The sequence below is a fragment of the Zosterops lateralis genome (genome assembly GCF_965231275.1).
Source record: "Zosterops lateralis genome assembly, chromosome: 16".
NCBI lineage: Eukaryota > Metazoa > Chordata > Aves > Passeriformes > Zosteropidae > Zosterops > Zosterops lateralis.
Genome location: NC_139776.1, coordinates 8,564,098 through 8,703,085, shown reverse-complemented (window position 1 = coordinate 8,703,085; position 138,988 = coordinate 8,564,098). Strand labels below are relative to the sequence as shown.

At 45.1% G+C, this 138,988-nt stretch overlaps 10 protein-coding genes across 12 annotated transcripts; 7 read left to right on the top strand and 3 right to left on the bottom strand.

Moving 5' to 3' along the window:
* Positions 1-2,318: 2,318 nt before the first annotated feature.
* On the top strand, positions 2,319-14,149 carry LOC310915916 (protein-glutamine gamma-glutamyltransferase E-like). Its single transcript, XM_083873132.1, has 13 exons — positions 2,319-2,760; positions 4,471-4,638; positions 4,953-5,186; positions 5,722-5,840; positions 6,318-6,446; positions 7,341-7,518; positions 7,672-7,807; positions 8,659-8,762; positions 9,224-9,469; positions 10,396-10,701; positions 10,877-11,034; positions 11,242-11,375; positions 13,135-14,149. Exons 1-13 carry the CDS (start codon positions 2,751-2,753, stop codon positions 13,280-13,282), a joined length of 2,070 nt encoding a protein of 689 aa, XP_083729258.1. The 5' UTR covers positions 2,319-2,750; the 3' UTR covers positions 13,283-14,149.
* A 3,570-nt stretch (positions 14,150-17,719) lies between these two features.
* On the top strand, positions 17,720-30,073 carry LOC310915966 (protein-glutamine gamma-glutamyltransferase 6-like; the record flags this gene model as incomplete). The annotated part of the gene is made up of 13 exons (XM_083873189.1): positions 17,720-17,726; positions 19,643-19,816; positions 20,021-20,260; positions 23,949-24,067; positions 24,317-24,442; positions 24,596-24,776; positions 25,014-25,149; positions 25,524-25,627; positions 25,722-25,964; positions 26,626-26,943; positions 27,923-28,086; positions 28,773-28,897; positions 29,923-30,073. 13 exons carry the CDS (start codon positions 17,720-17,722, stop codon positions 30,071-30,073), a joined length of 2,088 nt encoding a protein of 695 aa, XP_083729315.1.
* Positions 30,074-35,285: 5,212 nt separating this feature from the next.
* LOC310915917 (protein-glutamine gamma-glutamyltransferase 6-like) lies at positions 35,286-46,015 on the top strand (the record flags this gene model as incomplete). Its single annotated transcript, XM_083873133.1, has 12 exons — positions 35,286-35,493; positions 35,858-36,097; positions 36,621-36,739; positions 37,893-38,021; positions 39,205-39,382; positions 40,089-40,224; positions 40,604-40,707; positions 41,465-41,707; positions 42,266-42,592; positions 43,576-43,733; positions 45,426-45,559; positions 45,862-46,015. 12 exons carry the CDS (start codon positions 35,286-35,288, stop codon positions 46,013-46,015), a joined length of 2,130 nt encoding a protein of 709 aa, XP_083729259.1.
* A 3,533-nt stretch (positions 46,016-49,548) lies between these two features.
* On the top strand, positions 49,549-58,960 carry EPB42 (erythrocyte membrane protein band 4.2). Its single transcript, XM_083873131.1, has 13 exons — positions 49,549-49,698; positions 51,129-51,314; positions 51,976-52,206; positions 52,804-52,922; positions 53,690-53,812; positions 54,181-54,349; positions 54,611-54,749; positions 55,140-55,243; positions 55,552-55,794; positions 56,630-56,950; positions 57,371-57,531; positions 57,771-57,904; positions 58,804-58,960. Exons 1-13 carry the CDS (start codon positions 49,689-49,691, stop codon positions 58,952-58,954), a joined length of 2,091 nt encoding a protein of 696 aa, XP_083729257.1. The 5' UTR covers positions 49,549-49,688; the 3' UTR covers positions 58,955-58,960.
* A 771-nt stretch (positions 58,961-59,731) lies between these two features.
* On the bottom strand, positions 59,732-65,871 carry CCNDBP1 (cyclin D1 binding protein 1). Its single transcript, XM_083873134.1, has 11 exons — positions 65,801-65,871; positions 65,662-65,721; positions 64,873-64,952; positions 64,206-64,287; positions 63,686-63,782; positions 63,356-63,429; positions 62,967-63,043; positions 61,743-61,996; positions 61,305-61,365; positions 60,280-60,326; positions 59,732-59,934 (listed from the first exon to the last, which is right to left on the bottom strand). Exons 1-11 carry the CDS (start codon positions 65,865-65,867, stop codon positions 59,826-59,828), a joined length of 1,008 nt encoding a protein of 335 aa, XP_083729260.1. The 5' UTR covers positions 65,868-65,871; the 3' UTR covers positions 59,732-59,825.
* A 403-nt stretch (positions 65,872-66,274) lies between these two features.
* ZNFX1 (zinc finger NFX1-type containing 1) lies at positions 66,275-79,447 on the bottom strand. Of its 2 annotated transcripts, XM_083873263.1 has the most exons (13): positions 79,367-79,447; positions 76,648-78,651; positions 75,716-75,847; positions 75,135-75,280; positions 74,791-74,934; positions 74,224-74,341; positions 73,735-73,982; positions 73,451-73,590; positions 72,985-73,139; positions 72,172-72,317; positions 71,720-71,830; positions 70,920-71,015; positions 66,275-68,792 (listed from the first exon to the last, which is right to left on the bottom strand). In XM_083873263.1, the coding sequence occupies exons 1-13, from the start codon at positions 79,419-79,421 to the stop codon at positions 66,366-66,368; spliced, it is 5,922 nt and encodes a 1,973-aa protein (XP_083729389.1). In that variant the 5' UTR covers positions 79,422-79,447; the 3' UTR covers positions 66,275-66,365. The 2 variants fall into 2 exon arrangements, with proteins under 2 accessions (XP_083729389.1, XP_083729390.1); XM_083873264.1 differs by lacking the exon at positions 79,367-79,447 and having other exon boundaries at positions 76,648-78,978.
* Positions 79,448-79,886: 439 nt separating this feature from the next.
* DDX27 (DEAD-box helicase 27) lies at positions 79,887-86,195 on the top strand. Its single transcript, XM_083872990.1, has 21 exons — positions 79,887-79,988; positions 80,086-80,220; positions 80,323-80,382; positions 80,674-80,824; positions 81,175-81,221; positions 81,376-81,462; positions 82,188-82,293; positions 82,375-82,548; positions 82,855-83,005; positions 83,158-83,257; positions 83,368-83,509; positions 83,584-83,737; positions 83,852-83,933; positions 84,009-84,186; positions 84,330-84,436; positions 84,576-84,681; positions 84,777-84,871; positions 84,972-85,098; positions 85,333-85,417; positions 85,615-85,689; positions 85,976-86,195. Exons 1-21 carry the CDS (start codon positions 79,893-79,895, stop codon positions 85,989-85,991), a joined length of 2,274 nt encoding a protein of 757 aa, XP_083729116.1. The 5' UTR covers positions 79,887-79,892; the 3' UTR covers positions 85,992-86,195.
* Positions 86,196-86,634: 439 nt separating this feature from the next.
* Positions 86,635-89,070, bottom strand: SNRPB (small nuclear ribonucleoprotein polypeptides B and B1). Its single transcript, XM_083872945.1, has 7 exons — positions 88,960-89,070; positions 88,728-88,879; positions 88,207-88,318; positions 87,809-87,961; positions 87,304-87,442; positions 87,024-87,149; positions 86,635-86,815 (listed from the first exon to the last, which is right to left on the bottom strand). Exons 1-7 carry the CDS (start codon positions 88,960-88,962, stop codon positions 86,778-86,780), a joined length of 723 nt encoding a protein of 240 aa, XP_083729071.1. The 5' UTR covers positions 88,963-89,070; the 3' UTR covers positions 86,635-86,777.
* A 268-nt stretch (positions 89,071-89,338) lies between these two features.
* ELMO2 (engulfment and cell motility 2) lies at positions 89,339-108,479 on the top strand. 2 transcript variants are annotated; one of them, XM_083873153.1, is made up of 21 exons: positions 89,339-89,418; positions 93,515-93,640; positions 93,775-93,815; positions 94,310-94,382; positions 94,700-94,750; positions 95,716-95,897; positions 96,564-96,663; positions 96,856-97,007; positions 99,641-99,719; positions 103,052-103,102; positions 103,425-103,547; positions 104,183-104,317; positions 104,744-104,848; positions 104,928-105,036; positions 105,663-105,799; positions 106,104-106,267; positions 106,350-106,462; positions 106,764-106,871; positions 107,204-107,286; positions 107,602-107,679; positions 108,193-108,479. In XM_083873153.1, the coding sequence occupies exons 2-21, from the start codon at positions 93,563-93,565 to the stop codon at positions 108,391-108,393; spliced, it is 2,163 nt and encodes a 720-aa protein (XP_083729279.1). In that variant the 5' UTR covers positions 89,339-89,418; positions 93,515-93,562; the 3' UTR covers positions 108,394-108,479. The 2 variants fall into 2 exon arrangements, with proteins under 2 accessions (XP_083729279.1, XP_083729280.1); XM_083873154.1 differs by having other exon boundaries at positions 89,368-89,386.
* A 133-nt stretch (positions 108,480-108,612) lies between these two features.
* SLC35H1 (solute carrier family 35 member H1) lies at positions 108,613-114,289 on the top strand. The gene is made up of 9 exons (XM_083873155.1): positions 108,613-108,851; positions 108,934-109,084; positions 110,748-110,811; positions 111,030-111,102; positions 111,259-111,427; positions 111,714-111,797; positions 112,127-112,302; positions 113,005-113,134; positions 113,279-114,289. The coding sequence occupies exons 1-9, from the start codon at positions 108,747-108,749 to the stop codon at positions 113,392-113,394; spliced, it is 1,068 nt and encodes a 355-aa protein (XP_083729281.1). The 5' UTR covers positions 108,613-108,746; the 3' UTR covers positions 113,395-114,289.
* The last annotated feature ends 24,699 nt before the right edge of the window (positions 114,290-138,988 follow it).

The following is a 138,988-nucleotide window of genomic DNA, read 5'->3' as shown; positions in this document are numbered from 1 at the left end:
TCTGAGCCCAGCTAACAGCATACCCTTCTTACAAGGACAGTGTGGAAAGTGATTGTGCCAAGTTCTGCTGTTTTCAAAGGAAGGCTGTTGGCAAACTTCAAGAACAGTCAGGAACATCAGGGAGGCTTCAGGCTGCAGCAGGCTGCAGGCTTCCATGCCAAATACCCCTGCATGTGAGTGGAAGAGGGAGACAGAAAATGAGAACTATGTCTCGGACAATATGTAAGGCTCAGAAGAGATCTTGGCCAAATATTTTACCATAAGGACCTGACCATTCTCTGTCAGGTGGTTCTAGTCCGAAAAGTGCTGATGTGAGTCAGTCCACAGCAGTGTCCCAGGGACCCAGGTCTCTCCCTAGTGTGGGTCACAAAGAAAGCGCAGCTGTAGAAAACCACTTGAATTCCTGTATCCAGGATAGCAGGAGTCGGAGTTGCTGACGGAATTTCTTGCTTAATTATTCAAAAGCGGGATGTGATAAGAGATAGAATAGCTCAGATTTCTCAGGATACTGAATCACAGAATCTGGAGCATTTAGGTTGAGAAAGACCTGTAAGATCATCAAGTCCACCGAGGCGGTCCCAGTGAGTCATGGCCATGTTGTTGCAGCGTGATGCTTTAGGGATATGTTAAAGAAGAGCTGTGCTCAGAGAGAATATAGGAGCTGATAGAATATTATAGGTACTAATTTCCCATCCTGAACAAAAGCACAATCAATAATAGGTGATATTTCATAAAATTCAAGTATCACTGAGGATTCACATAGAGTTGGTGTGAAAGAAAATATTGGAAAGAAGGAGTGAAGGGAGTTTACTGAGGGGAATTTGTCTGTGAAAAAATATGTCCTTCGCTGTTCAGTGCTGAAACTCTTAGTTCTATATATTAATTTCTTTAACAGTTACTGAGGTGAGGGGAAAAATCTGGGTATTACTGGAAAAGGATGTTATGAATTATATGACTGGAGCAGGCTGCAAAAGATGATTCTGATACACATTCTTCTGGGTACAGGAAACAATATACTAAGGTGATTCATAGCTTCTATTCTCTGAGGTCCAAAAGAATCTTCTCTTGCTGTCCACAGAGTTTCAAGCACCTGGCTGTGCAGTCCCTACATTTACAGCCACCATTCCAGCCTTGCTAACACTGCTTGGCCAGGAAGCTGCCTGGGTCAGATGCATTGTGCTTGACTGAGTGCATGTTCTGACTAGTGTTAATATTTCTCTTTAATTTAACCCTCATTCTCAACCTTTGCCCATAATCTTTAATCCAAAGGTCCAGTATTATGTATCATTCATCTGTTTTACAAACAAAGCACACCAGAGGCCCGCAAGGCAACTTAGGCAGAGCTGGGAATAAACACCAGAAGCTGACACAACAGCCACAACTTGTTCTTCCTGACATGCTGTCTGCCAGCATAAATGGACTGCTGCTCTTTCTCTTTCAACAGTAACCAGCCTTCCTATCAAAGAAAAACTGTTTGCTGTGTATCCAAGGATAGGCTGAAATCTTAAATTTATTCTGAAATTTGTTTGTGTGATATTTAACAGTATTTAAAAATATGGATAGGAGAGTATGTGTAACATCAAAAAACTCCAAATTCTAAGACATTTTAAATTTAAGAATTAGTCTTACCACTTTAAAATCACAGTTGGGCTTTGCAAGATACAAAACCGTGGTCCTTGTTAAGATTAATATAATTAATGAACAGAGAGTCAAAGTAGCAGTCTGAATTATAGCCAGTTAAAAATTGTTTCTTCTAACAACACCATTTATAAGAAACATGAATAGAACATGTCTGTATATTAAATGGGTTGAGCAAATTCCAATTCTAGATTTTCCAAACATGATCCAAACCAGAAGACTAATTTGGCTACTGAACACTGAGCCCAAACAACTAAAATAATGAATTTAGGAACATGTACAGCTGTGCCCAGCCCAGCATGATGGGTATCACTGAGAGGCATGGTCAGAGATGTTGTATGAAAAAAGAGTAGAGCACCAGCTGAAAGCAATGATAGATATTTAATCCCAAGCCACAAATATACCTACCTGTTGCCACTGTAGTGTATCATGCAAATATGACATGGAGTGCTTGTCTATTGAACAGGGTTAAACAGCAATTGTGTGATTAATGAAAAATTGGTTATTTAAATTTGGCCCTGATTGGACCTTGGGCAGAGACAGCAGCTTGGTCATTGTTTTGCAATTACTACAATTCAGGGAGTGGGAAAAAAGCAGCTCCAAAACAACAGATTTAGTGAATTAATTTAAAGAAAAAAGTCCCTGTAAATACTGTTCATGAAGTGTTTAAAATTAAAAATAGTGTTTTTCAAGAAGGAGATGTGCTATTCCTAGAACTTGAGCACTACAACAGAAAGAAAAGCAGCTAAATGCTGAAGTTCTTATAACTTTAAATACATTAAGAAACTCTTAACAAGTAGCCAGACTGTTAGGAACAAATATTGTCCAAGCTTCACATGTTAAGTTGCAAGGAAACAAGATGAGGATGTAAGGACTGAGAGAGGGGAAAAAAAGAAAAAAAAAAAAAAAAAAAAAAAAAAAAGAATCCTCAAGCCCCAACTGGTCAGACCAAGGCTGGGGGCAAAGAGTACTCAAGTTCCACCCCCAGAGGAAATATTGCAAACAGACTTTAAAGAAGTGAGAGACACTAGTCATTCCTTGAGGCAGCAGAAGTGCAGGAGGCCATTCAGAGGAAGCTTCAGAAGCTGCATCAGAGGACACAGTGATCAGATATGGGCCAAGGTGAGAAAGGGGAAAGCCCATCCTGTGATGCTCTTTGTTACTTTCTTACATCCATACTTCATGTTCAGCTCTGTAATGGGCACTGAGAGGTCGCTACTTCTCTAAGGAGTTTTGATCCAAGAAAAAAAAGAGAAAGTTCTTCCATTGAAAGTCAGGAGAAGGATTTTCACAGGAATTGCATTTTTTCACTTATTGTGTGCATGGGAAAAGCAAGCTTATCAGAATGAGATTTGACAGTACAGGTATATTAACTGATACAAAAATGTTGTATTTTGCAAATAGGAGGGGAAAGTCTGCAGCTATTTGGAATTGTCAGAAAAGTGCAAATGACAGACTGACAGATTTGACATAAGAGAAAGAAGCAAAGCAGAACTTTGGGAATGTATCATTGCAAAGGCTGAGAAAGGCCACAATGAGCAGAGAAGGCTGAAACCTGACGCTAAAGCAGAGAAGATAGAAAAATGGGGGGCTTGGGGTTTTTTTTGGCAGTTTATTTCTTGCTGTGGTGGGTTTTCTGCTCTCATACATTCATAGATACGCAAACAGATCAGTTTAATAGTGATTATAAAGGGTCTCATGTTGCTTATCCAACTCCTGCCTTTCTAAAAGCAAAACTCCCTGAGCCCTCAGCTTGTTCTACAATAGATGTGCTTCACTGCTAAGTTTCTGAGGATTTTTTTTAATAGTAGGTACGTTCCTGAAAAAATAATTTGTGCTTCTTGCCTCAATACATAAAAAACCACATTCCTCTATATTTAGACTGTGACTGCACTGCTAAAACTACCAACATAGTTATTTCAAGGTTTGTCTGAACTTGATAAATTTAAGATCACACTGTAAAAAATCTTTATATTAAGAAATCTGGTTGAACACAGGATGATGATTTTTTTACTCCATAATGGCACAGGGCAATAATTTTCCACTCCTAAGCACTATACTCTTACTCTTTCCTATTCTCCCTCTTTACAGGAGAAGAAAAAACCTTTTTCTTCTGTATTTCTGCACTTCATTTAAAACCATCAAGCCATCTCCTACTAGAAATCCCTCCACAGGCTCTGATGATGTCAGATCCCAGCCAGCCTTGGATGTTGATTCTCTGCCCCCTGACTGAAGCCATAGTTCTCATGCAAGACCGTTCTACAGCATATTTTGGGAGTGTTCTCTCTCCAATTCTGCCATCTCTCCCACTGCCAAATGACAGCCCAGTGCCCATCAACATGTTAGAGGCTTCCAACAGCAGCAGCTGTGTGACACATAATGGGGTTAGAGACCACATCATGGCTTAAAATACACAAGTGTTTTTTCAGCTCAGTCAGGTTTCTTTATTTCTCATTCAGAGGCAGCAAGGTTGTGCCTCTGTTAGGGTGACACGACCTCAGAATGGTAGAATTAATTGAGTTCAGCCAGATTTTTATCCAAGTAACTCACAAATACTCAATTATCTCAGGTTTCTCTCCTCTTAGATGCCTTTCTGATTTTTCTTTACTACAGGATATACTGCTTTTATATTTAATTATGCAGATAACCTCTAACAGCCTATGCAAGATGGAGTCTCTTAAAAAAATGCTCACATATAAATTATTCCTAATTTTAGTGGAAGCCTCACATGGGTACCAGTTACCTGTGGAAAGGAATAAACAATTCTGTGTTTGTGCTTCCTCTTCTTTGGATATACCCTCAAGCTTTTTTGCTCTTCTCATTTTTTCATAGCTGCAACGCAGCCAAGTACCAACTGGCATCTGAAAGAAAATGCAAGAGAACACCACACAAGTAAATTTTCTAGTGAAGAACTGGTTGTGAGGAGAGGACAGGCCTTCACAATCACCTTCAATGGAGCAGAACGGCCTGAGCAAAACTTAATATTCATTGCAGAAACAGGTATGGCCCCCAGCTTCTTTCACAGTGAGAGTAACGCTGCCTCTGGACATTCTTCTGGCCCAATATGCACTACAGAGCAGCAAGAGAATGCCTCAAAGCCAATGTGCTCATTCCCATAGCCATGGAACTGTGTGAGGTGTTTGTTGTGTTACTCCTACCTCAGCCAGCAGCCACAGCTTCCTTCAGTTGCCAATATATGGCAGAAATTCACCTGAGGGGAGGGTTGGGAGGGTGACATCCCTGCTGAGTTTGTTGATGACTATATCTCTATTTCAGCAAGGTGGGAAAAAAACATTGTTTGTTTTTCTTGAAAGGTCCAAAACCTTCAAAGTCAACCAGGACCCTGGCCACGTTTGATATCTCCAGCACAGTGAGCAAGGAGGGCTGGAGTGCAGTTCTACAGTCCTCCAGCTCCAACTCTGTCAGCATCTCCATTTCCAGCCCACATAACGCTGTCATTGGACGTTACAGGCTGAGTGTTCAAAGTGGCAGCTCCTCTCCAGCAAGTGTTGGCACTTTTGTTTTGCTTTTTAACCCTTGGGCTTCAGGTATGAATATGTTGAATTTCCTCTAAATACATAAGTTGCTTTTAGCTTCATTAATATTTGCAGTTTCTCCATTTGATCTATATTTTAATCTAGCAGCTGAAAATTGACAACATCATGTATCAGTGACCAAAAAAAGATGTCTAACAGTTTCTTAGGACCTTCTGGTACACAAAATCTGTAGCATGTACATACTGGAGAGCTCATTGCTCTAAAAGATAAGGTTCTGCTTTTGACAGAGCTTCCCTACTTCTGCACAAGTTTAGAAGAGTATCTCTGGCCTCTGTAGAACCAAGTAAAGTGTCATATTTACCATTTTCTCACAGATTTGGCAGTGTCATACCTCCATCTTCACTCAGACACCTCCCACCCCTTTCTCTAATTGTAGAAGATCCTGAGTTTCACAATCTGTTTATAGCAGCAAGAACAGCAAAGGGTGGATATCTGCAAGCACCCTCATAGATGGAGAGCAAGACTCCTGATGTTCTGTTTTATTTTGCCTGCTGTATTTGTACATCTCTCTGTTTTGGTTTTTCAGGTGATGATGTGTTCCTGCCTAACAAGGCTGAGTGTGAGGAATATGTGCTAGAAGAGTTTGGCATCATTTTTGCAGGCAATAAAAATCATATCAGCGGCTTTGGATGGAACTTCGGCCAGGTAAATGTAGCACAGAAACACCAAAGATTGTTTTTGCAGGAAGTGGGTCATTTGCTTTTTCCAGTTCATTGCATACATCTCTGAAGAGCAGGACTCTGGTGTTGCAATCAGCACTTGTGCCAAGCCCTGTTTCACTGATCAATATGAGGATTTGTAATGTACTAGTCCCTGTTCTGCCTCGGAAGAGCAGCCAGCAGAAACATTAATATCTTTACTAAGACTACATTGCCTTACCTTAGTAAGGTACTGTAGCAACGCTGAGAGGCCTCAAGTTCACTGATTCCAAGTTTTGAGGAGCTCTTTGAGTTCTGATCTTCAGAGTTAGTTGTGGCACATTTTTCTATGGTAATGCCTGGCTGAGCTCTGCAGCACTTCAATCAGTAATTTAAAAACCCCATTCAACACTAATATGGCTCTCTGCATCCTGATCTTTAGCAATCTGCGTTTTCAGAACCCTAATTTATTTCTGTACCACAGTTTCAAGGAGATATCCTCAATATTTGCCTGGCCATACTGGATCGAAGCTTATACTACAGGCAGGATCCCATCACTGATGTGTCTCACCGACACGACCCCAAGTACCTGGGCCGTGTTCTCAGTGCCATGGTAAGCAACATGTTCCAAAAGAGCAAACTGCTAATTGTCCTTTAAAAGTAGTCAGTGAAAGCAATTATGAACACCATAGGGAATTTAGGCCACTGTCTGTATGCACCAGACAATATGGGTGGTGAAGTGTGGGTTTACATGGTTATCTGATCTGAGCCTGACAGATTTATCTCCTCTGGGATAGTTGTGATACTTATCACTTTGATATCCAAAAGACAGGGGTGGTTGAGGGATCAGTTCCTTGGAGGTCTTTAGTCCAGCCACTCATTTGAAGTGGAACTACTGGGTGCTAACTAGATCAGCTCAGCCATGGATTTGCCAGGGTGCTTTGAAACTCTCCAAAGGAAGGAGGTTTTGTAGCCTCTGTGGGTGACCACTTCAGAGCTGCCCTACCCTCCTAATGAGGAATTTGTCTCTTATATCATATATGATTTCCCTTTCTGCTGTTGCCTCTTGGTATGTAAAAGAGAAAGGTTAGTTAGAACACACATTCAAATGGTTGTAAGCTGGTTTTACATTCCCCCCACCCTCCTTAACCAGACAGAACTAGGCCAGTGCTCTCAGCTTCTCCCTGTAGACTGTGTGCTGCAGGACCCCTGACCATCCTGCAGTCCTCCCTCCTGGGTTCTCTTCAGTGTCTCAACAGCCCCTTGAACTGAGAGACCCAAAACTGGAGACAGGACTCCTGGCACAGCCTTGCTAGGGATAATTAAAGGGGGTAACAACCTCGTGGTCACTTTCCCCAGTGCAGCCTACTGTGAGCTTTCCCTTTTTGATGAGAGAACACTGGTGGCTCAAAATCAATATGGCATTTGCTGTAACTCCCAGGCCCCTTTCAGACAGGTTGTAAACTCTTAATTTACCTCATCATAAATTTAGTGAATATCTTCTCAGGTCAACGCCAATGATGACCAAGGGGTGGTGCTAGGAAACTGGAGTGGAAAATATGAGGGTGGTAAAAATCCCAGCAGCTGGACAGGAAGCGGTGAAATCCTGCAAAGCTGGAAGAAATCAGGATACAAACCTGTTAAATATGGACAATGTTGGGTTTTTGCAGCAGTATTGACTACAGGTACGTTTTGTCATGCACATGACTGACATTGCACAGATTCTATTAAAAGAAGCACTAATAATATTTCCTGGAAGGAAACCTTTGAAGACATTACTGTGCTATATGAAACCTGCAGAAATACTGCTTTCTGACTGTTTTCTCCTTGCTCTTTAGTGCTTAGATGTCTGGGGATTCCCACTCGTACAATTACAAACTTCAGTTCTGCCCATGATGCAGATGGAAATCTGCGTGTGGATGAGTATTATGATGCAGAAGGAAATCATCTGGAGAAGGGAGCTGACAGCGTGTGGTAAGGCTCAATATTTCATAGTAGAGCTTATCAATGCCTATAGTGTCTCCAGGTGCAGAGCATATATTCTAATAGATGCTTTATCTTCTCAAAAAATTGTCTTAAAAAAATACTACACACACACACAGAGGATCAATAAAAAATACTACAAGACTTGGCATTTTCACTCTTTCTCAATTAAAGAATTGTGACACTAATTACAGCAGCTAATTGAAGCCAGGGTAGGCAAAATGACAATTATGATGACACAGATGTCTGAAAATTTGCAATATTGCACTGGATGTATCAAATAGTGGGGACTTAACCTGGTTCGAAACTATTCTTCAAAACCAGTTCACATTAAACTGTAGAAGTTCAACAGAACCAGCTTTCATGCAGTGGCATCATTTGCAGTGAAAGTAATTTAACTACTGCCTCTATTAAGCATCAAATGCAGTTCAAACAAGCTTGCATTCAGCCAAGAGCAGAAGTAGTCTCTCAGTTTTTGTCTTGTTTACTTCCCTTCTTGTTCTGGACCCATTCTATCTGCATGTGACACGTATAACTGTAGCATTGTACCTAAAGCTAAAACTAAGGGAGTGCATGGGCTCAAAGCTTCTGGAGAAGAATAGGCTCTAGGCATTTTGTATAACTTCACAAATTTGTTTTCTGCCATTTATATTTATTCCACAATGCAAATTTCAGCACCTTTCTTGTAAATGCAGTGAGGATCAGGGTGGAAGTGTGAATCTCAGATAAGAACTGTGCAAATAAGGGCATTTAATCCATGTAACTAAGATGCTGATTAAAGGAGGTGGACAGGAATCAATAAATACACACTAGTAGCTTATTTTGTTCATTCTTGCACACAGGAATTTCCATGTCTGGAATGAAAGCTGGTTTACACGCAACGACTTGGGCCCCTCATACAGCGGATGGCAAATTCTGGATGCAACTCCCCAAGAACAAAGTGGAGGTACACAAATTTTATTTCAGGAATAATGATGAAAATTTATAAAGTCAGTCGCTTTTAGAGAGAAGGGAAAAAAGTAAAATCAATGTAAAAGCAGTTTGTCAACCTGCATGGAAATAGTTGCAGAAGAAAATAATTCATTGGTTGCATTAGAAAGACTTCAGATTGTCTGTGGATGCCAATAAAGAAACTAGAATTCCAGATGAAGTTTTTACAGCAATTCCTATATTTCCAATGTAGGTATCAAATGCTATTGAAAATTAAAGGATAATATAAAATAAATCATGTGTACTTTCAGGATAAACACAAGATACATTGATGATTGGCCCTGTTTATGAGGGTTTATGTGGATGAAAGGGCTTGAATGGGACGGCAGCACCAGGCAATTCGGGAATCAGTGATAAACATATGTCTAATAATCTGCTCACTGTCAAAGATTAAATTCCTTCTCCTTGATGCTGCAGGAATTTATCAGTGTGGTCCTGCCTCACGGCACGCCATCAAAGAAGGAGAAGTCGATCTGGACTACGATGTCACATTTGTGTTTGCAGAAGTTAATGCAGACTCTATGTACTGGAATCTTGACTCTGCAACTGGAAAGAAAACTTTGATATTCTCTAAGTCTACAGAAATTGGTGCCTCCATCAGTACAAAGGCAGTTGGTAGAGATGATCGTGTAGATGTCACCAGTGATTATAAATATGAGGAAGGTAAGTAAAACTACTGGTTTTTCCAATCACATAGCTCTTCATTCCCAAAAGTATGTAAATTTTCAGTTAGGAGTCTCTTAGTGCATTCATAAAGTAGGAGTGGAATTTATACTTGATTTATTCAATTCCTACAGAAAAGGTACTGATTAAAAAAACCCAAGTGTCTTGCACTTTCTGATATGGAATTGCTTTGTGGGACCTAAATAAGCCAAGTCCAAGCATCTCCTAATAAAGCATTCACTGTTCCATCTGCCTATTGTTGACATGCACTGTTTGCCTGTGCTTAGTGAGAATTAGGCTACAGCCCAGTTATTTATCTGCAGGATAAAAGGCCTGTTGCAGAAACCTGAGCTAAATCAGCACTTAGGCCCAGGAAAAGAAACTCTTTCAAAGGGTGCAAGAGCACAGCACCTTCTCAGTGCTTCAGATTTGATCATCCCCATGTTGTTCCTCTTTTTCCTTTGCTCATGAGCAGCTTCTGCTTTTCCTGTTAAACTGTCATTACCTCAATCCATGAGCCTTCTCCCCTCCTATGGAAAAGGGGAGTGAGGTGCTGGGTGGATGGTTGGCTGCCAGCCAGACTCAACCCACCACACAGTGCCATCAGCCTTCCCCAACATTTGGGGCTTTCTCTGTGCTAGCAAATAAAAAATTCACATTTCTAAATGTTATAACCATTAAAAGGGATAGAAATGGGAAAAGAGAAACTTTCGACTTAAGATTTTATGTTTAAAAAAAATTGTTATTAGAATGACAGGGACGTTGCTGACTGCAGATCCAGAAAATGAGGTATGGCTGTGGAAAACAGAGGGCCTGTTTATCTCTAAGCACAGACACTATGTCCTGGCTAGCTTGTCTCTAGCAGCCACATAAAATAGAGATGCATGTTAACTGTTAAGAACAATTTTCATGGTTCTCCTTGACAGGCTCTGCAAAAGAAAGAGATATTTTCAAAAAAGCCCGTAAGAAGCTAGGACTTGAGGATAAATTTGATCCTACAGCACCAAAAGTCGAGGAAGTTGAACAGAAGCCTGACATCTCAGGAAAATTCAAAGTGGCTGGCTCTTTAGAAGTTGGCAAAGATCTCAACCTACTTCTGGTTCTTGAAAATTTACAATCTGATGCTAAGACTGTAAATGTAAATATGACTGCATGGAGTACTTTGTATACCAGAAGACGAGTTAATCAGATCTGGAAGGACTCCATATCTGTCACTCTGGCCCCGAAGGAAGGTAATTTTTCAATACCTTTTAATCATAATGGTTTTATCAGTAAATGGGCTTTGGAGGCTGGTCAGCTTGGAAGAAAAGCTCTAACAAACTTGAAATGTTAAAAGGAAAATACTAATGTTAGGTATGAAGCTCTGTGGGCTTATAAAAGTGCAATTCCATTTTTTTTTCCTTCCAGAAAAACAATTTCCCATTAAGATAAAGTATCCTGAATACCAGCAGCAGTTAACTACAGACAAATCAATCCAGGTCACAGCTTTATGTCATGTAGAAGGTGGCATGCAAGTGCTTGTGAAAAGAAACATCACTCTGGACAATCCTGGCATTGACATACAGGTAAATTCCCTTTGCTATAACTGCAGTGGCAGAGAAAAAGGAAAGTGAATTCTTTGTGAGCACTTTCTTCCCTGAAAGAAAAATTCTGCTCACATTCTGCCACGGTTCATCACAGCCTCTCATAATATCTCCTCCTGTGATGCCTGAAAAGGCTCAGATAGAAAAGAACACTGAGAACCTGGCCTCACAAGCATTTTCTTTGCACAGGTACTTGGTGAAGCAAAGGTGAATAAGGAGGTGGTTGTGGAAGTGGCATTCACCAACCCTATTGATGCAGAGGTGAAGGACTGTGTGCTGCAGGTGGAGGGCAGTGACCTGCTCCAAGGAATCCTGGAGCTGCGGTGAGTACAAGAAATGTCTCCCTTCTGCTGTCAAAGAGACATGAACAAGAATGTGGGCATGGATGAGTTGGAACTGAACTGTGGGATGAGACATCGTTTTCCTCTTGCTGTAACCTGGGAGGCCACTCAGGGTAACATCTCATAACAAAGCACACAGTGATGACCCAGCTCCTCATCTAGGCTGGGCTTTGGCTCCATGGTTTGGGAGGTCAAATAATTGCTGTCATAATTGGACAGAACTTGTTTTCCTGCCTATCTAGCAGGACCACACACTTCCAGACAAAAAATTCATGCTTACCCAAGCTGTCAATGTTGCTGAGGCTGTCTATCCTGCTATAGGCCAGATGGGTTGCACCTTCTTGTTCTGATCAAAGGCCAACAATAAGATGCATGACTATTTCTGTCCATACTTACCCAAATTACAACATATACCAACCAGGATATTTTTTTCACTTTATTAAATGGACTGCAGGTGCCAATTTGGGTACACAGCATTGTAAACCAATTGTATTTATATCCAAGAGGTAGAAATACATGTAAAAAGCAGATACAGCAGTGTCTCAGCTTGGGGAACAAAAGTTAATACTGCTTAGACACAGGTTGTGATCTCAAAGGGTGGGACCTCTGAAAAGTACAAAGGTCTGTTCCATGCTCAGCTTTTCCACACACAGCAGATCACAGGTTGAGGAGGATAGTTTTTGCAGAACAGACCAAATCATGACAAGCAGCTTTTTCCAGAATGAGAGCTACAGACACACTAATTTTCAAGTTCTGCTTTCAGAACTCTACAAAATAATTATCTTAGGAGAGTTATAAAGAGAGTCAAGAAACCATTTAATGATGTTGAGATAGTGATTGAGAAGGCTGGAATAAAATACCTTTTTTTTACTATAGATCCCATTTCCCTATTATCTGCTTTGGTGATTTTGCATATTTTTCTGCCCTTTTTCCTTCAGTATTTCATAATTGAAACAAAAAATTAAATTTTCAGGCAGTCCCTCATTTGTACAAACAAGAAATTGCACAAAAATTTCAACATATCCTCACAAATGCAGTTTTTTCTGGAAAACACCTGGGATATCAGAACATGCTATTTAGCTGAATACACATACAAACAAACACAAACAAACAAACACAGCAATTTAACATTGCCATTTGCACTTGAGCTATTAGGAATGGTTCATCCCATCATTTATAAGCTCTCCTGAGGGAATTTACCAACCTCATATTGTCTGTCCTGTACAATTTTATCCTCAGGCAAGACAAGACAATGTGTCAGGGTAAGGGAAAAACATTAACAAGTTTCCAGGAGTTACAAAACACACTGGTGTAAAACCTTTTAACTTCCATTCGGAATTTCCTGCTCTGTAAACACTGAGGTTTTCTTGGTGCCATAATTCATTCTAAATCAAGAGTTGGTATTAACATTCTTCATGGTCTCAGAATATTCTTTTGCAATGATTCAGTGATGTGCCTTACACCCTCTGTTCTGCATGAAATCTTATCTCACATATTATTATGTCCCCCTTTGTGGGCTTATCTGGGTTACTGCATAATGAATTTGTGAGACCTTTAATGGATTTGAGTCTTTAAATAGTTATCAGATAGCCAAGCCATGTGTGGTCTTTTCATGGCCATCTTACTTTGAAGTGATAAAGAGTTCTTACTCCTGGTGGAAGATGATTAATGAAGAAACTGAAGCATGATGCATAAGCCTGTTTTCAACTTGTATTTTCCTCTGTTCCTTTTTTCTTTTTAGCATACCACCACTGAAAGCCAGTGAGACATCCAGTACCAAGTTTAAACTCATCCCTTCTGAGGCGGGCCCCAAACATCTACTTGTTAATTTCTCCTGTGATAAATTTGCAGATATCAAGACCTTTAAGATGGTAAATGTGATTAGCTAATGAGAAGATATGCAAGGAGTGGTCTGTGTGTGTGTATAAACTGAACAAAATGTGATAAGAAATCTTGTATAGAAAACAATGAGATAATCAGCAAAACAAATCTTTGCTTCCTCTGATAAGGGGTCACCAACATCATATCATTGCAATATTACATTGTCATTTTAAATAAACTGAGGAATGGTTGATTGTTCATTTATTGCTATGGGTATCCATGTTATTAAAAAGAACATTTTACCTTCTACCTAGAGACTCTTTGACTCATGTCTGGCTTTCTTTGGAATTATTTCCTCCTGGCTCCAGATGCTTCTGCACACACATTCATAAACTTATTGTTATATATTGAAAGCCTTATCCAGTAGACTTCCAAAGCAGTGTTTCTCCTTACTGGAACTGTGAGGATGACTTGCACTATTTATGTCATTTAGCTTTGTCTTCTTTGCTACAAACTATGTCCTGACATTTTCCTTTTATATATTTATTTTTTTTTTTTTTAAACTTTAAATTTTTTTTTCTAAATCATAGTGACCAAATGAGGCATAGGAAATGTTCAACAGGATTTTGGGTGGTGTCCAGTTTGAGAGCCATTCAACAAACACATTGGGGCAATTGCCCAGCCCAGTGTACATATTTTAGCATGTTGATATTTTGCACTTGCTGAAAGTCTTCTTTGGGAATAAAAGGTAGGGTAATCTTAAGTCTGAGGGTATTTTGACTTGAAAAGAGTTAGGAATTCTTCATTATAGATTATGTGTCAGGAAGTCATTTCTTAGATTTGAGTTTAGGAAAACAGGTACAGGCTAAATGATGCATTCCAGTGAAGTAGGTGTAGCCCAGTGAGTGACTTGGTTTATATGGGCAATAACTGTGTGACAGTAAGTCAAGCTCTGACTGAAAATGACTGTGTAGGTAAAGTGGATGGAAAGCCAAGCTGCTGCTCTGGCACTGTTGGGCCAGGAAGCAATAAAATCTTACTATAAAAAAATAAACAAACTCTGTGCCCCAACTTCCACCACACTAAACAGGGTATTGTGACTTGTCATGGAGACTTCTCACTGTTAAGGAGCCCAAGCTCAGAATATTCATAAAGTCTTTTGTCCTTGTAGCAGCAAAATTGCTTTAGAAAGGCACTGCAGCCACCCTGGTTTCCTGATGGCAGTCACAGGATGTCAGTACAAGACCACACTGGACATTAAATGGGATGAGCTATAGAGAGGCTGTGCAAGGAGCCCACAGTAATACCTTCTCTTTTCTCCTGGTGCTCCTCAAGGCTTGCCAGAGCCAAGAGTTCACAGATTCACAGAATGGCTTGGGTTGGAAGGGACCTCAAAGATAATGGCTCCAATCCCCCTCTTGTGGGTAGGGACACTTTTCACTAGACCAGGTTGCTCAGAGCCCCATTCAAGCTGGCCTTGAACACTTCCAGGGAGGGGACAGCCACAGATCCTCTGGGCAACCTGTGCCAGGGGCTCAGCACCCTTAAAGGGAGAAGTTTTTCCTAATATCCAATCTAAACCTACTCTGTGTCAGTTTGAAGCCCCCCATTGTCCTGTCCCTCCACACTCTTGTAACTAGTCTCTCTACATCTTTCTGTAGGTTCCCTTCAGGCCACAATTAGATCACTCAAAAGCCTTCTATTTCCAGGCTGAAGAAATGCAATTCACTCAGATTTCCTCACAGGAGAGGAACTCCAGCCCTCTGATCATCTTGGTGGCCTCCTCTGGGCTATGGTAAACCACAGTAGAAGTTCAAGCTCAAGTACAGCCTTGAGTTTAGAATGTAGATATACACTTAATGACTTTTTACATCTCCTGTGTGTGTGAAACACCCAGACTGTGCTAAAGTCAAGTGAATTGCATAAGCAGAAATGAGAGAAACCTTTAAATCAGACCTTACCCAGCAACACTGCCTGCACATGAAGTTAATGGGTTTAAGTAAAAGACAACTCCAATACAGATTTATGGAAGAGATTCTGCAATAAAGGGTTTTGGTGGAATTTATACTGCTTTCCTCTTACTAGTAAAACGTAGCAATAAGACTAATTGTAAGGTGGATTTAGCTACTCTGGGGATATGACCAGTAGACAAAATAATTAAGGAGATAAATGAAATCTAAGTTTTTCTCTGAAAGTTAGCAAGCTCGTTAGCCGAGGAAAGAACACACAATCACGAAATTGTATGCGGTGCTTTATTTCAGAGCTCTGGGAGCCAAGTGTCCAGTCGGACAACCCAAAATTTCGGCTCACCAACATGCTAAAATGAATACAATTTTATACCTTTCTTGTTACATAAGGATTCATGTTTATCATTAAACCCTATTGTTCCATTGATTCTATCCCGAGGAACAATGGTCTGCATGATTCTTGCTCAAGATTCTGGTTGGAGAAAATAATCATATTTAATTACCAAACTGATATTACAATTGACAATTCTAGCATGCATCATACTAATGATTATATTGGTACAGATCCTCCTGATGTAACTTTATTCTTTTTAGAGCCTGTGTGTTCTACCAGGGTTCCCCTTTCTCTCCCCCCACCACCTGAGCAAAGTTTTATATTTGGTTTAGTTAAAACAATAGCATGGAATAACATCCTGGTTACAAGTGGAGCCGATCCCTGTTTTCGGGCCCTTGCTATTTCAGAAATCAATTTAACCCTATGCTATCAAGCTGAACTGCAATTCCAAGAGTCTGATACAAGGGAGAAAGAGGAACAAAGTATTTTGAACCATTTTGGATGATGGGTGGGTGGAATTGAGCTAGGAAAACACCTGTGAACACCTTCAGTCATTAGTCACTTAGGAACCATGACTGCTGCATTCCAAAGGGATTGCAACAGCAGCTGCTGCTGCTTTGCTGTGGTGAAGCTGAGACCAGCAGGTGCCAGTTTGGGATGTAGGCCAGTCTGAGAGAGGCTCTGGTGGCTCGGTGAGCACCACTGTGGGCGTGCCTTGCAGAGGTAAAAGAGGTGGTTGCAGCCAAGACAGAAAAAGTGTTCCGAGAATTAATTACGTGTGTGAGCAGCAAGGAAGAAGAAAGGAAACAGTCAAATGCCAGTGGGAGCAGAGCAATGTGTAACATCTGAGGCAATCACTGTAAGTACTGAGCGCCTGAACTTAAGAACTGGTCGATGCGGTTTGTCACTAGGGCTGTGTGTGAAGACCGGGTAACATCAGAGGCTTGTGGCTCTTATGGTTTCCAAGGAATATGAATTAAGGAAAAGAGAAAAAGACCAACTGAAGTAGCTCTGGACAGCAATCAAACCATTTGAGGTGATTCCCGGAACAAGCCTGAACATCCTGGAAACTTCCAAGGGAAGGAAGAACCGCTGAATTATAATGTAAGTGGAGATGTGCTGTGCCAGAGGTACTGCTGCCTAGTGGGAAAAGCTTTAATGTTTTTCTTTGGGATAGGGCTAGCATGACTGTCATATCAGTAAGTACTCTTAGTCTTTTGTAACAGGAAAACAAAGTTTCTCAAAAAGGTACAAAGAAGCCTGTCTTGTAAAATCAACCTTAGAAACAGCTGCTGGAGCTTAACTTTTTCTGTTTCAGTTGGTTTTTCTTTCTCTGTAACTTAAAATTCAGACTAATTTATTTTTAATTCTACTGAGTGCTAAAACATGATCAGTGGGGCTGCAGAACCTTAAGCAGACAATCCTCTTCAAAACTACATAGTTTTATTACTTGTACTCTTTTATAAAGTGATGGTACAAAACCAAAAATAAATAAACCCAAAAAGAAATATAGTCATGGTTGTTAAACAGGCTTAAAGTTTGTCCTGACAAAAAGTACTCGAGATTATAAGTTTGTGAATTCTTTTTGAAATAAAACTTTTGGGAAATATTAATATATGGAGCTAAGTTAACAGGTAAACAGATACTTATTTCTAGTGGGAGCTAATAATTTTATTTGTCAGAGGGTATTGGCCATAATATTAGACCAAAAAAAAACCCCTCTGATACCAGCCCACAGCTATTGGACAAACCCAGAAGTGATATTACCAACGTGGAAGTTAAGTCATCAGGAAATGCTCCTTTTTCCTTCAGACAGCTTTTACGTCCCACCACGCTCCCCATTTCCTCATCCTTAAAGATAACTTATTCATGGCACACCTATTATCTTTGTAGGAAGTTCTTCTTGTCTTGGGATTCAAGAGCATGCATTTCCTCTGAGTAAATAATTTTGGTATCTCCTCCCATAATTACACCCACGTTGAGTAGGAACTCTGGCATTAGACAGATATATATTATAGGAACTAGTTAATTCGTTTGACAACTTTACAGGCATTAATAACAACTGCTAAGTACCTCTCCCTTCTCTCAAATTTCAGCTGACAGCACAAAAAGATTGCTGGGTTTTTTCTTTTTATTATTGATGTGACTTGGACAGCCTTGAAGAACAAAGTAGAAGTTTTATGCAATTCTCATAAGCTGAGGGAATGGCAGGTGAGTTCTGCAAGTCATTTGCTTCCCTTCAGCAGGTATTTACTCAGGGCTGTTTCCTCAGGATTCATGCCCTGTAGGTATCTGCTCAGGTTTCTTATCTGAAGGTAATTTTACATTGTAATTTGCTCTTGTACTTCATTTTCAAAGTTTTAATGTTGTTATTATTAAGACTTGTTTGAGAATAATTTTTGAGCTAAACAGAGGATATTGGGACAGGGAGGAGAAAAGAAATTTTCATTACTTCAAAATGCACCATTTTTTAAATGCTTTGTCAGAGATGTGTTATGCTTGGTATTAACAAAATTTGTGTGATCCATTCTAATGGAGCTGTGAGCATGGAACCTATAGATGGGAATTCAAAGATACATTAAAACCCTACCAAAGGAAAACAGTAATGAGAGTATCTCTGCTTTTTCAAGTTTAAAATGAAGATGATTATTGAGATGGGCAATTGCAAAGCAGGGCTATTTCTCATTTAATGCTGGAAAAAAACAATTATGAATAAGCTTTGCAGGGAGAGCAGCAGCTAACTGCAGTTTGCTGTTGCCCATATATTCATGCTAAAAATTCTCCTTTTCAACCCATCAATGCTTTCTCACATTACCTCTTTGTGATCTTAAACTACCGGAAAAAAATTCTTCCTTGAATTTAATTATAACATTTTTTGCATAAATTAGTTTTACTTTTACCTCCTATTCAAGGATTAGATAAAAATTGTGGTTTAATATACAGTTATATTGTTTAAGATCTGACTTAGTATTTCATTGATAAGCTCTATGGTATAGACCGAGAAGCTTGTTTGAAGGTCCCTACAATAATATTGCACAGGCATTAATCCAACCTTTCCATCCTATTTCTTTTGTTGTTATTATTGTTTTCTTTTGAATTCCCTTCAAAATGATGATGGTCATGTTCCCCCATCCCATCCCCATTCCCCCCACCTCCAACCTCATTGCATTTATGACACTGACCTTGATAAAAACTACTTAGAAGAGCCTTCACCTTGCCATGAGCATTTGTCAAAACTTGAAACACAATGCTCCAGGTGTATTTTGTAGAGTCTCCCAAGGGCAGATACAAACACAGAAGGTGCTTCTCAGCATTCCCAAAGACAGCATAACTGCTCAGGTTTGAGCACAGCAACAAAACAGGGAAGGGAAAAATAATCTGCAAGGAATATCGTATAAATGTTTGCTTGCCAAAAAAGAAGTTTAGCATTTGAGGTGTCAGAAACTACTTTACGGGGTTTAAACCACAGACCATAATAACAGCATACGTGCAGGAGGACACAATATCAGAGAACTCCAAGTACACTGCAAGAATTCTTCTATGGCATGATGTTACTCTCTACTGGAACAGGAACTCCAGTGGTCCAGTTCTCACTTTGAACAGAGCTAGATTCAGACAGATGGAGTGATTTGTCAAAAGCTTCAGCATGTCCTCAAATACCTCTTGTTCATCCATTTAAGACAGATGATCACTAACTATGTATTTTTCCTTGCATCTAGGCCAAATGGCATCAGGATCTAAGCAGGAAAAGTAAGATGTTCTAACTGCCCTTCCTGTGATCCTAAAAATATGTATGTTGAAAATGTAGAGAGGCTACAGGCCACTTTCTTTGGTGTTGATTATGAAATGACACCAATTTGCCCCTGTAAATTTCTTTTTAAGTCCAGTGGTAAAAGAGCATCCAACCCTGTATAGGAAGTACATAAGTACTCTATATGAGGGCTCTTTAGCAAAACCCAAGGAAATATTTCCATTATTGACCAATAGACTTAATTTAATGAGGCATCTGCTTTTTAGTTGTACTTCCTCCCACAAAAGGTAATTGCTCTTAGTAACCTCATCATGCCACTAAACAGCAAATGACCTCATGCCAGCTGCTTCTTCATGACTTTTCTTGTGTTTTATAGATCTGACCCCAACACACATCAGCTGGCAGCCATCAGTGAACGCAGCCAACCACCACACTGACAGATATGCCAACACTGAGCTGACTGTGAGGCGAGGACAACCCTTCAATATCACCCTGTATTTCAACAGGCCAAGGCAGAATGGGGAGAGCCTAGGATTTGTCACTGAAATAGGTAACATTCCCATGGCTTACTCCATGTTCTCAGAGAATTGTAATCTTTATTCCTTGTAGTCCTCTCCTTGTTCTGTTTAGAGACATGATTTTTCTGCCTCTATTTTTAATGCTTCCCGCACCCCAATGTGCTCAATTTCAAGTGTGAGGTTAATATTGAAACCACACTCTGGAATGGAAAACAGTGAGTCCTTCTTCCTGGCAGGACCATCCCCCTCGGAATCCCATCGCACAAGGGCAGCATTTAACGTCTCTGACGTGGGGGGCCATGGCTGGAGTGCTGCCCAGGGACCCAGCGACTCTGCAGCCATGAACTTCACAATATCCAGCCCAGCCAACGCTGTCATTGGGAGATACAACCTCTCCCTCCTGGTCACCTCAGGGAACAAGATCTTCTCCAGATACCTGGGCCAGTTTGTGTTGCTCTTCAACCCTTGGTGCCCAGGTAGGTGGCAATGCCTTTGCTCTTGAACACAGCTGACCTTGTTGCTTTCCTGCCTGCACAGAGCTGCTCCCTCAAGCTGTCTCTCTTTGGGTTGCCACAGGCTGCAATCTCAGCTCTGTGCTCAGAGATCTGGTTTCACTATATGAAAAAGCTGCTGCCACCACCCCACCCCCTTTGTACCCTAACAAAATGTGCTCTATGGGGTTAAATCACAGACTCTTCAGAACTGAGCATATCACTTTTTCTGTAGACAAGGACTTCTCTGGGCAAACTCTTCCAGTGTATCACTGCCCTCTGGTAAAGAATTTCTTCCTAAGAGCTAATCTGAATCTCTCCCTTTTTAGGTTGTAACAGCTCCCCATTGTCCTATCGCTCTCAGCCCATGTAAAGCATTGTTCTCCCTCCTTTTTAAGCCCCTTTAGGCAGTGGAAGGCTGCAATGAGGTCTCCCTGGAACCTTCCCTTCCTCAGGCTGAACACCCCCTGCTTTCTCAGCCTGGCTCCAGAGCAGAGGGCTCCAGAGCTCAGAGCAGCTCTGTGGTCTCCTCTGGAGGCTCTAAGAGGTCCATATCTTCCCTGTGCTGAGAACCCCAGAACTGGATGCAGTGCTCCAGGTGGTCTCACAAAGATGGAGTCAAGGGGAAGAATCCCCTCCCTCAACCTGCTGCCCACCCCTCTGTTGGTGCAGCCCAGGATGTGGTTGGCATTCTGGGCATAGGCACACACTGCTGGCTCCTGTCCAATTCCCGTGTTCTTCATTTTGGGTTGAAAATGGGTATCTCTTGTTGCTCCAGCTTTTCATCTCTGCATTTCTTCTGCAGCAAATCTGCTGAGGTGGCAGAGTTCTAACCTCCTATTTTGCAACTATGCAATAGTCTAGAAACCTAGATTAGCCTGAAATCGTGATACTCTAGTGTTAAGAGAACTCCTATACATCCCAGTGAGTAAACAGCTTATAACAGAAAAGTAGCCACAATCATCCACTATTTTTTTCCATGACCATATGTTAGTCAAGAGCCACTAAGAAATGCGTCAATAGCCAAGATGAAAAAAGCTGCTAATTAGCTCAGCAGTCCTGGAAGACAGAAATAATTATACAAATATGTTCAGGAAACTCAGACCATCTCTGTACAGTCCTGAGGGAAAAAAACCTCCCCAGAAACCCCTGAAAATAATTTGTGTGTAACTTGTAATTGATGGAAACCACACTGCAGGGACAGCAATATTTGACAGCTCCTGAACTGGAACACCAGCGTGCCAATGGTACTCAAGAGACTCAACTCTTCTCAGATGAAAACAGAAAAATTAAGCTGTGCCCATTACAATTTTAACCTAATGATTTTGCAGAAGAGTCCTCCAGATTTCCCAGATACAATGGCTACTGACAGATAAAAGGGAGTATCCTTAATGCTGAATGAAGGATGCTGCTGAATAAGTTCTGCAGAGTGCAATAGCACCCTGATCCTGAAAAACAGGATAGATTCAGTTTGAGGGTATGTCACCACTATTGTAAGTGTCATAGCAGAAGGGAAATGGGAAGTTTATTTTCTTGGTAAAGGATAAATGGCAAATCTGGTCTGTAGATATGGTTCCAGGTGAGAGATAAGTCCTTAAGCTGAGGAATACAGAAATTAATTCATTAACTGTAATATCAATAAAGAATTACTTATAAGAAAACAGTCAGGACTAGAGATGAAAGAAAAAATACTGCATTGAAGAAAAGCTACTAGAGAGTGGATCCTTAAGTGTCATCTGAAAAAACACTCAGATCAAATAGTTATCACTCACTTTGACATTCTGACATTAAACAGCATTGTCCATGCCCAGACTGGCTGGGACAACTGGCTGACCTTAGAGAGTGGAGAAGGTGAGAAGAAATAATATATAATAATAGGAAATACAAGACCACACCTCTAGGGAGAAATAACAATGATTTCAGTGACAGACTTATCACCTGGAAATCATGAAGAATGCTTTCACAAGCCCTCCTTAATCAAAGAACAAGAACCAAAGCGAAATGGCCCTGAAAAAAGAAAATGCAGTCTTAAGCTGTATAAGAGAAAACAGTTAGTCAGATTTAAATGTTAATACCATTGGATGAGATGACAAGAATTAAACCATGTTCAGTGAAGGGTTACTAGGATAAATGAACACATGAAAAATTTTCTGGACCAAAAAATAATAATAAAAGAATTTAGCTTAGCAAGCTATAAACGTTTATTGAGCAGACATAAACCTTAGGGAAAAAAAAATGTTCTTCAAGTGATTATACAAGGACATTTAGATTGCTCAGAATAATAAACTCACAGGGCTAGAAGGATCTTAGAAAGTCATCTAGTCCCACACCAGGGCTATAAGGCAAGTTCAGTTCAGGATTTAGGTCATTCCTGAGAAGTCTTGAATTCCTTCTTAATGACCAGCCATTAGGGAAGCTCCAGTACTTCCCATGGCAATTCCCTCCAATAAAACACAAGCCTTTCTATTAGATCTTTATCCTATTAATTAACCAAATCCTTCTTGGTTCAACTTCAATATATAATTTCTCCTTCTACGTATGACGGACACCAAGAATAGATTTTATTTCCCCCTGCCCTGTCCTCTTCACAAGAATTTCTGGAATTGATTACAATGCTTGCCCCATTCCCCACCCCCATTTTCTTCCTACGTTAAATAATTCTGAGCTAATTCATACTTCAGATTTTCAGGAATGCTGAGCATTCTTAGTGCTCCTCCCACTTTTTCCAACTCGTCCACACCTTGAAGTGCAGCACCTGAAACTGCACACAGGTCTCCATGTCCATTCTACCTCAAAACCTCAGGAATCAACAGTGATTATATTATTTTTAAAAATCTGGACAATAATCACAAAAATAGATTTATATCACGTGATACAATTTTTAAAGTAAACTGCAATCTTTTTATTTGCAGGAAGGGAAGGATGGGAAGTTCCTATAGGAAGGTAAAGAAGTTGATTCAATAAAATAGAAAAGCTGATCTTTTTGTATATATTTCCTGAAATCCTGAACCTTTTAGAAAGTATCTTTAAACATTATACAATTAAAAGCAGAGCTAGGCAGATATTGCTGCCTGAAGAGTGACCTAAAACAACCTAAACATCTGTGGGAACCAATGCTTTCATGGCAGCTAAATATTGTACAATAAACTTGGAAAAACAATGAGGAACAATGAACTCCAAGTGAATGGCTGAGCAGATTATTCTAGTAACATTCCTGATAGGACTTTGGATCAGGCAAGCAAAGGTTTACATTTAGGAATCTTAAAATAAGACAAACACACCTGGAAAAGAGAGAAAAATCTCATCTTTTCAAATATCTCTTCTACTTCTAACTACCCTGAGAAGGCAGAAAAATGTGGTGAGCTAGCCTGGACTTTTGTCTATCTTCCTCACAAAGACACAATGTGCAGACAGAGGACGTTTAGATAGTACACAAAGCTACACTAAAAGTAGGGGAAAAAAGTTAAGTAATATAATATGGATCCTTCTTTCCCCCCACACCTTCCCTGGCCATATATAAAAACAGACATTATCACTGAACTGAACCTGTTCATGGAGCTGTAACAATTCCCATTTGTAAATAGAAGTTTTCTCCTTGCTAAATCAGGACAAAAAATGTTTCTGAAAGGTTGCTGGTATTCTCAGCTTTAAGCCTGCCCAACTTGGTTTTCAGGTGATGATGTCTACATGTCCAATGAAAACGAGAGACAAGAATATGTTCTAAATGAAAATGGAATAATCTTTGTGGGCAATGCAAGGTACATTGAAGCAAGAGGGTGGTTTTATGGACAGGTAAGTCACAAGGAATTCGTTTGGACTCATTCTGTCTCTTATAGCCTTTATCTTACCATTATTTGCTGTTTATATAATAACTGCACAAACCTGGGTAGCCTTACCTGTGGTTTGCTCCCCGTGTGACCCACTCTCCCTATCACCTTTGGGCTGGGATATCTCAGAAAGGAGGAACTGCAGTAAAATCTCCTTTAATTCTGTTTGAGAAACCATCCATTTTCTTAAGAAACTTATTTTATCTGATCACAGTTTCAAGACCTTCTAAACATCTGTCTCACCATGCTTGATCTGAGCCTGTACTACCGTCAGGACCCAGCCATGGATGTGTCACGAAGAGGAGATCCGAAATACGTGGGCCGAGTAATCAGTTCTATGGTAAGAAATGGACAACTTCACCCCAACCCCACATGAGTGAGCAGAAAGCACCACTGAGACTCAGCCCCCCGCACCCTAAGCAATAGAATGAGTTAGGTACAGTGCATTACAGACAATTCATTTTGTGGATTCTGCCCACTGGCCTCTTTTTAGATCAATGGAAATGATAACGACAATGGAGTTCTCCTGGGAAAGTGGCAAGGGAGTTTCCACTCGCATGAGAACCCATCCAGGTGGGATGGCAGCGTGGTGATCCTCAAGAAGTGGCGTCAGGACAACTACAGGCCAGTTCAGTATGGCCAGTGCTGGGTTTTTGCAGGTGTGATGTGTACAGGTAAGCTGTAAGGATAGAGAACTGGGGTGAAATGGAGGCATCTGGGACCTCTGGTTTTATCAAAACTACAAAGCAATAAATTCTACAAAAGGAACAGTGCTGTGAAGATGACTAATGCTGAAGAATTACAAAATATTTAGACACTTTGTTTCTCAGGTATTTGTAATCGTTGAACTAAAGCTGTGTGGGTTCTGTTGCATTTCTTGCTCGTTTGTTTTTTTATAAAATATATTTCAGTTTTGAGGTGCTTGGGGATTCCAACTCGTTTGGTTTCAAATTTTAACTCTGCCCATGACGTGGATAGAAACCTGAGTATCGATAAGTACTATGACAGCTCTGGAAGGAGTCTTAATATCGGCAAGGATTCCACATGGTAAATATAATTTCTTCCATCTCACCACCAACAATAGAGAGGATCTAGGAGACTTAAAAACATGTGCACTAGTAGTACAAAAGCAACGGAGTAGGCAAAATGTAATACAACCATCTAAATTAAGACTGCAGACATCCATTTGGAAAACAAACAAACAAACATACTTAATGATTTTCTCCCTCCCTGCCCTGAGGTCTATACCTCAAAAGCAGGCAGTAAATCTGTCCTTTGAAAGAGGTACTGTAACTTGACAGTTTGTGTCTCAGTTTAGCATTTAGAATATTTTTTAAAAAATTCACTACTCCTCCTCTCCAATTGGAAGTTTGCATGACTCTGTATTATCGTGCTTTTTAGACATTGTTTTTTGCCTCCAGGGATTACCATGTCTGGAATGAAAGCTGGTTCATTCGCCCAGACCTGGGAAGATCATACAGTGGGTGGCAGGTTTTAGATGCAACTCCACAAGAACAAAGTAGAGGTAACAGCCTAAGTTCTCAGCCTGACTTAAGAGTCCCTCTGTAAACTGAGAACAACTAATAAAGTTTAACCTTTTTTATTTTTTCCCATTTTAGGAATTTTTCAGTGTGGCCCTGCATCTGTCTTAGCCATCAAAGAGGGTGAAGTAGACCTGGATTACGACACCTTGTTTGTGTACTCAGAGGTGAACGCCGACTGCAACAGATGGATTGTGTACAATGATGGGACTAAGAAAAGAGTTTATTGTGATACTGAAATCATTGGCAGGTCTATCAGCACCAAAGCTGTGGGCAGCAATGGCCGTGTGGATGTCACTGCTAACTACAAATACCCAGAAGGTAGAGGAATTAGCACAAATGATCTCCTATTATTGCCTACTGAATCCTTGGTGCTGGGAAGATACAATGGGTAACGTGCCCAGTTTAAACATCTCTCCCCTGCCTTCAGAAAATATTTCTGCCAGTGTGCTCAGATTACTTTCTTAATACAATGAGTGTTATATTTCTGGGTTTATGTATTCAGTAGCTTCCTTATTAAGGGACAATACAAAATATACTTTAGTCCCTTCCACAGAAGTGTAAAATACAATGCATACACAAAGCAGGGCTATAAAATACATTTTACTACCCAAGGCAGACAAACCCTCAGGAATTTACTCCTCAGTGTTTTAGTACAACCATATTTAATACAGAGGCTGGCTGTCATCAGATCAGCAGGGTAACACTTAGCACACTACTGCATGTTCTGACCAGAGAAAAAAAAAATCTTACTCCTAAACAAAAACAAATACATCATATTTTCATTTTAGTGATTTATTCACCTTGTAATGGTATATCCTCTGTGAAAAACTTGATGGAGGCTTAATGAAGATTCAGGGAGCTTTTAGGTATGGCATATTTCTGAGTGCTGCTGATGCTCTGTATTGGTTTGAAAACTTTTACACAGAAGAAGTGCATTTGCAACAAAAGTAGAATTTATTTGGTTCTCTGCTTCCACCAGGTTCTGCTGAGGAAAGACGAGTCTATAGAAAGGCCTTGGCTAAGATATTGGGAACAAGTGTCTCAGAAAGACTCACAGACTCTCCTGCAGGAAGACCTTCAGAGGCAATGAGAAACCCTGGGATTGCTGGGAAATTCAAGCTGGCTGAACCTCCAGTTTTTGGCAAGGACATTAACCTAATCCTGGTCCTCAACAACCTTGCCTCTGACCACAAGAGCATCAGGGTGGACATGAGTGCCTCCACCATCCTGTACACAAGGAGAACAGTGGCAGAGATCCTGAAGGCAGCCACTTCTGTGGAGCTTGGTCCTAAACAAGGTAACTTTTCATATCCCTAAGGAGCCAGTATTGCTCTTTTCCTAGCCACAGGAAGGAAAATGGAAGGAAGAGGCATCAGTATCATACCTATATCAGCTTTGTAGTGCATCCTACTCATTCCACCTCTTCGTAGCATTGTTTATGAGTACATTTTACATTATTTTTTCCCCCTCTGAAAATTTTCACTAGTTCAAGTATTAATTGGATGTCTTATGAAATGTTACATAGAAGGCTACACTCATGTTATAGCTCCAGAAGCAGCACTATGTGTGTGTGTCATGGTTTCTATATGTATATATATGTGCATGTGTGTGTGTGGTGATTATTACATAGGAACACATCTTACTCTTAAAAAAGTAAAAAAAATCTGATGTGTGCCTTTTGGCACTCAACAGGCAACACATGAAAAGAAATCAACCAGGAAAAGGTTTAAAAGTTACAGTGAAACTCTGTCTCTCTTTTAAAGAGTCAAGACTATTGAAATTATTATAGAGATCTTTCTCATCCCCAGGGGCTACAAAGATAAACATTTTTCCCATACACAGCAGAAAAGTTGTAGGACTACAGTGAGCAGCTGACCAGGTCACTTGAAAAGGAACTCTGTGAAACTTGACCCAAACTTTCTTCTCGACTGAGGTAAAATAAAGAGGATATAAGGAGAGAATAGATTAAAATGGTTATACCTCTAATCATGAGAAATACAATGAGTCAGGAATCCAGTGAAATGCAGATGAGCAGACTCCCTCAGTTTCAGGCCAAAATCCTCTATTCAAAACTGTAAGGGTCAAATGAGTTAAAGTAGGCAAGGATCACCAGAAGAGGGAAATACACAATCAGTCTCACAAGAAGGAAATATAAACATACTCCACTGCCATTTTTTTTTTCTCTTGAGTAATTAATAAAACCCCTCACTATAACTCTTTTTTCTTTGGCTTGCTTTGAAAATGTAATGGCTTCTAAATATCTATCTGAATTCTAGGGAAGCATATCCGGGTAAAGATCCCTTATACTCACTATGGAAAATATCTGACCACTGACAAAAGGATCCAAGTGACTGCTTTGTGTGAAATCATGCGCACAAATGGGCTGAAGCTGCTGGTGGAGAAGACAATCATTTTAGAGGACACAAACATCATCATTAAGGTGAACAATTTTCTCCCCGATGTTCTGAACAGATGCTAAAAAGTCGTTCTGGAGCTCAAACCTTAAGATGAGAATCTGGGGATAAATGAATGCAATGATAAAGTAATGACTTTTAGGCTGCCATTTCAGATGCTGTTCCAAAGTTCTGCCTGCTTGAATTGAGAATGCAAAGATGTGAGAGGCCAGTTCTGAACCCTGGCCTGAATCTACCCTGTTCTTCAGAACAGTTCTGTTGCTTTCTTTTCTTCCCAGTCACAAGCCACTGCCTTATGTTGCACAGCACTTGTTTTCATTCCATGTATTGGCAAGTGCTTGTGTTGTTCTTAAAGTACTTTGCCAAAATACAGATTTAAATCCTCAGTTCTAACCAGTGCTAGACCATATTGTTTTAGCACTTTAATCCTAATCAATGATGTGCCAAAAAAGAAAAAAACACCACTCAGCAACCCAAAGAGATCAGACAGGTTTCATGGGGCGTGTCTGTGTAGCCAGGGCTCTATTTCATTGAAATTATGCACAAAATATTGCAGACAGCTGGACACAGCTGGACACAGCTAAGCCACATCCAGCTTCAAACCTTAGGAAAGCGAATGTTTGTCAGCTAAATGCCCCTTGCAGCTCCACTGAATTCTGACTCCAGGGAAGTGTAAACCAGTGAGTGATCAGAGATGTGTTTTGTCCCCCAGCTGCCCCGGAGGGTTGTGGTGAACAGAGCTGTGTCTCTGGAGATCTCCTACGCCAACCCCCTGCCCGAGCCCGTGAGCCGCTGTGTGCTGCTGGTGACGATCATGAACCAACAGGTCAAGATAAAGTAAGTGCAAACTGCAGCAAACACTCACTGCTTCCAACGTGACCAACAACATGTCTAATTTCTCAAACAGAAAGAAGGGAAAAAAATCACACACTTGACTTGTCTTTTTTTATATTTTCTATTTCTGAAAACAAAAATGATATATGATTTCTTAATCATGTGGTGTTTTTTCCTCACAGAACTTCTCTGACAACTCAAACTTGCTAACATTCTTCTTTCCTGGAAAGCAAATGCACATGTCCAATTCTTTTGTCTCTCTGCAGCTTATTCTGCAGTTTGGCTTTCTGTTTTTATTTGCATATTAAATGCCCTGATATTACAAAGATAATTAGGCTAAAGCAAACAAGTCAGACACTCCCCTTGGTTCAGACCAAACAAAAAGTTGCTCTGTTCTCCTTTAAAGCAGGAAAAACTTGCCTTTTCAAAACATAAAAGCAAATTGTTCTTTTTTTTTTTCCTCTGGTCTCTGCTGCTTTATGGATCAGCTCAGAGTTGAGTAATAGTTTGTATTTCCTGAAACTCCTTCTATTGTAAAACAGCCTGACTTGCTTTGACTGTGGAACTATTTGGACTTAATAATCCATAAAAAACAAGGAAAAACATTATTCCAGTAAAAGACTAAGCCAATTTAGGCCAAAAGGAGATACAAACCAAAGCACAATGGCCATTAGAAAAATCATTATTGCCGAAATGGATATGAACCAATCAGGCATTGGACAGAGCACTGACCTTCGACAGCAAAGTGTTTCTATTCTGAGTTTGTGCTGACTATGCAAATTTACATCCAGCCCTAAAATAGAACTGTGACATTGCACCTCTCTTTGCCATAATTCCATCTGAGAGTAAAGGAATATGGTACTGTCCTTTCTCATTTCTTAGTCTACACAAAGCCTCAAACCCTAACTCTCAAAACCCAAGGCTAGGTCTCAAGTAACTGCAGTTCTGTTTCTTTGGAATCGCATAAAAGACAATGCAAGCCTGAACTAAATTATTTCTTTTCTTTTTCTGTTCTTTTTTTTTTCCAGTTTGGCACGACTGGCACCGAGGGAGAGATCAAAAATTTATTTTGAGTTCACACCTCGGAGGGTTGGGCCCTTACAGCTGCAAGTAGACTTCTCTTGTGACAAATTTTCACACGTTAAGGGATTTGTAACAATTGCAGTAGCACCTGCATAATGTGATGGAATCAACCTTCCATTTCAGCATAAACACAGCAAGACACTCCCCTCTGTATAGGAACAGTGGTGGCAGAAAGGAACTTTGCACTAAATTTGTGACCTCTCACATTGCAATAGAATCAAGTCTGCTTTCATGGTGCTTAACTATTTAGTCTCTAATTGTATTTATCTTTTCTCCCACCCCCTGACAAAAGAAAAAAATGAAGCCCCTTCTTTGTAGAAATAGTTTCACTGTTTTCAAATCTCATTCTATTAAGCTCCCAGTTTTGACTTTTCCCTCAGATTATTAATACAATCTCTTTTCAACCACATTCTAATTGTCAGCAATAAATAAAAATCATTCTCAACTCTATTGTTTTGTAATGATTTATACATTCAGTGAGGGTATTATGAGAAATCACAAGACTGAGGAAAAGGGTTTTTTTCTTCATTTCACAAGCCACTAACCTAGAAGAGTGCAACCTTTCCTTCATAGTTCACCTAATTTCTGTATTTGTGACACCTGTAGTTCCATGAATGGGGAGGAAAAAGCCTAGGAAAGCTGGGAAAAGTGATGCTTGGGGTCCCTGGCAGTATTTGTGTAGCCTGTGGGCACAGGCCTGTCACAGAGAGGAGAACACATGTACATATTCAAAACAGTAACTTAATTCCTGTGCAGCCTGATGAGTCCCAGGCACCACAAAGCACGGGCAGGGCGTGGCAGCCCAGACCACAGGGTGAATAACTCTTCTTTCCCACCACTGTAAGGTCACTGAGGACAAGGAACACATTTGTCTTCCAACCTTCCCCGTGGCTCCCTCAGGGACAGCCCAGACCCCTCACTTGTCAGTGTCTGCAGAATGAAGCCTCTTTTGTGGGCTCCCAATCCCAGCATTTCCAGTACCAGGTCACTCCTGAAACCCACCTTTAAGTAGCTGTAAGGATGCCCTGCTCCTGCAGCCTCTGCAGGGCTGCTGGGACAGGTAATGACCGACCAGGTACAGGAGCTGCCAGGTCACCCTCAGAGCAGGATGTGGGGCAATCGTGGTGTGCAAACAGCTCTGCCAAGCCTCAAGAGTTATATTTGCTGTATGATTTACAAAAAGTTTGAAGCTGACTTAATAAGCCAAAAGAGAGCTGTCAGGAGTTATGGACATGGGCATTTTTGTCTGACAGTTGATCATATTTCAGAGTCTGAGGGATACAGATATAATCACAGATTTTTACAGAAAAAAAAACCACACAGGAAACTATGAAACCCCCCTTTAGATTCCCTTTTTAAAAAATATATTGAAACTGCAGATAAGTAATTTGCCTTTCTGGTTCCTGGTAATCTTGATAAGGAAGTAGAAACAAAACAGGAAACAGAACAGAAACAAAGATACAAGGTAGAATGTAGAGGTGAGGAAAATAAGAGATTATCCCTTCTCCTGACACCATTTACTCCTCATTACAGTCCCCTGGAAGTCCAGAGCAGTCTGCAACCTACTCTTGGGACAAATTGGCAGGGCATGTTTTTAGATAAGCTGTTAACACAGGATGAGGGAGGAGAGGGCAGGAGGGAGCCAAAGGAGCAGAGAGTGCCTGTAATTACAGTGGGCAGGGCTCACACCAGCAGAGCAGCTCTGTAGCTTCCTCCAGGGCCCAGCCAACCTTGCCATGCCAAACAGCTACAGAGAAACTATGTGCATGTATGATGAACACCAAACTACAAAGAAAAATTATTAGAAGCAGAGGCAGCCATTAAACACTTCTCTTTACTTAGCACAAGTCCCCCATCACAGCTGACTGCACAACAATGCCCCCTTCCTGGCAAGTGCTGCTCCTCACAGAAGAAATGCAGATTAATCATGTCAGAAACAGGTAATGAGAAGGAAGCATTACTACAATAATGTTGTGGCAAAGACAGAATGAATTATATGAAGTTATGTGGAATATCTTTGGACAAATGTCTTAAAAAAAAAAAAAAGTGGGGGGAAAAGCTACTGGCAGTAACATCAATTATTATTAATCTACTTAGATCACTCAATGTGCCACGTAGCTGTGCTGTACCATAGGTATATTAGTCTGCACATACCCTCTGTACATACAGTCCCCAAAAACCTAAACTGACACAAACCAAACCATCTAAAATTAAGTTGTCTACTTAAGATAATATTTCCTTCATTGGACCCAATTTCGGACTCTTTCCTCTCTAAAATGCCAGAACACTGATTATCATCTTTCCTCAGTCATTCACCAGTTTTGCATAAGGATAATTGGATTCAAGATTGTGCAATTAAAGCAGTCATCAGTGGATGCTCACGTAGGATATCACTACAAAAACAGTAGCTACCAACCACAGGTCACACCCAGCTTGTATAAACTCCAGGCGAAGTAGCCAAGTCCAGTCCTGATCCTTTCATTACTGGTGCTGGTGGAAGAGGATTTAGAATGCTCTTTCACACTTTTGTAACCGTAACCTGAGCTACGCACAAGTGTGGGGAAGAAGAAAGAATCCTTATGGCAGGTAAGTTCATCAGCCTGATGGCTCCAGACATCCCTCTTCCAATCCAGATGAGCAATATTTGCTGAGGAAACGAGATAAATTACATCTAGCTGCTCTCTCAGGAACTTTGCTTTTTTTAGGTTAAGTGCATTTATTGGTTTTTCTACTAGAACTGATTTTCTTTTTTCTTTTATTATCATGGGTCTTGAACATTTTTTTTCCCAGTTTTACAGAAAAGTAGAGTAAGAAAATATTTTTCTATCATATCAATTAACTGATGTATCCGGTGCATTTGCAGCCACCTAATTAACTATTGGCTAGTGATTGGGGCATCAAACTGCTACATGGAAATCCCAGGCTCTAAGATCAAATGAAGTCTGGCCTCAGCCAGGTCCCTTGGTGGCCTCTGGACTCCCAAGAGGGGCTCTGCCAGCTGAGTGCTGCTTGTCTGTCTGGGATTGCACTCACTGTGCTCACTCTCATGCTGACTGCAAAGATCTCGAGTTCATGGAATATTCACACACAGACTCTAGAGTTTAGCCTAAACTTATTATCCTATTAGAGCTTCAGCTTTCATTCAAAGGCAAAGAGAGCCCTGTGCATCATGGTGAGCATCTTCAGCAGTGACCACCAGGCTTTTTTTCTCTCTAAGCGTGCTCCCGGTGTCTCTCCATTACAGGATGGACACCCAAACAAATTTTTGGCCAATTGTACACTGACAGAATTATAGAAAATAAGTTTTCCTCACAGGCACTGAAAGAAAAAAAGAAATTATAAGATTGAAATTGAAACTGTGAAGATCAAAACAAGGATAAATTTGAGATTCACTTGGACATAAGACTGGCATCAAGGTTTATTGTGCTCTTGCCCCATGAAGGGAACTTTTCTTTCTGATCTCCTGCACATATTCTCTAAAAATGCTTGTGTAGCCATGAACTTCACAAGGCAAATCAAACTATTGATGCAGTAAATTGTTAGAGCAAACCAATGCTAGCCACTGCCTTCTGTACCTTTCCTACCTGTGCTCACTTCCCCTCTTCCTCTGTTGGACATCTTATCCTTGCCTGTGACATTCCACTCTGACAATCTTTAGCAGCACTGTTTAGGTCCTTCAACATCAGAGCCACCCTAATATCAAATCCATGGTTCAGTTTCCATTAAATCCTCTATGGATGACATTTTTATTTGCAGATGTGCAAAATGCTCTCAGTTTCCTGCAATCTCTGCACAGCTCACAACACGTGGTGCTCCCTGTCCCACAGAGCCTGGGCATTCAGGATACACATGGATAAAGTGCAGCAAGGCAAACTGACTCCTTTTCAAACCCTGACTCCAAATGCCCTTCAGGAACACCTTCTAAGTCACTCTTAAATTAGAGGACTTGATATTAGGAATGATGCTTTCCACAGGTCCCTTTCAATTAAACATGTTTAAGCCAGGAAAATGAAGTGATGATGCAAGCGACACGCTTTCCAGGCATTTCACACTCCTGCCAAATTCCAGAAATGGAACTTTTGTCTCCAGGTGACACATCTGAAGCAAGACCCTTAACTGAAAACACTCACATGTGCTTTATGAACAGCATGAAAAGTCACTGGCTCCAGGAAAGTCATGAAACTACAGGAAAGTCACTTGCTCCAGGCCTTTACTGCCTGGAATATGCCTAAGAAATGCATATTTCTTCCAAAAAGTTGAAAAATGAGTGTAATTACGCCTTTATCAAGCCTTCACAAAATATAACTCTGTGCTGCAAATGCAGCAGCAAACTGAAATCTCCCCCTCTCTACTATTATAGTAGAACTCTATGGATTCTCTCAGACATGAGCCCCTTTCTTGGTTCAGTGAAATGATGGAAATGTTGCTTTCAGCACCATTATTCTGCACAGGGTTAACAAGCTCTACTCAGAGCAGGAGGTTTTCTTCACCTGAAACTCCTGTGGAATATCATACTGGGAAAGGGCACTTTCCAAACACCTGTTTTCATAGAGGAATCTGCATTTTTCTGCTTTGTTTTTGTTTGTTGTTGTGGGATTTTTTTTTTTTTAATTTATCAAGGAAAAAGAAAGCTTGAAGCTTTTGTAATCTGAGCTTCAGTGCCCCATTTTCATAATTGGGCAACCTATCATGATACAATAGAGCAACCCATAGCACTGCCTCGAGATATGCCACTCCTCTGCTTGTAATCTTTTTCCAACAGAGTGTGAATTAACACCCAGCTTCAAGCTACAAGACTGTAAATTAACTTAGACACAAGATACGTGAGAAGATAACAAGCAAGTTCCACACTGAAGATACCAACCTTCTAGCCATCATCTGTCAGGCAGTGTTTCCAGAATCAGCCTTGCATTTCCTGATGAGAGTTTTAATATTTCTTTCTGTAAATCTGTAAAGCTTTATGGGAACTACATATCACCACAGAAAAAGAGCAGGAACACAAGGAATAGAACAGCCTCTTCAGACTTTAACAAGTCTTACCTAAACAAAAAAAAAAAAAGATTTTTTTTTTGTTTAAATCAAAAATGAATTATTTGAATTTTGAATTTTTGAATGTTTTTTTCTTTCTGAAAGAACCCTACAGAAAAGGGTTCATCCTTTAGCTGTTTGTCTAACTCCCTGGCCTTTTTTCAGTTTTTAGTAACAATGCATTTTTCTTTTTTCCTATAGCACATAAGGCCAGCTATATATAAATATAATAAAATTAGTACATTAGATACAATGAAAAGGTGTGCAAGTCTGAAGGAAAATGTTTTTAATTAACGTGTCTTGTGTCTTTCTAGCCCTAAAAATAGGAAAAGTCAACTGGCAATCCAAACTAAATAAAGCTGCACACCACACCTCTGATTACAGCAGCACAGAAGTAATCTTGAGGAGAGGGCAGCCCTTCAACATCTCTCTGAGCCTCAAAACAACAGCGCAATCTTGGGACAACTTCACCTTTATTGCAAGTACAGGTAATCTCCCCATGGCAGTCATCTCATATCCAAGTTACTCCAGCTCCAAAATACTTGTGCCTTACAGGTCTACATGGCCCATTCTTGAATGATCAAGCTTTGTCCTGTTTCACTCAGGATTCCTTGTCCTTCTAGGCTTAGGAGTTCCCATTTTGAAGATCGATCTATACCTTAAGGCAAGAGACAGTCAAGGTAATAATTAAAAGGAAGGCAGGAACCATCCTCATTTCAAAGGCAAGGCTGTATCTCTGCTCCTAAGGACATCCCTGCAGCACTGCACGTTATCTTCATTCTGGTCCCCACACATAATTCATCTCTTCCTCTCACAAACCACCACCCCCAGTTCATCCATTCTCTCTGGCAGGACCATCTCCAGAAGAATCCCAGCAGACCAAGGCCATATTTACCCTTTCTGAGGAGGGTGCCAGTGGCTGGAGTGCAACCCAAGAGCCCAGTGAGCCTCGCTGCCTGAACTTCACCATCCTCAGCCCAGCCGATGCTGTCATCGGCCGATACAAACTCCAGCTCCAGGTCCTCGCTGGGAACAAGGTCTCTTCCAAAGTCCTGGGCCAGTTCGTGCTACTCTTCAATCCCTGGTGTCCAGGTATGCTCTGACATATCACATCCTTCAAAGAACTCATTGTGTCAGCCTGGAAATCTGACGGTAAAGTCTGTACCGGACAGTCACAGCTACAGAAAGTTGGTTTTTTTGCTCAACATCAAGGATCAAGTTTTTGTTCCTTCTTCAGTGTTGCAAGGCATCAAAGACCCAGACTCTTGCTTGTAGGATAAGAAATCAAAGGCAGTAAATATTCCAAATATTCATTCTGGAATTATTTTTCCTCTGATTTTTCCTCTGATCCTTGCATTCAGTTGTAAAACAAGTAACATGTACCAATAAGACACATACTGCACTTATTGAAGGGATAGGAACACAGTCATTTCCCCTGAAAGGAATTTCATGCTTATTTTACTCACTCTCTAAATGGTTCCAGATGAGTAGCAGAGAATCCTAAGCCTGAATGCATGGGCAGCCTCACCTGACCCCTAGCACTGGCCTCTATTTGAGATTTTCAGTTACAGCAAAACAATTTGCTTCCAGCCATCATGTCTCATTCTGCTTGTAGATGATGATGTCTACATGGCTAATGAAAAGGAGCGGCAGGAGTATGTTCTGAATGACAGTGGAATCATATTTCAGGGAGTGGAGAAAGATATTCAAGAAGAAGCTTGGAACTATGGACAGGTAAACAGCACCATCTCCTCCAGAACTGTCAAAATAAGAGTAGTGGGTGAATAAGCTCTTAGGGAGAAAAAAAATCATTCTCTCATAGCATAAGTGTTCAATATTCCTCACTCACTTCAGATTTTCTTGCAGATATGTATCTCATTTATCATTACATTACAGACAGCAGCATCAGGATCATTTCCCCTGTGTGGTATGTGCTCATACAGAAATAAAAGAAACAAAGCATAATTTTAGTTTTCTTTTGCCTGTTACACAAATTGGAAAAACTGGTAGAGAGTAAAGAAAGCCACTGGGTATTGCAAAGCCAGTGCACATAAATATTTGTACAATCTGTTCAGTAATGGGGCAGAAGGATACCCCAAATGTGCTCAATTGAAACAACTTGTGTTGGAATTTTTGAAAATCAGTTTGGCCCTCCAAGTGTAACCACCGCAAACACAGTCAGACCTACAGCCCATCTCCAGTCACACAGACACCCTGGAACTGCCCAGGCCAGCCAGAACCATTCCTGGCCACTTCATGCCCTCCAACTGCACCAGCATTTACAGACAGCATTTTTATTGATCCTCCTGATCCCATTGCTGCTTTTAAACTGATAAATGAAACAAGGCAAGAGCTGCTTTCCGTCTCAGAGCTCAAGGGCCATCCTTGCCTGGCCCCATCCCTCCAGCCAAGCACTGGGGCATTCTCTGGGCCCAATCAATGTCTCAGTGACCATAACCCACAATAATAATTTTTGTGGGTTTCTTCCAGTTCAGACCACCTGATAATGAGGTGGAGGCAGCCCGTGAGAGTAAAGCTTTCATAACAGGCTGGTGCCTGAAGGGGCATGGCAGGATGTGGGAGGGTGTGACCCCCACTGAGCCCAGCCCACAATGGTCTTGTCTGTGCCACCAGGCCACGCAATGTCCTTGTGAATGCCAGTGGCCACAGCCCCACACTGTGCTCATAGATATCTTTAAAATACTATGGAGAGTTGGCAGCTTAATGTTTATGTTTTCTTCTTGGCCCAATTTTCTTTAACACTACAGAAAGCACCTCTATTCCAACCATCTTCCTCCCATGCTCGGAGAAGGAAACTAGGCGGGGAGTTTATCCTGGGGTTTTCTTACAAAATTAGCCTCTGAAATATTGCTTGTTTTGATTCCAGTTTGAAGAGGACATCCTTGATATCTCTCTGGCTATCCTGGATCGGAGCCTGAGCCACCGGGAGGACCCAGCTGTGGATGTTTCCAAGCGGAACAGCCCTGTCTATGTGAGCAGGGTGATCAGTGCCACGGTACAGTGATCCAGCACCTACCAACAAAACCCCAACCCACACTCATGCTTAAGCATGAATTCATCAATGTTTTATAGGTGTAGCCAAGCAGAAAATAGCTACAAAATAGGTAAAATAGAGATTTATTCTTCTTCCCAAAAGTTTGCTCACAACTGAACGATGTTCTGAGGAACATCAAACCTCAGATGTATTTTCCTAACAGGTTTTCAATCCATTAGATCTTTTCAATAATTTGGAAAGCTTTTGTCTATTCTGAAATCACTTGCTAAGTTTTTCAAACACCAAGAGAAGTAAGAAATATTTTTGAAAACCAGTGCTGGTTTGGCTGCATTTAATGTCTGAATTTAGCGTTCTTTACTGAAAGGATATTTGTTCAGTAAGGTTTTTATCATTTCCTGCAACAAATAGTTACTTCTCAGAACACGCCTATTTTCACAAACATATAACTGCACAACTAGGAGCTGAAAAGTTTTCTATTTTATAAATAATACATGCCTCATCACATTCCTTAGCTGAGATTCCTCCTTTATAGCTGTGGTACTTTTCAGCCCTTTGGACAGCACTCACTTGAGGCATTCTCAGCTTCAACATAAAGTAAATAACTCTATTCAGATGTACAAAATTACTGTAAGTACAAATAGTTAAGGAAAAAAAAATAAAAATAACTTACTGCATCTTGTACCACCCCACTTGATACTTAAACAGGGCTCTACAATGGATGTGCACAAATATATGCAACCACATCTAACAAGTCTGGGCAAGCTGTGAGTACTCTCTGCACATTTGCAACAAAGACACATTCAGAGAAAAGATGGATTTCTCAAGACTTCCATAAATCACTTGAGAATGGGAAGCAGCATGAATGCACAGTCTAGCAGAGTGTAATGACATACAGGGAGGTGAGACCAATAGGTGAAACACAGAAAACATAAACAGGTGCCAGTCAGTACATTTGGGACCACTTCTACTGAAAACAAGGCAGTTTTGAATCACCAGATTTTACAATCTAGTCTAGGTTTGATCCAGTTGTGGCCTTTGAGCAGACAAAACTCTATCTAAGATTCAAATATTCTGTCCCACCCCTTCCCCAGTCAATGAGAACAGTGCTACTCACACTTCTAACCATTTCCCTCTCTCTTTTCCTGTAAATACCTTAATTCTCTCATGAGAGGGACTCTTTCAGGTGAACAGCAACGATGACAAAGGAGTAGTGGAAGGGAAGTGGAGTGGGAAGTTCCGCTCAGGAACAAACCCCCTGCGCTGGAGCGGGAGTGTGACCATCCTTCGGAGGTGGTACCGGGCCCGGTACCGACCCGTCCGCTATGGCCAGTGCTGGGTCTTTGCAGGAGTGACGTGTACAGGTACACAGGGAGAGATGGGAAGGACAGGAATGACACCACAGAGTCAGTTCACTATGAGTTCTGCAGTCTGAACTTTGTGGCAATAACGTTCAAGCTGTTTCAATTTTGACAGGGAGAGTGAAGAAGCTCTGCTCTCCACGTATGAAGGGTTAATCCTTCTGTTTGCAGGTTGTAATAAGCATGCCCAGCTTTGTGAGTAATCAAACAAAAAACAAAGGGGTTTTCCAGGCTGGCCTGGTGAGAAGAGCAAGGTTTCTTAATTCAAAGAAAACCAGTACTCTTTTAACTCCATCTCCTCACAGTGCCAGTTTTCTGCTGCTGTGTTTTACCTGCTGGTGACACAAAGAACCTCTTTGCAGAAAATACAAAGGAAAATTGAGAGGTGTATCTCTGTAAGTGGAAAAATAAATAAGAAACAAACAGAGAGAAAATGGGAGACAGAACAGGATGAAGAATCAAAGATGAAAATAAATGGCTGAACCAAACTCTTATTAAAAAGTACATGACAGCTAAGAATGTCCTGTCAGTCGACATGTGTTTTAAACAATTTTGCACAATGACTGTGACTTGCATCATAGATGGAAGGAAGTTTCTGAGGGTTTTTTTCACCACTGAAAATATACACTAAATTGTTTGACCAAGAAAAACACTTTCTAAACGTCTGCAAAATAGGTTTACAGAGCTTGTATGGTATTCTGTATTGCAGTACTGAGATGCTTGGGAATACCTACTCGTGTTATTACAAACTTCAACTCTGCCCATGACAAGAATCTAAATCTGAGTATTGATAAGTACATTGACATATCTGGAAACAACCTGGACTTGAGTGAAGACAGTGTGTGGTAAATATACATATTTCTTTAATATTTCTTCCAGTAGATTCCCCACTAATTAAAATATCTAGATTCATGCTCCTGAAAAACCACCTTTACCTCATGCTCTTAGTGATATAAAACTCCACACCTTTGTCTTTTTGTTTGGGAATGTCCAGTATTGAATAATTGACTCTGAAATGAAGTGTTTTCTTTTTAACATTTCTTTTTCATAACATCCCCACATTTCTAAGAGGTATAATGTAAAAAGCTGGCAAAAAAGGGGAAGCAGGTACTCATGTAAGGAGTACAGCAGCCGCTCTCTCCACAAAGGAGTTTTCATTCACCTAATTAGGATTATTTCTTGTACAGTATGAATCAGATATTCTGCATTCTACCTCCCTTACAGGAATTTCCATGTCTGGAATGAAAGCTGGTTCATTAGAAGAGACCTTGGCTCTTTTTATGACGGATGGCAGGTTTTGGATGCAACACCCCAGGAAAAAAGCAAAGGTAACACAGTTGTAAATGTAAAACACCTGTAGGTAGTGTTACTCCTAAAGATTGCCAGGGAAATTTCTGGACAATTCTCTTCTGTACATTCCCTGTAGATGTAGCATTAATTTGGGTGCACAAGAAAAGCAATACCCACATCAATCTCCAGTAGGAGCTTTTCTGTCAGCCTCTGGATTGCTGACCAGCATAACAATTCTTCCTTTTATAATTTCAATTCTCTGCCTCCACAAAAGTCAGCACATCTTAAGTTCACTTATCTCACCCTTGCTTGTCTTAGCTCCTCACATCACACAGCCCCATTCCTCACAACCAGGTTTAACAAATTCAGTTTCCTGGCTCTTCTCAATGCACACCAAGCACTGTTGATTCCCATCTCTTAAGTCTGACATCCCTCACATCCTCTCCTCTCCTTTCACCTGACAGCTTTGCATGCAGCCTTGTAGCCTTTGGTGGGTGAGAACATTTCTCATGGCACACATCATCAGAAGCTTTACCTCTCCCTACCAGCCTCTACTGCAGCCCCACCTTTAGACAGAAAGTGCATGTGGAATCTCTGCACATGTTGTTACCATGTAAACATGAAAACAGAGTACTTGACCCAAATGTGTCTTTGGAGTGGCTGCCTCTCCCTCTTGCTGTCACCATGAGGATTTATGTTGTTTTACTTCTCCCAAATGTCTCTGCAGTGAGTGCCTCTCCCTCCTGCTGTCAGCATGAGGATTTATGTTGTTCAACTTCTCCCTCTGTAATACAGGCATCTATCAGTGTGGTCCTGCCTCCACCAAAGCCATTAAAGAAGGGGATGTGAACCTGGATTACGACAGCCCATTTGTGTTTGCAGCAGTGAACGCTGACTGTGTTACTTGGATTCGATACAGCAAGAAAAGAAAAGAGAGAATTTATTCTGATACCAGGAAGATTGGAAAATTTATCAGCACCAAAGCAGTGGGCAGCAACTCCCGTGTGGATGTTACTGCTAATTACAAATATCCAGAAGGTAAATTCTTTAGTATAGTAGTTTTGCCACAGATGATCAAATGTGAAAAGAATTAAGGCCTTTGTTTGACTGAGCACTGACGTAATTTCTTTACTTCTAGAGCAAATTAATTGTGAATTTTCCAAGTATTAGAGCTCCTTATCTGCTGATATTGATTCAATTGAAACAATAGTGATTCTGGAGAGCTGTTTGGGGAGAATTTCTGCAAAAGGGGTTTTTCACCCTTCTCAGTTTCAGAGGAGATGGCAACTCTCCTGAACTTATTATTTATGCAGAACTGAGCTCTCCCAGAATTACCTTTCTATTGCCCACAGCTTCTAAGAGCTGCCCATGAACAGCCACCTGGAGCTGATGGGGAGGTTTTACTTTCCAGCTTTCACGGCCATGTACATTTATTTGCTTTTGTGCCAAAATTCACATTAAGGTTAGACTTCACTTTTCCCTCTTGAGTGTCTTTGCCCTTCTCAGCTTCTCTAAATATCTGAGATCAGCCATGGCTCCACTGCACTGTATACAGGACATGCACAAGATCTCTGACCATGGTACCTTTCAATGCAGGATCCTCGAAAGAAAGGCAGGTGTACAAGAAAGCACTGAAGCTTCTCGGTGTGAGAATACCTGGAAAAAGAACCAGAATTCCAAGACCCAGAAGACGATTTTCAAGGTCACAGCCTGCACAACCCCCCAGCATCTCAGGGAAGCTGCTTCTTGATGCATCTCCTGTGATTGGCCAGGACATCCTCCTTACCTTGACACTCAGAAACTTGATCTCAGATTTTAAGACCATAAAGGTTAAATTGAAGGCTGCAGCCATTCTCTACACCAGAAAACCCAAGGCAGAGATTTTGCAGTTGCATAGATCTATTAAACTCGGATCTGAAGAAGGTAATTTTAATTTTATCACAGCTTTTATTACTGGACAAGACACAGTTTTGGGTTGTGCTCAGATCCCATGGAAATAAAGAATGGCTCAAGAAGTGTATGACCTCCAAACAGCTGGAGGTCAAGGCAATTCAGGGGAAAAGAAACACACATATTTTTCCTGTCTTAAGCATTTGCTTTCAGGCACTGACGAAAAGGAGACTGAGCAGGGTGACCTTTTGTCTGACCAAGCACAGCCATTGTTGGTGCTAGTTATTACCTATTTTGCTAAGAGAGAACAACTAAGAGACATACACTGGAGATTAGTGAGCTGCTACCTCCCCATAAGCAAAGCATAAAGACAGATCAAAGGGGGAAAGAAAAGCCTATGACTTTCACAGCAGCACGACAGCAACCACCAACTGCAGGAAGAGCTGTGCCACCTGCAGAGAGTGGTCTCTGCCTGCTTTTATAGGGACAGTGCTGAAAAACGAGACGTAGCACAGATGAAGAGAACTACCCCCTCAAGATAATACGTAACGTGTTAGAACTCATTCCACAGTTCCAGCAGTAGAACTCTTTTTCTCAATATACTGAGTTCCATTGCCTTCCTCAGTGGCACAGAGACTCTGATTGTGCAAGGCAGAGGCTGAACAGCTGCATCCACAAGGGCATTTAAACCAACCCACCTTCTGACCTCTGGCCTCTTTGCAGGGAAGGAGCAATAAATCCCAGCTTCAGATAAATGAAAAAAACACCAGCAGGTATTGCCACACACATCCATGCTTGGATCTGTCCAGGTACCAAACTGTACCTGATCATTTAGTGTTTTATGTAAATGTAAGTAGAAGTCACCCATGAGCATCATTCCTGTCTGTTGGCGTCAACACCCACAAATGTGCAGCCCCAGGGTGATAAGAGTATTGCTCCTTAAAGCACAGGTATCTTGGAGATAGCTGGTACTCAGAAAAAAAGAGAGGGAAATTTTGTTTCTGTTTCCATTCCAGTGAAAGAGATTTCTTTCAAGATCTCCTATTCCCAGTACAAAAACTCTCTGATGGATGACAGGAAGATCCTAGTGACTGCTGTGTGCCAAATCAAACGGGGAGCCTCGCTTCTAGTTGAGAAGGATATTGTACTCCAGGATCCTTTTCTCACCATCAAGGTAAAAGCTAGTCCCTTTTGTGACCCTTGAGAGATGTGCTGAGAAGCAGCAACTAGAATTCCTATTCCATCTATTCCTCATGGGAAGGAATATGGGAAGTGAAATCCTGCTTGAGGGTGATTGGATCTCGTTGCTGTAATAATTGGCCATATGGTACAAATTAAATACACTAAAAAACCCCAAATCTTTCCATAAGGCATAGCTGTGCTGGGATATTCTTGCCAGTGCTTAACGTGGCACTGATAAAGTTCTCAGTGTTACAACAGTTACTTAAAACTTAGGCAAGTTTACCTAAGGAGGGACAGGCAGAATACAGAAAGACAAAGAAATCTCATCCATATTTAGACCTCCCCTTTTGCTAGGAAAGTCTGATCAATATCTTACAGTTTATTTAGAAAGACTGATTTTTAGCAAAGACACCTTCAGTGACCAGCTGATAATGTCTGGGCTGTGAGTCTCTCTATTACCAACATTCAAAGAAAGTTCTTTAACTGTATCACAATTAGTGTCACTTTTCACCTCCTGCAACATTTCCCAAGTGATTAATTAGAACTGGAGGCTTTCTCTTCTCTCCCCTTTTAACTGACTTTTAACAAATGTTGTACAATGAATAAAAAGCAGTTCTTAGTGTACAGAAAAGATCCTGTACTATGTTGGCCCAGGGGCAGCCCTGGCTTCGCATGGCCCATCACATCCACATAAACGAGCTGAACTGGTTTTGGACAGCAGATTTAAATGGTGTGTAACACACGGGATCAAATGCTATCTGCTCATCTTACTGTAAATAACATAGAAGGAATATGGTAATGTGCAGAGTCCTTCAGGGCCTCCAAACTAGATTAGCTGTCCCAAACTACTCTGTCAGTAGCATACAAGAAAAGCAAGGTCACACACAGGAGTAAAGTGTGGTTTTTTGCAGGTCTGGCAATTTCTGAATATCAGGTTCTAGTGAGACTTTGTAAAACGTCTCTGTGCTGTGCAATGCAAATAACAGAGTCAGTTTATGTAGGGCAGGCACCTGGATTAAATTACTTCAATTCAGTGATTAAGTTTTAAGAAGCATTTATGTTTCTGTTGATTGAAATATCCCTATAAACATAGAGACAGTAATAAGGAAATGCAATTGGGCTGATGGACCTTTTGATTATGTTAACAAATATTACACTATTTACAAATATATACAGATATACCAATTCCACATTATCTCAGCCAAAATAAGGTAATGAATACATTTATTTGCTAATTTGCATTCTTTTCCCTGAGACACCGCAATTCACCTCTGTCTCACCCCTCCCATATTCTTCAATCTCAAACCTTTCATTTAGCCTACTTAAAGCTAATTTAAGGTGCCTCCAGTAGTTAACCATATATGCCAATACTTGTATTCTCATTCTGTTCTCACTCTGATGAGTAACATACTCTGTGTTATACATGAAACCATGCACTGACCTGGTTAAAAAAGAGACCAAATGGTAGATTCTACAGCAGTTTGCTGATTTTTAGCCACACTGGATGGCTCATTCTAGGCTGAACTCTGTTGCCCAAAACTATGTACATGAACTAATTCCTGGCTCCTTCCTGCCCAGGTGATCCTAAGAGGGTGAGTGGTTTGCAATGGGAATGAAAGGAGAAAAGCATTAGGAAGACATTGAGACTGATGCTGTGGCTGAGCAGAATGTTTTCTCTCTGTAGGTCCTTGGTCCAGCTGTGGTACACAAGCCTGTCAATGTGGAGGTCACATTTACCAACCCTCTGTCTGAGGAGGTGACAGACTGTGTCCTGAGAGCGGAAGGCAGTGGCCTGCTCAAAGAGCAACTCCGAATCCAGTACGTAAATTCTTCTGGCTGGTAACTTGTTCACTTTGGTGGGAAATCTGGAGTACCAGTGGGTTTTTAAAAAAATATTCTGTCAACCTCATGACTTTCATTTGCACCAGCCTTGGACAAAATGCCACCATGTCAGTACTATCCATACAACAGAGTTTTTGCACCACTTTTGCCAAGATTTGAATTATGGAATGCTCAGGGAGTGGAGAGATGGCATACAGTCTTAAATTTGGGTACTCAGAAGAATGCACAGCAAGAATTCTTCAGCTGCTTTAACTTACAAATTGCATTCTCTCTTTCAGTGTGGAAAGAATGGCCCCCATGGAGACTTCAACAGTGGAATTTGAAATCATTCCCTACAGGAGTGGCACCAGGCAGCTTCAGGTGGACTTGGTTTGCACCCACTTTTCAGACATTAAGGGATTTGTGATGCTTCATGTGGCTCCTGCTCAGTGATAGAACCTGTACAATAGTTCAGTTTTGCCTGTTTATGAGGCTGGTGCAGAGTTCATTCATCCTTATGACTGGAAGCACAGAAATGCAGATTACTCAGCCAAAATAAAGTGATGTAATATGAATGGAAACTAATAAAAAGGTACCACAGACTATACTGTAAAGACAGTGTCACCTTTCTCATTCTTTAGCCTGTTTTATGGGCCTTCACACATACAATTACTAGTGGAAATCATTACATAATTTAACTTGAAGGACAGGATCAAGTGTTATGGTTTGCAGCATTAGGGCCTATAGCAATAATAGCAGCTGGATTTCCAAGGAACATAATTTAAAATCACTGGTTTTATAAGCTTCATGGAATGCAATTTAATTATCACAGAATAATAAAATGGTTTGAGTTGGAAGGAGTCGTAGAGCTCCTCTTGTTTCAGCTGCCTGCTGCGGGCAGGAGCACCTTCCACTATCCCAGGTTGCTTGGAGTCCCATCCAACCTGGCCTTGGACACTGCCAGGGGTGGGGCAGCCACACTTCTCTTGGTAACCTGTGCCAGTGTCTCATAAACCTCACAGGGCAGAGAACCTTCCTTACATCCCATCTAAACCTACCCTCCTCCAGCTTAAGGCCAGTCCCTCGTGTCCAATCTCACTATACTCTTGTGAAAAGTCCCTCTCCAGCCTCCTTGTATGTCCCTTTTAGGCACTGGAAGGGACTACAAGGTGTCCCTGAAACCTTCCCTTCTCCAGGCTTATATCCACTAAATATGTTTTATTCAATAACAACCATAGTACTATGCAAGTAGCTGACATAATTCAATTCTAGAATTAAATTTATCATTGAATAATATTGTTAGAAGGAAAATACAGCAATAAGATATGGCAGTGTTACAATAGAACTCTCTTCTTATGATTGAAAAAATGAGAAGCTACAAAAAAAGAGAAAAGCAGAAAAAGGACATCAGAAAGACGTATGAAAATTCACAATTAACAACCACTCATCCTCATCCCACAAAGCCGCTTAAAGCAGATCCTCATTCATGAGGGAGGCATTGTGCCACCCATATCTAAATCCCTAATGTGCCCATTCACTCCTTGCAAAGTTAACAAGCCAATATAGAAAAGATCTGAATTTTACTGTGAGACAATTTGACAGTCAGTAATGTCCAGCAATGCAGGACCAGCTTCCCCCAGAAAGAATGTCCCATGCACACAAACTGACCCTATGACACAGATTAAACTGAGGACTCATTTAAATATTTCTTTGATTTAAAGCCAACAAAATCTTCAAAACATGTAAAGTCCTATTTTATTACATCAATTACAATATTTTGCCACCCACACATATACTTATAGTGGACGTGGAAGCTTGGTAAAACTAGTCAGCCCAGAGAGACTGGAATGAAGGTTGAAAAGGACACACACACACATACATACACAGAGGAATTCAGATTTCTCCAGGCAAAGGAGAGGGGAATAGGTAGCTTTGCACCTACCAATTAAGTCTTGCAGGATCTTGCAGGAGAGTCAGGGTATACAATCCTCCACTAGCCTCAGAAAAGCCTTGAGGTAGTGATGGTATTTCAGAAAATCTCATTAAATCTTGCAAGAATGCAGACTGACATAACATTTAACACCACAGTACAGCCAAAATATTCAAATTCTTTCAGTATTCCTTCTTAAATACAATCCAGGCAATTATTTCAGACAGTGTCACACGAGCTTGGAATGACCTCATCCTAATTAACTACCTGTAAAGGAAGCCTGCAGTTCAAAGGGAAACCGGCGCTGTAGAGCCTGTGCCAAGTTCCAAGTTTTGCAACACTTGCTGAGTTTTCACAGTGTCAGCATTTTCATCTGCCCTCAGCAACCACACCCAGCTCAGTTTGAGTGTGAAAATGCAGATCTGGCCAGGGCCATGCAGGAGAAACACATTCTTCCTGCATGAGACATGAGAGAACTGTTCAATTATGCTAATGATTATTACAGAGAAAAACACATAAGTGCCCGAAGAAGGATTTAAATTGCTTTTGTCAAACCTACAATCTTTACACAGCCCTTGGTCAGAAGTCAATAGGAGTCGGTGGAGTAAAATATGGCTAATTGTCAGTATTTCTCTTCATAAATATGGAGTTTAAATAAGAGCATGCCCAAGAGGATGACCCAGCCAGCCCTCATTCCAGTTTGATCACTCCAAAAAAATTCCAATGAGCACTCGCTGATATGACACATTCATACCATGAATTGATCTTGAAACACTGAAATCAGCCTCCAGGGTGGTGAATGTTTCTCCCCATCATTCTGTTCTTCTCAGTTTCTCGATTCAGATTTAAAAAAAAAAATCAACTAGAAATAGTCAAAGTTGCTGGTTTCAAATCACATTGTTCTGCCACCAAAGCCTTACTGCTTTACCTCTTGATCTTTCACTCTCCTGTACTAAATATGGAAGGCACTGCTTGCTGTAAAAGACAAAACCAAAGGCACAGTATAAGCATTTCTTATTGCTCTAAAGCAACAAGAAATTCCCCTTAAAATGAAAATTCTTATCTAATTCATGGGTATGTCACATCAAAGCTGAAAATGTAGACACACTAAAAGGGCGTATGTCATTTTTGATCACTACATTCAGAGAGAGACTCAGTTATCAAAAATGCCCACGAAACAGTTTAAGCCTCTATTTTTAAAGGTAATGAAGTCTTTATGGATTTATGTTTGCACCTCTAAAACAAGTATTATTTGAGATAATAAAATAATATCCGGGCAGGATGGACACTTTCAAGGATTTTATAGATTAATTTTCCTCAAGATTTCTAGGAGCATGTTAGGCAGGCAGTGGATAGAGAAGTGACAAAACCAACTAAATTTAACAAAGGCAAGTGCTAGATTCTGCACCTGGGATGAGGCAGCCCTGGATGTAGGGACAGCCTGGGGACAGGGGCCCCATTCTCACCAGATGGAATGCCAGTACAAACACTTGAGAACTACATGCAGAAGTCTCTTTTGTGTGTTAACCTTCTCCATGGGCTTTTTTTAGCCCTCTTCAGTGTCATGAAAGACACAAAGGGATGATAAGTAGGTCTCTTTTCAGAGTTGAATGCATCGTGTGCAGGATTTCCTACTTGCAGTTGCCAATTTGACCAAGAGATGGTAGTGTGTGTATACAGTCATTACAAGGCTGTTAGGATGGGATAAATTCCTTCTTGTATCTGAACCATTGATTTAGAGGTTCAAAACTCATAATATACTGCAAAGGTGCATTTAAGAACATTGATCATGTAAAGAAGTAGCTTGGGTCAATGTTGGAGAGCACCTCTCCAACACTTACACTGGAAGTGCACTCTGTGCATTGTTTAGAGCCACATTAAGATTTGCATTTCCTACTCTGGGGTCCTCAGGGAAGCTCCTTGAAGGAATTGTCACCGGCTGTCTCCAAATGCTTCACATCCTGCTGTGGAACTTCACCTCATCTGTAGCCTTCTTGTGGTGTGGTCTAAGAGATAAAAGTCTTCAAGACTCCTTCAAGAGTCTGCACACCAGATAAGCCGGAAAGGTCCCACCTTGTACAAAGAAATCAAGCAAACAACTTTGCAAGAGGAGAGTTTTTAAGACAGCTGGAGGAAGGAGCCAGTGCCCACCAGAGAAGCAGAAGCTGAATATTTTCACAGTACCCGGAACCAGCCATGGGCCAAAGTAAGCAAAAATCTTTTTTGTTAGTTCCAAACATTTGGCAGGTGTGTGTGAGGAAGAGACAACTGTTCTTGCTCCAAGACAGTGTATGTGAGGCTTGTGGAAGAGCTGAGCTTGCAGGGCAGGGGCCAAGTGCTCTAAAGGCTTAAGGAGCTCAGTCTGCATGGCAGACTGCACAAAAAGGCCCAGCAATCAAAAGCTGGTATTGATATCTGAGAAGCAGCAAGAAGCAGCTGAGGGAGACAGATGAGAGTCTGGAAGCACAGGTAAGTGAATCCTCAGCATAGAGAATGGAGGGTGGGAAGAATTAAGGAGACTACACAACTGAAACAGAGAGATGGCCAAGTGTTTGAGCCCCTGGGGCAGGGAAGCAGTCCAGGTTCAAGGCAACCTTGAAAAAAGTGACAGTAAGATCCATGAAAAGTCTCATGATGGAGAGGGAGCCAGACTCCACACCACTCACTATTCTACAAAACAAACAGAACAGACATCTTCGTCACAGAGAAGAAAATAGATGAGGTCAGAGCTGGCTCCATAAGGCCTGAACTGGTGCAGGGCTTTGAACTGGGACAGCCATGATGGGATTTGAAAGCTGGACCAGAATCATTCACTGAAAACATCACATGGGAAAAAAATTATATGGGGAAAAGAGAAACAAAGCACACAATCCAGTAAGAGTCCCCAACAAACACAGAAGGGACAACCACAATGGGAGAAGGTATCACAAGACATCAGGAGAGAGCAGACCAGTGAAATCTGCAAAGAGAGCAGTTATGGCTTTAGCACAGGAGCAATCAATTTAAATAGCAGAGAAATGCTCTAAGGATTTTAATTTCTTTAGCTGCAACAGAGGGAGCAGCATGAGTCAGCAAGGGGAGGTAGGTGACAGCAATGTCACATAAGGGGCAGCAGTTACAACTCACAGGACCAAGGATCTTAGTGATGAGCTACAAGCCAAAGTGATAAATAAGGTCAGGATGATCCCAAGGCTGAGATAGAATAGAGAGCAACTGGGTGCTTGAAATTGTGACAATTTTTTTCTGTCTTCTGGTGCTGGACAGAAGCACACATGATGTATACAAGGCCTGTGGCAGGAGACAGGAGAAGAAGGAGGAAGATCTTTTCTGTTTTGTGCATCTCTGGATATGGCATTGTCAACTACTGTAGTACAAAGTAGGAAAACTGGTGTTTGAACCAGCAGTGAAGTTTGCACCAGTGCACTTAATAATGTCAGGTATAAGCAAAGGCAGCTCAACAGTCACTCAATACTAGAACAACCAAGCTCAGAGTGAAGGTCCCTACCATTACAGGATAGAAAGTCTCAGCAGCAGGGGGAGAATATCTGAGTGGAGAAACGCATAACAAGCTGTTTGTGTCCCTGACTGCAGGCAGCTCACAACCCCAAATTCATTCTGTATCTTCTCACAATACAGATCTGAGCATCCAAAAATGTCATTTAATGATCCCAGAGAATAACAAAAACCACCACACAGAAGAAATCAGCACTGAAAAGCTCATAGTGAGGCGGGGACAGCCATTCACCATCACTCTGAGCTTCTCAGCTCCAGTACACAACTACCTGCAGCAGATGAAGAAGACCTTCCTCATTGTACAGACAGGTAATGCCATTACAAACCTAACAGAGCTCTGCTCCTCCACCCACCTGAAGAACAGAGCTGGGGGCCAAAGTCATCTCCAGAGCCGGGTAGGAGTGCCAAATTTAGATGTGAAGCCAGTGAACTCTTTATGTAAGGCAAAGTAGAGTCTCCTGCTGGTCACAACAGAAGAGACACTGCAGCACAATAACCAATATGGGTTCACTATTCCATGATTTCAAAATACTCATGGGATCTCTCCTGGCTTTTGGGCTTAGGAATGTTCAAATCTAGCTGGCCTGTCAAAGATTTTTCTGTTAGAGTGTTTTCTAGTGAGACCCCGGGGAAGGGCAGCAGCTTTCAGGCCCAGCTTGTTTTACCATATTGTGAGCACTGGGCTGTGACTTGTTACAAGACACTAAATTCCAGGAACAGCAGGTCTGTGCCATTCTGGCCGTTCCTGGTTTTTACAAATCTGTGGAAAGCACATCTCACTTTCAAACATGGAGGCCTGAGTGCAATACTGACCTTGGCAATAATCAATAGGCATTAAGCTGCTAAAGGGTCATGACCCTCTCACAAGGAGAGCTACAGCTCCAGAGACAGATAAGGTCCCTGCAGTCTGCACAGGCGAGGAATAAACACAATGTTTGGAATAAACACAACCAGATTTCTTTGTCTGCAGGACCACATTCTTCCGAACCAGATGAAATCCAGGTTGAATTTCCCATCTCCAGCCTGGGAGACCAGAAGCAGTGGAGTGCAGCAGTGGAGGAACAGGACCCGAACTTCTGGACCCTGCGTGTGAACACACCTGCCAATGCCCCCATTGGCCAGTACACTCTACTTTTACGTGCCTCCAAATCCCCTCAGTTCCTGGGCTCCTTCACTCTCCTCTTTAATCCCTGGTGCCGAGGTAGGTGGTCAGAAACAGAAAGGCAGGCTGGGATCAGTCACTTCACAAAAGCAGCTTTGGAGCTGTGACACTGCCTCCATGGTGGGAGGCTGGGGCTGACTCACCCAGTGCTCCTTCCACTCCTGCCCTGCTCCTCACAGCATCTCAGGAGAGAGGTAGAGGCTCATAAAGACCAAAATTTCCTGCCTCAGCACTTCTGTCTCTTCCCTGGAGTATTCCACTGCAAGAGCCCTGTCCTTCTGCTAAGGGAAAAGTGTTTGATTAAGTGTTTCCCATAATAGAGATTTTAGGATCAGTCAAGATTGTAACTGGTCTAGTTAAGGCCACTGTATCTTTCTTAGTATCAGAACTTATCAGCCAGGAGAGTAGAAGAGCCTGTGAGTGCAACAGCCTGGGTCCAGAGGAACTTTTCAGACAAGGAAACAGAGATGACAATGAAATTCTTCTTTCCTGTCTGATTCACAGTCTGTGGTATTTTTCAGGACAGAATGCCAGGCACTGCCAAAGTGCAGTGGAATCTGCTGAGGCATGAGAGATGCAAGTGCATCTGAGACCAGGAATGCTTAATTCCTGATGGTTTTTTCCCTTTAAATCTAGATGATGAGGTGTTCTTGGCTAATGAGGTACAGCGGCAGGAGTACATTTTAAACCAAGATGGCATCATCTACCAGGGGACTGAAAATGCAATTCTAGCCCAACCCTGGGACTTCAGTCAGGTAAGCAAGAGGTCCAATATGCCTGTGCTCTCTTCCAGCCACCAGCAAAAAGGTACATATATCTGGTGTGTACAGGATCCTCTGCTTGATGAAAGAGTTCTATCCATCTCCATGTTCTCTGCACCCTGTGCAGGAGAACAGGGACCTGTGTATGAAGTCCTATAACCCAGTGTACTGGATTAAAGCATTAGCACAGGAGCAATCAATTTAGATAGCAGATAAATGCTCTATGGATTTTAATATTTTTAGCTGCATTGTAATTTTAGTTTCATTCTCAGGCCGTCCTCTATAAAGGAATGCACTGATCTGTATCTGAGCTTTGTGTGCCTTCCTTTCATCAACAGGTATAAAAGCATTTAACAGAGCTCAACAATACTGTCTCTATATAACAAGTGAGGAAAAGATCTTTTTGTTTGTCCAAGGCCATCTGACACAGCCAGTGATTAGAAGGGGATTCTATTTCACTTTGGTGTCAGCAGATCATAGAAGTACTTTTGTGCCAACCTAGACAGTGCTCCAGAAAAGCATCAATTTCCCCCAATCGGGGACACCATATCATGCTGATGTATTTACCAAATTCAATAAAGTTGGATGTCTGTCCTCAGCTTCCCCTGCCAATCTCTGCCTGGAGCTGTCCTTCACAGCCCACTTTACCTAAACTATCAGCACAAAGGGAGAAACAATCTGCACAGTCACAAACCCTTGTAGGGACTCAAGAGAACAAAAGTTCATGGAGAATTTCCTGAAATGATGTGTTCTTGTTTCAGTTTGAGGAGAATATGGTTGACATCTGCTTCATTCTGCTGGCTCTAGGGGAGCACTTCCAAAGAGAAAAGGATCCTGCCCTGCGCAAAAACCCTGTCCATGTCTGCCGGGCAGTTGCTGCCATGGTAAGGAGGGCAGAGAGCAGCTCTGACCCAAGCAGGGGCACCTTCTCAACCCCAGGTCAGGCCAAACCACTGACCAAAGAGGAAGCCTGTTCCAAACAACACCTCCTGCCCATCTCCAGCCTGTCCTGATACTCCCTCAGCAGACAAGTAGTGCTGCAGGAGGTTCCTAGCAGTGTGAGTGCACTTACTGAATAAATCCCAGAGGAGACTGTTCTGCACCTGCTCTGCTCAGCCATGACCTTCATGTTTTGCACAAAAAAAAAGTCCTCTTGGCTTCATCTGCTTTGGGAGCAGCTTCCACAAACAGGATCAGGTGGACCTACCAAAGAGAGGCAATTCCTTAATACATCTTTCCTTCTTCTCTGCAGCTGAACTGCAATGAGTTTAGAAACCTGACAGAATATGGACAACACTATAATGGGACACCCCCTTCCAAGTGGCTGGGAAGCAGTCCCATCCTCCAGCAGTGGATTGCATCAAAATTCCAGCCCGTCCGCTACGGGAGGTGCTGGGTGTTTGCTGCAGTCCTGTGTTCAGGTAAAGTGATGCTATAACCATTAATCTTTAGGTGAAAGGCAGATCTTTAGTCTCCTCATCAACACCCAGCATCACTGCCTTCAAGATAAGAGTATCAGTACATCCATTCACTGAAATGAAATATTATTTCTTGAGAGAGCAATGTCTCTTGCAAAGTCCAAACAGTAGACCTGGTGCCATTCCTAACAGGCCTAGCACCAGAAGAGGCTCTACATCTATCAGCAGAGGCACAACTGATTCACAGCTCTCTCTTCTGCACAGTTCTGAGGTGCCTGGGAATTCCTACCAGGGTGGTCACTGGCTTTACGTGGGCTCACAACACCAAGAGCAGCCTGAGTGTGGATGAGTATTATGATGAAGATGGGACACTGCTTACACAGGACAAGAGTGCTCGTGTCTGGTAAGAACACATGGCAGGGCCCAAGCAAGAATTTGAGACAATACTTGGATTTGGGAAATGAAACACAGGGGAAAAGAAAAAGGTAACATGGCTGGAAGGAGGTTGATGGGAGACAGCTCAGATGAGATTCTGTCTACAAGACCTGCTCTTGATAAACTGCTGCAACCCAAACTCAAAAGTGCCCAAGCTTAAGAGGGCCCACAAAGGAAGAACACTAGCCCACTCCAGCTGGAGAAACTCCACTTGTTTCTCCACACAGGACTCTGTGAATATGAATATGAACTGAACTCTTTCAAGGGAGCATTATTAACTGGCTGTGGTTTGGCACAAGCTTTACTGTACCTCAGGGCTCAGTCCCTTGATATAAGCTCATGCTGTTGCCTCTTGCAGGACCTTCCACGTTTGGAATGAATGCTGGATGGCTCGGACAGACTTGCTACCAGAGTACAGCGGGTGGCAGGCACTGGATGCCACCTGCCAAGAAAAAGGCAAAGGTAAGACACCAGAGATGGGCTTGAGCAAGAGCAGGGGGGAAGTGAAGCAGGGGGCAAATAAAGCCATTCAATGTTCCTCCTTTCCCATCTTCCAGTGGAAGGATGCAAAAGGACAGGAACTCACTCACCCTGTTGTGACTTTAGGCACAAAACTGTCATTTACCTGTTTGGTTTGTGCAGTTCATGTAGCTCTAAGAGCTCTATCACTGCTTCCTAATACTAAATGCTTCACCAGTGTAGGTCTAAACTAGGGATGGGTTTAGTTGGGAAAGCATCTAAATCTTAACTGGACCACATCTTCTCTTCAGGCCTATCCTTCTGTGGGCCAGCCCCTGTTCATGCCATCAAGGAAGGAGACACACAAGTTGATTATGATGTCTGCTACTTCTTTGCTGCCATCAATGCCAAGTGTCATGTCTGGATACACAAAGCAGATGACACCCTCAAGCCAGCTTTTGGTGGCACCAAGTACACCGGTAACAACATCAGCACCAAGGGCGTTGGCAGTGAACGCTGCGAGGACATCACACAGAACTACAAGTACCCTGAAGGTATGGGGCAGGCACAGGGCTGAGCACATTCCTTGTCACTATTACAAGTAAGTAAAAGACTAGAGCAGAGCCAAACCAGAGCATCTACTTCTCACTACTTCCCCTTCTTCAGTGGCACTAGAACACCTAATTCTCCCTGTCTATGGAGCCAAAGCAAAGGTCATCACCCAAAGTTCACTCTGCTTGATGGCATCAAGATCTCTAGAAGACCAGGTGCTTGTTCACCCAAGCAGTTTCATGTCTGGAATACCTTTTCTGATTTCTGTTATCTCTACCCTCTGTACATCCACCTCCCATTACCTCTGTAATATAAATATGGATAGATATATTTCAGACTCCAGCTCTCTGAAAAGGACTGTTGTGGTCTCAGATACTGCCTAAATCTCTCCCTCAACAAGCAACTCCCCCTTCCGAATCTGAGTGCTGTTTCCCTGACCCAACCCTACCACCCCATCTTAACCCGTGGCTTGTTGTTTCCATGGCTGCAGGAGACAACTGCAACTTCTCTACATATGAGAACAGGGAATTGTGCCTTAGCTACAGCAACAAAAAAGCAGCTGCCTCCTTACTCTGAGAGATGTTAGCACCAAGGTGTTTTAAAAACTATGACAACTATTCCCAAGTAGAATCTGTCAGGCACATCCAGTGAATATCCTGACAGCTGAAGCTGTCAAACTGATCCAACCAGAAGCACAAAAGGACATCTTTCTCTGCTCTTAGAAACTGTTATCTACAGTACTACCAGGAGAAATCAATGTCATTCTCCTGATGCTTCTCACTAGTAAACAGGAAAGAGTACCAAAGCATGGGTTTTTGGGGGGTTTTCTTGTGACAGGTTCTCGCCAGGAAAAAAGAGTACTTGACAAAGCCTACAGAAATATGAAGGAACTTGAGACAACCAGTAGCAGCAGTAGCACACAGTTTATCTTCATTCCTACTGCTCAGGAAGAACCAGTCAACCTTTTCATCCAACTCCAGTCAAGTAGTTCTTTGGAACTGGGACAAGATATTACACTTTCCATTCAAGTGCTTAACCACAGTGATATAGAAAAAACTACTCATCTGGTAGTTGGGATCCAGGCTCTGCATTATAATGGTGTGCCCATTGCCCAAGTTTGGAAGGAAGAGTTTTATTTTAACCTCCAAAGCAATTCAGGTAAGGACTCTCCTGTGTGCATTTCAGAAAAATCCTCCTAGCCCTAGGTTTACAAAAGGTTGGCTGAATAGTTGATTCTAGGTGATTTCCCTGAGAGATTGTGGAGTCTCCCTAATTGGAGATATTCCAGAATTGACTGGACACAATCCTGTGCCATGTGTCCTGGGATGAGCCTGCTTGAGCAGGGAGGTTGGACCAGATGATCCACTATTGTCCATTCCAACCTCACCCATTCTGTGAAACAAAACACTTTGGCAACATCACTTTAAGATATTTTCAATCTGCAAATCCATTTGGGGTCACTTAAGCATTTAAATGCTGCAGTTTTGAGTACAATGTTGGGCACAGAACACTCCTAGGTGTCATGCAGGAAAAGACCAGACTGGACTCATCACCTGTTATTTCACCACTCTGTTCCAGTCAATAACCTGCAGGTCTCTGTGCCTTACACATGGTTTGGAAAAGAGCTGGGAGAGAACCACTTGCTCAGGCTGACTGCTGTGCTGCAAGATGAGGACTCCTCCTACGTGTACCTGGCACAGGAAGAAATCAGCATTTGTGAGTCCCCTGTCACCATAGAGGTAAGATTGTGCTGTCTTTCTGCCACTGCAGTAGGGAGAAAACAGCTTTCATAGTCATAAGCAGCAAAACAATTCTGCTGGGTTCAGGGGCTCTCTGAGAAACTAGAGCAGAAGAAATTAGGCTGGACTTTGCCTCTTCTGGCAAATGGCAGCTCAGGCACCAAAAAATTACACATCTCCCTTTAACCATAGAAGAATATCTCTTCTCTCAGTTTCAGCTCATTTGCTTCTTTCAACAGTTCCCAGAAAACATAGTCCAGTATGAGCCAAGCACAGCAAAGATCAGCCTGCAGAACCCCCTCATGGAACCCCTGGAGCAGTGTGTGATAACAGTCGCAGGGCGAGGGCTCATTCACAGACAAAGAAATTACAGGTAAGTCCAAACTAACTGATCCAAAACAGTAAATGGAAAAACAGACACAATACAAGCAAGAGAAACACTTGCACAGGAAAAGTTGCCCCTAAAAATAACCAGGCAAGATGGCAGGAAGATATCACTACAGCATGAAAACCTCAAGCATCCCATCCTTTATTTACAGATAATGTGGATGATTTTCACACTGAAAAGGAGAAAAGCCAGCTAAGAGAACTTTCAACAGATGTGTAATACATAAGTAGAAGCCAATACAGCATCTGTGAAAGCTTCAACATCAAAGGGATAGACAGCAAAAGGAACACCTTCTGTCAACAAAAAGGATAACCAGAGAAATGCCACAAGACTTAGTCAGAAACACACATTAAGTAAGACAACAGTTAGAGGTCAGTGAAATGAGCTATGAAATTTAGGAATTATTTGCTGTTGGGAAATCAATTACTTTTTGGTGAGCAACTTGAACATCCTTAAGTGGAATAAAACTGTGCTGTTTATGACATCTTTCCATCCATTACCCACTCTAAACAATAAAGACAGTGGTGTCTTTGTCTTCCCCTTCTCTACCGAAGAACCAGGCAAACGTGACTTAGCCAAGAGTCACCAAAGGTCTCCTCCACATGACAAACACCCCACATTTGTCTCAAGAAGCTGCATTAGGACAAAGTCCCTTTAGATGTCTCCATGGAGAGTGTCAACTCTCCTGTCCTATCTCTCTCACAAACTACTGTTAGATACCAATTTCACTGTGGTAGTTCAAGTAACTGCCAGCTTTCTTCTATTTTATTTTTCTTTCCCTCTTTTCAGCACCACATTCCTGTCTAGCAAATGCATATCCTAGACCCAGGAAACTAAAAACATAATGAGGAATGATTCCTGTATAATCCCTTCTCTCCTTTCAGGCTGGGCTCTGTGCAAGCTAAAAGCACTCAGGAGCTGCAAATCCCATTCACCCCCACCCGAGCAGGGCCCAGAAGACTCACTGCACGTCTTACCTGCCTCCAGCTCCAGAACCTGAAGAGCTACAGAACTACCACCATTGCAGCTGCCTGAGGCCCAGCTCAGAACAGGTCCTGCTGTCCCACCTACAAAAGAGTGGCCGTGATCTATGCCCTGATCATAGGCAAGCACAGATGTTAACTAATAAAAGTTACATTTAAAACCATGTCCAATTTTGATTGTTTGCACAAACTCAACTCTCTCCCACCTGCCACTATGCCCAATCTTCAGTTTTAGAAGTTGAACCTTACTGTGACAAAGATGGGCTGAATGTTCAAGTTGACATTGCAGTTCTCACCACACCTGTGCTGAGCCCACCAGTGCTTAAAGTCTTTTGCCTTACCTGTGACAAAGTAAAGGATATTCTGGAACTTTAAAGTGATGACAGATGTAGCATCTCTAGGGATATATATAGGAGGATATTTCCCCCTAGAGATACTTGACATTGGTAAGGCAGTAAACAATATTTTCTGCTGCTTTCTGAGGAAATTAAATAGCTTATTCACTGCTCTCCAAGGTTAGACAGGAAACAGCAGCAGTGCAGCACATTTTAAAATTATTCACTGGGCTGCTTGCAAAAGAAGCAAGACCCTTTGATTCTGTACATATCCTTTGCCCTCTGAATACAGATAAAGCAACTAATGTAAATCTAGCAATATTTTATTTTTCTCTGAACCCCACAGTAGTTGTAAGGTCTGAAGAATGGGGCACGTTAAGATGCAGCACCGCATCATCCCAAGAATCCAAGCAAAATGACACCTTCTGCAATGGCAAAGGGCAATCTCCTGGAGAAGTTCTTCCAAGTGGAAATAAAGTTCTCTCCTACATTGCTCTCATCATTCTCCAAGCAGCTGAAAAACAGCAAAGTTCACTGGAAATGCAGACACCAGAGTCAATGGCAGCAGCACATGTAGGCACAGAAGAGTTAAAGCTGACCCTGTGTGAAGTTCTTGACTTTGTTCATGTTGTGATCTACTGCACCAGTTAGAAACTGCACCCAGCCTTCCTCTGATGGTGGACATACATGGCTTGCCCTGCAAACATGAAGGAAATTCATTAGGGAAGCCTCCTGGGTGTGTTATACATCCAGGCAACACAAGGGTATTGTGAAGTTCTGAATAACCACAGCAGTAAAACAGGGCTGCTCAAGCCCCATAGGGCTTTGAGCAACAAAGAACCCACACTCATGTCTGTAGTCCCAAACCCAAAACAAGGGAACCACTATCATCCCTAGCATCCTTGTTTTACTCCCACCCCTTTGTGACTTGATAGTATCATCGTAGTTCTGAAATGCCATCATCTACTGTCTAGAAATGAGTCATCTTTGACATGAGACATAGCAGGGAATACACACTTATAAAACTGTGGCTCATACTCACTTTGCAATCTCTAAGACTTTCTTTAATACTGAGGCCAACTTAGCAGCCTAGAAAGAAACAAAAGGGAAATCAGGTGAGCCAAATGTGAGGAAAAGTAGGGTTTGAACAGTACTGGAAAATAAAGAGGACTAGAGAGATGCACAAGGGCCAAGAATGAATAAAACTGCCACGGATCCTAACGCAAAATGAAGTTATCCACCACTGCCATGCTGGAAGAGTCTCCCAATCTACTCCTGGCTGTGACAGGTAAAAAAAGCCTGGCTTTTTCTAAAAGCATACATTAAAATGTTTTGTTTTTAGAAAAAAAGATAAGCCTATTAGAAATTAGTAATTGATATTAAAATACAAAATTGGAAGTGACTGCTTTTAATACAATTTGTTATTAAGTAGTTCTTTTTTGCTCCAAAACAATCAAGCCACTGACCAAAGGCATGAAACCAGGATAGAGAATAAAAAAAAAAAATAATCCCAGATATGAGGAGATTTGTACTTAATTTATGATGCAAGGGATGTTTCACAGTTCAGTCAGGCTGCCAGAGCGTTGCCCAGTCAAGTTTTGAGTGTTGCCAAAGATGTAGACTCCATTGCTTCTCCGAGCAGTTTGTTTCAGTGCTTAAATACACTCACTGTAAGAGTTTTTTATTTCATAGATAACTTTATTTGAGCAAGACTGCACTATCCAAGGAAGAAAGTATATCTGCAGTACATAGGCAGTCTTAGACATGACTTTCCTGAGGCTCTGTCACTGGAAATCTCTATGGATTATAGTTCAGAGCTAAAGTTTCAAGTGGCCATGCTCTTCCCTGAAGCAGTACACATGAAGAATGTGTTTCCACCTGAAGGAATTTAGGTGTGCAAGAACAAAGGGCACTCTTCATCCCGAAGAAAACATTACTGAGGCAGTCAGTAACACCCATCTCTCCCTGAAGTCACATAACCCCTCCAATCTGATTTCTTCCAACTCCCTACAGCCAGGCCACTGTCCCACATGCAGATCCTGAGATATCAGTACTGCAGATACTCACATTAAGTCGCACAGCCAAAGGGTTCACAGGTGGGTACATGCTCAGTGCCAGCTCATCAACACTAGAACAGAAAAGAGGGGAGCAAGGAAGAAATGTTCCAACAGCACAACTCACAGATTCTGGTCAAATCCTGCACCCATCCTGAATACAGGTCAGGAACAACAGTGAGATGTCAGCTGTACCTATGGGATACTTCCCACTGCCTTCCCAGTGACCTGTGTCTCTCTCACCGTGAGATGTGGTCACAGCTCCATCCCCTGTTCCTCTCCTGACCTGCACAACTCTCAACAGCTTAATAGCCTTCACACCCCACCTGTGTCCACCACCTGCTCACAACTCCACTATCATAAAGGTTGTTCCTACTCTTCACTGAAGACTTCAAAAAAAAGATCAGGACTGCTCTAGAAGGAAAAGCAGCATGGGGAGAACCCTGCTTACCTTGGGCTGATCTCATTAGCAATGTCTGCCAGGTCATCCAGCTGTGCAATCTGCTCTGGAGAATCAGCTTTGCCATGGGCCTTCACTGCAGCCAAGACCTTCTTCAGGCAAGCTTTAGAAGCCTTCATTAACCCCATGCAGGAGCTGAGCAGCTGCCGGTCAGCCTCTGACCAGTACGTGTCTCTGTTGCCCCGAAAGCCCAGCTCTTCATCCTCCATGATGTCCCCATAGGGATCCTGCCCTTCCACCAGTGCCTGGGAACACAGAGGCACTGAAAACCCAGAGCCTAACATCAATTCCAGCAATTCCCAGGAGGAAAGGTGTCACCCCTGCATTTCTTGCTTTCAAGTGTTTGAGTCTTTGCAGCAGCTTCTCACGCTGCTTCATGTGAACAATATTGTATTCTTAGAATTTATCAGTATGTTTTGCATTCTCATTCTCTGAGAGAGAACTTGACTGATGGTCATATTGACCGATGGAGTCAGGAGGTTGTAACCTCTTTGGGCCAATCTTGGCCCTCTGTACAAAATGTATATAAGCTATTGGAGTCAGATAATAAAGAGCCTTCCATGTTTGACCCTGCTGCTGCCTGCTGTCCTCTGTGAAGGTCCGCTCCCACGTCTCAACGTGTTGCCCCTCTAAAGGCAGGGGTAACAGAAAGGGAAAGCATAATCTAGACATCATATAAATAATTAATGGAGAAATCTCAGTTGGTTAATCCTATAACAACTGGAGTAAGAAAAACTAATTCACCACTCTAACAGTGCAAACAGCAAGAACATGGTGAATTCTTACATGATCCTAAATTGCCTCCCCCATCCCCAATTCAGGACATGGCTTCACAGAAATCTTATACAAAGTAAACCAGGCTTGAGAATAAAAACCCATGAAAATCCATGCATAAAACAATAATCTATGTCACGTCAGAACAAATTGATATTAAGGCCTCTATGTAAAATAATTCCTGTATTCCATCACCAAACCACTATAGAGGGTGGTTGGGCACTGGAACAGGCCCCTCAGAGGCATGGTCACAGCCCTAAACCTGCCAGAGTTCAAGGAGCATTTGGACAATTCTCAGGCACATGGTGGGATTGTTGGGGTTGTCCTGTGCAGGGCCAGGAGCTGGATTCCATGATCCTTGTGTATCCCTTCCAACCCAGAATACTCTGAGTCTGTGAATCCACCACTGCATGTTCCTCTAAAGTTTAGGGGCTTCCTTACATGTTCCATCTCCTCCACAGCATCCTTGACCACACCTAGACATGCAGCCAGAGCCGACACAACTGCTGCCTGGTTATCTGCAAAAGCAAAAGGATGAAAACTGTGGCACCTCACTGTTCCCAAACAGTTTGCAACGACCTTCATTCCAGCATTGCAATCACTGTAGGATCAAACTTCTTGCAGAGCTCAGAGCTGCATTGTTGTCAGGCAAAGAATCTGACCTGGTTTCCAAGCTTATACATATCAAAATCAGTCAAGTTTTTGAGTCATTCTCCCTTCAGTCTTCAGTGTACCAGCTGGAATGCCCTTGCAAAAGCTATTGATATTCCAAGAGAACAATATTCCAACAGAACGTCCTAGTTCTGCTGCTCTGCATTTACAACACTCACCTCGTGGCAGGTTAGACACTTGCTCACAGGCCTCCCACACACCACCAGTTGATATCAACTGTTCCTGAGACAAGCTGAAACAAAACAAAACCCTCAAGGTTAGAGGCAATAACAGCACTGTGCTAGACTGTGGTTTCATTTTCTCCACCAAAGATGATGCACACCAGCAAAAGTTCTGCTGCAAAGATGCCACAAACCAGCTTGTCACTAGTACGCCATGTCTATGTAAAGCCCTTGCTGCCTCCCAACAAGTACACTTGCAACTTTTTCTTGCCTTTCCCCCCCAAAATTATCACAAAATCATAGAATTATGCAATTGAAAATTACAACCTCTCCTCTGGGGCATTGAGAATTGTGTCTGTGAGCTGGATCATTCCTTCCACTACTTCAGTGGTGGCATCTCGAACCATCTTCCGAAGAGTAGTACCTGGATGAGATTGAGAAAGAGCAAGACAGTTGGCACAAAGTCAGCACTGAGAGAAAGCAAGTGCTGGAGATGAACACACAGACTGCTCTGTTCGTGTGGATACACTGTATAAATGAAGTTACACATAATTTGAAGAAAAGCAAAATGCTTCCCAGTTCAAAAAGAAGTCTGGACAAGGATTTCAACACTTCATAAATTTCAGTGCTCAATCAACTACACCACTTCCTACATTATCACTCTCCCACAGAAGGAAAACTGCAGCAGCAGACAGAAAAGTACTTCACTCATAAACACGTTCAAAGTCTACAAAATAGCTGATAAGGGATACCATGCCAATGAAAACTTGCTGATACCAGACCTCATTAGGCTCTGAAAGAACCACCAGCCTATACAGTGGTGACTGCCTTGCTGTCATTATCTCACCTTGGCCCTTGGGTAGCCAGTAGTACACGGTGGCAACTGCAAGAATGGCATTCTGGACATCCTCACTCAGCTTCTGGCAGTCCTGAAAACGGAGAGGTAAAAGGACCACCCATGGGTAACACACAGTTGCACCACATTTAGAAATCCTCACAAGCCATCACTGGCTTTCAGACTGCTCTGAAAAAAGGGAAAAATAGCAACGACCAGTCTGCTTAAGAAACAAACATGGCATGAGAAGAAGGCACTGTAAGCAAGTTGTATGCATCTTAACCTGCCTCATGATTTAGTAACGAATAACGCATCAGAGAGGAAAAAGTAACTTACATCATTATTCTGAACTTAAGGTCTTTTTTTTTTTCTCTTCTCCAAACACCTGTATGATAAACTTCTCTCAACTGACAGCAAAAATATTGCATATTCTTTGTTAAACCTAAGGTCTGTATTCTCCTATATTCTGTCTATCAGCAACTAGCTGTAGCTATTAAAGAATGTAAGAATATCTTTATTTAGTATGTCTCCCTACCTTACAGAAATTAGTTCTATGGGCAGTTCTTGGATTATATTAATACACTCTACAGTACATAGCCCATTTAGTCAAATGAACAAAGAAATACCTGAAGCTTGCACACACACTACAATTTCATAGTCTTTCAAGGCTTTCTCTCACCTCTGCAGAAGGTAGTGGAGGCCTTGAGAATGCCAGACTCAGCTTTGTAGCTTCCTGTGACGTTACTTGAAATGTCTGACCTAATAAAAAAAATCCAATGGGAACAAAAGAAGTGAAAGTAACTGAGGTAAAAGATAAAAAACCAGAGCAGCTTGATGAGCAGCAGCTCTGATCCTGCTACTCGCTTACCATTACACCCATGCCATACAAGCACATAAACTAAATCCCATTACAAAGGAAAATTCCCTGGTGCATTTGTGCCATGCATGTTGCTTGTGTCCCGTGTCTGCTTTTTCTCTATTTTTTTTTTCACTTGGCTGGTAGCAATAGCAAGAATTGCAGTCCGCATCCTGGCTCAGGACCTGCTCACCAGGATGTGCCAAGGGACTTTAACAGAGAGCCTTATAAATCTTGTATGAACAGTTCAATATCGGCCTTTGCTTTGGAGTACACCTTGGAGCATTTGGTGACCAGAATTAGGGTCGTCAGGCACTGGAATAGCTGGCCTGGGAGGTGGTGGAGTCACTAACTCTGGGGATGTTCAGGAGGCTGGATTTGGCACTGATGTGGTTCAGGGTTTACAGAGGTAGCGCTGGGTTAACGGCTGGAGTTAATGATCTTAAGATCCCTCTCTTCCAACCCTGCCGATTCCGTGACTCCATGAGTGGAGGGCAGGCCCCAAAGCTGGAGACCCGCCGGGGAAAGCAGCCCTGCCCCGGCCCGGCCCCGCGGATACCCGGCCCGGCCTCCGCCTCCCGGCCTGGCCCGGCCCGGCCGCTCACCCCGTACCTAGCGCGTCCCAGAAGCGCGGCAGCTCGAACGGCTCTCGGCCCTCTCCTGGCTCTCCCTCTGCAACGGCACAGACAGAGCTCAGCCCTCGGGGAGCCGGCCCGGCTCGGCCCGACCCCCGCCCGGCCCCGGCCCGCACCTCGCAGCCGCGCCAGCACCGCCCGCAGCGCCCCGCGCACGTCCCGCAGCGGCTCCCGCGCCTCCATCGCGGCGGGGCGGCCCCGGAGAGCCCCGCGCGTCACGTCCGCTCCGGGAGCGGCTGCAACGGCCCCGGCCCGCCCCACAGAGACGGCTCCGCCCCACAGATAGCACAGCCCCACAGAGACAGCACAGCCCCACAGAGACGGCTCCGCCCCACAGACAGTCCCACAGAGACAGCTCCGCCCCACAGAGACAGCTCCGCCCCACAGAGACAGCACAGTCCCATAGAGACTGCTGCTCAGTCCCACAGAAACAGCACAGCCCCACCGAGACAGCCCTACAGAGACAGGCACAGTCCCAAAGGGACAGCACCGCCCCACAGAGACAGCACAGTCCACAGGGATAGCACGGTCCCACCCCACAGAGACAGCCCCGCCCCACAGAGACAGCAGAGCCCGGTTCACAACGATAAACACTTTATTAGTGAGCAAGCAAAAGGGAAAAGCAGTGGGGCTGTGCCCCTGTGTGGGTGTCTGTGATAAAAAGCGAGGCTCACAGCCCCACTACATCAGCCGGCGAAGGTCCTCGAAGTTGAGCATGTTGTTGGCCACATCGGACCAGGCCGCGTGGGTCGCCCCGTCCATCTCCGAGGCCAAGCTGTTGCTGCTCTCCAGAGTGTGGTTCGTGCCGCCGATGACTTCATGGCATTCAGGGCATGTACTCCTCTCCATTGCCCCCCCACACTCCCCAATTACATAGATATGTCCATTTTTGCACTTGAACCAGTGGCCACGGGGACAGCCAATAGCACTGACAATCTGCACCCGCTCAGCTTCAGAAATCCCCAGCCCTGACATGGGCAAGCCAGCACTGATCTTCTTCAGGTGAGCCTTCACTGCAGCCTCATCCTCCTCTGTGAATTTCTTTGTCCCTTCCAGTATCTCACGTGCACTGTTAATCTCTGCTGCATCGTCTGTGGATATCATCCAACTTGCTTTGCACCTTGCCAAGAGGTTCAGCAAATAAGTCAGTCTCTGGATCTCAGACTGCAGGTCAGTGAGCTCCTGTTCTGTAAAACTGACACGATCTTTATCCAGCCACTCCTGCACTTCATCCAGCCTCTTCATCAGCCCCATCCTTTCCTTCTCATCAATTTTGTTCATAGAATGAGTTAGGTCTGCTACACGTTTGTAGAAATTAAGCAGGTTCTCAATTAGTCCAATACTCTTTGTGGAGAGAGCAGAAACTTTTAGTTTATTTTCCAGCATGAGATACTTAGAGAATAGACTACTCTTCAGAACAACGTTCTGCGCCAGTGCAGCCCGCAGTCTCTGTCTGTTAGACTCAATTTCCTGTGCTGGGCCTTGGATTTTCTGTTTCACCTGTTCTATCTCCTCCACCTGCCTTTTCACACTGGTGCCATATCTCAGATTCTTTCTGATGGGTGTCTGACATAAAGGGCATACCTTCAGCTTGACGACACCATCATCTTCATCCATATGCTGGTCAAGGCCTTGCGACTCAAAGACATGGCCACAGTCTTCAAGCTCTACAAATCGAGCATCTGGGTCATCCTCATAGCCAAAAAAGATCTGAGTGAGTTCCTCATGGTGACAAACAAGGCACTTCTTTGGGCAGGGCTCTCCACAAAATCCAACACAGGGATGACCACAGGGAAGCATCTTATCACAGGGAACATTGCAGCGAGGCCTGTTGCACGGCTCAGAGCAAAGGTTGGTACACTGGTGGTGCTGGCACTGCCACTCACATGGTTCAGCACAAGGAACACAGCTTTCCCCACATTTCTTTTTGCACTTACTGTGAATACAATAGTTCTCACATTCCCTCTGACAAGGAGGACATTCTGTAGTACAAGGCTCTTGACACTTGTGAGAACAGATCAACATACGCTTGCATGGGCTTGCACATGCCTTATGAAATCTTCCTCCATAGCAAGTATGACAGGAACCTGAACATGCATGACCACATGCCAGTGTGACAGAACACTTAGTCTGACATTTCACAGTCTCCTCACGTCCCATCCTAATGACCCAGCAAGGAACTTTCTGCTTGTGGCCACATTTCAGTGTGGCTGTGACCTGTACAGGACAGCACACTGTGCATTGCTGCCCACAGGAATTCCTGCATGCGTGTCCACAGTTTAAATTCTTCTGGCAAGGTTCCAGGCACTTAAATTCCTGCGGTGAAATATGGCATGGCACCATCTGCACATGGCCACACTTAACAATAGTTTTCTCTACCTTCACCATACATTTTCCACAGCGCTCATAACATGACTTTGGGCAGCGGTGCCCATCTGCACAAAGTACCTTTTGACAAGGCTTCAGGCACTTGTAGTCTTTGTGCTCTGGGTCATATGGGTGACATGCCCGTGCACAAACATGTCCACAATTCAATCTAAACTCACAGGGACGAGAACAGCCTCCCTCCGGGACTCTGTTGAAGTCTTCACCTGTAGATACCTGTGTCTTGGTTTCAGGGTGGTTTTGACAGCAAAGCTCCAATGACTTGCCAATGTGGCCGTTCTTCCCAAGTGTTTGAATGATCTTGCTCCAGAGAGGAACCTTACCAAGCATTCTCATGTTTCCAATACAATAGAGACCTTTCTTAGCTCTGGATAATGCCACACATATCCGATTAGGGATCTGCAAGAACCCAGGTCTCTCTGCTTTGTTGCTTCTCACCAGTGACAGCAGAATAATATCATTCTCCTCTCCCTGGTACTTATCTACTACATGAACCTTCACACCCTCAAAGATCCTTGCTGGCATGAGCCTACGCAGACAGAAGAACTGTCCGGTGTAAGTAGTGAGAATGGTGATCTGAGAAGGTTCATAGCCCTGACACAACAAGTATTTGCACAGTTCCACTACAAAGTGGGCCTCATGTGGGTTCTGGTGGCTTTTCCCTTCCTGGATCTCTTGTTCAGGAACTTCATGTTCCACAAAGAAGATATTAGTTGAGACACCCTGAAACAAGAGGAAGGATGTCAGAGAGAGAATTCTAGTTTCTTGCCAGCCCCAGTTGCCCAAGCCTGTTCCCATGTCCCTGATTATCCACTGACAGGAGGACTTTTAAGGAGCTGACTACAGTATGCAGTTACTGTGTACTTAGGTGATTTCCTCTTAGATCTTCATAGTTATTAATCAAATTCCCATTTCAGCTTATTGGTATTATTTCAGTATCCTAATATGAAATCAGTTCCTGTGGGTGATTTTATTCCCTATCTTTCCAGAGATGTTTCTACTGTACATTTCCAGGTTATACCAAAGGAAACATGAAGTATTAGTAACTTCTCAAAGCATATTCATGCTGTGAACAATGTCTTGTTTTGGCCCTGTGGGAAAAAGATACTAAGTTACCAATGCACAAGGCTGAGCACTTGCCTAAAACATGCTTCCTCTGTTGCTGTAATAAAAACAAAGCAGCAAGGAAGATTTCTTCCTCACTAGAAAAAAACTAGGCATGCTAGCACTCCAGTAGTCACTTTTACTAGCTCATGCTGTGTAGAGCTGACTGCTCACCTGTTCAAAAACTCTATTTGCCTTGAGTTAGCAGGAGCTTTTTTTTTTTTTTTTAAGCTATTAACTGGAATTATTCTACCCGTAAGAAATTATTGTTCTGCCTGCCAAAACCCAGAGGCTGATTTTAACAGGAAAGAACAGTTTTTGTAGATCAAGCATAGATCTCTGGTTTTCCAAGGTATCCATACTGGCAAAGTGTCCAGGGGAGTAGAATTTAATTCAGTCATCACCTCTGATGGTTATTGTACTAGCTGGGAAGATTCATTTTTGATGCCTCTGTGTATCTCAAGTTTGTTTTAAGGCCAGATGAACCACAAAATTCTCAAGAATTCTTGTAGAAGAAATGGGGTAAAATTCTGTGGTCTCTGAATTTGTGTGTTTTAGGTGGTATTTTTCTTGTTTGTTGGGGTTTTGGTTGGCTGGATTTTGGAGGGGGTTTATTTGGGTTTCTAATTTACTTAACTAAATCACCTTCTACAAAGACTTGATCTGAATTTCAAGATATCAAAAGATGATCTGCCACCTTCTCAGATAGCTTATTCTAATAACCAAATCTTCACTATTAATTTTCTCTTGTCTGACTTCAGCATTCGGCTATAGTTTTCAGAATGCTTCCTTCATCCAGTTAAAGAACTTTTAACTAATTACTACTGGGTTTTTTTATGAAGGCAGATTTACATAGTCTAAGATACTCTAATGCTACTTCTGCAACTGCCTCCAATCTTTCTCCCAGGGTATTCAGTGGCTTGTGCTTCAGAGATCCAAGACCATCAGTGTAAAAGTGTAAGCTTGGCTCAGACTTCTGGGAAAATAATTCAGTTGTGACAGAGAGCTGTGAGCGAGTCTGCAGAAAAGGGCTATGCAAGATATGCAAGAGAAGATTACAGAGAAATGATTGTTAATGGTTCAAAATGACTTTTCAAGAAAAGCACCAACACAGAGATATATGAAGTCCTGATTAAGGTGAGAAAATACAAATCAGAAAACAGGGAGTGAGTGTTAACATGCAAACTCAGTACCATTTAGGAAGAAGCAAATACTGACACTTCTGACTGATATCCAAGGCAAGCATTCTAATAACTTACTAAATTCTGGCTGTTTATTGTGCATGTTAGATAATAAGTGATTACTTTATACTTGTCAGCTGCATAGATTTTCCTTGCAGACGTTGTTTTTTGGTAAAATGCCCAAACAGAGAAACCAAGAAAAAAGCATTCCAGTAATCTTGTCACCTATTTTATGTTGGAGTTTCACATATTATGCTTTAAGTCTTTCATTTAAGATTTCTTCCTAGCTTTCAAACTACACAATTCATCTGTGCCCCCTTCCATTTTTTAATGTTCTTTTAAAGTAATTAGTATTGGATCCATTTCCACTGTCTACCATCACTAACATCAGAAGAACTACAAATTACTTACCTAATTCTATATTGCACAATTCCTTGATTCGGGTATAAATTTCAATAACCGAATTTGACCTAAGAGTTGGAAATACTTGAACATTGTATTTTACAGAAACTCATTATCTAGTAACAGGGGACAAAAGCAACCACTTATATTGCTGAGAACTCACTTTTATATTCTCATATTTCAGGACAGAGGGATGGTTCTCCAGCTTCTGGTATATATGAGGAGTGATAAGTTGGGCAATTTCAGGGCGCATGCGGTGCTGAAACACAAAACAGTTTTATCAGTCTTGAGGAAAGAGCATCACATTTCCCTGTCAATATTCCTTCACTCCACTGCACAGACAGTGGCTGAATACAAGACAAGACTTTTCAATAAGAGACAAGAAGGGAGCACTTCCCAATCCCTGCTCTCCCTCACCCCATTGCTGACACACCACCAACTGCAGGACTGGTAGTAGCAGAGTATCTTTAAGAAAATGTCTTGGTAAGAATGTTGTACAATAATGCTGGTTTCAGTGCAAATCTAAACACACTTATAGATAAAAAAGCCAGCAGTTCACCGTAACTACTAAATGAGTTCTTCCAGGTGCCTTTAATATAGGGCTGCTGGTAGTAGAATTTACTTCCCTGGGCACCAAGATAGATGTTTATAGCAATTTAGCAGGAAGCAGCCCGAGAACTGTGCTGTCTCACTCTGCAAAGTTCTGGAAGTTTCAGTTGCCACAATAAACTGTGTTTTTCACACAAAAACATGAGAACCACTGTGCTGTGGACAATATCACTAAATAACTGAAAATATGCTGGAATTCTGTCTGTGTCAGCTCCTACCATTCTTTTCAAAAGTTAGATAGTACATTATTTTCTTTTAGGCTGCTTTTACAGTAGAAATATAAACTTAAGTGTATTACAAGCTTAAAACAACCTAAATACAAATGCCATTAAGTTTCTTATAGCTCTTTCTTACTTGGTACTTCAGACAGACAAAAGGGAAATCCACTTTGATCAGACGTTCAAAGAGAGAGACTTCGAGGTTGAAGTTCTTGGCCAGGTCATACACATTTGCACTAGGCTGTAACTGAAAGAGAAGGGGTAGGAGGTCCATGTTTTGGCACTTTTCCTATGTGTAAGTAGGATTTTTCACTCTCATTTTCTATGACTGGTCACCCACTGAAAGCCAGAGACTGGATTCTTGCAGAAGTGCTAAATATCAAAGCTAGATACAATGACAATCAAAGCACATGTAAAATTTTATCAGTTAAACTGAAACACCAGTCCCATAGGATCTCTATTCTAAAACTACAGGACATAGGGTCTCTGGTATCTGTGGAAGCTGGGGAGCAACAAGCCTTGGCAATTTTCCCACACAGTGTTTGGTTCATTAACACAGCAGATAGAGATGTTGGTCATGAAAGTTACCTGCTGGTGATCTCCAATGAGTATGAGGTGCTGGCAGTTTTTACTCAAAGTAGTAATGGTGTGAGCCTCAAGCACCTCTGCTGCCTCTTCTACAATGACAATTTGTGGCTCTATGTACTGCAAGATCCGTCGGTATTTTGCAGCACCTGAGCAAGGACAGAAGATAAACCTTAAGATATAACTACATTCAAGCAGTAAGGCAAGACTTCACAGAGAGATGTAGGCTCAGTCTCAGAAAAGACTGGGGTTCTTCTCAAGATTCCCCTTTTCAAAACTCAGCTTTTTGAATTTTAAAATAGCACCATACCAGCGATGGCTTCTATATGAAGAGTTATAAAGGAAGGCAGGTGGGGATTAGTCCTGTGCCTGCCTTGGTCCTTTTTTCAATGCTCTCTTTAGACAGAAGATGCACTCAATACATTGTTCCACACACATAAATAAGCCTAAATTGTCTCTCCAAAGGGGGCATACTACAATGACCTTGGCACTACCATCTCCAAAAGGTGCTGTGGGAACAGCAGTACAGATATTAGCTGTGCCTTACTAAGGCACAAGTGGTGCAGTTCCCTTAGAAGAATGCTACTCAAGACAGGGGGAGTGCAAAAGGGCAGAGAAGCTGCTCATGCCACTAAATTAACAACTCTCACAACAGCCCTGTTTGCAAAAGGAGTCAGAGATTAAAAAGGCTCCAGATTAATGCAGAGCCTGACCCAGGCTGTGAAGCAGCACATGATTCTAATCTTTCAGCAAAAAGGTTCTTTAAACATGACTGGAAGCAATAAAATACTGGTTTGCTTCCCAACTGCTCTGCACCTGTAGTTGTCATCCCCACAATACTGGCATTATTGAGAATGCAGAGATCTTGCTCCAGCTTCTGTTCTTCCAGTCTTTTTGCTGCTGCCTGATACTGCTGTTCATGCTGCAGGATGTCCTCTCGAATAACACCCTGGTAAATCTTCAGCCAAAACCTGGGAAGAAAGTGCCATTATATACACTGCAAGGAAAACAGGATGGTGATCCACAGGTTCTGAGTGGATTCAGTTCAAAACTTTCCCCATGTCTTTTGGGAAACACATTACCATGTATACTTAGTCCTGACCATGTACAAATGTAGGGCATGACATTGCTGCTCATGCAGTACAAGGAAAGTAAGAACAAGCATGTTCAAACAAGAAGCTGAACAGATACAGGCAGAAACAACATAGCTTGACACAGTTTGCACACTGGAATGATCCTAGGAAAGACCTGCCTGACAAGCCCTTCAAAATAGTTTTGTCACCTGTAAAGCCTCCAGCGGGAGTTCAGGTCAAGCTGCCACACGTCCTGAATAGCATTGGCCTCTAATTCTGTCATTGTGTCCACTTTAAGGAGCTCAGCCTTCATCTTCCGCTTAATTTTTCTCCTCTGGCCACGAGTTACCTAAAAAAAACCAAACCAAACCAAACCTAAAAAAACAAACCCACAAAAAAAATGCAGCCCAAAAAGCAGTTACAGCACAAAGATTCTTTTGTATTAGCACCCCCTTGATATTCTTTACATAGTCACACTAATGCCTGCAGCTACCTCCCACTGCATGGTTTCCTGTTGTGGTTGAGCTGCTCCTTCTTCCTGGTCCAGCTTCACAGCCAACATGACACCGGCTAGTTCATTAACAGCGTTGTCATCCTCCTCCTTCCTCCTCCAAGAGTGTGCTATCTTTTCATCCTCAATCACTCTCTCAGCTTCAATCAGGTCAGCCATCTCTGCGATCTCCAAAAGCTCCTCTTCTGCTTCATCTTCCTCCTCCTCCTCCTCTGATTCCTGCTGACCACCTGTGAGAGTCACCAGTCACATGAAGTAAGCCAGAGCCACTCTATCAGTGCAGCAGTCAGATCACTACATGGAAATTAGGGTTAATCTTCTTTCTACTCTCTCACAGCATCACACATCATTCTGTGCCTGTTGAGTAGCAGTGTCCCTTTTCTGGCACACTGCTTAGGTAAACACACTCCTAGAGAATGTGTGGGGGATGGGTGTCTTTTTGGTGTTTGGTTTTTGTTTTGTTTGTTTTACCTGGATTTTCAGTCCACATATTCTCTGCGGCATTCTGAGTGAAGGCAGATGCACCAAGTCCCAGCCACTCCCGAATCACTGAGTGTCGTGAACCAATGTAGTAAAACTCAGTATCCTCCTAATACAGGGAAAGTCAAGTCAGCCAGGCCTATTGCACTTTAGAGTTTTAGAATAATGCCAAAGCAGCACCTTACAGCAGTGGCAACTAGGACAAGTCCCCCTAAGATGACCTCCAGAGCCAGAAAGTCCAAGCAGCCCCAGATCTTCAGAAAGGGCACCCCTCCTCCCCTTCAGTTTAAGAGGCTTTCCTTTGTGTACTTGCATTTATATGCTGCTAAAGATCACTTAGAATCTCTGCAGTTTAAAGGAACAAAATTCAAAGGCCCTGCTTGCCCTGCCTGTCTAGACTACTGTCATTTGGCGCAGCTTGCTGCTCACTCCCTTACTTTCCCAGTAACCAAATGAGGCTAAAAAGATGTATGCTGGGGGAACCTCAGGCTCACTAGCAGAAAGGATGGTGAGCATGCACTGGGACTGCTTGACTCAGAAGAAAGGGACCTCTCTTACCAGAACCTTTATCAGGCTGGCCCAGTGCTGGGGCGCCATGTGTGGTTTCAAGTAGCGCTCATGCAGAATTCCGTACGTCGTGCACTCCAATCGCTTCGCTCCTTCAAGGAGCTTCTCCTCAACATCATGCATCTCACTTATTATCTACTCATAACAAAGAGAAGGGAGGCAGCGTCACACTCAGGGAAACAAAGTTCACAAACAGCAGGACAAAAAACTGATAGAAGAATTAAGAGGCCAAATTCACCATAAAACAAGGTGAAAGGCCTTGTATGGGAGGTTTATTATGTCCTCCAATGCACAGGCAACCCAGTCCCAGTATCTCACAGGAGGTCTGCACATACATTTAGGTAGTCTCTGGGGTGGTAGTTTGGGAAGTCAAATCTGTAGGCATGCCTCCTCAGCTCCTTCAAGGTAAATCTCTGCAGGGCTGCACTGCTACTCCTTCCCCCAACACGCACAATCCCATTTCCTTGAAATGAGAGTATTCCTGTGAATGAAAGAGAAATATTAGAACTGAAGGGCCAAGCTCAGTTTTCAGCAGTAGGACAAGAGAGGAAAAACACCCTTTGACTGCAAATTCTACAGTGGTTTGCTCTGACTGAAGTTTTTTTAATCTGTATCAATGGGGCTAGAGTCACTAAAAATAATCAAACCAAAATGCAGGTTATTATGCCATACAATGAGCAGAGTAAGAGTTATTGTATAGTTTCTTTTTACAGGTTCTAACAACATGTTGCCCAGAGAATTTGTGGATGCACTATCACTTGAAGTGTTCAAGGCCAGGCTGGACAGAGCTTGGAGCACCATGGTCTAGTGGAAGTTGCCCCTGTCCATGGCAGGTGGGCTGGAACTAGATGATCTTTAAGGTCCTTCCAACCCAAACCATTCTATGATTCTCCAGCCTGCTTGCAGGTACTCTTACCTTCTAAGAACTGATCCAGCGCATGGTTAGTGTAGCAGACTATAAGGATGGGACGCTTCTGTTCAGTGGTTTGCCACACGTGATCATTAGTCAAGAGAGCCTGAACAATCTTCAAACCTACGTAAGTCTTCCCTGAAAGACAAGCTCAGAATCAGAATAGGGTAATACACACGTCTATGAGTGCCTTGAAACATAGAAATCATAAAAAACAGATACAAGACTTGTTTCTAGACTGCCAATCTGGTCTGCACTAAGGGAATTGACCCCAGGGTTAACTAGCTTACAAAATGTAGACAAAGTAACATGACACTGACTTTCTGGCCTGTAGTTGAGCAAGGCCACAGTCTGCAAGAATGTTATTTTTTGGATAATACGCCAGACCTGGACACAAGGGTTTCTCTCCCACTGCATTCCCCAGCCCATTCTGATATTGGCATCATACATGACATTTGGCTGCACATGAAATATCCACATACTATTGGAATATAAGCACTGATGCTTGTGTACCATTCAGGTACCATTAAAAAAAATTACAGTTCATCTTGTAATACTTTATTCACACAGTGGTTCGTGGCTGAATGCTCCCAAAGCTCTAACATGCCATGAAGACAAGTAGGAGAGTGCTGAGTGCTGCACAGCAAGAGGGACCATATTCTCAAAGGGACTGAAAACTTCTTCACCCTAATATACAAGCACAGCCAACAGTGTTGTTGGTGTCTACTTGCATCTAGGTGGGCAAAGATCAGATGTGGGTATTTGAGGATATTAACTGTCTCCACAGCTCACACTAACTGGTGACTCAAGCATCAATTAGGCACAGGACAAAAGCTTTGGAGACAGTACAGCTGGCTTTCTCTGAAGTCAATCTCCCTAGATGGGTGAATCAATGAGAATTTCTTATATTACAGAGCCTTTAAGCAAGTATTTCTCACCAGTGCCTGGAGGTCCTTGGATAATAGCCAGCTCCTTGGTGAGTGCAAGATTCAATGCCTGCATCTGAGACTCATCTAATTTCAAAGCTTCCATTGAAAGCCATTGATTGGGATCTAGAATGTAAACACTTTTCAAGCTATCAGGGTCCTTCTCTTCAGCTGAAGTCTTCATCAAGGGTGCAAGGTTGTAGATAGTATTCTCTGTCAGGTATGCCGGCTCTTTCACCTGTGTATCACATTCCACAATGTACTTCTGGAATGGGATATCTTCTTCCCTTGTTTTCTGCAACCCTTCTAGCACATGCCGATAGGCCTCAAAGTAGGCAGTTGTCTCTACCATGAGAAAAGAGTCTGAGGGCTGAACCTCTGCCAGCAGTGGCTGGCTCTCTGCATCAAAATGCAGCTCCACAATCCCATTGACAAGTTCTGCAGCATCACGATTAGAAACAGTAGCAAAAAGGTATGTTTCAAAGTTATCTTGGGACATGCAGACTAGGGATCCATATAGCAATCGTTTAGAATTCTGCCACTGTACAAATCTCAGTGGTTCTGTGTCAAACTGGACCTTGTAAACAATACCAGTTGAGGTACAACGTGGGGCAATAATCCGTGCATCAAAGTAGATCCTGATATCATCAAATTTTTTCCTTCTCAAATTTCTGTCCTGGAGGTCCCGCAAAACCTCCATGATACCTTCCCTTAAAGGCCTTACAAAGTCTTCTCTCAAAAGTCGGAAGTGGGTGTCAAGATAAATACTGGTGCTTTCATATTTTCCAGAAACAAAATTGGGTCGTAGAAAAGGTTTCTCATTACCATGTATCTCATCATATGTTGGATAAATGCTCATGATACGATAGCTTTCTTCTTGCCCATCCTGAGACTGCATAAAGGTACAGTTATCAGCCCTCAGTGTGCCTTCACGTCTCTTCTCCTGCAGATGCTGCATGAGCATCTGGACTTTATTGAGATTCTTCTCTATCTCGTCTGAGATGTCCACACCAAAACCTCTCAGGGAATTTATGGATGCTGTCAAGACTGTCAAGAGAATGGAGACTTTCTGCACAGAGCTGGCTGGAAAAGTACTTATCAGGTTCTGAAGAAGTAAAATTATGTTGCTGATATGCTCAGGGTACTCATGGCGTACAGCAGGAACTACTTCTGTTACCATGTCAGACACATACTGTGGCAGACAGATCTTGAGAAAGTTGGACTCCTTCACAATTCCAAGAACGTGTTGGACACTGTGTCTATCCTTTTGGGAACAGCATCCTTTTCGAAGCACCTGGCAAATGAGCTGAACGAAATTGCGGTTCATAGTTGTTTGGGAAAGAAGTTCCTTCAACCCCGAATTGGAAGCAAGTGTGATGACAACTTCTGAAGGGTCTTTCTCAAGGAGATTTTCAAGGAATTTATAGCCAATCCTTCTGGCTTTCCGAGGCTTCTCACTGTGGTGAGCAGCACCTGGGGTAGCATTCTGGTAGAAATGAGGATCCTCCCGAGGTTGCGTCCTCCATGTCCTACCTTCATTTTCCCACCCACTCCTCAGCCCTCTCCCTCTAGCTCCTCCCTGAGCTTGTCCACCTTGATACCTCCTTCCCCTGCCTCCATTTTCTTGCTCATTCCAGGGTCCTCTGGTTCTCTCACGGGCTTGTCCAAGCTCACTCCTTCTTCCTCTAAATGCATTTGCTTGCTCATTCCAGGGTTTTCTGCCCCTCTCCTGTGTTTTCCCACCTTGATACCTCATTCTTCTTCCTTCATTCTCCTGTTCAGTCCAGAATCCTGTGGCTTCACTGTTGGCCTGTTGACTTTTGCTTTTTGGTTTATTGTTACTTGATTGAGGAACTTTTGAAATACAACCACCAAACCTCTCTTCTCTTTGCCCAAGTAGAAGAGTATGATTGCTGTCTTGGAGGTTTTCCTCTAACCAAGGTGCCTGGCCTGGTACATTATTTGTTCTGTTTCTGCCTCTTCTTATAAAACCAGTGTCCGAATGAAGTGCATGCCCTTAAAAAAAAAAAAAAAAAAAAAAAAAAAAAAAAAAAAAAAGAAAAAAAAATACACTCTTAATTAAAAATCAACCAGATTAACATGCCTCCCAACAAAGATGAATGAGCATATTGACCTGCTATTCAGCATATTTCGAGCATTTGACATCAAGTTAAAAAAAATATATTTGCACACAGACTTTCCAATTGGTATCTCATTTGTGCCCCTTTTTCTAACTGCTAAAGAGAGTGCCACGCTTAGAGTTCACTTGAGCTGTGAAGACACTAAAAGACAAAACGTCTTTCCACAGAACTGAAAGCAGAAGTAAGAAGGTGAAAGATTAAGTTTTTTGCACAGGACAGCACTTCCTCCTCGGGAGTCAGTCGTAGGTGAAATAACGACAGAGGACGCCATAGCTGACTTGAATTGGCCCTACGCAGCACCCACAAAACATGGAACCTGTGGTCAAACCCAGCCTCTCCGAGTAGCAGGAACACAGCCCACAGAGCCTTAGTCAGACTCTCCACGGGACGCTTAGAGAAGAATTGACTGCTAGCAGGAACAAATAGCAAGAGGCTCCTTCAACGCATCATCGCATCATGGCCCCAAACAGACTCCTAGGGCAAACAAGGAAGTGTTGAAACAGCCCTGAAAGAAAACTTCGCTGTACACAGGCAGGGGAGTAGCGGACCCCCCTGTACCAGCACCACACCCAGCCCTGCATTACCCTCACCTCTCGCTCCACCTCGGGCGCGTCGGGCGTGAGGGTCGTGCCCAGGACCGTCCATGGCCCGGCCGGGGCTGCTGCGGGTGTGTTCCGGCTCTCGGGGGCGAGGGCAGCGCTGGGGACCGCGGCTCTCCTGCGGCCGAACGCGGGCGATGTGCGCTGCGCTGCCCGCACAGCCGGGATCTGCCCCCACACCCACCAGCGCTTCCTTTTCCCGTCCCCCGCAAAGTTTCACTTTCCAGTTCCCCGAAAGTCCCGCCCGGCCCCGCCCGTCCTCGCCGGCGGACAGTCCCCGAAACGGAGTTTCTCCTCTCTCCGGCTCCCGCGGCAAGGGGAAGCGAAGAGAAGGAGAGGGTAAACGCAAAGACGGGAAACACACCGCACGACCACTTGTCCGGCCGCGGCACGGCCGGTTTCGGTTTCCTTTCCCGGCAGTGCGGGGCGGAGGCAGGCGCGGCTCTGCCCACCGGGCCCGGCCCGGCCCCCGGCCCGGCCCAGCGCACGCGTGTCCCGCGGGTTCCGGCTCGGGGCCATGGCCACGCTGGAGAGCCTGGGCCTGGTGGGCACCATCGCCGAGGGCGACGTGGTGCCCGTGGACTCCGAATCTGGCGACTCCGAGGATGAGGAGGTGGGGCGGGCAGGGGGGAGCGGCGGGCCGGGGCGGTGCGGCGCGGGGGGTCGGGCCGCGGTCCTTTACACGGTCCTTTACACGGCTGTTCCCGCAGGAGCCGCGCCGGGCTCCCGGCCCCAGGCGGCGGGGACCCTCCCGCGGGGACTTCAGCCTCGACTTCGTGTTCGGGGAGGCGGAGGCCGGCGGGGAGGATGCCTGGACGGCGGCGCTGCGGCAGCTCCGCGCCAAGGTGAGGCCTGAGGCCGGGAGGGAGCGGCGGGGCCAGAGGCCACAGCGCCCGCTGCTCTCCTGGGCTCCTCTCACAGCTCTCCTCTTGTGGTTTTCTGCCTAGAAAGCAGCCACGACGCTGGATGAGAAGATCGAGAAAGTGAGACAGAAAAGGAAGATCCAGGTCAGGGTCTTTCTCATTGCTGAAAATAATGGTATGTGTTTGGCCATTCCCTCAGCCACGGTGCTCTGGCTGCAGGTCATCACTTTGACTCGGTTTGCTGCCTTATGTGATGTGTTGCTGAATGGATGGGGTTGCAGAATTATTAGTGATTCAAGTTGTGCAAAACCATGGATTTGTGAATGGGCTCATAATAACAAACACAGACTCATAAAGGATTAGACTTTCTCATCCTTTCTTTCTAAAACATTTTCAAAAATTTTCGTAATTTTTTTTTTTTTTTTTTTTTTTAAGGAAAGGGAAGCTAAACAAGCAAAAGTGAAAGATGAGGATGCAGAGGCTGAAGATGATCAAACCAAAAAGGAGTGTGAGGATTGCAGTAGGGATGAAGAAGATGTGGAGTCTGAGTATTCACTGGATGATGAAAGTATCTTCACAAAAGCAGGTATCAACAGTGCACACTGAGACAAGAATATAACACAGAGTTGGCTCATTGGAGAAAAGACTGAAATGAAGCCTTGCTGGGAGTGCACAAGAACCTTTTATATTTTGTTTGCCTTCTGCAACATTCCTTCTGATTTTAATCAGGGTCATTTTGAATGGTAGCCGTAACTGAACTCATCCCTGAACAAAGATATTTACTTGACAATTTTATGGCTTGTTTCTGAGGCTTCTCCCTCAATATCTGAATGGAGAGCAAAAAGTATGATGTTACAAGGTTAAGATAGTTCACAACATCTTGTTCTGCATTTAACTGTGCTTACTGATTCCTGTCACATTTCTCTTTCTTTGCAGATAAGGTCAAAGTGAAGGAAAAGAAGAGAACAAAAAAGGGAGAAGTGGTAAGTATTAAAAACTAGCCAAATTCCTCCAGCATTTCTTATTTAGGAACTTGCTTTGGTTAACAAATCATAGCTCAAAAATCAGCCCAATGCCCTTTGATAATATGTTGTGGTGCTGCAGGTGTTTTACCAGTTTTGTTGTTCCTGTTTCTAGGAACCAGAGAGATTTTTTGAAGATGCCTCTCAATATGATGATAACTTGTCATTCCAGGACATGAATCTTTCACGACCTTTGCTAAAGGTATCTACCTAGTTGGTTTATTACATGTTATTCTGAAGAACGTTGTACAGCCTCCCTGCCACCAATTAAAACAAATTTCTCATTGCTTTGCAACCTCTCTGACATGTAAATCACTTGGGAGCTAGTGTGCTAGTCCTTTAGGAACTGTTATTATAGATTAATGGAAACTATTCTTTGATTCTGTCACTCAAAGATTGAATATATTAACACCATCTTGAACAAGACTTGTCACAGCATGGTTGGAAGGGATCTTGGAAGGGATCATCTGTCCAGATGGCTTTGAGTATCTCCAGGACTAGAGGCTGCAACCTCTCTGGGCCTCTTGTGCTGGTGCTTCCTCACCCTTGAGGTGAAAAAGTGGTTCCTGGTGTTTAGAGGGAACTAAACACATACATTACCATGTTTCAGTTTGTGCCCATTACATCTGTCTCTGGGCACCACTAAACAGAACCTGGCTCTTTCCACCCTCCCATAATAGGTAATAATAAATAGGTATTTATTGATATTGACAAGTTTCCCCCTGAGCCTTCTCCAGGCTGAGCAGTCCCAGCTCTGTCAGCCTTTCCCCAGATGTGAGGGGCTCCCAAGCCCTTCATAAACTTCATGGCTCTTTGGTGGACTCCAGGATGTCCATGTGTTTTGTAGTGATAAGCCCAGCTCTGGGCACAGCACTCCAGGTGTGGTTATACCAGAGACAGAGTTTAATTGCTTTCCCTCCTTTGTAGGCAATCACAGCTCTTGGCTTCAAGCAACCAACCCCAATTCAGAAGGCTTGCATCCCAGTGGGTCTTCTGGGAAAGGATATTTGTGCTTGTGCTGCCACTGGGACAGGTAGGGGGTCAAGCAGGGCACTAGGAACAGAGAATTAGCTATTCACAATAATTGGTAACCCTTCTCAATTTTTTTTCTCAGGTAAAACAGCTGCCTTCATCTTGCCTGTCCTTGAGCGCCTGATTTACAAACCTCGTCAGGCTCCAATAACACGTGTACTGGTTTTGGTACCAACACGAGAACTGGGTATTCAGGTGCACTCTGTCACAAAACAGCTGGCACAGTTCAGCAGTGTCACAACTTGCCTGGCAGTAGGTGAGTGTTGTTTATGTGAAGTGTACAGCTCATTGTAAACCACTATACGGAACTGGGAATTCTGTGTTGTAAAACTGGAGGACGTATGGTTATTATGCTTCTAGTAGATAGGTTGTGTTTTAAAATCTTGCTTTCCAGTATTGTGCTGTACTTGTTTACTGGTTTCTGAGAAAGAAAATACGGGGTCATTTCTGGTTTTGAATGTGGTTTTATCTGAGCTGCTTCCCATTCCCCAGGCAATTTGCATCCCTGTACTCTGCTGCAGTATGCTCAGGGAGTCAGCAGTCTGTATTCCCTCTCTTTCAGGTGGCCTGGATGTGAAGACTCAGGAAGCTGCTCTGCGCTCAGGGCCAGACATTCTTATTGCCACTCCTGGACGACTGATTGATCATCTCCACAACTGCCCTTCTTTTCACCTGAGCAGTGTTGAGGTGCTGATTTTGGACGAAGCAGACAGGTAGGGTAAGCAGGACAGCAGTGAAAAACAAGGCAGTTTCCAGCTTTCCTTTCTCCAGGCTATCAGGCTGTCCTTGTTGTCCTGCCTTATCTAATGCTTCTTGGCCAGGCCCAGGCGAAGCTGCCTCATCTTGCTGTTTTTCTCCTGTGTAGAATGCTGGATGAATACTTTGAGGAACAGATGAAGGAAATTATCAGGTTGTGTTCCCACCACCGTCAGACAATGCTTTTCTCTGCCACAATGACTGAAGAGGTAAGACAAGCTGCTGAGAAACATACTGAGGCAGGAAGTTGAATGGGAGTTTGTCAGGTCTTTTACCAGAAATCATGTGGACTTTTTTTTTTTATAACCTGTTTATGTAGGTGAAAGATTTGGCGTCCGTTTCCCTGAAAAATCCCGTCCGAATTTTTGTGAACAGCAACACAGATGTCGCACCTTTCCTGCGGCAGGAATTTATCCGGATCAGACCCAACCGGGAGGGGGACCGGGAGGCCATTGTAACAGGTCAGTGATGAGCCAAGGCAGGCTGGAATCAGTGAGTGATTGTGGAGCAGGCTTCTGAGAGGGCTTTCTTTCAGCTCTGCTGACACGAACGTTTCAAGACCACGTGATGCTTTTCACTCAGACCAAGAAACAAGCTCACCGCATGCACATCCTGCTCGGACTGATGGGCCTGCGGGTTGGGGAGCTCCATGGGAACCTGTCTCAGACACAGCGGCTGGAATCACTCAGGTATTAGCAGGCTTAGTTAGCCAGCCTAGGCTAAAAAGAAGTTCCAAGTTGTAAGTTTTAGGGTGGAAGTAGATGGCTACTTTCATTGCTAATGCATTTGCTTTCTCTGCTCAGGCGTTTTAAGGATGAGCAGATTGATATCCTGGTAGCTACAGATGTGGCTGCACGTGGGCTCGATATTGAAGGTGTTAAAACAGTGAGTATTTGAAACGCTGAGCTTTTTAATGAGACCTCTCATGTTATTTCCCTACTAACACTGTTTCTGTCACAGGTGATCAATTTTACCATGCCTAACACCATCAAACACTATGTCCACCGTGTGGGTCGGACGGCCAGGGCAGGCAAGGCTGGGCGTTCAGTTTCACTTGTGGGTGAGGAAGAGCGCAAGATGCTGAAGGAGATTGTCAAGACTGCTAAAACAGCAGTGAAAGCCAGAATCCTCCCCCAAGGTATGTGGTACCTTTACTGAGGTAAAGAGCTGGAGACCATACATAGGGAATATCGTGGTACAGAGGGACACTAAAGGAGGTACTGAAAAATAAGATGGATTTCACATTAGCTGCCTCTGGTGTTCATATGGTATTGTTTTCAGATGTCATATTGAAATTCCGGGAGAAGATTGAGAATCTAGAGAAAGATATCTATGCAGTTCTCTGCTTGGAGCGTGAAGAACGTGAGATGCAGCAGTCAGAAGCCCAGGTAAGCAATTTTTAGTATCTGGTGTTATATAGTCCATTATGAGGTTACCCTAAGTAATCTTAACCTGCCTACTTTAGAAAGGGAAGAGAGGAGTATTTTTTAGCTACTATGAGCTCACATCTTGCCTGCATTATCACAGATCAATAAGGCAAAGAAACAGCTGGAGACAGGAAAAAAAGAGACCGGGAGTGAGAGTTTGGAGCGGAGCTGGTTCCAGACCCGTGAGGAGAGGAAGAAAGAGAAGTGTGAGTCATGATGCTGTTGCCATATTAAATTCTGTAGCTGCAGCTGGCCTCTGCTCTGTGCTTTAAGAGGTTCTTCATTCTTTTTTTCTTTCTAGTGGCTAAAGCCCTGCAGGAATTTGACCTAGCATTACGAGGGAAAAAGAAAAGGAAGAAATTTGTACAGGACACAAAGAAAAAAGCCCAAATGACTGTGAGTTCATTTGTAGACAAGTGGGACCCTGGGCAGACTATCACAATTTTCCCTTAGCAAAGCTTTACATCACCAAAACTTGTATTTTAACACCTTTCAGCCAGAGGAAAGGTCACAGTTTGAGATCTTGAAATCTCAAATGTATGCTGAGCGGCTGGCAAAGAGGAATCGCCGAGCAAAGAGAGCCAGAGCCTTGCCAGAGGAGGAACCAGCAGCAGCACCAGCAGGTATACTTCTGTTTTACAGCTAACTTACTTTATGCCACTTTGCTAGAAATAGGTAAATTAATCTAGTTTGTATAGAGGGAGGCACTGATCTTTGAAAGAATGATCACAAGTGCTGGCCCAGGGTCCATGTTTGCAGTGATTTTGCCTCGTGTAGGCTAATAGTTGTGTTCAAGAGCACTGTGATGATGCTGTGCCCTTCTGTTTACAACCAGTGTTCTGATTATTATTTTTTAGGTCCCAAGAAGAAGAAAAAATTGTCTGTGTTTGATGAAGAGCTGACCAACACGAGCAGGAAGGCTCTGAAGCAGTACCGTGCTGGGTAAGGTCTTGGCAGGTCTACGTTAGTGCAGACTGGAGTAGATGAGAATTTGTTTGCATCTCTATACTTCCTCAGGGATATTTTGATATTGGGGGAAAAGGTTCTGAAATTGGGGCAGGGATCTTTAAAGAAGTACCTGTCCTACTGACACAATTCTGTGACATGTCTGACCTCCTCCCTCCCTTCTCTCTCAAAAGCCCATCATTTGAAGATCGAAAACGCTTGGGTATTGCCCAGCGCAGGAAAGGAGGGAACTTCAAATCCAAGTCCAGGTATAGTTCCCTTGACTTTCTTGTTCAAGTTTTGGGGCTTTTTCCCTGCTTTCTTCTTCGTCTTAGGATTGTTTTCAGGTCCTTTGTAAAAGGGGTGTTGGTTCTACAGTACTCTCTTATTGCAAGTCTGATGCTGGGGGTAATCAAGGATAGTGCCTTTAATAACACATTCCTAGGCTTCTATCTGGGAGACCATTTTGCCTAGGAAATGCTCAGTGATGCTTCTCATCTGTCATTGAGAACTGAGCTGATGGAATAATATAATTTCTATTGTTTTCTCTTTCAGGTATAAGAGAAAGTAAATTAAGTACTGTTACCAAATGGGTAATTTCAGACTCACACTGTACAGGCCGTGGATTTTGTAGTACTGCAAGGAGACAACCTCAGTAAAATTGAAGTTTTTCTTCAAGTTGTGGAATAGCTCTGGGATGTTTGTCAGTTACCTGGTTGAAGACTGTGAAAACATCTGTAGCAACCCATGAAATAAAGGATTATTTTTCTTTTAAGATGTTGACTCTGTTTTATAGATACCTAGAACAACTGAGAGCTGAATATGTTACATCTTTCTAATTTATGTAAGTAACGTTTAAGGCAAAAACTGAACAAAGTTTTGCTCATATACTTCTGTGATCTTAAATAATTAATAGGGCTGAAAAAAAGATTCTTGTGGTTTAGAACCCATTTCTATAATAGGAAAAAAAGTTTTTCAAACTATCTGTCACAAAGATGGTTTCTTTTTTACCTTTTTTTTTCCCATCAGCCTTGTTAATTTCATTGATATGCTTTAATTCCTATAAGGAACACAGATCTTAATGTTAATGTCTGTCTATACAAATTAAGCTTTTTTTCTTCAAGCCTGCTCTTCTGGGATGACCAAAGTGGAGCAGTAAAAAGTAATGTCTGCACTCTTGGCACAAACAGACCAACACAACAGTGACTCCTAGTACTAGGTTTTCCAGCTTTATTAAAAAGAGCAAACATTACCAGCAGTAGATATAAAATATACATAACAGAGGTCTGACAGGTGGTACTGCTCAGTGTATCCCCTTCCTTGGTCTTCTCCCAGTTCAGAGGTACATTACAGAACTCTACGGCCTTGGGGGACGCATGCCAGGTGGAGGGGGTCCTGGGAATAAAGGAAAGAGTTGAAGAGAAAAGAAGCAGCAACACTAAACAAAAAAGACATTTTCCCCATGCTCAAAGTAGCCATAGGATTTTTGGCACCAAAGCATTTATGACAGCTAGCAGAGCTTGGGAAACACTGAAGTGCATCACCCTTCAAACATGTTAGAGCTTCCTAGAGCTTCTGGGCCATTGGGAAAACCTCTGCTCACCTCTCATTCCTGGGGGTGGTGGTCTCATGCCTGGAGGGGGCATTCCCATCGGAGCCCCTCGGCCAGGTGGCATTCCCATGGGTGGGCCCATTGGTGGTCTCATGCCTGGAGGAGGTCCCATCATTCCTTAAGCCAGAGGAAAAACAAGAAGGTAAATCCAGCTGAATATCCAAGGCACTAGCTGGGTATCAGGATATCTCCCATAACATAAGATTTTCATCATAAAAATTTTTATCACCAATTTTGAGACAAAACATGAGCTCTACAGAGCAATTCCTACCTGGAGGAGGGGCTCCTCTGCTCATGGGTGGGGGAGGACCCCCACGCCCTGGTGTGTATTGAGTTGGGGCTCCTGCTATGCTGGCAGTGGCTGCTGCTGCAGCAGCTGCAACTGTTCCACGACCCTGGGGTGTCATCACCTGTAGACAAAACAAAAAGACTCAGAAAAAATAGCACCTGCTTTATAATAACTAAAAAATAACATTGAAATTCCCCTTCAGAAAATTACACCGGTCTGGTCTTCTCTTAACTTACTAAATAACAATGCAACCTGTAATATGATTTACTAGATGCTATTTGAATTATATGTGAAAAGCTGCACTTTTCAACTCCCTCCTTCTGTCATATGGGACAATACCTCTTAGGGAGATCTAGTATCAAAAAAAGCCTTGCCAGGCTCAAATTTTGTGGTAACAGAAACTAAGATTACAGTTCTTCCACTACACCAATTTCTTGCATCACATTGGTACCAAAAAATAAAAGCCACATGGGTCATAGTATCTCACCTGTTGGGATGGTCCTCCCACTCCTCTGACAGGTCCAGCTAATCCTGCTGGAGCTTGTGGCATGGGAGCACCAGCTGGTACTCCCCTCCCTGCTGCTCTCCCAACACCAGGTCCTCCAGCGGCTCCAGCAAGGGGCACCCGGGCAATTCCAGTCTGAAAACACAGCCCCCAAACAGAAAGATTTATCAGAAGTCCTCAGATCCTACAGATGCCCACAGCCTTTCTTTGTCCAATTAAATGCCCAAGCCCACAAAGGAATTAAAGCTTCCTGCAGTTTTCTGGACCTAGTCACAACAGAATCTCTAAGCCTTCAACAATACAATAGTAGGTTCCCCTGCAAAGAAGCAAATTTATCAGATTTCACTTCCACTGTTCTTTAGTTCTCTGCTCATTCTTACATCTTTTGGAGGTGGTCCTTCAACCGTCATGGACACCAGGTTTTCCCCTCGCAGCAACACAAGACCGAGGACTCGTTTCTCTTCCCGCTCTGGCTGTTTTGAATTTTTAGGTCTGGTAAGAAAAAAAATTGCAAAACAAAAAGAAAAACAGAATGAACAAATGAATGAACGAACAAATGAATGAATAAATGACTAAAGGCTCTCTTTCAGCTTACAACAGAACATTATGATAACTAGACCTCTTCTGCAAAAAGGAGCACATTTTTATACGCCTCAAACTAAGTACACAGAGAAGTCTAAACTGCTACGACTGGCATCACATATGTTGCCTATTAGGCAAGAACTGAAACAAAGTGTCCCGCCAGCCTTGGTAGTTTGGGGATTGGACAAAGGAGACTAAAGCCATGACTGTTTCTGCAGGAGCCGGCGGCACACGCTGCCCCATCGCTGTCCCGGCTCTGGCCCCGAGGCCCCCCCGCAGGGGAGCTGGCCTGGGCCCCCCCGCCACCGCCACCGCTCACTTGATCTTGCGGAACTCGTCACAGTCGCAGAGGATGAGGTTCATGTGCTTATCGAAGGCCTTGAAGGTGCCGATGAAGACGCGCCCATCCTGCAGGATGCACCGCATGCGGTAGTCGATGTGCTGCAGCATCTTGCTGCTCTTCCCCACCGTCTGCAAGAGAGAGCGCCGCGTTACCCGCGGCCCGGCCCGGCCCGGAGCGGAGCTCGCTGCCCCCCGGCCCCCCGGCTCACCATGGTTGCGGCTTTCCGTGCTCCCCCCGCCGCCGCCGCTGGTGTTGGTGTTGGTGTTGCCGCCGCTCCCGCCGCGCTCCCTCGCCCCGCGCACCCCGCCGGCCCCGGCGGAAGCTGCTACGCGAGGCCGCCGCGACTTCCGCCCGCGCTGCGCGGGCCCCGCCCGTTCCGGCGCGCCGGGCCGCGCTCCCCGGGGCGGAGCGGGCCGGGCCCGGGGGCGGGCGCTGCGCAGAGCTCCGCGGCCCCGCCATCGCCGTCGGGGCGGAGGGAGCCCAGCGCGGCCGCCGTGCCCCGCGCCAGCCCGAGCGGCCGCCCTGCATGAGCTCCTGCACGGCCGGCCCCCGGCGCTGGCAGCCGCTCCCGGAGGCGGGGCAGCGAGGGCACGGGGAGCTGACGTGAGCCCCGCCCGCCCGCCGCGGCCCCGGAGGCGAGGAGGGGCGCGGGGACGAGGGACGCTCGGTTAGCGGCGCTGCCTGGGCAGCCGGGGGGGGGCGGCGGGGCCGGGCCGAGTCTCCAGGGCCCCGCGGTCTCCATGGCAGCGCGGCGGGCCATGACGCGCCCAGGGGCGGCGCCAGCGGGGCCGGGAACGCGGGGCGGCCGCGGTGGGCCCGGGGAGAGCGCGGGCGGCGGGCGAGGGCGTGGATGGGGACAGGGACAGGGATAGCGATAGGGATAAGGAAAGGGATGGGGAATGCAGCGGGCGGGAGAGCGCCTCGGGTCTGCTTCCCCCGCCCTGGGCGCGCTGCGGTGCCGCGCCCACCGCCCTCCATCCCTCCATCCCTCCATCCCTGCCGGCGGCCCCTGCAGGCTCCGGCCTGGTTCCGCCGCCCGCCCCCGGCCCGGTTCTCACCGTGCCGCCCCCGCTCCCCCCGAGCTGCCACCGAGAGGGGCGAGGCCGGGGCTCCCCCGGGGGCCGGGGGACAGCGCGGACGCTGCTCGGCAGGAAAATGGTTTAACGCCTTTAGCTGGGTTTTGGGCCGAGCGTCAGGGGCTGCCGCCTGGCTGGCGGCTCTGAGGTCACTTGACTGATTGAAATAATAAAGCAGTTCTCTTTTTGCTTGTTGCTATCAGTTTCTGTCTTTGCCAGGAGATGGGCTCTGCCGTAACCGTGTTGAAATGTGCATGAGCAGGGCCCATAGGCGTGGTGCTTTACAGCCAGAGTGCAGCCGTGGAAGGCCTTGGGAGGAATGTAGGGTTCTAGAGGCAGGGAGTCTGAGCCATTTGGCTCTCTGGTTTATCTAGAGAGGGATGTTTCTCATTGCTTGTTGTGTGAGGTAACAGAAAACTGCACAGCCACCTAATGGATTGGACTCTGCTGTCTCTTACTCTTTCATGCTGCTTGGCCAGGGAATGTGTATTCTCTGCCCACCTGTCCCATTAGTCCCTCTGCCAACGACACTTCCAACTTTAGCTTGGCCATTTGGTACCATCTGGGGACTTGCTGAGGACTGCTGAGGGTGTTTTGTTGCATCTACAGGTTTCAGAAGCTGCAGCTATTCGCTTGTTGACTGGGGGATTCTACCAGGCAGCTTTTCTTTTTCAGGGAATGTTCTTTCATCCTCCTCATTTTCATTCTGTGTGCAGCACACTTTGTTCTCTATCTGTAATGAAAAGAAGATTGAGTTTGTGAATAGGGAAATTCTGCTTAAAATACTCTAGTTGTTTTAGCTTGCAGCTTCTCAGAAGTCTTTTGAATGGTGTGTTTTTAGTGGCTCTGCTAATTTTTCCTTGCCCTGCAGCTACCCTTGCACCACTGCTCTATATGACAGATCTCACTCTGCAGAAGCAGGCTGAATTAATTTTTGATGGATTTTAGCTTGGCTTCTGTCTCTCTGTGCAAACTGTGAGACATTGTTTACATGCTGTTGAGAGGAATGTGCTGTGAGAGCATGCACATAAGTGACTGATAAACACAATTACGCAACATCATGGTCTGTACTTCTTCATAAGAGCTTCTCAACAATTTTATCAGCTCTATCACTGTGGCACTGCAAAATATCCGTTGTAAAACCAAACGTCTTGACACCCCTCTTGTCTGCAGATTGCACTGCACAGTGGAATCTTTTCAAAGCATGCTTTTGGCAGGCAACCACGTTAAGAGACTGACCTGAAGTACCCTTTGTATTCATAGTCCAGTCTTCCTTGTCTTCTTCTGGAAAGCTGCTTCTGCTGAGCCATCAAGCTGTGTTAGTCCTTCAAAGCATTGTTTGACCAAGACTGTTCTAAAACGTTTCCTACCTTTTTAAAATTTTAATTCCTGCTTCTCTGGGTTCTCCTTAGCTAAATCACTTTGGTGTTCAAATCTCTGCCTTGGTGGAGGTATCTGTGTTGTCTGTTCTGTGGTGCTGCTGTGCAAAAAGAAATACCTTGAAGATATTTTTCAAAGTCTCAAAGCTCTGTTTCTTTCACTGTGTATTTGCTGTGCCTTGAATACTGATGGGAATAGGGAGCATGGTTGCCAGACATGAGTGGGTGCTCATTTATGGAAGAAATTTGGGGCAGAAATAAGTGTTAAATATCGTGGTGAGTTACTTTGAATTTGTATGCAGCTGAGAGGTTGTTTTTTTTTGTTTTTTTTTTTTTTTTGAGATACTAAGGTAGTGCAATACAACTTGGTTGGTCCCTGGTTTTGGTGATGAGGATATCAGGGGAGCTGCAGGTGGAGTGTGTGACCTCTAGGTGCTGTGTGCCCCTGCAGTACTTTTTTGGGGGTGAAACAGGACATTTATGTGGTTATTAAGGATGTGATTTAGTGGTGGACTTGACAGTGTTACATTTATAGATTTCATGATGTAAAGGTTATTTTCCAACCTAAATGTTCTATTATTTCTGAAGGATTTCCCCTCATATCAGTGTTTCTGTTTTAGTGGACACTTCCCCTCTCTGAATGAGGCGTGTTCTTTGAGTGGGAAAAGACAAGTAAAGGCTTTTACCTCTAGTAATCTGGACATCTTTGTTTTGGCATATAAAGTGCTGTATTTCCTTGTACTTTTCAGTAGCAACTTGCCATTTGCAGTACAGATAAAAGACTATGACTGTACTGCAAGAGGCTGAAGGGAGAAGTGGTAATTAGATGCTAATTACTCATGCATAATTACTCATGGGTAAATTAGCTTAAAAAGTTGCCAATTCAGTTCTTAGTACTCAGGGACTAATCTTTGGGCCTTGTATCTTCACTGTGTATTTGTTGTGTCTTGAACATTGAATAGATTTAGATGTTTTCTGGTTGTGACTTGGCTCACTGGTGGGAGAGGTAGTTACCTGTTCAGTTATTACAGGCTGGTTCCTGGGGATGTTGTGTGTGTGCTTCTGCACAGGACTGACGTTGCTCAGGCTTTCAGTTTAGGCCATCATAGCCTTTAATTGCTGGAGAACAGCGAGTGGAAATCCCACACCATTTGGGAACTGCCTGTCTGTTTCCAGATTTAATACATGGAAACCTGTGTACCCTGCAGGTCTGGGGGTGTCATACAAATTGGGCTCTTTGGGGATTGCTGGTTGTATACTGGTAATTGCTCTGATTTGGTTCCCTGAGTCTGCTGCTTTTCCAAGGCCAGCTAATGTGTGCTGCTTATCTGAAAGGTTGGAGATACTATATTGAACCTAACTTGATTGGCACTTTTCTGTATGAGATGTATTTAGTCTTACAGTCACTTAATGAGTTTTAAGAAAATGCAAGCCACTCTTGGGATTGGTGCTCAAGCAGAAAGAGAAGGCCAGGAGTACTGACTTGTAGCCATCTCTGTGAATTGGGGTAGGCTTTCCAGAATATCATGAAATTCTGAATCTGGCTTGCCAGATAATTGCCAGGTGGTGAGGGGTGGCCGAGTGGGCCAAGTCTGGCTGTCATAGGAGTGCAGGAGGTCAGGTTGTCCAGTTTTTTGGGCACAAACCACTGTGTCTGACAACTGACTGGGACCAAACCCTGAACACAAGCTTATGCTCTGAAAGGCAGATAAAGGGGTGAAAGGCAGACTTCCAGAGCAAATGCTGAGTTATCTTATTTTCTGTGATGGATGCTCATGTTTTGGATTTATGATGTTACAGGAAGGGAATAGGATAAAACCAGCTGCTGCTGCTTTGCCTTATAGCCTGTTTGGGTATCCTGAGTGGATCAAGTTATCTAAGAAATTTGGATGGGGCATGAGTAAACACCAGCCCGTGGGAGGGAGGCTACCTGGAGAGTCTGTTCCTGCTCTCACCTACAGACAGCAGCTGAGCCTGGGGACCTGCTGCTTTAGTAGTCCTGCAGACTGAGCTGCCAGTACAGACAGTGGGTGGCAGATGGGGCACTGCTGATCAGTGACTCTCCTTCTTGTGAGCACTTCAACAAGCTTTCAGAAGTATTTCTCAGGTGGTGAAGCTGGGCATGCAATTTTCACAACAGGCTGTTTGTGTGGGGCCTTGATCTCTGCTAATACTGGGTGGTTTTTGTCCCTGTCAGGCCCAGGAAACCACAAGGCTGAGCTTGGGTGTTTAGAAACTTGGTGTTAGATCCAGTGTAGCAAGTGAAATAGTTTTCAGAGAAGATGCTCACTATCCTTTCTCTTAACAGGTGTGGAGGTGTATGCTGTTGTAAAGGCACCTGGAAGAGTCTGGAGCAATGCCACCACCTTCAGACATTGTGAAAGTGGCTGTTGAGTGGCCAGGTGCCAATGCCCAGCTGCTGGAAATAGATCAGGTGAGACCTGGTATCCAGATGGGGGAGGAAAGGCACCCCAGCGTTGATACTGGAATGTGGGAAGCATAGAAATGGGCAGTATTCCTTTCTGGTTGAGAGGAACATGGCTACTGAGGACTCTCTTTCTGTTCTAGAAAAGGCCTCTTGCATCCATCATCAAGGAGGTCTGTGATGGGTGAGTAGTTCTTTGGGAATCCTTGTGGAGAAAGTCTGTCCTGCTGACAAGTCTTGCTGGGTTACTGTGGAAGTCTACTGCTTGTTAATGTGCTACTAGCACAGTCCATGCTGTGTGCTGCTGGTTTTGGCCATGGAATGGGATGGGGTTTAAATTGTGAAGAAAAGGATCTCCTGGAAAATAGGGGGGGATCTGTTTTTATTCCAGCTCTAAGTGTGTGCATTTGTATGCCCTAGGGTCACTTTCTCTGAGGATTGGCCCATCCTGCTGTTCTTGAAGTTCAGGTGTTCCATGGAGCTGATTTAGAGTAGGCTGAACTCTCACACTGTCCTCAAGAGAAGTTCTCTCTCCTCTTTGGGAGACCTAATTTCCCCTGCTAAAGCTTTGCTTGAAAGTTCTTTTGCAACTTCCTTGGATCAAGCTCCATTTCCTAATTGACAGCCAGAAGAAAAAGGACAGAGACACTTAATGTATCCTCCTTCTTCCTCTGCCAGGTGGTCGTTGCCAAACCCTGAGTACTACACCCTTCGTTATGCTGATGGTCCTCAGCTGTACATCACAGAGCAGGTCAGTGTGAGAGGGAGCAGTTTGCTGGTATCCTGGGTGAGAGTCCAGAATGTCTTGGACTACTGTTGTGGAACAATATTGGCACTAATCCTTGAGGAGCAGCATCTCTGCTCTCAGAGAGATTCAGACTCAAATGGTGCCATCCAACAGAGGAGCTTTGCACTGCTCCCTTTGCATGTGGGGACTCAGGCACTCCAGTTCAATACCCTCAGTAAGGTTTTGTGGCATAGGAGCCTCTTTACTTGTGCACTGTAGCTCCATCTGAGTTCTTTCTCCCACCCCACTTTTCCACAGTTTAAATTTGGGTTTTCTTTCAGACTCGCTGTGACATCAAGAATGGAACTATCCTACAGCTGGCAGTCTCCCCGGTAAATGCTTCCTCACTTCTCTCTTTCTCAGTAACTCTCCATGGGTGACAGGCTGTTTCTTACCTCTTGGCTTTTCTTTCTCCTGCTCCCCAAATTGAAGGGGGGTTACCTTTGTTGTGGGCCCTTCCACGCAGTGAGGCATGCACTCTTTGTTATCCATCCTGGCTGTGGTGTGTGTCTTTCCTTTGGATGCTCTGCCCTTTTATAGGACTTCCTGTCAATAAATCCAGTCTAGTTTCAATACATCTCCTAGATCAGGATGCTGTGAAACACCTGACAAATGCATTCTCAATATGAGTGCACTTAGCATGGTCAGTTAGTAAGCAACAGTTCCAGCAATTAATGCTAAAAATTAAAATGGAGACAAATTTGATGAAGAAGAGGTGGTTCCTGCTGAATTCTTGATATTGTGCCCTCAAAAGTCATCATTTTTTGCACCTTTCTTTTTACTTAAATTTTTAAACCTTTTTTTGTGCAAATGTCTTGGCATAGAGCTGAAGTTGAATAGAACTGGGAGAAGGGATTTGGGCAAAAGGCAATTAAAAGGATATCAGTGATCTATGTCTGAGAAATCTTTCAGAATGTCTTGTGGATACACAAAATGAGATCATGCTTCTCTTTGAATCTATGAGACTTTTAATCAATATTGTATTTCTTTAATGGTTGCTCCATATTTCTATACCCACCTCCACTCACCTCAGCGAGGAGAAAAGCAGGCATTTGCTCTACCATGCAAAACAGCATTTTACTCACCTCCTGCTTAGCTGTAACTGTTGCTGAGAGAAGCCTTTTTTTAGCCTGCCTTAGACTTGCTGACTGCAGCTACCGAATGTGACTTTGCTGGTATCTCTACCCTGGCTCTGCTCTCCCTGCCCACCCATGGGTTCTGACAGAATGCTGATGCTGGCAGGACTCGGGCTGCAGGTGACTGCTCTGTAACTGGCACCACCCCTCTTTCCTGCCAGTCCAGGGCAGCTCGCCAGCTGATGGAGAGGATCCAGTCTCACAGCATGGAAGCCCGGCTGGATGCCATGAAGGAACTGGCCAAACTTTCAGCAGACGTCACCTTTGCCACAGAGTTCATCAACATGGAAGGGATTACAGTGCTCACACGGCTTGTGGAGAGTGGGACCAAGCTTCTATCCCAGTAAGCTTCCTTTATTCCAGGACTCTGGGGGAAGACCTCAAATAAGGGGCTAATTCTGCTTTGCTGAAGTAGCATTAAGCAACTAACCTTATAGCTAATGCTGAGCTGTGGAGACAAAGTCTTTCCAGTCATTTGCTAAACCTCACGAGGCAGGAGACAGTCATGAACTGTAATAGCATTTATAGCTCCTCTTATATATTAGCAACTACTAAATTTTTGGCATTTTTTGCACTTTCCTTCACTCTCTTTTATCTTTCTTGTGATTATGTATTAAATTTTCTAGAATTCATGCTGTGCCTTCATTTTATTCCAAGTCAGGCCCCAATATTTAGAGGACAATTAACTTCCCTTTGTGGTTTTTTTTGATGAGAAAACATGTTTGTTCCTTTGATTAGCCAAGTACTGATCCAGGTGTTGTGAGTCTCTGGTGGCAGGACTAGGGACTTACTATTGCTAATTTTAATTTGTGCTTTGTAACCAGGAAAAATAAAATATCTTTCTACAAAACAGTAAAATTATCTGCATAAATGCATACACTTTATTGCTCCCCCAGGTGCCAAACTGTGTTATTAGGAGAACTTGGTGACATTTTTCTCTTATCCAGCTTGAGCAGGCTTTTTTTTCTTGCCAGCAGATCTCTTGTAACTGAACTCTTCAATTTCTCAGTTACAGTGAGATGTTGGCTTTCACCCTGACTGCCTTCTTGGAGCTCATGGACCACGGTATTGTCTCCTGGGACATGGTCTCAATAACCTTCATCAAACAGGTGAGTTTGGGTGGAGGGCATGAGTGGATATTATTTCTTTTCATGCTTTCATGCATCTCCCAGGAAGAGCAGAAGACTCTGAGAAGCTGAGTACTGTCTGAGAACACAGTGACCCCCTTTCTGAGCCTGTCCCACTCTCCACAATGTCTCCTGGGTGGGCAGCAGCTGACCTGCTGGTTGCTGTGGTTTCAGATTGCCGGGTACGTGAGTCAGCCCATGGTGGACGTGTCCATCCTGCAGCGCTCCCTGGCCATCCTGGAGAGTATGGTGCTCAACAGCCAGAGCCTGTACCAGAAGATTGCAGAGGAAATCACTGTGGGGCAGCTCATTTCCCACCTGCAAGTGTGAGTGTCCACCCAGCAATGGTGTGATTGATACCAATTTTATGACTACTTGTTTTTTTCAAAATACATCCTCTTACATTTGGAGCGCACAAAGATCATATTTTTTAAAGTATTATCAATATGACAGCTTACTTGAACTTCAGGATTTCTAATGGATTTTAGAAAAATACATTCTATGTTCTGGAAGCATTTGGGCACAGGAGTGTTGAATAAAGATATTTAGCTTAAAATAACTGCCCAAGTGTGTTCAGTGCTAGTACCAAACCTGCATTTTACCAGAACAACTTCCCAAAGGTTTTGCATTCAGCTGTCTGTCACTTTTACCCCTCTTTAAATTGACTCCACTAGAATCTGAGAGCTCATCATTGTCTGGGTTTTGTCCTGCATACTAAGGAAGAAAACAATTGCTTTTCTTGCTTGAAGGGATTAAAAATTCCCTTCATCTCCTTCTGCTCTTTTCAAACAAACTGGCAAATTAATATCTGTCTCTTAGGGCTATTTGTCTAGGTCAGTTCTACTCTTCGTTATAAAAACGCAGCACGTAGTTGTTAGAGCTTTGAGTTGGTTGGGTTTTTTCTCAAGCCTTTTAATCCTGAACGTGTGGAAAAGCACTGTTTGTGAAAGAGATTGATACTCCTTAGTCAGTGGACAGTAGTTTAGCCAAATTACAGTGCAAACAAAGTTTTGCATCAATGTCACTGTATGCTTGAAGTGTTTATACATTTGAATTTGGTTAACAGAATAGCTGAATAAGTTCTCCTGAACACTCCAGCAGCTTTGTTCTGCAAAGAGTGTATGTTTTTTCAGCTTTATGAGTTCTGGTTTAGTCAAACACAGATTTGGTCCTAACATTGAACACACTTGTGCAGTTTTTTTAAGCAAATTATCTTTATTCAAAACTTAAACTTGGGTGCTTAAGTGCTTCCAGAACACAAATTCATGCAGGGAATATTTTGAAAAGGGAGATGGAGAGTGAGTCAGGATTTGCTGGTGGTTTTCTTGGCAAGACCATCAGGAGGGAACAGTTCATAACAGAGGATATGTTCTGGAAGAACATGACCATGGAAACAAGTCCAAAGGACATGAGTTAGAAGAGGAGAAACTAACCAAAAAATTTTTCTGCTTTATCAAAAAGCAAGCAGTGTAGTGAAAAGAGCAACAAACCCTGAAAAAGAGAGCAAAAGTGAATGACAGACTTCAGAGACCTGTGCAGCTCGGAGGCCCAAGGAGAACCTGGATGATGCATGGAGATTTGCATGTTTGAAGTACAGCAGACTGATCAAAATGAAAAAGATTTGGAAGGGAGCAGTAGAAGAAAGAATATCGTTATCCAGAGATATGTCAAAGTGAGGAAAATAAGTATTTAAGCTAAAAGAAGCATTTGCTTTAGATCTTTTATAAAAAGATCTTTTATTTCTACATGTATAGTTAAATAAATAAATAAATATTTTTTAAAGTAGTAAATTCACACACACAAATTCATTTAGGTGATACACTGGACTTCTGTTTATCAAGAAGAGCTTGATGCAATAGTGCACTGGGTCTGGCGTGAGATGGAGTTCACTTCCCCAGGGCAGCCCTGACAGTGCTGTGCTGTGCACTGAGAGCTGAAAAGGTGTTGATAAAGAACCCAGTATTTTGGCTGCTGCTGAGCAGTGCTCCAGCATCAGAACTGTCTGTCCAATGTTTCCTCCCATCCACTACCCTTGGGCTGGACAAGGTCTTGGGGGGGCCATAGCCAGGGCAGCTGACCCAGGCTGACCATTTGACATCTGCTCAGCAGCAAAAGCTAAGAGAAAGGAGGGATGAGAGTTGTTTGCTGCTATGACATTTGTCTTCCAAAGCAAAAGTGCTGAAGCCCTGCTTCCCAGGAAGTTGCTGGATATCACCTGCTAATGGGAAGTAGAGAATATTTTTTTTTCCTTTGCTTCCATGCCCAGCCTTTGCTTATGCTTTATTAAGCTATCTTTATATAGTAGAGTTTTTCCCATCCTGTTTTCTCCCTTGCCTTGTCTGCTGAGGAGGGAAGGGATAGAGTGGCTTGATAGCCAAGGTCTACCCCCTAGGAAGAATTAGAGTATTGCAGGAAACAAACCTGCGTTTGATAGAATATCAGGATAAGGACAGAAGAATATAATTGGCATTTAGAAGCTTAGTTTTTTGTGCTGTTTTGAACAGGACAAGTATAACCACATGCTGTGTGTGACCTAGGAAGGGACTAAGCACCCTTTACCTGAAGAAGTTCTTCAGTGAGCATTATTTCCCCTTAGTTCCATTTGCTTTTGGTGGCTTCCATTGGCATAGAGGAGAAAAGTAACTTGCTCCATACATGTTTCAACTCATGTAGCAGACTGTACTATGACCAGGTTTCACAGAGATGGTTTCAGCATTGGAAACAAACTGGTGATGCTGGGCTGCAGTCTTCTCTATCTCCTGGATAATGGACCTATGAGTCAGAAATTCCTGTCAGGTTTTTGCAAGCCTTTTGGAGAGTTGGACATCATAAGGATAGTTTGTATGAGTCCTGCTTGTCTGTTGAAAATGCAAGGCAGCTGTAATCAGTGTTCTCATGGTGCTGGTAAAGCACCAATACTGCCTGTTGCCTTACAAGCCTCCCTTTTTTGTTTCTGCAGCTCAAACCAAGAGATTCAGACATATGCCATTGCCTTGATCAATGCCCTCTTCCTGAAGGCACCCGAGGACAAGAGACAGGTTTGTTCTTGCCTTTTGACTTTAAACCTGAGTGATGGTTGCTGCCTGGCTGTTTATGCCTCAGAAATCGTATTGTCTGGGCAAGGTAGACCTAAGACCTTGCCAAGAACTTAAGTGGCTGTTTCAGTATGGCAACAGAGGAGAAAAAGTACCACCCCATTAATAATGTGTCCTGGAGCACACATCTATATTTAGGACATCCTCAGAAAGGATTCTGAAAGACCTTCAGAGACAGCAAGTAATCCTCCAGACAGGATGGGAAGTTTTTTTTAAGTCAATTGTGTATGGGAGAGGTAGGCTGGGTAGACTCCTTGGGGCTGTATGTGCTTAATAACAAAACATCCCACCTCCCTCTCTGCCAAAAAGGGACCTTTCTTAAGTCATAGAAGGATATTCCTCCTGGCAAATGTGAGAAATGAAACACTGCCCTGCTCTGAGGAAACTCCCTAGATCTCAGCTACCTGCAAGATGTGCATATGTGTGTATTGTGTAGCTTTGCTGTGTTAAGCCTTTCTTCTCTAGTGCCCTGTTTGTGCCTTATTCCTGGACTCCAAGCTAAATCCTGTCTGCTTCTCTTTGTGCCTTTTTTTGCTTTCTGCCAGCAGGACAAGCTGCTTAACCCACTAGACCTGCCCATCACTGTAAGTAACTCAAGCCTGGGGGCTGGTCGTGTAGGGGACCTGTAGGCATGTTAGCTTTTCTCTGTGCCTCCTTGTATCCCAGGGATGATGCCCACAGCCTCAGAGAGTGGATGAACCTAGGGAGAAGGGCGGGAGGACTCCTGGGGATGCACCCAGACTGTGGAGGGGAGAAGAATCAGTAGCAGGAGAAACCCTGAACTGTGCACACAAGGTCATACAGATGGTCATAAAAGGAAACTGATACTGCAAGACTGACCAGGTGAACCAACTGTAAAACTGGAACAAGTCCTTTAGTAATCTCAGTCGCCTTAAACTTACTGCAGCATGACTTTATACCCCAAATCTCACTTGTGTTAATGACAATTTCATATCTAGCTGCATCCTTCTAAAGATAGAGCTGTTTGTCTGTGAAGAGCAGTCACAGAACTTGATGCTGACTGGGGGCTAGAGCATAAATTCTGCCTAAATTGTGACTTCTCCCTTATGGTAATTGTAGTGTAAGAATGTTTTTTGCCCTGTGCTAACTCCAGGGAAATCAGGAGTTAATAGGTTGATTTGGAACCTTCTGTATTGAGATACTGGTAGGTTTCTTGGTTTTCTGCATGGCACAGAGAATGTTCCACTTTTTTCAAGGATGCAGCGCCTTCAGAGTGGAAACTGCCATCTCAATAAATGTTACATAATTTCTAAAATTAATGGATATGCTTAATACATGAAAATAAGAAAAATCATACTCCTCTGTTGGTAATTCAGCAAAGATAGTAGACTTAACATGACTGACTTAACAAATAAAATTCCAAGGGATTTTTCACTTTTTTTCCCCTCCCTTGAATACAATCCAAATGACCACAAAGGGCCATGAAGTTGATTAAGGGACTTGGAGTGTCTATCTTACATATGGATGGAGCCTGAGAGATTTGGGATTGCTCAGCCTTAAGAAGAGAAGACTCAGGGAGGTCTTAGTTTAAATATCTGATGGAAGGGAATAAAAAAGAGGGAGCCTGACTCCTCTCAGTTGTGTCTAGTGACAGGACAAGAGGCAGTGGGCACAGCTTAAAACCCAGGAAATTCCACATGAATATGTGCACACCCACACAACATAAATATGAAAGTGATCAAACACTGGAACACATTACCCAGAGAGGTTATGGAGTCTCCATCACTGGAGATACTAAAAACCTGACTGGACACAGTCCTGGGCAATGAGATTTGTCTGATGTTGCTTGAACCAGCAGAGTTGGACTAGGTGATCTCAAGACATCCCTTTCAGCATAAATCATTCTGTGTTTCTATGAGCATCAAGCAGCAAAGGGCCTTACTGGACTCAGTAGAGCATAGATCCCTCAGCAGTGGTTAGACTGTGTGTGTGCTCATGCTTCTTTCTATGCTGTTTAGAATTGTTTGATTGTCTTTGTCCTTCCCACTTTTTATCTGCTTCAGTCACCTGTTAATTCCATCCCATGTACAAACTAATTCCTTCAGAGAAAGGATTCTTTGTGTCGCATGCATGAGCAAATCCTAACAACAGAACCTTTTCCTGTTCTCAGTACTACATCTCACAAATAGTAGTAGAAAATAATGACTCAGAGGGCAGTGTGTTCTCTCTGAAAGCACCTCCTACTTCATCTAGATGCTTCTTAGATACCTTCCACTCAAACACTGGCTCACTTTGGTTGTAACACGAGCACTGCTGAACTTGCGGCCCTTACGGCTTGGCTGTCAGTCACTGTCTTGGTTCAGGACGTCTCTGCCTGGATCAAAAAGTGATAATAGGGACTCTGAACAAGGTTAATGCCCACATTTTACCAGACTTCTTACTCTGTCAGGAGTGATGTTGATATGAGCAGTTAGAACATCTTGGATTGCTCAGAATGTACACCTGATTGAGGGCAATTGTCTGAGATTCCATATCTGCTCCCAATGCAATTCTCAATCTGCACTGCACAGGAACATGACGAGATCTCAGACTGTCAGTTCTTTTGGACTTCTTCCAGATGATAAAATTCCCAACAGATTTTTCTTACCCAAAAGATTTTGCTTGTAACAGCAAACTCATGATATTCACCTTGACATTAGCATTTATGCCATTCTCCTAGCGAGGGTAATGAGGTCACTGGGATGTTAGAAAGTGCATCTTCACAATTTACAAGGAAAGCACAGGTTAAGTTTTTGCAGGTACATGTGTAATTGTTGCTGGAACTGAAGGCATCTTGCACCTGCTGTGACGTTTTGTCATCATGACTTGATGTTTGGGAAACCCTCCTCATCTAGAGAAGGAAGCCGTGCAGTCAAGAGGGAAACAGGAAGCTTTCCTCTAAGCATGAAAATCATCAGCCTGTATTTTAGTAAATTGAAATGCTTCTTCAAATTGTCTTCAAGCTGACTTCTGAACATCTCTTTAGGAACTGAACAAAAGAAATAAATTCCAGAGGGAGAGTTTTTGAGAGGGAGGAGCCTGAAACCTGCATCTCATAGCTCTTTTTATCTTGGGTGTTTACCTTGGTGTAAGAAGCTGTGAAATGCTGACTGGAGGAAGCTCTTGTAGATGGCAGATTTTTCCTGGGCAATACACAATATGCTCCCTGCTGCCATATCTCCTAATTCATAGACTTCCATTTTTTCCTTTCTGCACAGTGGGAGCTTTTTGTTGATATTTCACTCATGTTATTTCATCTTTAAATTCCACAACAGGAAATGGCTAATGCATTTGCCCAGAAGCACCTGAGGTCTATAATCCTAAATGTAAGTATGCCTGGAATGACAAAGTGCTTCCTAATGTCCTCTCAATGGAGGTTTCACTTGTGTGTAGTGTAAATTCTGCTGCCTTCAGGGCACTTTCAGAAAAGTGACTCTTTCAAAGGTAAAAGTTATTCAAAAGGGAGTTACCAGGATGCTGCTTTCTGCTCTTACAGAGCATTATAGTGATGGTTCTGGTGGAATATAGAGGTTAAACAACTGAATCTTTATATAGAGAGATGCACATGCAGTCTGACATATGCCTAGGGCTAATACCTCAGCTTTTATTTGCATTCTCTTAATTTCTACCCTCTCCTTTATTTTGCAGCATGTGATCAGAGGAAATCGCCCCATTAAAACAGAAATGGCACATCAGCTCTACGTCCTGCAGGTTCTGACCTTTAATCTCCTGGAAGAGAGAATGATGACCAAGATGGATCCCAATGATCAGGTCAGTATTAGAGCTGAGTAAGATCTGATAGAATAAGATGTACAAGGGGCCTTATTCCTGAGCTCCTTAGTGCTATAGAATTTGCAGTGGATAGTACATAAAGTTTCAAACTCACCCTTCACATTGTAAACCTTGAGATTAGGGTTATGCTCATGACCATCATACTGTATTCTGTGCAACTCTGAGATGTAACTGGGCACTGAAAGTCATATACTCATTTCTTGACCAGTGTGATGCCAGCTGTCAAACTGGTTACTTTACCTCTATAGAGGGCACATCATTTTATCCATTTGCTTGTAGTGTAGGAGGAAAACAGGGCATTTTTCAGGTGTCTGTTACTCAGTTGTATTGCAGTCTTTAAGGAGAAATGCCATAGCATTACCTGAATGCCTAGAAATTGCCTGTAACTAAACTTGCAGTTAAAGAAAAATGCAAACAAATATTTTACATTACCCACTGTAGTGAAACTTGCGATTTTGAAATGGATTACCTGTTTGTGCATAGTGTTAATGACCTTTGGCATCTCTCTCTCTTCCTTTTGTGAGCTCTGAAGAGAAATGCAGCACTGTGCTTTATGTGAAAATACTGCTGTAGTGACTGATCATGTCACCACTTCCCTGCCTTCTGTCCTTCAGGCACAGAGAGACATCATATTTGAATTGAGAAGAATTGCCTTTGATGCAGAGTCTGACAGCAACACCGTCCCTGGCAGCGGAACAGAGAAACGCAAAGCCATGTACACCAAGGACTACAAGATGCTGGGATTCACTGTATGCATCTAGACTGTGAACCTTGTGAAGGCAATCTAAGCAATCTCCATAGGAGTTGTGGGGAAATAAGGAACAGAAATAGCTGTTTTCTTTACTTTACTTGGATATCTGAGTTTAGAGATTCAGTTACACTCACACTCCTGGGGAAGATCGTTATGAACTTGCAGATGGATTACATGCAAGGGTTCATTAGGCATTCTCTGGAGGTATTTCCTTACCGTATGCACCTGTGCTATGAAGATCTTGGGATCAGCCTCTCCTCCAGAAAGTTCAGCTAGCATTGTCAGCAAGTGTTCAGGGTTACCTCTTGGATAGATGTGAGGGAGTGCTTGATGGACAGGTGGTTTAAAATTCATTCAGAAAAGGTTCTCTTACAATTCCTTTGAGGTAATTTGTTTGGATTATTTCTACACACTCTTTTCACAGAATCACATCAATCCAGCCATGGATTTTACACAGACTCCTCCTGGGATGCTGGCACTGGACAACATGCTTTACTTGGCCAAATTTCATCAGGACACCTACATCAGGGTATGTGAAGCTGCTGATTTTTACAGATGCCAACACCTCAGCAGCTCTTCTTAGTGTGTGTGGCATCCTGTTCTTGTAGATTGTTCTGGAGAACAGCAGTCGAGAAGATAAACATGAGTGTCCCTTCGGGCGCAGTGCCATTGAGCTCACCAGGATGCTTTGTGAGATCCTGCAAGTTGGGGAACTCCGTAAGTACCATTTTTTACCCAGCTTTACAGGCTGCTGGGCTGATGCTTCTAGAAACTAAAAGTCACAGATATTTGTACCTTCGTCTCACCTCTGCCATATAAAGACAGAGCAAGCTTGGAGTTGGCACTGTTGATGTCCAAGTGATAATACCACTATCAAAATAAAGTAAAAAATATTGGTGTGTGCACTCTGTTTCTCCTGAAAAACTGATGCAAGCAGAAAGCTTCAACTTCCCAGAGCTTCAGGAGGGTGCTGTATAAAAAAAATAGTCTTGAAACCATCACAGACTTGGGAGAAGCTTATTAGCTCTGACAGTTTCAAAACAGCATTCTGAGAAAATTAACCACTGTAAGAAATTCCACCAGAGGAAGGTGGGAAACACTGCAAGCAGTTATTTTGGGGGACCAGGATGAAAAGTCACAGAGGTTTGCATGGTGAAGTGTGGGGAGAATTGCTGTTGTCAATAAACTGTCTGTGGGGCGACAAAATATTGAACCTTTTCTTAATCTCTTGGAGTAAGTACTGTTGCACACCATCATTAGTCTGTCACTGTAGTGGACTTTATTTATTCCTAGTACCTTTTGTCCAGTATGCTCACATGGTTGTGCTTTGTTTCTTTCTGAAGCCAATGAAGGCCGGAATGACTATCACCCCATGTTTTTCACCCATGACCGTGCATTTGAGGAACTGTTTGCCATCTGTATCCAGCTGTTGAACAAGACCTGGAAAGAAATGAGGGCAACAGCAGAAGATTTTAATAAGGTCAGGGGGAGAAGAGATATTTTTCTGAGTTCTATTGCAGATCAGCACATGTTCACTCAGTCTGTACATTTGGTTAAAGAGTAGGGCACAGAAGATGTAACAGGGCATTGGTATGTGCTGTAAGGGAGGATGACAACTTTTATTTGGAATGCCTTGAGGTCCTTCTTGTTTCTTCTGGATCTTCAAAGTCAATAGTACACTGATACTCCTGGCTCTCCTTATCCCATGTCAGTTCCTTGCTGCCATTGATACTCTGCTGCCAACAAGAAGGTGACTTGTTTTTTTTCCTGTCCCACCTCTTTAGGTTATGCAGGTTGTTAGGGAACAGATCACAAGGGCTCTCCCCTCTAAACCAAACTCCTTGGACCAGTTCAAGAGCAAACTGCGCAGCCTGAGCTATTCTGAGATCCTGCGGCTACGCCAGTCTGAGAGAATGAGCCAAGATGACTTCCAGTCTCCACCTATTGTGTACGTGCCTAACAAAAACAGTTGCCTTCTATCCTTGCCATTATCTCCATTTTCTGCTTACTCTTCCATATTTAATTGCCAGGGAGCTGAGAGAGAAAATCCAACCCGAGATCTTGGAGCTGATAAAGCAACAGCGCCTGAACAGGCTTTGTGAGGGAAGTAGCTTTAGAAAAATTGGAAATCGCAGAAGACAAGGTAAGGTGACAGTATCTACTGTATTTTTTCCTGTGAAGAACTGTAGCAAATAAGATCTAATTAATTAATCTGCCAGCAGGCATGTTGCCAGAAAGAAAAGCTGGTTACTTGGGCAGTCCATATCAGCCAGTAGTTTGCACAAATGTGCATTTCTAAGAATACAGCCATCCCCTCATGAATAAGAAGCTGTGCTGAGGAACTGGTCGAGCAGATGGATTGGGTGGAGAGGCTGTAACATAGTGGCTGTGAGTCCTTATGTGAACCACCTTGCTCAGTTTACTCTACTTGGTGTGTGTTCCAGAAAGATTCTGGTATTGTCGCCTGGCTCTGAATCACAAGGTGCTACACTATGGAGATCTGGAAGATAATGCCCAGGGGGAAGTGACCTTTGAATCTTTACAAGAAAAAAGTAAGTCCTGATTACAGGCTGTGCACTCTTCTGTGCTCTGCTGTCTAGAGGCTGAATATAATCCTAGATAAAGATGAAAGACCCAAGGCTGAAGCTCTGACTAAGGGGATACCAACTTTTGATCCTTGCCCAAATTCTTCAAACCTTGGAATTATTTGATAGTTCTTTTTTTTTAAAGCCAGCTGCAGGGATGTCTTACCAGTAATGTGTTTTGGAAAAGCTCACTAATGAGCTAAAAAAAACAAAGAATGTTCAGTTGCAAAGACAAAACAAAGTTCTGTCTTTTCCTGATTAGGATTGCTTTTTTGGGAGTTTCACTTTTTCACTGTTAGTTCCAGTTGCAGACATCAAAGCCATTGTCACAGGGAAGGATTGTCCACACATGAAGGAGAAAAGTGCACTGAAACAGAATAAGGCAAGTGCTCCCTTTTTGCTGTCATTAATATCTAATGATGTAGTGTTTAAGACTGAAAGCAAGCCATAGGAGTGAATGATCTCCCCCACTGCAGGTGTGTTGTGTACAAACCCCATCTCCTGTCTGGACCCTTTCCTAGTGTTCCTTTGTGACTGCAAGGAGCTGTAAGCATGATTGTGTTGTAGTCTCTTCAGAATTGCTCACAGGACCAGTATGGGAAAGTGTACTGGGCTGCAGCAAGGCAGCCCTTGGGGTGGCAGGCAGAAGGTGCTGTGCTTTGTTCAGTTGGTGAATGAAAGATTCTTTTCCATTTAGGAAGTGTTAGAATTGGCCTTCTCCATATTATATGATCCCGATGAGACCTTGAACTTCATTGCACCTAATAAATATGAGGTAAGAAACGTAGTGGTTAAGGAGTAGAATATATAGCAATTAACCTCAGAGATTAAGAAAGATTGATTGCTTCTCATTAGAGACTCGAGCAGGCTGTCTCTCACCAGGTTCTTTCCTAGAATATGTTGGTGATGCTTAGTATGAACCATCTTTTTTCCCCCTAATTTAAAAAGAAAAAAAAGTCCCACACTAATTTCCCCTAGTCTGGACTGCTACTTTTTTCCTCCTGTGATGCCTAGAATAGGTTTACTTTCTTCATTTGTTGTGCCACACTGGAAACTCCTGTCCTTCTAGTACAACCATGGGCTCACACTTTCCTCTAGGCTTGCAACTTCCATTGGAAATCTCTGTGGGTACTGTTGAAGGGTTGAGGGTGGGATTTTTTTTCCCTACATATTAACTCCCTCCAGTGTTTCCTGTCTTGAAGTTCTCCAATTTTGGGCATGGATGGAAAGATTGGACATCAGGTATCATTTCTGCCTGGAGTCGTGAACGACCCCTTCTTTTCCACAGTACTGTATCTGGATTGATGGGCTCAACGCCCTCTTGGGGAAGGACATGTCCAGTGAGCTGACCAAGAGTGACCTGGACACGCTGCTGAGCATGGAAATGAAGCTGAGGCTCCTGGACTTGGAGAACATCCAGATCCCCGAAGCGCCGCCGCCGATCCCCAAGGAGCCGAGCAGCTACGACTTCGTGTACCACTACGGCTGAGGGGCCGCTGGGGCCGCTTCTGCCGTGCCGGGGGCCCCGGCGCCGCCCGCCTTTTGTATCGGTTCCAATAATAACCAGTAGCGCTCCTGGGCGCCGCCGCCTCCGCCTCTTTCCGCCCCGCGCGGAGCGTCACCGCTGCGCGCCCGCCCCGCTCCGCCACCGTCCTCCTTCCCCCGCCCCGCCGGGCAACGTCACCGCGGCCCCGCTGTCCCCGCCGCCACGGCCCGCTCAGCATCACCGTGTCCCCGTCCCGCCCTGCCCTGCCCTGCCGCGGCCCCGTCCCTGTCCCCGCCATCCCGGTCCCCATCCCCGGTCGCTGCCGCCCCTCGCTCCCCCGGCGCGCTGCCGGGCGCATGGCGGCGGGGCCGGGCGGCGCGGCCCTGGGGCGGGCGGCGCTGGTGCTGCTCTACTACGGCTTCTCCATCGGCATCACCTTCTACAACAAGTGGCTGATGAAGGTGCGGGGTGGCGGGGCGGTGCGGGCTGGAGGCAGCGGCGTTGGGAGGGCGGCGGCGGTGACAGCGGCTGTCGGTCCCGCAGAGCTTCCCGTTCCCGCTGTTGGTCACGCTGCTGCACCTGCTGCTCATCTTCGCCCTGGCGGCGCTGGCCCGAGCCCTGGCGCGCTGCCGCTCCGGGCGGCCGCGGGCAGCGCTGTCCTGGGCAGATTGCCTCCGCCGGGCCGCCCCCGCAGGTACGGGGGGCACGGGGGGACGGAGAGGGAGCGGGACACCAGTCTGGGGCACAAACATATGAGAAAGGCGTTAAGATGTTGGAGAGCATCCAGAGGAGAGCCACGAGGATGGCTGGTGATGGGAGTGGAGGGGAAGCGTTATGAGAGCGGCTGAGGTCACTTGGTGTGTCCAGTGTGAAGAAGTGGAGTCTGAGGGGAGATGTCATTGTGGTCTTCAGCATCTTCACAAGAGGAGGCAGAGGGGCAGGCACTGATCTCTTCATTCATAACCAGTGACAGGATCCAAGAAAACATACAAACTAAATCAGGGGAGATTTAGGCTGGGTATTAGGAAAATGTTTTCACCCAGAGGGTGGCTGAGCACTAGAACAGGCTCCCCAGGGGAGTGGTCATGGCACCAAGACTGAGTTCAAGAAGTATTTGGACAACGCTCTCAGGCACAGGGTGGGGTTCCTGGGATGTCCTGTGTAGGGCCAGCAGTTGGATTCAATGATCCTGGTGAGTCCCTTCCAACTCAGCATATTCTGTGGCTCTGTGAGGCTGCTCAGGGGTGCCCATGGCGCTGTGGTCACTTCCAGAGCAGTTTGTCTGCCTGGGGTGGTCAGGGCCAGTCCCCTGGGACAGGGTGAGCTGTGGGGTGCAGCCACCACTCCAGTCCCTGTGTTTCCCTTCCAGGTGTAGGGCAGGTGTAGATGCCACTTAAAGCTCCAACCTGAGACATGCTGCCTTCATTGCTCGTTACAAAGATGTGTGAGAACAGGGAGAGGCCACACAGAACAAGACTTTCTGAAGGAGCCACTGGCACATGAGAACAAACAATGATAACTTTCCACAGTGCCTTGATAAATTGTCTCTGCAAGTAACATTTTCTCTTTAACACTGGTATCAAGCCATGCATTCCATCTTTCTCAGCGTGGAGCTTGGTAGAGAATTCATCATTCATGGCACACAGAACTGTACCTGACACCAAGGAGTGAAGCTCCTACTTGGAGCACAGAACTGTAACTACTGCAGTTCTTTGGCTGTGTGTTGTATTGGCTCCCACAGAACAGCATCTGGTCTATGATCTCTGTCAAGGTTTGCAGTACTTTACATAACATGCCCCATGGTTTCTTGAAAAAAATCCTGGTTAGGATTTTTTTTTCTTCACATCTGCAGCAATTTTACCTTTCAGCATGGCCTGCCCTTGGATCAGTAATTCTGTTTCCTGTGGTAGAAAACTTATGTAGAAGGGAGAATAGACTGTACCAAAAGCTGCACCAGGGTTAAGGCTGTGTGCTGATAATTGTTGCTTCTTCAGGCTTCTTGCAGTGGCCCTCAGACTTACAAGTTATGCTCTGATACATTCAAGAAAGACTTCATGCAAATCTAATCATTTTCAGTCACAGGGAGGGCAAGAGTTATTTCTGGCTTTTTTGTAATGCATGTTGAGTGAGTGCAATGCTGAACCCAACTTGAGTCTCAGGGAACAGGACAGAAACATGAAGAGCTGAGAATATCTGAGTTATGTTGGTTCTGAAGAACTAACTTGAGGAAAGCTTATTTTTTTCCCCTGGGTCTGCTCTGCTATCGATGTTTATGGCCATGGAGCAGGGTTTTGTGGTGGGTTTGTTTAATATCATGGAAGACAGTTAACTTTGGGACTTTTTCATTGATTCTTTAGCTCTGTCAACTTCCTTGGATATTGGGCTGAGTAACTGGAGCTTCCTGTATGTCACTGTCTCCCTGTGAGTACAAACACCATGTTCCCTGGGAGCCTCTGGTGGGGTTTGAAGGGTGTTTTGTCAGGGTCTGTTTCTTAAAGAGATGTTTGGTTATGGGGTCAGTATGCAGGGTCTGTGATAGCTTGCTGGTAGCAATGTAGAAATGGGTGAATGTTCCTAATAGTACTTTGATGGGAAGGACTACATTGAAGGAGTCTGACAGTGTATTTTGGTCCTTACAGCTACACGATGACCAAATCCTCTGCCATTCTCTTCATCCTGCTCTTTTCACTGCTCTTCAAGCTGGAGGAAATGGTAAGGGTCCCCCACAGTGCTTTAGGGAGGGAGGTCAGACCTGGAGAAATAGGCAGTGCATGTACAAGAAACATGTAAGCAGAGGAATGATGCAATTATGTGGGTGAATCCAAAAGGAAGGAGGTGCCTGTCTCTGTTGTGTTTGCTCTCCTGCAGAGGGTGACGTTGCTGCTGGTGGTTCTGCTCATTGCTGGGGGACTCTTCATGTTCACCTACAAGTCCACACAGTTCAATGCACAGGGGTTTGTGCTGGTGCTCTGTGCCTCTTTCCTGGGGGGCATTCGCTGGACTCTCACACAGATACTGATGCAGAAGGCTGAACTGGGTATGTGGGGTGTTGGGAGGGGGTGGTGGTGCTGGTAACAGGGAGGGGAATAAGGAGAGGTGATAGCCCTTGCTGCAGAATCAAAACATCTCATGGAAGGTGTTTGAAACCTTGGGCATGGGATATCTGTTGGTGGGTAATGAAGGTGGCTTGGTGTCTGCAGCAGCACAGGTGTGGGCATCACAGATAAGGTATACGTCTAGGAATGGTGCTAATAAAGGCTCTGGGACCTGTGTTATTCCCTGGCTTGTTGCTGCCTGGTCTGTTATTGATTCTCCTCTTTCAGGGCTCCAGAATCCCATTGATATCATGTTTCACCTGCAGCCGCTCATGTTCCTGGGGCTCTTCCCACTCTTTGCGGTGTTTGAGGGTGCGTGAGTTAATTAGAGAAAGCAGGGATAGCTTTATAGAGTGGTTGGGAGATTGCTTAGCAGTTTGTTGTTCCAGATAATTCACTTAGATAAGTGAACAGCTATGAACTCTGCAAAGTAGTTAGAGACCTGGATTTATCTTATGCTGGCAGGACATTAAAGAGTGCATAGAAGTAGTAGCCTGCCACATTTGTGCAAGTAAGGGCTGTGAAGAGCTGCCTCCACATCCTCCTGATACTGGAATGTGAGCAGCACACCCCATTGATCTTATTAAGAGGACTTCTGGGAGCTGGGAATGGTATTCTGCTACTCATTGTCTTGTTCCTAGGCCTGCCTTTGTCCATATCAGAGAAGCTCTTCCGTTTCCATGAAGCAGGAACGCTGTTCTCTCTGGTAGGGAAGCTGTTCTTGGGTGGAATTCTTGCCTTTGGTCTAGGCTTTTCTGAGTTCCTCTTGGTTTCCAGAACATCTAGCCTCACCCTTTCCATTGCTGGCATTTTTAAGGTAAGGCATGGTTCCTGTGCTAATACTAGAAGGCAAGTACTGAGTCATCCCAATTGGGCTTTGTGTGGTGGGAGCTTGCTTAGATCTTTAGAAATTATTGCTTGTTATTTTTGTTCTCCTTGCACAGGAGCTTGATGCTTTGCCTTGCAGTCTCTGCAGTGAAGTCTCTTGGTCCCTGACAGCAAAGGGCCAGAGACTGGTGGCTGTTCTATAAATATACCATTAATGATCAAAGTTTTTTGGAATGTGGGATAGACTAAAACACACTGCCCTCATGAGCAGCAGATGGTGTGGAAGAGAGGAGGGGTAAGGAGAGCAAGCTCTTGCATCAGACCTGCATATGACCAAACCAATGGTTTGAGCTATCTCTGTAACCTAGTTTGGCACATCCTCCCCTCCTCAGAGGAGTCCAGCACACATACTTCTGAGCTGAACTGTGATATATGAAATCTCTCTGATCCAGAAGTTGCAAGATTTCTCTGTAACTGAGCTATGCAGTCAGATGACTTAAAATCCCACATCCCGGTTTGACAGGTTGTTTGTTTCTAGAAACTGTTTTTAGAACTCTGTGCGCATGAAAGAATGTGCTGATAGAAATTTAGCAGCCTGACATCTTGATCTAGGCTTCAGCTGTAAAATGTATCATGCATATCTCCTCAGGTCCTGCCCTGCCACTTGTCATGTTTTTTTTTGTTTCCACAGGAAATCTGCATTTTATTCCTCGCCACACATTTACTGGGAGACCGCCTCAGTCTCTTGAACTGGCTGGGCTTCGCTGTCTGCCTGTTAGGAATCTCCCTTCATGTTGTTCTCAAAGCCATGAATTCCAAAGGTGATTGTTTTAAATCACTCCCTCTTTCTTTGTAGGCTTTCTCATTGCTTCACTAGGAGCTGTGTCTGGTTCCAGCTCATTGACAGCGCCAGGTTTGGTGGGAACTCCAGCAGTTTTGTCACTAAATGGGCTGTCTGCATGCAGGTGACAAAGCACTGGAGCCACACAAAGAGGCCAGCTCTGACCCTGACCTGGAGCTGCTGCTGCACCACCCTGAACATGGTGAGGAAGAGGTTGTTGAAACCCCACAACAGCACTGAGTGAACATGAAGCACAAAGCCACCTGCTCTGTTCTTACCAAACCTGCCTGACAGTTACCCAGGAGGAAGGTCCAAAAGTCTCTGTGACCACCCAAAGCAGAGCCAGGGCCTTGGGAGAGAATTCTGCTGTTTTGCTACAGGGTGTGTCTGTAGATGCTGCACCAGAAACAGGCAATATCCTTTCCATGGGAACTTGGAAGACAAGCCCTGGTTCAGTGGATGTAGAATGGTGAGGTGAGACAGGGAAAAGCTGTAAAAAGTCCATTCAGGGATCCTGAAGGCTGTTTACTGAGAGTAGACTGTGAGCTGTAGAATGAACATGGACTGCAGGCTGATGGTTCAGGGATGATTTTACTGCTGTTTAGGTTTTGACTTCAAAGGATAAGGTAGATACACCTTTCCTGTTGTTTTTTTTAATGTTTCTGCAAATTAGGAACTCCCATCCTAGTGGGGTCACATGAGTGAATAAATCCCTAGAGTCATCCCAGTGAGAAGGACCCTTTGTGCCTGGGGACCTCCATGCTCTGTGCAGAGTAAGGACAGAATTAAAAGCTGGTATTTGGGACCAATTGAAAATGATGAACATTTCCAGATGATGTTGCTTGGAGGATAGACAGGGATGCAAGAGTACTCTGGTGCTACAGGCCAAGAGGAGAATGAGCAGTGTCACAGGAAATCTAACTTGAGCAATAATCTTATCAGAAAGTATGTGGGGTTTTGAGGGGGGGATTTTTTGTTTTTTAAATAAACTCTTTTTCTGATTCACTTTTGTCTGTACATTCCGTACCTATGCTTCATCAAGCAGAGGTCATTTGTCTTCTCAACTCCTTTCCTTATAGTCCTCTACTGACCTTGCTACTGCATGCCCATAAGGCCTGGCACATAAAACACTTGCCCAGCTATCAATGATCTCTAGAATTAGGGAGGTGTTCTGCAGCCTCTCGTATTTATGCCAGCCAGGAGAATTTACTGACTGCTCTGCCTTAATGCACCATATCCTAAGAAGACTTTTAGTATTGTGGCTTTTTGTAAGAATCTTATCTCTTTGCCCCATTTGATTGGGTCAGGTAGTGCTGCAGTCCAGGAAGGGGGCACAGCAGGATTTAAGATGTCTTTTTTGTTGCTGCTAAGCCTCAAGTGGTGTTGGGCAGGTAGCTGGTTTTTTCTGCATGGCAGAATTACTACATCTTTCAAAGTTTTGTTCAGTGCTAGCTTTTGTAGTTTTTGGAGTAGAAATAACTTGACAGAGTTTCCCAAAGGGATAACAGTACAATCTTTCTCCTGGCAGCAGCTGTGTATTAAAGTGAACTTCTCATATTCTGTTTGAGAGCCTGAGCCATTTTGACTAAGCAGTCCCTCTGTTGCTCTTGCTTCTTAGTTTTCAGACGTGAAGTCTTTCTTGATGACTTTAATCAAGAGCATGTCCTGTAAAAACCTTGTTCTGAAGAAAACTTTAGTTATTAGTGATCATCTCTGATCACGTTCTGGTAACTGGGTTCACAGCAGACAGCAGGTGGTGCAGCTTCCTCAAGTAAAGCTACTGAACCAGCACGTCCACACCAGGCTGGCAGACCAAGGGATTTTGTGCATCAAGTAGAATATCTGGAGCTGAGAATTACTTGGTCTGGCCCCAGCTGTGTTTTCAATAACTGGGACTTGTGATGCTTCCAGCAGGATTCACCCTGTTTACCCTGCCAATAGCTGTGAGCTCCAAGCCTCAAATCTTCTGTACTTGATGTGGGGCAGTGGCACTTTCTGCACATGTTGAACTGTGTTCAACGGTATCACAGCTGCTCCTTCATTTCACCTTCCACTCTACTACAACTAAACTTTGGGGATCCTTCTGGTATGTAACTCTCAGACTGAGATTTCATGTCCCTGTAAATCCAAGGTAAAGGCAATTTCATTCTCAGGCCAGAATTTGGACCCAGATATGGTGCTTGAAGATGAAACCAAATTGTGCTTGTGACCTGTAGAACCATGTAGTCTGTTGCTTCCAGCCTTGTTTTCTTTTTAAGACAGAGGTGATGCCCCAGAACTCCAGCTCTGTCTTAGAGCTCCTGGAACATGGCAGAATTGTGTGCAAGCTTGGGAGGAGTGGGGTGGGACTGTGCTGGTGTAGGGCAGTGCAGAAGAATGTTAAAGCAGCAGCACAGCTCATGTGTTGAGCACTGTCCATCTTGCTTGAATGGGCACTAATATTTAATGAAAGGAGGAAAAAAACCTTTGCTCACCTCTAATGTAAGGAAAAAATCCATTGAACATGCTGGAAATGGAAAAAGACACAAAGATGAAGGACTTGGAGGAGGGAGACAGGAGTGCTGCAGCAATGGGACAAAATAAATGAGTGCACAGTCCTGTGGACATGAATAGTAAGATTGGAGGCTGGAGTCTACAGAGGAGGGAGGATGGAAGTATGGACAGGATAGTAGTGAGAGCTGGGAGTACCAAAAGATCCTGTTTGCCTCTGGAAATAGCCCTGGGTGGCTTTGCAGTGCCATGGTCAGAGGTATTCAAGGCTTTTGGTGTTGCTGAAGCTGTTTGAGGTTTGGATTGATGCAGTGGGCTCGGGATGGGAAATCCTGGGAGCAGCCAGCCATGTGTGCAGGCACTGGGCGTTGTCTCCGGCCTTTCAGAGGTCTCTTGGTGCCACAGTGTGGTCCCCATGGCTGGCTGAGAGGAGTGGTGCAGCTCACTGCTTGTACAGACCATTTTCTGACAAGTCCCAAGCCAGGGGCCACTTTAGAGGACAGGGGAAGCAGTTTTCAGTACAGACAAACATTATGTGGCACAGTTTGGTTCTGCCCCCTTCCTCAAAGGAAGTGTGTGAAGGCTGAATGTCCTGGCAGTGCTCTGGAGCAGTGCAGGGCCAGGGACACCCGTGTGCTGCAGCAGCACAGGGGGATGAGCCTTTTGCTGGGGAGTGTCTGTGCTGCCCAGGCTTCCCCTGTCTGTGCCAGCCCCACACTGACACAGCCACCCTGGCAAGGGAGGCTGCCATTGAATATTGATGGTGTTTGAACTAATTAAGCAGCGGAAGCAAAGCTGAACGAGTCTCAGAAGTGCTGCGCTCCTTCCGCAAACTCTGTTCCTGCCTGTAAGACCAGGTGTTTACATGTGTGATGATTCTGCCTCCCTACACGTCCCCCTGGGAGACCTTTTTATTTGAAGAACAGATGCTTGGCTTCCTGCTAAAATTTCAATACCGTAAACATCCTGAGGGCAAGGAGAAAGTGTCCCTGCAGACCCCCCTGCACTCCTCTGGTCCTCTGCCCAGCAAACACAGTATGGAACACCAGTGGGCTCACTGTGGGGAAGGAAGCCTGGCTCCAAAACACACAGGAGCAGCAAGGCAGAGCAGCAACATGGGGCCTAGTGCCAGCAATAGGGCTGCCTCAAGATGTGCTTCATTTCTCATTTCAGCTGAACATCTCTGTAGTATTAATTACATGGTTTGTGGCTGGTGCCTTGTGAGGTGGGGAAGGGGGAGCTCAGGGTGTAGATGGGAGGAATGCTGGTTACTGCCAGCCTGGGGCTTTAAAGGGCTCACATTCATCTGCAGTGGTAAATAATTGCCTCTGACTCTGATGCCTCTGCTGCTGCACTGAGGCTCTCTTGGTTTTTCCTCATTGTTGGGGTATGCAGATCTTGATGTTCACTGCCTTGGATCTCTGCAGGATTTTTCTGAGAATTGCACTTTCCATTGTCCTGTTGCCATCATTGCCACAGTAGGCCTGCATCAGCCCCCTTCCTCACTGCCACATCACCCCAGGAAGGCAAAAAATGGGGAAGGCTTTGAACAGAGAGGAGGGGGAAAGGCAGCTGGGCAAGAGAAGTGTAGAAATGGCAGAAAACAAAGAATATGAATGGTTGGAGATCACCATCACAGCATAGTTCAGGTTGGAAGAGACATTGGAGGTCATCTTGCCCAAGTCCTTGCTCAATCAGAGCCACCTAGAGCTGCTGCCCAGGAATATGTCCTGATGGCTTTGAATATCCCCAAGGATGAAGACTCCACAACCTTTCTGAGCACCCTGTGCCAGTGTTTGGTCACCCTTGGGGGAAAAAGTGGTTCCTGGTGTTCAGGGGGAACCTCCTGTTTCAGTTTGTGCCCATTGCCTGTCTCTGGACACCACTGAAAAGAGCCTGGCTTCATTCTCTTTCCACCCTCCCATCAGGTATTTATTGACACTGATAAGTTTCCCTCTGAACCTTCTCCAGGCTGAGCAATCTCAGCTCTGTCAGAGGGGCTCCCATGCCCTTCATAATCTTCATTGCCCCTTGTTGGACTCTAGCATGTCCATGTGTCTTGTAGTGATGAGCCCAGCTCTGGGCACAGCACTCCAGCTGTGGCCTCACCAGTGCTGAATAAAGGCAGGAATCCCCTCTCTTGACCTGCTGGCAATTCTTTACCTGAGGCACCCCAGGATATCATTCACTTCTTTGTGGCAAGAGCAGGCTGTTCACTTGGGTGAAGATGCAGGTGTGCAGCCAGAGGGCAAGAGCCTGCCCAGTCTAACACTGCAAGAGGTTTGCTGGGGCAGAGAGCTGTCCTACAACACCTACAGTGGCATAAGTAGCCCTTCCATCTCATTTTATGCTCTCCAGCCTTGCAGAGCTGTGTAATTGCTGTATCTATCAGTGCTCCTTGCATTAACAGGCAGTAATTGGCACCTGTGTTAAAGAGCCTGGTTTCAATTACTGCTGAATGCAGTTCAAACTCCAGAGCTGGGAGATTACATGGGGGAGGAGCTGTAGTGCTCACGTTTACGCTCTGTTTTTCCACCAGGTGCTCCTCTTTCCCCAGGGATGAAGCTTCCCCCCCCCCCCCCCCCCCCCCGTTTCTTGCTTGTTCCTCGAATCTGCAAAGCTGCCAGCAAAGGCTGCCTGGGAGGCGTGAGGCTGTGCCTCTCAGGAGCACAGAGCTCAACTCTGCTCTTCCTCATGTGGATGTTTCTTACAGAAGCCTCTACTACAAATCCTGCACTGAACGGTGGGGTTGCGAGGTGTGGCAGGAAATTAGTCTTTGTAGATGATGGTGTTTCCCCAGCCCCATGTCGCAGCAATCCTGGGGACTTTCCCTGCCCTCAGCCACACATCTCTCTGCTTTCCAATGCATCAGCACTCCCCTGTGTGCTGGGCCCTGCCCCCTCCTGCTGCCATTCATCATTTCTAATCCAATAAATTACAGAACCGTAAAAATGCACAGGGAATTGTTTCCTGTGTTATAGAGCCATGAGCCCTTAAATTTCCATTTGTTTAGTGGTTGATGAATGGACAGTTGTGGCTGGTGCTGGAGCTTTGTGGAGTGGTGGGAGAGCTTTGACTACAGCCAGGGCTCCCTCAGGGCTCAGCACCAGGGGCCTCGTTGGGGCTCCCCTTCCCAGCAAAACTGTTCAGTTCATAACTGGAGTCAAGAGAGGGGTTTGGAGAGGCTAAATCAGAACATTCTGGCTTTGTTCCTACCCTGTGGTGGGAGTTGTATCATGTCTGGGAGGGTATGCCAGGTGGGATGCCAGGGTAAAAAGCTGTGCAGTAGAAGCAGGACTGGGAGTCTCAGGCCCATCAGCTCCCTGAAGGACTGGTTCAGATGGTGGATAGGAGCCCTGATATCAGGAAACGGGGATAAATGGAAAAACCTGGCATAGTGTGAGGGCAATGGAACACAGAAGAGGACTGGGATGGCTGGTACAAATGCAGAGGTCTGGCTACAGGCATATGGGGAAAGGCTGTGCTGGCATCCAAGGAATGCTGTGGCTTAGTGGCTTCCCAGTGACAGAAGATCTGCTTGATGCTAGAAGTCAGTATCCATGCTGCTGTTGTCTTTCTACTCTCCAGTAACCTGGAGGCTGCACCTGGACCACAATGCTTAAACTGTGAAGATGGGGGACATGTGAGGGGCATGGCCACCACTGTTTGCTTCCCTTTTTCTCTAGGTGGCTGTTTTCCTCCAAATGTGGTTTTAAGTCAGTCTTGCAGCACTTTGGACCTGTCTAATGGTTTTGACACTGGATGTAAACTGAGCTGCATGACTCGTGCTGCAGCTGAGTCTGAGTCCTGCCTTAAGCAGTAATAAACTCCTGATCTAAGCTGCTCTGCCTGCACTGCTGATGCATGTCATGTTCTTCTCCTCTTCCCTGTCTCTTCAGACTGAGAAGAGCCTGGGAGAGGCCTCCAGCTCTGTGCTCCTGCTCCAGGGGTACAGCACAGCAATCATTCCACTGCCCTGTGATCCAGCACTTGCATAAGTGGCCGGAGAAGGCACAGAAGGAGTTAAACAGTGCTGGAAAAATTGGTATTTAATCCATTGCTGTCCCTTCTAGCAAACCTAGATGGGAAAATGCCTCCCTGTTGGAAACAGTGCCTCTCAAAAATGGAAATGCAGGATGGCTGGGGATTAGGGTGCCTATCACTGGAAATGGGTTTCTTATCATCTCTCTGAGCTGAATTGGTGGGACAGCATCTGAAAATTGAATTGCCTTCCCTGTTTTGGTCTCTGCCATTGCATCCCTCCTGTGCTCCAGCTTTGCACCCACCTTCCCAGCCTCTGGCCTGCCTTGTCCCCATGCTCAGCAGAGCAGGGGGTGCCTCTGAGTGGCTCTGTGTCTGTGGAGAGGAACTGTCCCAGCTGCAAGGTGGGCAGGACTGGCTACAGCTGGGAAGATTCGTCCTTTGGATTCTCAAGGCCAGGAGGATGTTGTGCCTCTTTCCAAGCTTCCCTCTGACCTTGCAGGCCTGGCAGAGCCTGGTTTAGGTCAGCATGAGGAAAGGTGTGAAATAATCAGAAGACATCAGGCACCTCTGGAAATAAGAGCTGATGATGAGGACCTGGGTCCAGGATGGATGAGGCAGAGATGAGGGAGCTCTAAGAGATCAAGGAGGGACCACGTTGAACACAGCAGAGCAGGAATGAGTGTGATTTTAAGACTTTGGGCAGCCTGAGCCCTGGTCTGTGTTGTGCCAGGAGGAGGCATCTCTCCCACCAGCACTCAGGCTCTGGGATGTTTTGGGATGACCAGGGAGGTTCTTTCAGTTCCTCACAGTCTCTGCACAAGCACCAGCCAGCCTGTCCCCAGCTCTGTCCCCATAAAACCTTGGGAGATCACTGCTCCTCTGGCCCATAGTGGGTGAGGCTGAAAGCTGATCAAACCCTTCCTCATGGTGCAAACTGCAGGCCCCAGCCCAGGTGTGTCCAGATGTGCAAGCGATGATGTCCAGGCACAGTGCAGGGACTCCTTAAAAGGTCTTTTTTTTTTCCAGTGTTTGGTTTGGGAATAATTGTCTTTTACTGAGTTGTATTTTACCATAGGTTGCCAGTGCCTAATTTCATCCTTATCTCAGTCACAGTGTGGTGTTTTTTCTGAGGAATTTCCCATCCTCTGTTAGAATTAAATGTGAGCCATAGGCACAAGAGCTGCTGAGTGTCCACCTGTCTATGGCTTTTCATTTCACCAACCTGCATTCATGCTGCTCCAACACACAGTTGGTGCCCTTGATTCTTTGTCTGCCAGAACACATTGAGTTTGAAAGTAAAAATTATTTAGAACTAATTGGGGAATTTTTTTATACTCTAATGGAGCTACTGTCCATAGTTAATGGAATCTGAAGCAGATCTCTCTCTCACAACAGCCCCTCTGCACTGAGCTGGAACACATAAAGTAATGCTGGCTGTCAGGGAAAAGAACTAACCAAGGGCTGTACTCACGTTGCAGAGTCTTGCTGTCTGCCCTGAGAAAGAGGAGAAGTCCTCTCCTCTTGCTGGGGTGCTCTTCTCACCCTCTGCTGAAGGACTGACTCAAATTGCTAACAAATGATTGAAAAAAGGTTGCCCTTAATCATGAAAGTGCCTCCTTATGTGCTGAGGGACAACTGTGGTCATAACAGCATGAGAGGAGTGGGGAGTCTTTATCTCTGCAGCAGAGGAAATTATGGCCAAAGGCTTTAAGCTGATTGAGGGCCCTGTTACAGAGCCCATTCCTGGAGTGGAATGCAGGTTTGCTGGTTGATCCCTAGCAGCATCCACACTGCTTTGTTATGTGTGACACAGGCTCAGCCTGCAGTGGTGGCCTGGAAAGGAGGGACAGGGATAGGGGCAGACCAGTGGCAGCCACAAGACAATCTTTAATGCAATTTTGCAAAGTTTCCTTGTGCCAGCCCCACAGGTACTGGAATGGGCTGCCCAGGGAAGTGATGGAGTCACCATCCCTGGAAGCATTTAAAAAGTGACTCAATGTGGCATTTAGGGTATGGTTTAGTTGCTGTGCTGGTTTTTGGTCAAAGGTTGGACTTGATGATGTTGGAGGTTTTTTCCAACCTTAGTGATTCTATGAATCTGTACTTCTTCAGAGTCTCTGCCCTTGCCCCAGGGCCCTGTGCCTGGGGAATGGACCCATGGAGTTATCCCAGGTGTGTTTTGCAAGGGAATTGCCTTCCCAGCTCTTGGTCCAGGTCCACCTCCACTCAGTGGAGGCCAGCACAGAGTTCCCCCTGTGTCATCTGTCAATGTGAAGGGTCACCAGCTGGGCACAGGTGCCCTATGGGGCCACCACACACTCCTGGTCATGTGTGGTCATGTAAGGTCATGTTTTTAACACTTTGTCCAAAGCAACTTACTATTTCATTTTGGGTTAAAACTGATAAATCAAGGTGACTTTGGGGAGAGAAATAATTCCATTTGCAGGATTTGCATAATCCTGGCTGGTGATATGATAATGGTGTTTGTTAAAGACAGAACACAATGAATTAATACTGTTAAGTTGCTGCTGCAAAATGCAAAGCAGGTAATTTACAGTGGGTGCAAGCAGGAGTGTGAGTACAGCAGGCTTGGCAGTGGAAGCATCTTGCCACAGGTCCGGCCAGGCTCTGCCACAGAGTCTGCAACAGGTGCCCCCTGCACTCTGCTTGGCCAGGCTAAAGGCTGTGCTTGGCTTCCCCAGGGGAGGATTTCCTCTTTCAGTCTCTTTTCCCACTGTCCCTGTGGGACTGGGACCTGTTTTGTCCCCAGGATCATTCTGGAGAGCCAGCCATGCAGGGCCACTGCCTGCTGGAGGAGGGACAAAGGAGCTGAGGGTGACATGTCATGCTGGTTCTGAAGGGCTTTCTGGGCACAGTGATGCCCTGGGCAGGAGATGGGCCCTGGCACTGGCCTTGATGCCATCTTGGCCACCCCCAGGAGGCTCTGGAGGCTGCTCATTCCTCCCACAGCAAAGATGAAGTCCCTGGGGTGGATGCAGCAGCCTGGGGACCTGCCAGCTCTGGCCTCAGCCCTCAGCTCCCACCTTGCTCAGCCAGGCTCAGCTGAAGGAATGGTGCTGCAGGCTGAGTGAGGGTGAAGAGCTGGTGTGAGGCAGAGGTGGAGGGAGGTGTTTGGGAAAGGTACAAGGGTGTTTCACTCATTCCCTGGGCTGGCGCTGCACTTCCAAAGCCATCCTTCCTGCCAGACCCCACTGGAATCCTAATGCACTGTTTATCTCTGCAGCTCCACAGCTCTGTGAGAGGGAGATGCTGTGCAAGAGCCAGAGCAGGATTTCAAGCTAATTGGATTCTGTGTCTCTGTGGCTTCCCGTGTAGGCAGGCGACTGGGATTAGTGCAGTGCTTCTGAGGAATGGAGGAGAGCAAGGATGACCTGCATAGGGATTTCCTCCTGCACAGTCTCTGCTGCTACCTTCAAGTAAGGAACTGAGCAGGAAAGGTTTTGAACAGGCCATCTAGGTGGAAGGGCCCAGAACAGCATGTTCCCACCATCCAAATCACTTCTGTTCTTCCTAAATCTTTCAGCCAGGTGCAATTCCCTTCCCAGGGAAGGAAACAGCTCAAATACCTCCTGAGTATAAGCCTGAGCCAGCCTGACGTTGGATTGGTCTCTCTTGCTGACTCCTTGTCAGGGAACCAGAAAGGGAAATCAAAGAACCAGTGGCTCCTGTGCTCCACCAGCCACCTGCCTGGTTTTGCTTCCCTTTCCCTCCCTGGCTGCTGGCTGGGAGCAGCACACATTTGCACCTTCTCCCTTCTCCCATGTTTCTTGCTGTATCTCAGAGCCTGTCAGGGCAGGATCCAGCTCATTAACACAGATTTATTCCTGTATAAACATTTCATTCCTTTAATTGCGCGGCAGTCACGCCGCCGGCAGCGCTGGGCTCCGACTGCTCCAGGTGTGCGCCCGCAGCCGGGACACGTGGCTGAGCACTCACACCCTGCTGACACACACCAAGGTGCCCACGGGGGGAAATCTGAGCTGTGCAATGCAGGATGGGCTGGTCTGGGAGAGTGTGTGCCCCCAAGCACTGTCTTATGGGGTGATAGCAGGTCTGTGGAGTCATAGAATCACAGAATCCTAAAATGGCTTGGGATGGAAGGGGTCTTAAAGATGATCTTGTTCCAACACCTTGTCATGGGCAGGGACACCTTCCACTATCCCAGGGTGCTCCAAACCCTGTCTACCCTGGCTTTGAACATTCCTAGGGATGGGGCAGTCATAGCTGCTCTGGGCAATCTGTGCCAGGGCCTCCCCACCCTCACAGGGAAAAATTCCTTCCTAATATCCTATCTAACCCTGCTCTCTGTCACTGGGAACCATTCCCATTTATTCTGTCACTTCATACCCTTGTACAAAGTTATTTTCATCTCTCTTAGAGCCCCTTCAGGCACTGGAAGGGGCTCTAAGGCTTCCTCAGAAATTCCTCTTGTCCAGGCCGAACAACCTCAGCTCTCAGCCTGTTTCCAGAGCAGAGATACTCCAGCATCTCCCTGGCCACATTCTGTGGTGGGACTGGAGTATTTTCCTTGCTGTACAAAGGAAGGGCAGAGGCCCAGAAGTGCTCAGCCTCTGGCTTTACAGGCAGTGTGGCAGAAGACTGAATGAATCCCTGTGTCAGCAGCTGTGCACCCTGAAAGCTGCTGGGATGCTGGGTGTCCAGTGTCCCCCCTTGCTGTGCCAAGGGACAGCCCTTGGGCACCTGGACAGTGGGATGGAGCCTTGACAGGGTGCTTGTCCCCACAGCACACACTGAGCTCCTCCATCCAGGAGACTGAGGGTGGAGAGAGAGCCTGAGCCACTGTGAGAGCCAGGGAGGGGTCCTCCAAGGAGATCTAGGATGTGGCTGGTTCCTGCCCTTTGCCACTTACTCCCCATGGCACAACCAAAATGCTGCCATGTCCCAAAAGCTTCCTGGCAGTCCCTTTCTGGCAATGGAGCACCTCTGGGGCCCCACTGGGTCAGGCATTGGTGCAGGAGGGTGCACCCAGTCAACAGTGCTTGCTGGGCTCTCAATGCAGGGGTGGCAGGCACTTGCAGACCTGCTGCTGCAGCTCATGGTCTCTTCTCCCACATCCTCATTCAAATGTTAATTTTATGGACGCCTTTATAAATCTTGCGGCTTTCCCCTGTCCACAAGCTACGTAGATTTCATCTCGTTGAGAGGTGACATTTCTGGCCTTTGGTACCAGGCGATCAATTTAATATTCTGAGAGTAGTAAAAACCATGGGATCATATTAAGTCATGATTACTGTGCTGCTCCTACCTGTAACTCTTTCTATGCCATCCAAAATGCCAGGATGATGAATAGGTGCCTCAGCTGCTGGCAGAGCCACAGGCACAGGACAGCACCAGGCAGAGCCAGCCTCCCAGCTGGAACAGCTGCCTGGTGTCCAAATTGTGAGCTGCTATTCTTCTGCTTGCCAAGGAGACAGAGGTTTGTGCCCACTGCTTTGTTAGATCTGGCAGTCTGGAGAAATGCTTGGATCTTACCTTTGAGGCCCTTCCATGTGTTCTGAGCAGGGGACACCTGCAAGTCTGCCAGGCACCCAGCACAATAATTTGCCAGGCTGAAAGGAAAAGGCATCCCTCTGCTCACTGTGAGGCAGCCTTGCTGCTGACTAGCCTGGGAAAACATGTTTGGGTCATTCCATCAATGTAAAGGTTAAATGTTTAACTGCAGCTATTGAAAACAAAGCAACAGCAGCAACAACAACAGCAGCAGAGGAACTGGATGCCTTATCAATGTCTGGAATTAAGATCTGGATCTAAGCACCTACCAGGTACAGTGCACTGAGGTCCTGTCTGGGCCCTGCCCTGTGTTGGGAGTGTTGCCTCTCAGCACTTTGCAGAGCTGCCCATAGGTGACAACAGCTCAGCCCCACTCCATCCCAGCTGACAGCCTTGCAAAACAGATTTTTGGACTCTTATTTTTGCCTGGGAATTTTGAAGAAGCACCTGATGTGCTCTCTCTGCTGATAAAGAGGGCTTCTTTATGTTGTATCCTTACTTTCAGCCACTCAACCTCTGTGAGTATACCAGTGAGAGTTACTTGAATACAGGTCCTTTGTTAAGTAAATATGGACCTGGAGGTGTCATTGTTTTCCTACCCTGCACATCTCTTCTTTCATTAAATCAGTAGATTTCTCATATATTTAACTCTTGTTGTTTTGCAGAAAAACACTTTATATTTTAGCATCATAGAGCAGGTTGTCATTTGGAAAACGTGGCTCACAGCTTTCATGGCTCCATTACAAGTTGCAATATGCATATTAGTAAAAGGAAAATCTAAAACCTCATCATGATGCAATATATCCAAGGGTCCCATAATGCCCAAATTCCCTGTTCCTGTCACATTTGTGGGCATGTCACAGCAACTGTCCTGCTGCCAGGCTGTTGTCTCTGGAGTCTGGGATCACCCTTTGTAGTCATATGCCTGGTAAACCTGCGAAGTCCAAGTCAGACACCAAGAGACACAGGCAGAGGTCCTGCTGCATGTGTGCTCCTCCCTGTGCTCTCTCTGTGCCTGTCCTTGTCACCCTGTCTCCCCAGGATTGATGTTCTTCCAAGCTCTTGCTGGCAGAGTCACCCTGTGATGAGGCCCTTTGGGCCTGAGCTATGATCCACTGCAATCCACAACCAGCTGGCCCTGCTGACAGAAAACTGATCCTTTGGGGGACTTTATCAAAAGGCTGGGTGGGAGCAGCTCTGTGACTCTGCTGGCTCCTGAATGGAGCTCTGGTGGGATGCCCTGGCCTCACATGCTGCTGGGCATCAGCCCAGCCACAGGCTGCAGCCAAATGAGGCTGCTCTGGGGTGCGGGAGCACAGTGAGCACCCAGATCTTTGCTGGGCTGTCACCTGAGGAACAGCAGCAGATGGATGTGGAAAGCCTTTAAATTCAGCACATGATCAATACTAAACTGATCTTCTGGAGTCTCTTATAAGATTACCCCAGCCTCATGCATCCAATTGCAAAAAAATCACTCAGCACACTAGGGATATGTGAGAAATGCTGCAGCCCCCATTTAGGATGCATAGAGCCAGAGTAAGTGACTTCACAATTGTTTATTGCAGTAAATAATTCATCCACTTTACATTTGGTTTTGTTGCTACCCCCATGCCCCTGCCTCAGCTCCTTTCTCTCAATCCTAAAATTCCCATGCTGGGTGGTTTCTGTGGTCATGATCCTCAAACACACACAAACAAACACAAATCTGTCTCAGTCCAACTTTTCCTGAGTGCCATGCCGGAGAGAGCAGTGCTGAGGGAGGGACAATGCTGGTTCACTACTTGGCTCAGCCCGTGCCCAGGCCAGGCTTTGCTGCCTTGGTGTCTGCCCCAGTTCTGCTTTCACACAGTGCCAGTGCACAGAACTGTTTGGAATACATTAACATTGCTAATAGCGTTTCTATACTAATTAATAATGACATTTGAACAAAGTAACACAAATTATCAGCTGGCCCAGTGTGGAGTGAGGGTTGCAGCTGAGACAGAGCAGTGGTGAAGGGGCAGGTGCTGCTCTGGAGAGAGACCTGGCTGGGGCAGGTGCACCTCACCTGGCACCTGTCTGGAAGCCCTAGGGTTCCCCAAGGCCAGAGCCAGGAGGAACAAGGCAGCTGGATGGGACCTGCTGTAGGGTCATGCAGCCTCTGGGCTGGGCTGCCTGTAGGGCTCTGCCCATCCTGATCACACACACCTGCCAGGGTGGATTCTGGTGGGCTTGCTGGGGCTGACAGCTCCTATATCAGTGCAGGAGTGTTTTGTTTCAGCTGCTAAAAACAGATTGATGAGAGTCCCTGCCATGGGATGAAGCTTTTCGAGTCCTGTCAACTGAGACAAGACTGTTATATACATCTCTGAAGCCCTTGGCAGCATGCTAGCTCCTGCTTCTGGATAGTTTTGTCAAAAAGACCGAGTACAAATTGGCACGTGTCTCTTTGAATTGAAAATTGTTGGAGTCTGGAAGAATGTTAGGAAGAGCATCACACCAGTGTGCTCAAGACCCCTCTGGAGATACAACACAGGCTAGGAGAACTCTTGGGACAAATTTTGCTCCTCCCTGTGGGAACTATCTTGCCTGTCTCTGCCTTGGAGCCTTGCAGACATTGTCCTGGGAGTGCTCTCATTTGCACAGGTGGGTGCTGAGGCTCCGATCCCACCTCTGGCTCTGTCCAGCCCTGGTCACTGTGAAGGGCTGGAGAGCTGAGATCATGGTGGCAGTGGTCCTGAACTGCATCTTCAGGGATGGATCCTCCTTTACAGGCATTGCCCAGCCATCTCCACTGGCTCTTTTAACACTTCATCCAGCAAGGCAGCAGGTGACCTTTTGGAGCAAAATGATCCCAGCATCCATATGGTATTTTGCATGCTGTCCTCTTGGGATCTGTAAGTGGAGGCCAAATCAGTGTTATTCTCATCCACGGCTTTCAGAGGTGCCAGTGAGATTTTGCCATGTGGGATACAGTCACTGCTCTGGGTGATGTTTTTTCTCCAGGACAGAATCTCTGAAACACCTCAGAGTCATTTCTTGATGTGGCCCCTTGGAGCCCTTCCTGGGGCCTGGTTTTTGGGGGCCTGGAGCACCTCAGGCTGCTTTTCCAGTTTGTGATTCCTGCTGCTCCTTGTGCCAGAATCTGCCTGCACAGGGATTGTCACTCCTCCTCAAGGTGTCAGTCCAAGGCCCCCTGTGCCTTGGGCATGCAGAGCATTACATTCCCATCAGCTCAAGTGGGCACCTGCACGTCATCGGTGATGTCCCCAGGAGTGACCTCTAAGCTGTGCAAAGGGTTCTCCACTTGACCTTGGTCGAGGTTGTCCATTATGTCACATCAGGAAAGCCTGATTCCAAACCTGGAATTCTAACCAGGGTGGGGTGTGTAAGGAGGTGTGTGCACAGCCCTGCCAGACCCTCACCTCTCTGCAGGCTGCCAGCAAGTGAAGGGGGATGGAGGAGCACAAGGTGGGTGCCCAGCATCTCTGCTGTCCCTGGGCCAGCCCCTGGAGCAGAGCACTCTGGATACCCCTGCAGACGGCAGCTGGTGGCACTCAGCACCTCTGGAGCCATTCTTAAGGCTCTGAGCTTGTTTCCATTAAAGGTGTGTGCCTTGGCTCAAGCCCGTGTGCTTCCCATGGGTTTTGGCAGGCTGTGCCCATGGGGTTGGCTGCTGACAGTCCTCCTGTGCCAGCAGACAGCAGCTGGGCCTGGGGCTGCACTCGGCCGCGTCAGGCTGAGCTGACAGGCCTGGTGTGAAACAAGATGAATGGGCTGAAGTTGGTGAAAATTATTCTAATTTATAATCTGCTGCTTTGTGGAGCTCCCCAATTAATTCTTTCTAGATACATAAGTAGGCCACATGTTTGCTTTGCTTCAAATGTAATAAACATTACACTCTGTCCCCTGCTTTTGGTGCTGGTTCCTGTCAGAGCATTAGCCCCTGTAGCTAATTCCTCACACCTGTCTCCGAGGCTCCTGGGACCTCAGCTGAGCACGGGGCGGAAACGCCAGGCTCCAGGAAACTTGTGGCATGGAGAGATAAATTGCTGATCAAAGGGCTAGTGCACAGTGCCTCTGAATATTTAGTCATAGGCAAGGCAGCCCAGCCCGCTTGGGAGAGAGTTTTGTTCCTGCAAGCAGCCAGGGTGGGATGGGGAGCTGGGATCTGTGCAACCCCAGGCCACAAAGAGTGAGTGGGGCCCATGGGGTGCAGTGTCTGTGGGGAGCTGCTCTTCATGCCCTGCTGGGGTCTGAATGTCAGCACGGGGCTGCTGCTGCACCGAGGCACCAGCCCTGGGCAGGAACATCAGCCTCTCTGGCTGGTGCAGAGGTGACCCCTGCACCCATCCTCGGGGAAGGGGACTGCTGCTCCTGCCCTCCACGGGGCTGCAGAGCAGGAGCTGAGCACAGCCACGGCTCTGGAGTCAGACCAGGAGCTGCAGCCTTGTTGCCCAGAAATCCTGGAAAAGCCAGGAAGAGGTGGGGAGGTTCCAGCAAGTAGGAACTACTGGTTCCAGGATGTCCCTGGGACATTCACGGCCCCAAAGTGCCAGGATGCCCAAGGAAAGGCTCACACTGCCTCTGCAGCCAAGGACAGTACAAACCCAGGGTTTGGGCACTGCTGGCCGAGGCAGCTGCTGTCAGGGGGAAACAGAGGTGATGGGCAGTTCCTTGTTCCTTCTGTGCATGTAAAAATAGAACCAATTTTACAATGCCTTGCTGAACCCTGTCACCTCCTTCCCTATATGCAGAGGATGGAGGCTGATTCTGGATTTGCTGATAACAAGGGTGCAGAGAGATTTGCAGCAGCAAAAGCCAAGTGCTGGGCATTGGGCTTTATTTTCTGTTTTGATTGTCATGTGACTGATCACAGACATCACTCTCTGCCTTGATTTCTGTCTCCTTTTCCTGGTACCATCACTGTGGTCTCTTCATCTACCTAACAAGTCAAGCCCATCTCACAGGCCCCAAGTGTGAAAATGGGTTGAAAAGCCCAGGTTTTATCATTGCCATCACATCCATCCTCCACCCAAATTCCAAGAATTTCCAGCACTGAGGCAGCTAGCTGTGATGCAGATGCATGCATGAACTTTTGCTGAACTAGAAGTGACCCTGCTGTTTCTCCTGTTGCCAGTGGTTTCCGTGGTCCCAGTGAATCTGGGGACTTTTCCCAAGGCTTCCTCTCCCTTCCACACACAGAAAACCTCCTCCATCCTTGCCTACTTCCCCCAGCCTGCTCAGCACCCTGGCCTTGCTCTGGTGCTGTGACATTTCCACAGGTGAAGCAGGGTAGAGCTGCTTGGCTTGCTGAGATGCCTTTGGTGAAGGGTGAATGAATTGGGGCTGGTGCCTGCTGGTGAAGGTGCCCACTTCCACCTGGTGTGATACATTGATGGCTTCTTGTTTGCTGTGGGGGCAGATTACTTGGCACTTCGTTTGTACCATCTGCAGAAAAAAAGAGGATTTTAAAAATAAGTTTGGAACATAGTTTAATAGTGGATTTCAGCACTCCTGCCACAAGCATTTCCTTGTTCTTTTCTTTTATCTGGCTTTAACCTTCACATGCACAGATTCTCTGCTGGCATCCAAGTGCCAGAAAGCATCTGCCTGGCCTTTAGCTCCTGTCCTGCCCTGGGTGGTCCAGAGCCAGCAACTCCATGCCCTTCAGTGAGTCTTGGGACAGGGATGAATTCCTTGAGCCCTTCTAGGGATGAGGTGCTGGCTTTGCACTCTGAGCCCCAGCACACAGTTCTTTGTGTGCCATAAGCACGAGGAGCCTGGACCAGCATCTGCCAAGTGTCTGAGCACACCGAGGGGATGCACTTTCCCCCTACCCTTCACCGTGGGGGTGAGCATTCCCTCTGCACTCCCTGGGGATGTTCCAGCAGGAGAAGCCGTGTTGGGGGCTCTTGTGAGCAGAGATGCCAGTCTGGCCTTGGAGCACGTGGCTCCCCCAGTTCCTGGAGTGCCAGACACAGGCACTTGTGTGCCCTATGCAGGCCTGCCAGGGAGGGAAGCCAAGCAGCCGCCGTTATCAGACTCACACAGACCTTTCCCATCTGGCTGCTCTTCTGAGGAGTGATCCGCACTCCCTGCAGGTGCCGCCAGCCGTCACCATCACGGGAGGTGCAGCCAAGGCACGAGGTGCAGCTCATCTGCTTGCAGGGTCTCAGGCTGCCTCATCTGATCCAGGTTGGTGCAGCCCCTGCAGCTCCTGCAGCCCCTTTTCTCACCTTAGTTACACAGAGCTGACAGGGAGTCCTGAGGTTTGGGTCAGCTCAGGCAGCTTGAGCTGTGTTGCAAAAGGCTGGAGACACAAAGCTCAGTCTAGGTCTGGGTCTGGGTCCAGGTTTGATTCCAGAGCACAGAGGATGGAGAGCTGATGTGCAGTGACAAGAGGATGCACAGGATCCTTGAGACTCTAAAGCCACCAGTTCTCTCAACTGCTGTGAGGGCCAGTCTTCTCTGAGTCCTCCCCCTAGCCCTGCTGAGGTCTGCCAGGGCACTGAACACCCAGAGGCAGGGATACCCTGGCAGACATGGTCTGTGTCAGCACTGATGCTGTTTCTCCTCCCCAGAGTCATGTGCAACGTGCCACTGGCAGCACATGGAGTTGAGGGGAGAGCTGCCCACCAGCCTGGAGGGAGCTCAGAATGGACACTTTCCCCGTGGTGTCATCAAGCTCTGTGTCTGCAGAGCCGCTGAGGCTGAGCCAGGACATTGTCATCTCCCCTGTGTCTCCCAAAGCCATTCCCCCAACTTCTGGGAAGGGCTGAGCTAAGTGGGTGCCCACCACCCTGTTGTCAGACCTTCTTGCAGAGCTGTGGGGCTTGGACTGGCTGTGCTGGGGAGGTTGAGCTGGGCTGTAGCAGTGGCATTGCCTGCAGACGCTCCTGTATGGCACAGGAAAGCAGCAAAAGTGCCTGCAGCTTGCTCAGTCCCTGGCTAATGGGGAGGGGTGCTGGCTCCTGGGGAGCTGTACCAGGACACATTTCCAGGCCTGAGATGGGAGTGTTTCTCCCTGATGGATGCAGTTTGATTCAGAGGTGATGGAGCACTTGCTGCAGGAGCAGACCAAAGCTGGTGGGCAAAGGGGCAGCCAGGCTGGTGAAGCGAAACATTTTAAATGCTTTTCATTCCAGCTTTCCGCAGACCATGCCTTGCCAGGGGCTGCTCTCTGTTTTCAGTTAACATGGTAACTGCATCAGGACCAAGTAAACAAGCTTTCCAAGTATGCTGCAGGAGCCAAGGCAGCTCTGGGCATCTTGGCCATGTCCCTGGGGACAGTGCTGCTGAGTGTTGCTGACACTGTGACACAGCTGCTCCCACACCTTGACTTTGGGGATCCTCAACACCTTCTCTAGGGAGAGTGAGCCAGGGGTCTGGCTGTGGAGAGGGAGAGGGCATCCCCCAGATACCTCCTTGGAGAGCAGGGCTCTGCACTCAGTCTGGGCTGGACACTCTAGCGGGGTTCTGCACGTGTTTCTTGCCCTTTTCTCCTTCCATCTTCACCACAGACACAGGACAAAACATCATAAGGAGGTAGAAGAGGTAACAGAGCTGAGCACTCAGAACCACCAAGCCCTGTCTTTCAAGGCACCCCAGTACTTGGAGAGCAGTGAGTGTCACTCCCTCAGCTTCCCTATCCTGGTCTGGCTCCTGTCCTGAATATATTTTTACATTTTGTGACTCTCAGAGGTTTTTAAATTTAATGGGTTCCCCTTTTTTCTTTCCTTCTTCTTACCACCTGAGCTGGATCCTCTCTGAGCTGCTGCCAGCTCCAGGGATTACAAGTGAATAATTTACGTCTGATGGCACGTTTGAAGTTTAAGAAAAGGAAATGGCAAGTGTAGCCTGCTCCTCATCTCTGCCCCAGAGCCATGGTGCAGGCTGCTGCTGTTTCCCCAAAGACAATTCCCAGGATTCTCTAAAGTGCCATATTCTGCACATGGCATGGCCCCACTCAGGCATGGCCATCCAGATTCTGGCAGCCTGGAGCTGAGGGCTCCCAGGGCACCACAGAAGCAAAGGGACCATTTTCACCCAGCTGCCCTTCCAGGCTTCTGCTGTGCCAGGAGGAAGCTCCCAGCAGCAGCAGCAGGAGCATCACCATGTGTGCCATGGCCTCCCTGCCATGGGAAGGACAGGGACCAGCCCGGTGCCAGGAGGGGTTCCCTGCCAAACCAGGATGTGTCCTGGCAGCCCTGCAGCACAGGGAGGAAGGCAGGGGGCAATCCTGCTCTGCTGGGTTCTGTCTCAAGGGTCACCAGCCTGTTGTGTCCAGGTGCTGGTGGAGGAAGGAGGGCCTGGCTCCCTCTGCTTTGCTGAGCACAGCACACACCTCTGACTGACCTGCCTGGAGCCGAGAATCCCTCCCACACCCAGGGGCTGTGCTGCCACCACTGATGGGCTCTGGGCTGGGCTCTCAGAATGCCAGGCTCGTTGCTAATTCTCAGAACCGGGGCCACAGGAAGATACTCCGGGAAATTATTTTTAACTCCCTGCGATTCACTCTTCAGAGCTAAGTCACTTTTATCAGTGCTGGTTCAGCCCCAATGAAGGCAATCTTTCCTCATACATACACTTCTCTCTGCAAGGTGGCTCTGACAAAATTTAAATATGAACTTTAGTGGTTTCCAGGAGCTCTTGGAAGAACTAACAAGCGTATCACAGGGTCCAGCATTAAATCCTTCCCTGCTGGGATGCAGTAGAGAACGGAAACTGTCAGGCAGTTTGAGATCCACTTAGCAATTAGTGCAGATGAAAGAAGCACTAACGCGAAAGCCCTGGTCTCTGTGCTGCTGGTGGGAGGAGGAAAGGAACGTGTAAGAGAAACATAACAAAATGCGACTGTGTATCCCACAAAACAATGAATCATTTTAACATTTCCAATCCTTTTCAAGCAAGCAGAAACAGTCGATCAATATGTGACAGAATTAAAGACCTGCAGTAAAACCTCGGAGCTGAGGATCTCTGAGAATTGTGAACACAGAGTAATCTGTGAAATTCTGCATATGGCAATAGCACACCAGGAAAGACCAGCATATGCACAAGAGCCAGAAGCTGCAACAGTGTAAGTCTGCTGGGCAAGAAGGCTCCTCTGCCCACCCGGAGGAACGCCCACTGCAGGGGAGAAATCATCACTGGCAACGGATATGCAGCAGCTACAGAAAGCAGGAGTATTTCCCAGAAAACTCAAAGTTACAACAAACGTGGCCCTAAGCCATATCCTTGTAAAAGCCTGTGAAAATGTGATTCAGAATGTGTATTCATAAAAGCTGCAGCCATAGCCATGGCTCTGGAGGATTTGGGGCCAGTAAGAGCTTCTCATAGCCTTTACACTCTGAAGTGGTGAAAACAGACACAAGGTGCCATTCCATGAGTGTGCCACAGCTAACTTCAGGAAAATGACAGTTCCAAGGTGGGTTAGTAGGATGGTATGCCTGGAAAAAGGAAAGACAGGCATGCCCCAGCTAAACAGGTTGTATGTTTAGTTATGTGCTCAAGGGATGTGGTGGACTGTATTTGAATCTGTTCTAAAGATATCTATACTGGACCATTTGAAATGTAGTAAGGAAGACACAAGTACACAGCTTGAAAATACTAATATTTTTAGAAAGTTAGGGTCATTCTTTGGATCCTGGTTATTGAGTGAGCATAGGAGCCCCACATGATGTACTCACAACGTGTCTTTGGCAGGTTCAGGTTCCTGCAGATGCACTTTGGAAAAGCTGAAGAACCCTACCATATACTCACAGAAACCTGCTAGTCACAACAGCAGGACAATAAATGGCACAAGGAAAGTGTAAGTTTAAACTCAGTGCAGTAGGACTGCCACAGGATGAAGGAAGCCAGGGGACAGACTGCATGTACACATATATTGCCAGTTAAGTTACCAGTGGTGGTGGCTGAGCAGGATTTGAGCCAGAGGGAACAGGGCATGATGAAAGGTAAGCATAGGCTGATGCTGCACCTCCAAGACATAGGCACTGAACCAATGCCCTTGGGTACAGGAGGGCTTGGCTAGTCCTTCCCAGCCACATTATGGTGGTCCTCCCAGCCCAGACTGCATGTCTTCACAGGACTCAGCACTGCTGTACTCCAGCACTGCTCACATCACTCTTCCTTTCTGGAAGAGAGTCCAAAGACCCTCCTAGTAACAGAAATAAACAACTTTTTTCCAGCTTACAGCCTCTCCACTGCTTTTTGCAGCCAGACTGTGACTGTCGCTACACCACAGTTCTCCTGTCATTATTACAGGAAGATTTCAATTGCTTTGAACCCTATTTTTCTCTGCCCTTGGGTGACCTCGGGGCTGCAGAAGAATGTGTGTGAGAGAGAGTGTGTGTGTGTGCCTGCATCTGTGTGAACTAGGGAGAGAAGGACAAAGGGAGGCTGTATCATGGTCCTCCTGCCATGGTCAGCCCTGGTCCTAAGCTTTCCATCTAGCTGGGCTCCTTGGATGCAGCCCAGACTTGATGGCCCCAGCCTCTGCCTTTCCTTATTTTCTTTGCCCTGTCTTTTTTAAATTGCATATCTAGGGCACAGCTTCAATTATCCACTCTCTTACAGTGCCTAGCTGGTGAGCTGTGCATCTAGATGTAAGTCTTGGGAGCAAACAACTTGGAATAAATCCCTGTGCCACTGAAGGGAGGGCACTTTGTGAGCACATCCCACAGCAGGGGCAATTCATCTGCCTGCCCATTAGCAGAGCCAAGTACTTGTCACTGGGTTTTCTTCAGTCTGGGCCTGGACCAGTAAAGCAAATGTTGAATGACTGCTACAAATAACTGCCCCTACCACCAATTTTTATAGGCAGAGTGGCAGCATTTCACGCTGGGCACAACAAGCAGTGGAGATGAAAGCTCAAAGCCAAATAGACATCACAGAGCCACTACAGATGTGATTTATTAAAGAAATATCTGGATTGCAGAGGAAGGAGAAAGGTGTATCTTGAAAGGAACCTTTACCGCCTCTAAGTGAAAAGGAACAAGGGCTGGGAAGGAAGGGAAGCTGCCAGGGGCAAAAGCTAATGGGCCTGGTCCTGGGGTGTGCTGTCAGCAGGGGATGTGTGGCTGGGAGCCAAAGGGTAAGCTGTGCTGCTTCATCTGTAGCCATAAAAGCAAGAGCTGAGTAAAAGGGCTGCCCAAGCTGAGATGAGAGGCAAGAGAGTACTGCTGGAGAAGGCAATAACCCCAGGTTTCCACAGGGGACTGACATTCTTTACTGTGGTTTCTGTGGAGAAACCAATAACCACACACCCATGTCAGCAGGGCACATTACATTCTGCACCTTCCCAGGGACTCCAGCTCCTACCTGGTTGTCCAAATCCAGTGCCTGAGCTGCCAAGTTCTGGCCAGACTCCCCATCCATCCCTCCTTTCCCAGAGTGCCAGCACAGCTGCTTCAGGCTGGTTCCAAGCCTTGGGTCCCCCATCGCTGCAAACAGGCCTGCCCTGTGCAAGGACAAGTGTCCAGCTCCCAGCAGCTGACCAGGCCCTTCCAGCTGGACATGCTCAGGCCAGGCTGAGGTACTTGTGGGGGGAGCCTTAGGCCTTCCCTTTCCCATGCTGTAGCCCCACTGCCCAGCCTGTCCCCCCATGCCAGCGCATGGCAGGGACAGTGCCAGCACATGCTGTCCCCAGCCCTGGAGCCACTCTGAGCAGCAGAATCTGCTGCATTAGGTCGATTTCAAGAGCCCCTCCAGGTCAGTTAGCAATTACCTGCACCAGATACACTCTTGGAAAGGAGCTTCTGATCTCTTCAATGCACTCGTTTTCCTCTTTCAATTTCAAATTCGCCTCACTGGAAATAGGCACTTCAGCCTCTTTTACAGACCATGGTGAATTAGGATTTCGTCCAGTTCTGTTGGTTTTGCTGATATAGATGTTTTCCTGTGCAGAGGCACTGCCATGGCCAATCCGAGGTGTGTCCAGACCCCTCCTGTTCAGCCACTTCCAGCTGAGCCTGCGGGTGATGTCACAGTGCTGAGTGTTCCTTCAGAGACCACTGGCCCTTCATGTGCTGAGCAGCCTCTCCTGGGGTGGGCACCCCGGTTCCAAAGCTCCTGTTACCAGTTCAGACTGGTGCCCCATGCTGTTGAGACATGGCCAGTGAGGAATACCCTCCCTTGAAGAGTCAGCTGAAGTGCAGGTTTCCACCTGCATACTCCAGGCTTGTCTTGGAAGGACAGGGACTGGAAAGAAGAAAATCCACAGCATTTGCATCTGTCCTTATCTTTGTGCTGAAACCTGACTGCCATCCACTTGTCACAAAGATACTTTTCACAGTGACATCCTTCATGCTGAGCTCTTCCAGCACTGCACTGGTCACACTGTGGGAATGCTCCAGCTGGTTCATTCTGCTGCTCAGCTGAGGGAGACACATCTCCTGCCTGTGCCCGAGGACATGCTCCCAAGGGAAGGGAGGCTTGCTGCAATCCTGCAGCTGGTGCCTCTGCAGCAGTCTCTGGGGCCGGTCTGCAGCCATCTCCTCATGGTCCCTCACAGGCTCAGCTGAGGCACCAGGGCCAGCTGGTTGCAAGCAGGCACAGGCTGCTGGGAGGGGGTCTGGCAGTTTTCTGCTTGCCTCATCAAAAGGCACCCAGAGCCTGACGGGGTCATGCAGCGCCCTCTCCCAAAACTGGGGTTCAGTGCTTAGAGGCAGAAGCAATTTTACATAAAGTTCAATTAAATATTTGCTTTATAATTGCGAAACAAATTATTCATAAAGGCATTGGAATCTAATCACAAGGCTGACACCGTGGAGTCTGCAAATGACACAGTACTCAGAGAGAATAAAGATGGGGGGAGCTGCCAGGCTGTGGTGACAGGCAATGCCTGAATCTCTGGGGCAGTGGGAACGTTCCCAGAAGAAGACCCACAGCAGCACAGAAGAATCTCAGCAAGTCAGGGTGGTTTGGCTGACTGAGTAAATAGGGTGGTATGTGAGAAATGGCTCTGGGCAAGAGTTTGGGGTGTTTGGCTCAGGTGTGCCCAGCAAACAGAGCAGTGCTGGGCTGTGTCCCTCCCAACCGTGTTTTGTCACCTCCATCTTCGTGTGGACACACTCTGTGTTATGTTACAGAGTGTCCCCTCTTCTGCAGGGCTTGTGTGAGCACAGGACTGCTGCCTTCAGCTCATGCCCCTATCTCCAACAGGAATCATGGTGCTAGACCTTTTAAGGGGTGCAGAACCCCTCCCACAGCCATGGACTATGAAGAAAATCATTGTGGTACCACCTGCCTGTGGGGTCCATCCAAACCATCCTAAACTGGAGCAGCATCCAGGCAAAGGGAGGAGGCAACCTGGGCATCTAACAGGGCATCCCACATTGCAGCCCTCCAGAGACAGGCAGTGTGAGACAAGGATGAGCAGCTGGCAAGAGGGAGCTGAAAAGCACAATGGGAGCAAATGTGACCTCCCATGGACCCTCTGCAGGGAGTGTGTCTGGGGAACTTGTCCTATGCATCTTCATGGCATCCTGAGCTGCAGCTCTGTGAGCAAACCCCCCTCTGTCAGTCCTGACACCAAATGTTCAGCTCCTTTCAGGGCAAATTTTGGGGGGCAGCAGACTGAATCCTGCCCCCAGGAGGAGCGAGGCTGTGGGACTGAGCTGTGTGCATCTCTGTTGTTCTGCTGAGACGAGGTGGGTGTGGCCAGGGAATGATCACAGCCCTGCCGGACAGGTGCTGAGCCCAGCAGCCGCTGCAGCCAGGGATCGCTTTGCCTAACAAGTGCCCAAACATCCCGGATTCTGTCCCCTGCTGTCATTCTGGGCCGTGGGCTGCAGGCTGCCCTTGTCCTGCCAGGGAGAAGCCCTGCAGGGCACCCAGTGTTAGGAAA

Excerpts from the sequence above, each read along its gene's own strand:
- LOC310915916 (XM_083873132.1), top strand. Across the intron at positions 7,519-7,671 it reads TGCAGCAGTATTGACTACAG|TGCTTAGATGTCTGGGGATT; the intron begins GTACGTTTTGTC and ends CTTGCTCTTTAG. Across the intron at positions 11,376-13,134 it reads CAAGGAATCCTGGAGCTGCG|CATACCACCACTGAAAGCCA; the intron begins GTGAGTACAAGA and ends TTTTCTTTTTAG.
- EPB42 (XM_083873131.1), top strand. Across the intron at positions 53,813-54,180 it reads GCCGGGCAGTTGCTGCCATG|CTGAACTGCAATGAGTTTAG; the intron begins GTAAGGAGGGCA and ends TCTTCTCTGCAG. Across the intron at positions 57,532-57,770 it reads AGTCCCCTGTCACCATAGAG|TTCCCAGAAAACATAGTCCA; the intron begins GTAAGATTGTGC and ends TTCTTTCAACAG.
- CCNDBP1 (XM_083873134.1), bottom strand. The coding sequence starts at position 65,867 with ATGGAGGCGCGGGAGCCGCTGCGGGACGTGCGCGGGGCGCTGCGGGCG. Across the intron at positions 64,288-64,872 it reads CTCCACTACCTTCTGCAGAG|GACTGCCAGAAGCTGAGTGA; the intron begins GTGAGAGAAAGC and ends CTCCGTTTTCAG. Across the intron at positions 60,327-61,304 it reads CTTTGGCTGTGCGACTTAAT|GCTGCTAAGTTGGCCTCAGT; the intron begins GTGAGTATCTGC and ends GTTTCTTTCTAG.
- ZNFX1 (XM_083873263.1), bottom strand. The coding sequence starts at position 79,421 with ATGGACGGTCCTGGGCACGACCCTCACGCCCGACGCGCCCGAGGTGGA. Across the intron at positions 75,281-75,715 it reads GCTGGATCAGTTCTTAGAAG|GAATACTCTCATTTCAAGGA; the intron begins GTAAGAGTACCT and ends TTTCATTCACAG. Across the intron at positions 74,935-75,134 it reads ACCCCAGAGACTACCTAAAT|ATAATAAGTGAGATGCATGA; the intron begins GTATGTGCAGAC and ends TGTTATGAGTAG.
- DDX27 (XM_083872990.1), top strand. The coding sequence starts at position 79,893 with ATGGCCACGCTGGAGAGCCTGGGCCTGGTGGGCACCATCGCCGAGGGC. Across the intron at positions 80,383-80,673 it reads GACAGAAAAGGAAGATCCAG|GAAAGGGAAGCTAAACAAGC; the intron begins GTCAGGGTCTTT and ends TTTTTTTTTAAG. Across the intron at positions 83,258-83,367 it reads CTGCCACAATGACTGAAGAG|GTGAAAGATTTGGCGTCCGT; the intron begins GTAAGACAAGCT and ends CTGTTTATGTAG.
- SNRPB (XM_083872945.1), bottom strand. Across the intron at positions 87,443-87,808 it reads TGGGAGGACCATCCCAACAG|GTGATGACACCCCAGGGTCG; the intron begins GTGAGATACTAT and ends TTTTGTCTACAG. Across the intron at positions 86,816-87,023 it reads ACCACCCCCAGGAATGAGAG|GACCCCCTCCACCTGGCATG; the intron begins GTGAGCAGAGGT and ends CTTTATTCCCAG.
- ELMO2 (XM_083873153.1), top strand. The coding sequence starts at position 93,563 with ATGCCACCACCTTCAGACATTGTGAAAGTGGCTGTTGAGTGGCCAGGT. Across the intron at positions 93,816-94,309 it reads ATCAAGGAGGTCTGTGATGG|GTGGTCGTTGCCAAACCCTG; the intron begins GTGAGTAGTTCT and ends TTCCTCTGCCAG. Across the intron at positions 97,008-99,640 it reads CTCATTTCCCACCTGCAAGT|CTCAAACCAAGAGATTCAGA; the intron begins GTGAGTGTCCAC and ends TTGTTTCTGCAG.
- SLC35H1 (XM_083873155.1), top strand. The coding sequence starts at position 108,747 with ATGGCGGCGGGGCCGGGCGGCGCGGCCCTGGGGCGGGCGGCGCTGGTG. Across the intron at positions 111,103-111,258 it reads TCTTCAAGCTGGAGGAAATG|AGGGTGACGTTGCTGCTGGT; the intron begins GTAAGGGTCCCC and ends GCTCTCCTGCAG. Across the intron at positions 112,303-113,004 it reads CCATTGCTGGCATTTTTAAG|GAAATCTGCATTTTATTCCT; the intron begins GTAAGGCATGGT and ends TTGTTTCCACAG.